At 36.0% G+C, this 144,179-nt stretch overlaps 2 pseudogenes; both read right to left on the reverse strand.

Moving 5' to 3' along the window:
• Window positions 1-19,934: 19,934 nt before the first annotated feature.
• On the reverse strand, window positions 19,935-86,265 carry LOC106977254 (NEDD8-activating enzyme E1 regulatory subunit-like; annotated as a pseudogene).
• Window positions 86,266-123,603: 37,338 nt separating this feature from the next.
• Window positions 123,604-124,655, reverse strand: LOC106977257 (RNA transcription, translation and transport factor protein-like; annotated as a pseudogene).
• Between the last annotated feature and the right edge of the window lie 19,524 nt (window positions 124,656-144,179).

Raw genomic sequence — 144,179 nt, forward strand, 5'->3', positions numbered from 1 at the left:
TTAAACAGACAAATAGCTGCTAGTAGTCCACTTCCTGTTTCCTCTTTCCAGTGAATAGCATGTAAGTTGGTGACACTGGGCTATCTTCAATTGTGCAACCAATAGAAATGCCCTAGGTAATGTTAAGAGAGGAGAAATCAGTTCCCTAGAAAATCTCATAAAATTGCTTTTTAGTTTCTATAAATGTGACTGCCTTAGTCACTATACTGAGATCTCATAAATATGTGTATTTATCTTTATATATAAAACATAATATGCAAATGTACTGGACTATAATATAACATAAATGTTTTCAGTTAAAGTAATGAAGAAAGGAAGGGAAGGAAGGAAAGAAGGAAGAAGAAATCTAAATTTTATATATAGAAAGAAGAGGATATAATGAGTAATCATTTCACTTATTTGTCACTACATGAATTATTAAATAGAGTGTGGACCTTGCTTGGAAACATATACTTAGGTAATTAAACAACCTGTCGTCTTTAAAGACTGCTGTTCACTTAAGAGTATTAACGATAGATCTACAGAAGAGTCTGGCCTTTCCTTAGGAATTTTATTGAACTTGAAAATAAGACCTCAGTGGCCTTCACTGTCAATGTGTTATTATAATATGAAATGTAATTATGTAATGAAAGCAAAATAACTCACTTAGAACAAATAAATTATTATGTTTGACAATAAAATTGTGGCTAGGATTCTAATAAAGTGATAGGTAAAGGATCAGACCTAGAGACCTCAGGCATCTAAACCACCCTACTCCTTCCCCAGATGGGGAGCTCAGGGTTTCCAGAAACTAAGCTCTCTTTTCTTGAAAGCTCAGTTTCTCCCTGTGAACAGCTTGTTTCAAATTGGCACTAGCCATAACCCACAGAAACTATATATTTTTTTCAAAGTGTATTTATTTTGAGAGTGAGTGAACACAAGCAGGGGAGGGGCAGAGAAGGGGGGAGAGAGAGAGAATCCCAAGCAGGCTCTGTGCCATCAGTACAGAGCCTGATGTGGGGCTCAAACCCACAAACTGTGGGATCACAAACTGAACAAAAATTAAGAGTCACACGATTAACCAGCTAAGCTAACCCCCAGTAGCTCCCACAAAAACTATATTTTAAGCTTTCTCCAAATATAATTATTTGAGTTTACACTGTAAGTTTTGATACAAGTAAAGTTGTGAGTTGTGGCACTAAGCACACCTTCGTATTTAACTTACATTTGATTGGTGGGAGCACCTGTTAACCACTGGCACCAAAGGAATGATTTCATTTTCAGTTTCATTTTCATGAATTTCTCACGGTTTACAAGAGAGTGTAATATATGACTCACTTGTGGAAAGCTAAAGAAAGACATATTATGTATTTCATTATTATATATTGTTTTAAAATGTCTGTTAAAAGACTTTAAGAAGTAATGTATTTTCTCAGTAACGATGACAAAAAACTGAAAGAAAATTACAGAACACTGTATTCCCTTTTCTCACAACACAAGAGTGACTAGAATATATTCACATATCTTATGTGATATATCTTTAAAATATGATTCGAATTCCAACATAAATAGATTTGTGTCTCTTTTGTTTCATTTAATACAACATAAAAATTGTTCTCTAATAAAATATTCTTGGTAAATATCCTATAAATAGCTGTTTATTTATATCATCTGACCCTTGTATAATGTTTGCTGATTTTTTTTTCTATATTCATTTTTTTTTTGACGGAGTGGGTATTATCTGCATATTCCTGTTATCAACAAGATGTTAAAACCAATTTTTTATGATTTCTTTCCATGCTCAAGGATTAGATAATTTTTTTTTATCTCAGTTTTCTGGGATACCTAGATTTTCCTACATTTTCTCATAGTACTTATTTGTGAGAAACTGAACTTCAAAAAATGAAGCACAACACTGGTAAAGAGAATGAAAGGATTTTATGTTCCTTGAGATAAGATACCTGTCAAGAAACCCTGTCACTAAAATATAACTGAACTGACAGGATTGTTTACTCAGTTCATCCCCAATAAATCAGAATTTTTGAAATGAATATTTGGATAAATCAAATGTCCTTATTAACATAAGTAATAGAAGTTCAGCCCACTTTCTTTCCTCCCTATCTGGCATAGATAGGATACCTTTATTCTCTTAGTAGCTGTAAATTGTAATCCTTCTAAGCCCCAAATGATCAGTTTCCCTTAACAATAAACTCTTTGAAAATTAGGATTTTTCCAGGGTCTTGGGCTTGTCATTTTGAGAATCAGTTCTCATTATGATAGATTCAACTTCTGCAGTTCAAGGGGATTGATCTGAATATCTATTGATTCTATTAAATTCTATATTCCAGTTTTTGGGAAGTTCTTTGTGTCAGATATTTCATCAATACAACAGAAATGATCATATATTGCACCTCATAGGTATACTGTGAGGATAGAAAGAGTATATGTGTGAAAAGTGCATAGGAAAGACCCAGGACAAGTTCAGCATCCATTCATATTAGCTATCTTAACAATCATTATTTTTCTTGTTTTTAACTAATGTGAAATTGGGGAAAAAAATGCATGTTATCATCAGGTGGTTTTTCATTTATACCTGTTAGAAGAATCATTGAGAGGTGCTAGGATTATGTTGTTAGGGTAGGATTCTTAGCTAATGATTCTAATTTACTTGGTTCCTAGTTTGTCAAAGTTTTATTGACCCTCCACCTCCCTACCATTATCTTTTTTATCATTTTGCAGGATATTCAATTTTTAAATGTTATCATGAGACAAAGTAGGGCTTTGCCTGTAATTGTCCTTAACTACTCATAAAATTAGCTCCTCAGTGTGACACACTCGATTGTGCTGTACCTGCGATGTCAGCATGATTGTTCTTATCCCTGCCTATCCATGCTGTGTGCACAAAACCCAGTTCACAAGATGATCCTGTGACTGGGAAACCACTTCAATGGAACAATGTGCTACATTTATTCACTCCTCTTCCTTGCTCAGGGCCACTTTCCATGATTACACATGAACCGTCAAAGTCAATGACACCCTACAAACTATTCCTCCCACAGGATTCCTCATCTGTGGAAACTATTCAGACAAAACCAAACAAAATGATGAACCAAAACTTGGAATCATCTTTGATGCTTCTCTTTCTCTTACACCCCACAGTGGATCCTCCAACCAGTCCTGTCTGTTTTACTTTCAGCACTACCATGTTGGTCTGATTATTACAGGAACATCCTAATTGATCTTTCTGAAGCCACCTTAAAAGGATTCTTCCTTAACAGGAATGAGAGGAATTCTACTTCAATGTAATTTACATATGTCACTCCTCCCCTCAGAATTCAACAACACCTTCTCATATTATTCAGAGTAAAAGTCAGAATAAGTTACAAAGTCTGATAAGGCCCTCTTTCTGTTTTGTTCCTGCTTTACGGCTTTGTGCTTTTTTCATTCAACTATACTCTGGAAACTGAAATTGCTCTTGTGTTTTAAGAATAAAACTTGCTTTGGGGCACCTGGGTGGCTCAGTCAGTTAAGCGTCTGACTGGCTCAGGTCATGATCTCACGGTTCCTGAGTTCGAGCCCTGGGTTGGGCTCTGTGCTGACAGCTCAGAGCCTAGACCCTGCTTTGGCTTCTGTGTCTCCCTTTCTCTCTCTACCCCTCCTCAACTCATGCTCTGTCTCTCTCTCTCAAAAGTAAATAAACATTAAAAAAAAAAGAATAAAACTTGCTTTGACATTACTTTATATTTTGATTTTAGCTAGATATACATATATATATACACATATATATACACACATTTAATATGTATGCCTTATATATGGCATAGATATATATCTTGTTTATAGCTGATTTTGCAAATTATTTTTGTTGATATTCAATCATATTTTGACTGTGATTCCTTTGCACTATGAAGAATTTCTCTGTTTGCTCTTGACTAATTCCAGTGCTTCGTTTTGTTGTTGTTTTTTTTAAGTTTATTTATTTTGAGGTAGGGGAAGGGCAGAGACAGAGAGAGACAGAGACAGGGACAGAGAGAGAGAGAATCCCAAGCAGGCCTCACACTGTCAGTGCAGAGTCCAGTGTGGGCCTCAAACCCACAAACCATGAGATCATGACCTGAGCCGAAATCAAGATTTGGGAGCTTAGTCAACTGAGCCACCTAGATGCCCCTAATTCCAGTCCTTTAAATTTGATCCTCTTGTTCCTGGGCCAGTACTCCTGGGTGAAAAGCAAACTGCTATGGCAGTCTTAATTTTTACTTTGCAGTCAGAGAACCTAAATTTCCATCTCTACTCGGCAGCATACCAGTTGTGGACAAGTTATTTACTTCACTTTATTCTGAAGAGATTTTATGTCACATGTTGATATAAGTCCCACAATGGCCAAGTGGACTAGATTCGATTATTTTGTTTTATATATGTCATTGTTAACATATTAGCTCTTGAGAGTTTGCTTTTTGTTCCTAGTTTGTTCTTTCTGCTTTGTAGCATTTTGCTTTATTTTATATCGATTTTGTAAAAAAATTTTCTATTCTAATTTTTTGTAAACAATTTTGGGTAACACTGTGGGCTCTATGTATGCTTTTGGGTACCACCCTGACATGGAAACATGAGCTACTGAGGTTGACTTCCTGAAAATGCCAGCAAATGCCCTCTGCTACTGGACTGGCTGTGGTGAGAAGAATTTTATGGATCATTGTAACTCAAATGTGACAAAAAGAAAAAAAAATAGCTGCAGCTGCTCTAACATGTTTTCACTAGCTGCCTTGAGATGCCATAGCTGTTTCAAAGTTGTCATAGTGAGTTACATTTGTTAACATCTCTCCTTCCTCATTGGTGCCTAGGTGATCATTAGTCATTTATTGTTAGAAAGGAAAGAAACATACTGTTCTTCTAACACTAAGTTTGAGAGAAAGGTGGAATCTATTTTCATTAACCCTAGCCTTGGATTTCTCATTTCAAATAACCTGAGCTGAAAAGTATGCTTTTAAAATGTCAAGTTATCCATCAAATCCTAGCAGAAGGTTAAGAGTCTAACCCAAGATCCTAACCCTTTTAATGTTGTGGGATTTCCATTAGCTGTTGTACCAAGAGCTTGACAAGAAAGTACATTAAACTCAGACTCAACAGAAGTCAAAGTGATAGGACTAGATGCCTGTCTTCCATACATGCACACATGAATCTTCTCATTGACCAAGATGTGCTTCTTGAGGCTAGTTTCCAAAAGTGAGTGATGATGGTACACTTAATCGTCTTCAGAAATTCACATGATCTTGATGGCACCCAATAGTTCATTTATTCAGAATGGGTGGGACTGGAGTCCACAGAAGAGAAGTCAAAAGAAATTGCCAGATTTAGTGAAAATCAAAACCTCAACCTTGGACTCCTGGATATTTTTTTATACTTGCTTGAACTAAATATTCACATACATTTTACATTTTGATAGATATCTTTTGGAATGAAGGACATACAACTCTATAAACTGGTATAGAGTCTAAACAATTTAGAGTGTATGATTTGCACAAATAAAGTAATCTGTGTCTGTGTTAGTTTCAACTTCACTTTTTCATGTGTAAGATGAGAATAATATTGTGTCCCACTTTTTTCACTGGCTTCATTTCAAGGATCAAAGAAATGTGGATGTGAAAGCACATGTTGACTAATATAAGATGTTATGTTGTTAAATGGAATAAATAAATATGCCAATTATACTAACATTGTATTTAGATACTAGAAGCAAATTTCAAATATCACAGAATTTTATTTCTTTTCCAAATATCACAGAATTTTAAAGGTTTAATGGGTTTGAGATCATTTGGCCATGGATAATTATGTCATTTTTTAGTTGAATAATTGGCAGTGGAGAATTAAATGTTTCCAATGCTAATCCCAAAAGTAGTGCTGAAATTCAGTTATTTGAATTCCTAGCCTAATTGCTTTCCGGAGTGCTCCTTTGTTATAAATGATAGTTTGTCAATTTTGATTCTGGATCACTAATGTGGAACACATTGGTGACACAGAGACAGCATACATGCTTTAATGATTAAAAAATATACTGTTAAGAATAGTGATATTACTATTTTACTTTTTGCCTTTACTATTTTTACCATTATCTCTGGTTACATAAAAGTTACCTCAGATCATCAGATATCGTGGGGTTATTTTTCTCCTCGTTGTGTTTTTTTTTTCTGATTTTTTTCTTCTGAAAATTGGTACTAAGTCAGTAATATAATATTTATTTTTATACCTGGAAAGGTTATTAATTATTCTGACTATATGACATGTACAGCATAAAAAATATAAGCTATGTGAATAAGAGTAAAATAAGTCAAAAATTTATAGAGAGCTTTACATTTCAGATTACTTTCATGAGCTTACTACACTTGATTCTTTTAAAACCCTGTGAAGTATAATTTACTGCCCCCCCTTTATCAATCAGAAATTTGAGTCTTAGAGAATGTAAGTGACTTAGCATACATTCCACTTATTAAGTGGTGGTGACTTGAAGCCACATCTTCGGACTCTGAAGCCTGAGTCCTTTCTAGGACTACAGGGTGCTGCTCCATCAAGCATCTGAGCAGGTTACCATTTTCTTCCTCTACTGGTACATTAGCTGGTATAGTTTAGATCTAGGATTTTGAGATTAGGGAGACATGAAAATATACAGTGAACGAGATTATATTGAGATTGAATGAACTCACTTTCAACCCCTTAATCCATTACCTCCACCAGGAGGTACAAGCTCCCCATATGTTCTATACATGCTAGCATAACCCCAGCAGCTCCAGAGAGCACTGGCATGTGGTGACTGTGGCCTTATTCTCATTATTTGTGAGTCGTTAACAATCCATGCTCCATTTTTGGCTGGTTAGAGATGCTTAGGAGATTCATTTCCTTCCACAAACTCCAGCATTTCCTTAAGAAAATTATTTTGGATATTCTCAAATATGGCACAATTTTATGTTTAAAGTAAAAATTTGTTTTTGGAAATAATCACAATTCATTTGAATCGAGGCTGGTGAATGAGGCTGATGACTAAGTAGAGTCACAATTCTTAGGGATGAAAGAGTTTTAATGTCACAAAACCTTAGATAAAGGATACACGTGACATAAATTGCACTTTTCCAAAATTATATTGATTTGTCTTTTTGAGTAACCTGATTCAAATGTTTTCTTTTTTTCGTTATGTTCTCTGACACTGAAACTTTGTATCGTATGCTTTTATTAACAACTATTCTGACAACAGTGCTTTCTGACAACAACCTGTGCCCTGCAGTTTAATTCAGTTCTGACACTAGGAGCTGGTGTCAAGTTCCACAGGTTTCAAGGGTCAAGTCTTGCACAAGACTGCCCTCACTTCTGATACAGGTCACAAGTATGAGAGCCACCTGCACTGCTGACCAACCCTTTGTAAATATGCGGTTTCCTATGATTCCATCACTTTCAGTAATAGGCTGGAATGACACAGAACTTTGAATGACACAGGAAAACAATATTTACAATATTCCATTTTTATAATAAAAGTTGTGATTTAGGAACAGCCAAGTGGATCAAACACTTAGAATTCTGAGAGAATTCTAGATGTGGAGCTCCCTATGCCAGGGTCTGTCACCCTCCTTGCACATTCATGCATTCACTATTCAAGAAGCATTTTGAGCTCTGGGTGTCCAGATTTTTGTTGAAGTATTATTATGGGATTGTGTGATTGAACTCTGTCTCCAACCCTTGTCTTCTCCCCAGAGATAGGAATGGAGGAAAGGGTTGAGGCTGAAAGTTCTAGCCTTCTAATCACTTACCCAGCCATATACGCTCTTGAAACCAAGAAAGAAATAAAGAAGAAATAAATTGTAAGAAATAATTGTAAGAAATAAATTAATGCATAGGTTTAATGCACATACAGGTGTCTAGCACTAAATTTTACAATAAAATATTAAGGATTCCAAATTTTCATTTTGGCCTAAGAGAACTATTATTGTAGTTGATCTAATAATCATTTTTTACCATGATCTAATAATCATTTTTTACTTAGACTTCCTTATTATTTCACTGAAAAACTAGTAGTATTACATTGTAGTTATGCGTAAGTGTGTGTGTGTGTATATATATATATATATATATATACACCTATATACATATGTATGTATATATACGTATACACACACATACACATGTATGTATATATGTATATATATACGGTGTGTGTGTGTGTCTATCTTGGATTTGTCTATGACACTCTCTGACCCCTCTGAGCTTAATAGCTATTGGCAAATTAGTTACTATCTTTGAATGTCATTTTCTCAATTGTAAGTAAAATATCATCTACTGATGGAAGTGTTGTAAGGATTAAAATAAATAATGTGGATAAATATTTAGACCTGGTGGTATGAACTCCAAACTTTTAAATATGTTGAACGTGTAGAGAGCAATCTCACTGGAAGATGGGGTATGCAGTTTTTCTTAACACTGTTGCTACACTCTAGGTTGTATATTTATTTGGGGAGTTGAGCTGACAAGGAGCAAATGGAAGAGCAAATGTATCCCAAAATACATCATGGTACTTCCTGACAGGTGAGCCTTAATAAATATTAATTCATTTTCTCTGACTAGATATCTGTAATGCAAATTAACAAAAAGTGTTCCTGTATTTATCAGCAATGCCCAATTCTTCAGTCTAGATTGAACCTGGTTTGTCTCAATATTTATAATTAGATTTGTCAATCCAAGGCAGTTGGACATTCTAGAAATGAGAGCTGATTGTGATGAGGATAAAAAGAAGAATGGCAGTAACTTCATCTTAGATAACTTATATTTGGCATAGACTGTATGAGTGTTATATGTACTGTACATAGCTCTAAAAACAGTATTTCAAGTTAATTATTGCTTTCCTCCATTTAAAATGAGGAAGTTTAAATATTTTCTTCAAGGTCACAATGCAAGCAAGCAGCATAGCTGAAATTCAATCCTCAGAGTCCTTTCTTTTTCCAGTTAGTCTCTCTGTACACAGTGAGGATGCTTCCTATCTATTCATAGAGTTTTTATCACTTGAGAGAAAAACAATTGTTCATCAGTGTTTTAATTTCATATTGCCAAGGTAACAACCACTATCAGGATTTATCACAGAAAATCTACAAAACAACTGATATCAATCATGAGTTCTATTTATTGACCAAGGCCTGTTAAAACATCTGCTGGCAAGACATTAAGGAGGGTTTGAGATTAAAATTTGAAAATGCTACTGAATTATGCATTTTCTCTTTTGTTTCTTTAAAGATATTTTGAAGCCTTCATTATTTGGGTAGGAAAATCCTGAGTGGTCTCTGAAATGGTATTAAGATAGGCACAAGGGAGATAAAAATAAAAGGACTTATTTTCCAAATATGATAAGCCATAACAATTCAAAGTACAGTTTTAAGTCATTTTTTTTCTTGACACTTTTGCTTTCTGAAACACAAAGGAGTTTGAAAATAAAACACATCTTGAAAAATCAAAGTATTTTGCTAGTTTCTTTCTTTGAAGCTCAAAGCTTCTTATTTTAAGTTGAGGTACTTGTGAAGAATCAAAACCAGACAGTGCACTAGGGTAGATGCTTCTAAATTTTCATCAACCCTGTGGGTAATCCAAGCAGAATACAAAAGGGAGAATTAATTTAGAAAATTAGGATAAAAGGCATAGCCTTGCGTTTACCCTCTTAACAAGTTGTTCAAGTTTATGAAGAACTGTTGTACCTGTGTTGGGTGTTCCTTCCAGCTCCATCCCTACTCCTCTAGAAGAGGTGAAGAGGTTCCCTAAAGCTGGGGGTGTGGGAGTGAGAGACCTCAGGACACATTCATTTCCCATGGAAACAACACTGAAGTTAGTGATCAAGGGTTGGTGGAAGCATTGTGACCAGTGCATGAAACATAAGTTAGGCTTATTTTGGCTGAGGCTACCATATAACCCTTTCTGCGACATTTTTTTTTTTTTAAGTTTATTTATTTTGAGAGAGAGAGCAGGATCAAGGTTGGGCGGAGAGAGAGAGAGGAGAGGAAGAACCTCAAGCAAGTTCTGCACTGTCAGTGCAGAGCCCGAGGCAGGGTTCCATCATATATGAACTGTGAGATCATGCCTGAGCCAAAATCAAGAGTTGGATGTTTAATGGATTGGGCCACCCAGGCGCTCCTAAGATTTTTTTTTTAAAGCAATCCATTTTTGATCTGGGATACAACTACCACCCAAAAGTAGAAGTTCTACCCATGAGAAAAGAAAGAAAGCAGAGCATATTTTTTCTTGCTCTCCTCCTCAGATTCCTTCTCCTTCTTCATAATGACTAACACAGATGGAAAGCTTTCTACCTTCAGGTACTATTCTAAGTGCTTTATATGCAGCAATTCCCTTATCATAACATTCCTTTATGCTAGAGATTATTTTATCCTCCTTTTACAGATGAGAAAACTGACGAACAAAATGAAGAAGCAACATGTACAAGTATCTACAGCTAGTGAAATCAATCCAGGCAGTTAATCTCTTAATCACTGCACTATTCTTGCCTGCTTGGAGTAAGTTAGATCTTGGCTGTAGAGTCAGTCCGAATTGTGTTCAGATCTTAACTCTGCCAAATCCCAGGGTTTTTAAAACAATTATAGTAAAGTTAATTACCATTCTAAGCCTCAGTTTCCTCATCCATAAAATAGAGTAATAATTTATCTGCTAGAGATGTCATGAATATTAAATGAAATAATTAGCATAAAGTCTGGTAGTCACACTTCGTATCCCAAGGTAAAACTTTCTTAAACTGTGTCTTTGTTTCAGAAAGAATTAGTGAAATTTAATGTTCCCTGACAGTTTAGCCTAAGCAGTGGTAGCATCTTGTTGATTGATTGATTCAATCAAGGAGACTTCAATAAATTTGTTGTAGAAATAAGTGGATAGCACTCAAATGAGAACAAACCAAAGCTCTTTTATGCAGAGTTTGCTTAAACAAGGGAATTAGCTGCCATGACTTGGCCGAGACTTAAAGGCAGACAGGGGAGCTGGGGAACCTTTATAGTGGAGAATAAAAAGAGTAGGCTTCAGGTGTGCCCCGATTAGAGATTGTTTGTATGGTGAAGCTAGCAAGCTAAAGGCTGGCTGACTGATGCAGGACCTCCTATCTAATTGTTTAGTGGAATACATTGGGCATCAGCCTAAGTAGGAAATACGGACAGAAATGAGTAAACTGGCAGTTATTGACCAAGTTTTGTCCATTTTGAGCGGATTCTTGCAGATTGTGTGATTTGGCTTCCTGGGCTGGTTGCTACAGGTTACAAATTCTATGTTTTTGGTTGTTTTATGTTTGTTTATTTGTTTGTTTGAGACAGAGTGAGGAGAAGGGGCAGAGAGAGGGAGAGAGAAAATCCCGAGCAGGCTCTGCCCTGTCAGTGCAGACCTTACATGGGGCTTGATCTCACAAATGTGAGATCATGACCTGAAGCTAAATCAAGAGTCAAGACATTTAACCAACTGAGCCACCCAGGTTCCCCACAAGTCTTTGTTTATATATGGTCTGGCCTTGTCCATTTGTATAATCAGTCTCTTGGCATGTAATTAATTTAGCTAATAAACAACAATGCTATGAAACATTGTAGTGAGGAGGGGAGATGGACAGAGTATTGGTGTTCTTGATTCCACTTCAGCAGCACATATCTTCCTCTTTCCTTTCAAACTTTTTTCTCCCACCTCATCCTATCCTTCCCCCTCCTTCTTCTTTTTTCTTTCTTTCTTCTTCTTTTTTTTTAGAAGGAAGAAGATAATTTGTCACAGTTCAGTTCTTCTCCCCAACCCTGTCTCCATGCACACCTGAAGCCCTGAAGGTAATAAGGCTTGAAAGTTTTCCCCTTCTTGCAGACTTCCCAGAAAGTGTTTGGAAATCCTTGTGAAGGAGCTCTGAGCACCCTCCTGTCTTACACAATAAACAGAACTAGTATTCTTGACCTTGTGTCACACTGTATTATACTGTGATGTTTGTGGCACTCTAACTTCAACTTCAATTGAGTTAACCAAACCAGCCAGGTCTGTGATATTATGTTACCATTAGCATCTGATAAATGGATGAGATGAAGGACAATTCGGGCTGGGAGTACTGAATAGTCAGAGATGAAGTGCACACGTGTTCAGCCTACCCACTCTACACTCACATTCAACCCAGCAGTGACTCTGGAAAACTAACGTGTCATTTGCTTTCCACATCATATTCTCAGTCATCTCCAATCCGTTGCTTATCCTAAGAGGATGAGTGGCATCTGAGAGGACTGTTCTCTGTGATTTTAGACTGATGTGCAATGCATGTAAATTTTCCTAAGTGTCCATTTGGGATGTTTCCAAAGTGTAAGAAAATTAAAAATGCAGTGTTTTCTTGAAAGTGTTTTCTATTTAAAGTCAACTCTGCTTTTCTTAAAATGAATCTCCAAACTCTGTCCTGGAAAGACAATTCTGTTCATGGATTTTTTTTTGCTTTATTTGCACTTATTTTATGGTCAGAATGTTAGTGTCTAATGTATCACAGAAAGACCATTGTGAATTGTGTCTGCATTTGCCACCTGAATGAAAATTATTTGTTGCAAAAGTGCAGAATAGATCTAACCTTAATAACACTTCTTTTTTTCATTCTACATGATGAAATCTGGTTTTGTTTCTATTTTTAATTTGTTTGGATTTAACATTTGAATTTGTAAAAAGGACTTTTATTTATGATACAATATTCTCTGAGGATTCATGTATCCCAAGGGAATGTGGTTTCTGCTGAATCAGCATACTACTTATTTCCTCAAAGGTACTGATGAAAGAATTTCTAGAAATGTCTTCAACAGAGTTTAAATTTTAGTAAGTGAAGAATAGGAAGTTCGTTTTTTTCCCCCCCCTCTATTCTGGTAATAGAATTACCTACCTCTATAGCTCACACCCTCTGTCTTTTCAATGTCTTCTTAGTATACCATTAAACCATTTTTTTTTAAATTTGGATCATTAATAATAATTATTTCCAGGGGTGCTTGGGTGGCCCAGTCAGTTATGTGTCTGACTCTTGATTTCAACACATGTCACGATCTCATGTTAGTGAGATCAAGCCCCACGTTTCATTCTCCGTGCTAAGTGTGGAGCCCGCTTAAGATTCTCCTTCTCCCTCTGTCCCTCCACCACCCTCAAAAAAAATACAAATAAATTAAAAAATTAACAAATATATATTTCCAGTTTTGATTGATGTATTCTGGTCCAGGAATCATGTCAAGCACTTTAGATTTTCTATTTCATTGGATCTTTAGACTGATACCATTAAGCGGGCACTGTTTTTACCCTCCATTTTGTTTTGTTTAATATTCATTTTCTGGGACCTAGAGAAATTAGGTAAATGTCCCCGTGGCACATAGCTTGTGAAAAATGGGTCTGTGACTAGGAAAACTGGGAGATCCACTGATTGGGTATTTATTAATCAGAATTTACAAGGACTCCAATACTGAATACTTACAATTAAGTCTTGACAAGTTGTTCTTAACTTTGTGTGTATATGCCTAAATATGTTTATTTATTTTTAAGGAAATGGAGTATATATACTCTATTTATATATACTCCATTTATATAATGGAAAAACTGTAGGTTATATACATGCTTAAGTTTGAAGCCTGACTATTTCACTTAATAGCTAGGTGATTTGGGGGAAATTATTAAATTGTCTGAGCCTGTTACCTTTCTGCAAAATAAATATAATAAATACTAACTAACTTAAATTAGTTTTTAATATGTAATGAAATGAAAAAAAAAAACCATTTATAAAATGTCCATCTCAGTGCATAGAGCAGGCTCTCAAAACTGGCAGTCTTACTAAATTTAAAGAGAACTTTTTATTCCTAGCATTGAAGGTGAGTTTTAAGGATGTAAGGAATGAATATTTTGTAGCTATCGTCCAAACTAACATAAACAAGAGAGTAGACAGTGGTGTTGAGAGACTGAATTACTGGAAGCAAGGGCATGGAGGAGACAAAGAGGTAGCAGTGAGCATTGGTCAACTGAGAAGGCAATGGACAAGGGCAAGGGCACTCACCTGAAGTCTACATTTCTATTATGTTTCCCTCAAAATAGGAAGATTATAGAAGGCACCCACTTCATTATTTGTCTTTTTCAAGTATCTGTTGGTATACCTTTCAAGGGAAAAGGATAGCAGACAATAAAGGATGTTTTGTAGCAAGCAATGAAGGCAAATAAAGCTTAATCTTCCCAAGGAAATAATGAAAGCCTCCAACAGGTGAAGAAGCTGGAGTATTTATATACCAGCTTCTCTGAGACAATGGCTAAAGACTTCTTCTGAGGATGCTTACACCAGGGCACATTCTAGTTATGGATCCTTTCACAGCTGACACTGGCTAGAGACTATGGAGTCCAGTGGTCACAGTGGTACCCCTGCAAGATGGAGCTGAGGTCAGAGGAGAAGTAAAATGCAACTTGAGTTACACCAGAAATATTTTAGGAAAGGTTTTGCCAGAAGCTGGTATATTGCATTATCATACTGTTTAAAGAGCTCTAAAATTGAGGTTATCTGATAGTAATTAGTAAAAACACATAGTATTTTAGCCCTTTGCCATTTGGAAAGCACATTCATACATATTTCCTTCAAATGATTCAAGTTTCCCTTGCAAGGGAGAGAGGAGGTCCATGCAGGTACTTTTGCCATATCCTTGAGCCCAGCTACTTTGAATTATGTTTGAGTATACAGGGGAAAAGTATAATTTATATCCCTGAAAAGGTCAGCTATGTCTACTATGTATTATCAAAATGCTTTTTTACCACATGTGCAATCTGCTTTACTCTCAAGGTTGGTAAATTCCAGCACCAGCAATAACGATTACTAGAAGATCTGTCACCCCTTATCTAATACGATGAAGCTAAGAAAATTTAAGTTCTTTTCTCAGCAATGGCCAGTCTGTAAATTTTCAGAACTAGAACACTAACCTAAGTACAGACATCTAAATTCCAATACCACATTCTCCTCACAGATGGTAGATTTTAAAACACACAGTTCAAATCATAAAATCTTTATTCTATTTAGAGTCACTGTAAATTAAGCATATCAGGAACTAATTTACATGGCTTACTTGCCTTAACTTGCGACTTACTTGCATTAATTTGAAATTTGCCAGAGTTTATGTTATAGATTGGTTTTCACTACCACATAACAAGAATTTGAAAATCTGCATTCCTAAATTGCTACTTTGTCAAATAACCGCACCATACCATGTAACTCAAATCACTGTCAGTGCTACATGTAAGAGAAATATTTTATCTTAGGAGGTAGACACGTGTTAGAGTGGTGCCCTTTATTTTTATAGCTATGATATAGCCAATATATAACATAATTTTAATACATAAAAGCATATGCTAACTATTAATGTTCAATGTGTTATTTAACATGTAATGAGTCCCTACAGTTATACAGATCACTTTCTACTTGATAAATATTCTTAGATCTCTGTCAACAGGAATATTTTAACATGAGATTCTCTCTTCTCTAAAGCTAATGAAGGAATATGAAACTTTGATTTATTTTTTAATATATATAGAAAACATATGAATTTACACATCTTAAGAGAAGACATTTTTTATGAAATGCCTGAGAGCCATAGACCATAATAGCTAAAACCTGAAAGAACGTTATTTTCTTTCAGATTTGACTTTGCAATATGATAATGCAGAGTAAACACAATGGTAGAAAAACTTACCTAATAGGTTGGTTAGGGAAAAAAAACAAAAACAAAAACCTAACACGTGGCTGACCACATCACAGAAGATCAGTATGTTGCTTTTTTTTTTTTTTTTTTTTAATTTTCATTGCCAATTCAATATCCCATCTGGAACTGCTGCCTCAGCTTACAAGGATACTTCCCTTCTTTCTCATACCTCACTGATTTCTATGAATGGATGTTCCATTTTTTTAAATCATTTTTTATCTTACTTGAAGGTTTTTTCCACCCTCGTAGAAATAGACTGGATATAATGGCCACATTTTATTGTTAAGGTAGATTGAAAATAAATAATGGAGAAGATAAATGTGGCTATTAGTGTATTATTTTAAAGGTATTTTTCATGAGTATCAAATTCCCTGATAATCATTGGCCACAGAAGGGTAAATAAAAGAGCTAACTCCTTCTTACTTTCTTTTTGAGCCTATGAAAGAGAGAAACTAGGGTTTTGTTCATTATTAAATAGTCTGATCTTCTCAGTGGACAAGTACTTAAAAGTGAATTGTAAGGGAAATGAGAACGGGACTCGATATTTCAAAATCTTCAGCAGTTTATATTGACTTTTCTTTTTACATTTCTACAATAGGAAAAATAGGTATTTAATGATCACTTTTCATGATGCTGAAGGAGCACACACATGCCAGAGTTCAGCTTTGTACCCCTAAGATATCAATACTAGCATTTAACCTGTATTCAATTGTAGGGATATTGCTGAATCACAAGTTGTTGGGTTCTGAGTAATTGGCAACCCATTTGTCATTAGGTTACTGATACCCACTTAATATGTGCATTTTAGGACTTGGGGATTGTATTTGTGAACTATTAGAAGTGAAAAGCAATCAAATTTGAGGAAAAAAAAAGAACAAAACAACTAAGCAATATTATTCATAGGAGATTTAACTAAATGCCATGCATTTTTCAGGATTTCATTTTACATATAGATTGAACCATATGAAATTCTATTTATGTAAATCTAAAAGAGTAAAACCTTAGAAATTTTATGCAGTTCAGTGTGACAAAGAAAATGAGAGGTCTTTTCATGGAGTTATGCCATGGCGGCAGCCATTTTTTCAGGATCTAATGGATTTAGGTCACTGTATTAATTCTAACATCCATATGCCTCTGTCCAGCAATATTTATAGGATTTACTGTTTGGCAGACAATGTACTGTGGAGTTAGGTTACACTATTGTATGGAGCAAACAATATCTTTATCGTCATCAAACTTACAATGTAGTAACAATACAGTAAATACATAAGTAAAAATTATGTGTGCTATTTTCAACAGTATTAAGTGCTGAGGACAAAAATATATAGCAGGGAAGGAAAATATTTTGTGGGAGAGTCAGGGTTGCAATTTTAAAGTAGTTTTTCTGGAAAGTTTTCAAGAAGAAATAAAGTCTGGAAGGAAGGAAAAGATAAGTCATGTGATTGTAAAAAAAAAAAAAAAAAAAATCCTGGCAGAGAGAAAAGCAAGCCTAAACAGCCTGAAGCAGGAGAATGCCTGGTATGAGGAGATGGTAAATATGGATAAAAGAGGTGAACTGCGGAGAAAAATAATGAATAATAAGATGAACAAAATAATGGTGGCACCAGATTAGGTGGAACCTTTTGAATCAGAGGAAGAACTTTAGCTTTTACTCCAAGTGAGGTGGGAAGACAGGCAGTTCTGAACAAAGAAGTGACATTATCTTCTTTATTTTCCAACAGACTCATTCTGTGTAGTGGGTTGGGAATAACCCAATAACTAGGAGCAGGGATAGATGCTGGAAAACAAATTAGAGGGCTGATATAATTATCCCCATGAGTCATGGTTTATTTGGGACAGAGTGAAGCACCATGTTGGGGATGGAAAGTGGTTGGATCCTTGATATGTTTTAAAAATAGAACTGAGAGTATTTTCTGAAATCTAGGGTATTAGTGTGAGGGAAAGAGAGGTATTGGGAGTGACTCCAGCATTTTTGGCTTTAATGGATTTCAGTTCTGGATATACTGCAGTTGAGAAGCCAAGTGGGTATTGAGTGTCAAGTAGCACATTGATTTTCAGTTAGAGAACCCAAACCAGTAAGAATGGTATGGAAGAAGGGGTTTATTATAGAGACTAGACTTCCAAAATTATTGGAACTGATGAAGAATTTTTTTAGGAAAGCTGTACTGTTTGTATCTGGTGGTGGTCCTGAAATCACTCTTCCAAAACAAGGTGGGCAGTTGGGGAGAAAACAGTGAAACAGATTTAGCAGCACAGAACAAACCCTAAAACAGTATGAACAATCTAGAATGACAAAATGGAACCTGCGAGAACAAACTGGAACATAGGTCTCTCTCTCACTCCCTCTTATCCTGATGAGGATTGGCTTGGAGAAGAAACTGGAGGGACTTCTGGGTGGCTCAGTCAGTTAAGCGTCCAACTCTGGCTCAGGTCATGATCTCATGGTTCGTGATTTTGAGCCTGCGTCGGGCTCTGTGCTGACAGCTCAGAGCCTGGACCCTGCTTCGGATTCTGTGTCTCCCTCTCTCTGCCTCTCCCCTTCTTGTTCTCAATCTCTCTCTCTCTCTCTCTCTCTCTCTCTCTCTCTCTCTCTCTCTCTTTCTTTCAAAGATAAATAAACATGAAAAAGAAGAAGAGGAAGAAGAGGAAGGAAAAGGAGAGAAGAAGAAAAGAAGAAGAAGAAGAGGAGGAGGAGGGGGAGGAGGAAGGAGAAAAGAAAGAGAAGGAGAAGAAGAAGAAGAAACTGGATCACTGTGCTACAGAGAACATGGTGTGTTTGGTCCCAAACCAGACAAGTTGAAAAGAGAAAATGTAATAGCAGCCAGAAAAGATGGATATTGTGACCTTCCTCATTAACAAAGGGAGCCAGATCAGTGAAAATGTGTGTGAGCAACACCAGGCCTGCTGAATGGCCATTGCTTTACCTCCAAATCTCATTTCCACCTCTGTGGTCAACCCTAACTTGGAAATATTAACCCAGATAAGCCAGGTTGACAGAATACAAAACTACCACATCAAGGCAGTTACAGAGTGTGTGTAGAATGCAGGAAGGAGAAAGGGGCTTAAAGTATACACCTGGATTTATTCCTTTAGCGGTAATACCCAAAGTGATCAGATAACATCACCTGAAACATGTTGCTGGAAAGTAGAAAAGTGTCTAAGAATGAAGCCACAGAGCACTCTAATTTTTTGATATTAAGGATATGAGGAAGAACTTGCCAAGGGCTCGAGTAGTAACAGAGTATAGGATGAAAATCTTATAAGGATTGGATCCAAAAAGTCAAGTGAAAACAGGGTGATTCAAGAAGGGAAAATGATTGTTTCTCCTCCCCTGCCCCCACCATTATTGAAATCCCCCATTGGGAAAATGGACCTTGGAGTTTCATTCAAATTGTTTCCCCAGACATAATAAACAGTAGAAGACAGTACCAGTTTTTTTTCTATGTCATTAGATGACAGAATCACTTGAAATACATATTTCCTTTTCTAAATGAGAAAAATGTTTATTAAGAAAACAACAATTTAACAGCTCTCCCTTATGAGAATTTTATGGACTAGAGCACAGTCTGAAGACAATTACAGTTTCAGTCATAAACACACTACGTAGGGTGTCGCGACCGGTGCGACAATCACCGAGGTCAGGGTCCTGAGGGTAGGGGAATGCAAGAAAAAAGAGAGAAGAGAAAGTTTGGGAACAGGAGGGTCCCCTGGGCTGATGGCCCAAGTGACAGCTTTATTGTTGCTGTACACAATCTTTTATAATATAAGACTTTTATGGATCAGGTCATTCTAAGAATAAACAGGTTTCACATGATCACTGCCAGCTAAAACATTTAGTTCTGTATACCTTGTGAACTTTGTGAACAGGTCACAAGACCTTGATTATAGATTGCTAGCAAAACATAGTTCCCATGTTTGTGTCTATCTGACTCGGGGTAGAAAAAGGGAGGTAGCATTACTGCCAACACCTGCAGACCACAGGCTTCAGGAATTAACTCTCTCAGCCTTGACAAGGCTTTCGTATGCCCTTGAAAGTGGGGGAATGGGAGGGGGAACCACCGGGTTGGCTCGAGTCAACGGGGAACATTGCTCGACCCGGTCTCAGCCTGGCACCGGGGCCCGGCCCCCACAGTAGGGTGCTTATTTTATAACCAGAAGGTTGCTGAAGTTTGTGACATGCTGACATAAATATGTTATGAAAATTATAATGTTTGGTGGTAATTGTGATTAAACTCTTGGACAGCAGCTCCTCCAAAGAATGCAGCAATCATGTAGCCTCCTATCAGCAAATTGGTAGACGTAATCATCTTTTATCATTACGGATAGCTTATGTTCCTTTTTTTAAAATTTTTTTAAGTGTATTTATTCTTGAGAGAGAGAGAGAGAGAGAGAGAGAGAGAGAGAGAGAGAGAGAACGAGTGGGGGAGGGGCACAGAGCGAGGAAGACACAGAATCTGAAGCAGGCTCCAGGCTCTAAGCTGTCAGCACAGAGCCTGATGCGGGGTTCCAACTCACTAACTGTTAGATCATGACCTGAGCCGAAGTCAGACCCTTAACCAACTGAGCCACCCAGGCACCCCATGATAACTTATATTCCTAAAGGAAGCCAATGAGAAAAGTCTTTCCTGTATTTTCTTCAGTCTGATAGTCAGATACCCCTTGTGGTCTACCATATTGTTTATGAAATTTTTTAACATCCCATAAGATGAAGTACAACAGCCCCGTTATCTAGAATGCCAAACCTGGAAATACTTTGATCCATTTTAAATATGTTCAAACCATATTCTTAGTTAAGGATCTACATGTTACAATGTGAAGAAATGCAGAATTGCTGCAGAATGATTTTAATTCTTTCTCTGTAACGGCCTCTCTTGCCTGGCCTATAGACTGTGGCATTTTATCAACATGATTAGTACAGCCCAAGCATCTTTCTTCGCTTTAACGGTGGTTTGCAGTTTTGTGTATGCACCCTAATCTGCAGTCATACAGGGAATTGTGCCTCTAACGGGTAAGTATCCTTGATCCCCTTTGGCCACAAAGCCCTTTAAGGTCTAAGCTAAAATCCAAACAGATGGAATCTGTTTGCTGATATTTTGCAAGAATCATCATTAAATATATCCTTAGTACTGATTGCGATCTGAGTTTATTGCTGCGTTTATGTTTTTACTTGTGGTTTATATACACAATGGAGTACTACAGGGCAATGAGAAAGAACGAAATATGGCCCTTTGTAGCAACGTGGATGGAACTGGAGAGTGTGATGCTAAGTGAAATAAGCCATACAGAGAAAGACAGATACCATATGTTTTCACTCTTATGTGGATCCTGAGAAACTTAACAGAAACCCATGGGGGAGGGGAAGGAAAAAAAAGAGGTTAGAGTGGGAGAGAGAGCCAAAGCATAAGAGACTCTTAAAAACTGAGAACAAACTGAGGGTTGATGGGGGGTGGGAGGGAGGGGAGGGTAGGTAATGGACATTGAAGAGGGCATCTTTTGGGATGAGCACTGGGTGTTGTATGGAAACTAATTTGACAATAAATTTCATATAATAAAAATAAATAAATAAATAAAGTGACATAAAGTGGCAAAAAAAAAAAGCTTCTTCAAAATTATCTTCATCTTCTGGAGCCCCAATATCATTTCTTACAATCCTTTGTATAATCAAATCGCTGAGGTTCTTTTTCTTTACACATTTTAGATGTTAATCCATTTCTTCCACAGTTCCACTGTGCTAAATATTTAGCTATGATCACAGTCAATGGAGTGTGGCTATGGGCCTTTTTTTCCCATATGATCCAAACCATAAGGCTATATAGACGTTCTCTCAGCTCAGGAAGTGGTTTATCTAGTTGTGGATCTTCTAATACATTATCTGGGTAAAATTCTATTGCTGGATGTTCTTTTATAATGACTATCCCATAGCCAACCATCTGTATATAGCCTACAGATTAAAAGAGAAACATGGGAATTCCAGAAGTTTTCAGCTAAATGTAGTAATGTACTTTCAGGGAGCCTACTTGCAACCACAGTAGAAAACCTACAGAAAAAAAAAAAAAGGCCATTGCATCAGAAGGTTTTCTGAACTCTCTTCCAAAAACTAAATAGATACATTGTTATTTAATGCTTACAAGAATCTGCACCTTGAGCTTGGTTCTTGCTGACACTGCTATCTTATAGGAAAAAGTAATGTTTTCAATATCTTCTTTGTAGATCTGATTTCCAGCAATAATGGTAAATGAATCGATACCTGGCAAGCTTTAAGAATTTCAGGTCCTGTGGCTGTTGGATCTATTAGGTAAACATAAGCAGATTCTAAAATCTCTTGCCCACGATTGATTACTACACAACTTCAGCTGCCCAGCCCCCAGAGAACAGCCAGCCTGCAAAGTACCACCATCACCTCCTGAAGTAATTTTTTTTTGTTTCTGTTTTTTTTTAATAGGTTCCACGTGGAAGTATTTTTTTAAATCAGAAACCTTTCTGTCTCTTTTTTTCCAGCATTATTGAGATATAATTGACATATAACTTTGTGTAAGTGTAAGATGTAGAACATGATGATTTGATACATTAAGTACATTTTTTTAAACCACAAAGTTTTTTTTTAATTTTTTAAAATTTTATTTTTTTTAATTTACATCCAAATTAGTGAGCATCTAGTGCAACAATGATTTCACAAGTAGATTCCTTAACGCCCCTTACCAATTTAGCCCATCTCCTTTCCCACAACCCCTCCAGTAACCCTCTGGTTTGTTCTCCATATTGAAGAGTCTCTTATGTTTTGTCCCCCTCCCTGTTTTTATAGTATTTTTGTTTCCCTTCCCTTATGTGCATCTGTTTTGTCTCTTAAAGTCCTCACATGAGTGAAGTCATATGACACTTGTCTTTCTCTAATTTCACTTAGCATAATACCCTCCAGTTCCATCCACATAGTTGCAAATGGCAAGGTTTCATTCTTTTTTATTGCCGACTAATACTCCATTGTATGTGTGTGTGTGTGTATGTATATATATATATACATACACACACACACCACGTCTTCTTTAACCATTCATTCATCGATGAGCATTTGGGCTCTTTCCATACTCTGGCTATTGTTGATAGTGCTGCTATAAACATGGGGGTGCATGTGTCCCTTCAAAACAGCACACCTGTATCCCGTGGATAAATGCCTAGTAGTGCAATTTCTGGGTCGTAGGGCAGTTCTATTTTTAGTTTTTTGAGGAACCTCCATACTGTTTTCCAGAGTGGCTGCACCAGCTTGCATTCCCGCATTAAAGATATTTTTAATATGCTTTAATATAGTGCAGGGATGAAGTTTAATATGAAACTGAAATTTCACCATGAACATTTTCTGGCCATATGTTGTCCATTTCATTGATATAGAGTGTTACCTTGATGTTCTTGTTTAGTCAAATCTACGGGTGAGAGGAAGTGTACAAGGGAGTGAGAATAAACTACTTATCTGGAGCAAAAAAAAAAAAAAAACCCTACAACTCTTGAGTTCAGATTTCATTTTAGGTCAGTTTTATACTAGTAAGTGAAGACCTCAGTATAAATTATATAAATGGTATAAACTACGAAGACTTTTTAACCTATCTGTCTTGTAGTCATTTTATCAGTTGCTCTTCTACAGAGCTGGTGCTACAGTGTTTATTTCCAGCTCTCTAGTAGGGTCATTTAGCCTCTCTTTACCTTTAAAAATAGGGCTAAGTTGTTTGATTTACCTCAATGAGATGATATACTGCTGATGAGATAACATTTGTGAAACCAGTTGACTGCCTCACAAAATAATTGCCACTGTGATTTCAAAACCACCAACTAGATTGTTTTCCTATCTGAAGAATAAACCCCTGAAATTAGATGATTCCTGCAGCTTTACATGGGTTTGGAATGAAGGGAGATTCTTTTCTGCAAGAAGAGTGTATGGTTGCCAAAGGTGGCCTGTCTGTCTCAGAGAAATCTTGAATGATTACATGATGTGTTCATGCATGTGCATTGGGAATGTACATCTCTGAAAGATGCAGACGAAGCCCTCAAAGACAGACTCTGGTTCCTGGGAAAGCATCTATCTTCCCTGTGGACTGTTTTGTGGCATTACTATTTTCTAAGTTTTGCAGATTGTAAACCCAGATTATAAAATGGGAGACATTTTAGTCGACTTTATTTACCACTGACAACCCAGTTCTCAAAATTGTGCCCACTCTTCCTCCACATTTTACTAGCATGTCTAGTCTCTTTATCCTCTTCAATCTGCTTTATTTCAAACTGCTGCTATCCTCTTCACTTTGAATGTTGTGATGATCTCCTTCCTGTTCTTGCTTTCATTATTCTATTTCTCCCTTACTTTTTTCATATTCATGGCATATGTTCACCTTTGATCTGGTCTCCATTCTATGCTCTGCTACTTTCATGAATAGAGTTTTTGTTTTAGTTATTCTGAAAAACAAACAGCTTTCTGAAAATATGATGTGTTTTATACTTTAGCCTTTGCACATGTAATTTCTGTCTGAAATGCCCTTCTGTGGGAGCTGCAGTATGATGTGGTGATTGGTAGTTGCCATAAGGATTGGTGGCTGGTGTAAAGATTTTGGAAGCTGGATGCTTGTGTTCAAGTCCTGTATCTTCCTTATTTACCTATATGACTTTGGGCAGTGTTTTTGAACTCTTTTTCCTTACTTCCTCGTCCTGAAAATGGAGATGATATCCCATCATCATCATCATCTGTCTTAAGAGTTTTTGTGAGGCACAAATGAGGTAATTAATGCATCAAAAGCACTTAGCACTATGCCATGAACACAGTTGGCAACTGATACTATTATGTTGTTGTTGTTGTTGTTAATATATTTTGGCCAATTCCAGTTTATCTCCTGTTTAAGTTCCAATTTTCTTTCTTCCTTTCATTCTTTCATTCTTTTTCTCTTTCTTTTTCTTTCTTCCTTTCTTTCTTTCTTTCTTTCTTTCTTTCTTTCTTTCTTTCTTTCTTTCTTTCTTTCCTGTTGTTTTTATTAAAACTTTTCACCACATTCTTTTCAATACTATCAAAGGAATTAATCACTTTTGTGTGTGTGTGCCAATCTTCTGTATTCTATAGATGATCTTATAATGTAGAATTTACGTATTATTGGTATTCTAAATCTGTTTTACTCATTGGACTATGAGTCTTTCTTGATGTTAGCACCTAGGTTCTATTTCTTTTTCTTTTTTTTTTTAATTTCTTTTTTAAATTTCTTTTTCTATTTTCTATTTTTCCCACTTTTTATTATAGAAGCTATCATAAGACAGATGCTTAATAAATAAATTGAATATATGAATGAGGAGTAGAGTCAAAAGGAGTGTGTCAGAAAATACCCCTGGGAGGTCCAGTAGATATTACTGCTCTCTAATTTTGAAAAACATGTGACCCCTAGGGCTTGATAGAATTTTTTTCCTCAAACATATGAACGCTCTCTTTCCTAGTATTATGAAATGAATACTTAGTAGAGAAGAGCCCTTTTCCTTTCAGTTATAACTTTGAAGAAATTCTTCTCTTGATTCCAACTAACTGACTTCTTCATTGACCCAAAAAGGTAAAATGATTTGTTCAGCAGAAAGTCCCAGATGGCTTCAGGCAGTTTTAGTTCAGCACACTTACGGGAGCTCAATAGGAGAGATTTATACTGACATATGTCAGATTTTCTGCACTGTTCTTGGAGCTACAATTTTGGAAGCAACATTAATTAATATTCAGCAATATTTCCTGAACCATATTAATTTTACAAGTTGAGAATGGGAAAGAAAAGCTTTGGTTTTAATCTTTTTAACTCCTTGCTTAATTTAGGCTGGAAATTAATAAATACAGATATTCATATTTCCATAGTTAGATCACAACACATATGTCTTTTTTAAAGTGACAGCATTAGTGGATCTTTAATATTACTATTTAAAAATTTTTAATCTTATCACATAATAAATTACATGAGTTAAGTAAAAGAATTATAAAAGACATCAGTTATTAGCTCTCAGAGCCATTTTCTCTACTGCTTTTTTTTGTTTTGTTTTGTGCATGTTAAAGGAAATTTTAAAAATCATCTCAGATGGTAAACAGTTTAATTGGGAATTTAGCTTCAAGCATTTGAGATAAAATCGAATTAGATTTCTTAGTATTTTGATATTTGTCTTTAGTGTATAAGTTTGACAAATCATTTTATTATTGTTTGCCTCAATTATATACATCACCTGGTACAAAGGTACCGCCTACATGAGTGATGCATATAAAATAACTCTTCTCTGATGGCTTCAACCAAATGCTTGCTTTTTTATGATCAGCTTTGATCAGCTTTAAAAGGCTCTCTTTTTTTAATTGAAGTATAGTTGGAACATAATATTATGTTAATTTCAGGTGTACAACATGGTGATTCCACAAGTCTTACATTTCATGCTATGCTTACCACAACTGTAGCTACCATCTGTCACCATACAATGCTATTACAATACCATTGAGTATATTCCCTATGCTGTATCCTTCATCCTCATGACTTATTCATTCCATAACTGGGGGCCTGTATCTCCCACTCCCCTTCACCCATTTGCCCATCTCCCTCTGGAAACCTTCAGTCTTTGTATTTATGGGTCTGTTTCTGCTAAACAAAAACTCTCTTAAATCAAGGACATATGGGGTTTGTTTTCAGCTTCCAGGTGGTTTAACCTCCACTCCGCTCAGTCAGTTACCCTTCATACTTTTATATAATTAATTTCAATGTGCCTTATCAAAATATATTGGTAAAACATAAAGAGAGGCAAGTAATACCTCAGTTTCTGGCCCAGACTGAGTATCAAACAGAGCCACAGGGTATAGACCAGTTTTATGTAAATGTCTAATGCCCTGAAGTGTTGTAATATGTGCTACATAGGGAAAGGATATTTGTTTCCTACCAGCAGGATGGTGGGTATACTGAGTTCTATATTCCAGAGTGGTGTTGAATTTATACTAATATATCTACTTTATCTTCCCAGACCTGTGTAATAATGATGAAATATAACTTTTAGTGTAAAACAATAAGTTCTCTCCAAAACCAGGGTCATGTTCTGTTGACCAAGTCAGGAATGTCATGCATATATGTACCCAACTGAATAAAAAGGGCATGCAATAAAAATTAAGCTTGTGCTCTCATCCATTTACTCCATTCAGATTGCTTTATTTTTGATGTTCACTATGTGATTATTAGAACAACTCTCTACATATCTCTCCACTCCGATTATCTATGATGTGCAGTACCCTGGTGTGTTCTCGTAATGCCCTGCCCTTATTAAACTCAGTAGATGTTTGCAGTCAAGACTAGGCCTTTCTTGTAGCCTGGCCCCTTTTCTGTATTGCTCCATCATATAATCTTGTTTTATTGTCTTTGTTACAATTCTCATTTTATATTTCATTTAACTGTTTATTTTTTGGCCTGCTTTTATCGTAAGGAGGGTACAGACTGCATTCATTTCAGTTTCTTCTGTATTCCTGGAGCCAAGAATGATAATTGGCACGTAATTAGCACTGAGTGTTTAACTTGGAATGATCCAACAATTATCTTGAGGAATAGGTTTTTCAAGTCACACAATAAATGGAAAAAACAGGATACAAATAAAACCAGTTCTTCTGTAGCCAGAGCCCATTATCGATATTTTATATGCCATGACCTCATGACTCAAGGTTATTGCTTTGCCCTCATCTTAATCACACCCTACAAATACTAAATTTTCTAGTCAGATTAGAACAAATTCAGCCTTCCATGGATGCGGAATTGCCAGAGGTTTTCATGTTTAAGGCAGACTCACATTCTTTGAGTAGATTTGCGTCTGATCAAGGAAGGCACATTCTCTTTGAACTCTGCTAATTTATAATTCAGATTAAATAGCTCCAGACTCATAGAAGGGCAACGATCTCTTCACTGACACACTAAATTGCTATGATCCTTGAATTCTTCTGGATTGGACTGAATTCAGCTATTGGAAAAATGACCTCAAACAAGTAGTTATTGAGCACTTTCAGTACTGGGTTTTTATTATTATTATTATTATTATAAGGTTAATATCTGCTTGAAATTTATAATGTTGTTAAAATAGTTAACACAAGGGTAACCTGAATTACTAGAGGCTAGTGTGTAGAATTCAAATTCTTTTGACCTGATATAACCTGCAGATAACATCTGGAGAAGTGAGTTATTCTTTCATGCATGCATACATGCCAGTATTTATTAAGGGCACACGCTTTTTAGGCATTGCTTCAGCACTGGGAAAAAACTACATTTCAAAATAAATGTTAATTATTAATATGATACATTAATTACATTGATCAAGCAATCATTCCCTGCTCCACAAGGGAAGAAAACAAACACATGATTTATTTGTTGTTTTTATTTTGCAAAGTTTCAAGATAGGATGTTTCTGTTATTCAATACATTGATTTTACCGATAATTAGCCTTACAACACTATTAGAAAAACTGCCAGTCCTTGTATGCTCCAGTTTGTTGATTTGCAAATTGATTAAGTGCAAAAAGAGGCATAAATCAGAATGTCCATATCTGTTTTTTTTAGGTTCAGATATCCCATTGAGTTTACTAATACACATTTATGTTTAATGTAAGGTTCTCTACTTCATAGAATACATGATTGATGGATGACAGCTTGGATGACCGCTTAAGCACTTTTCATATTATTTCATCTTACCCTCCATATTTAGTCTTCTGAAAATACTCATATATTTCTAGTTTGAACTCCAAATCTCATGGTGTTTCTTATTTCTGTTTTCCATACCCATACCCCAAAAAGCCAGTTACCAAATATCAATTTTGGAAGTATACCTCAATTCCTTATTTTTTTCTCACCATTCTCACTTTGAATGCCCTAATTTCAACTGTAGTCACACTCTGCATCCAGTGTTGTATTCTCCCAGTATGCTCCCACATGAATTTTGAATTGCCTTCTTTAGAACAGAAGTCTAAAGTTTCTTGTTGGTGTATGTCATGTATTATGTAAACTCTTTTGCAGTGAGGCATCCAGGGCTTTTGTGTTCTGCCCCAATCTAATTTTGTAGTTTCATCTCCTGTCCTTTTCTTCTAACTCCCTCACCATATAATCCCAGCCCCACCCTCACACACATTCTAGGCTTTTTTTAATGTGACACATATTTTCTTTAATGTGACATGCCATGGCATGCCATTCTTTCTTTGACCTGATATAACCTGCAGATAACATCTGGAGCAGTGAGTTGTTCTTTCATGCATGCATACATGCCAGTATGCATACATTCCTTCCAGACTTTATCTTCTTTATTTTTTTAATGTTTATTTATTTTTGAGAGAGAGAGAGAGAGAGAGAGAGAGAGAGAGAGAGAGAGAACACAAGCAGGGGAGGGGCAGAGAGAGAATGAGACACAGAATCTGAAGCAGGCTCCAGACTTTGAGCTGTCAGTACGGAGCCCAATGCGGGGCTTGAACTCACTAGCTGTGAGATCATGACCTGAGCCAAAGTTGGACACTTAACCAACTGAGCCACCTAGGCACCCCAGACTTTATCTTATTAATCTCCATGTATGCCTCAGGGTGCCTGGGTGGCTCAGTCAGTTGAGCATACAACTTTTTCTCAGGTCATGATCTCATGGTTCATGAGTTCAAGCCTCCTGTCGGGCTCTGTGCTGAAAGCTCAGAACCTGGAGCCTGCTTCAGATTCTGTGTCACTGTCTCTCTGTTTCTGCCCTTCCCCTACTCGTACTCTGTCTCTCTGTTTCTCAAAAATAAAAACATTTAAAAATTTTTAAAAATAATAAATATTAAAAAGTTAAAAAAAAATCTCCATGTATGCTTTAAGAACAAGCTCTCATTCTGCTTCCTTCTACTACTTGGTATAAACTCCATGGGGAAAGGCTTCTTATGCCACTGTGTGCTTAACCTATAATGACATTGTCCAGGCTCTATTATAAGGGTTTCTTTCCCTTTGTTTCTCTCAGTAGTCTGAAAGCTCCTTAAAGGTGTACACCAAGAGTTGGTGTGCTCTTGTGATTCCACAAAAATGGAAGAGAAGGCCTAGGCTATATAAAATACTCCGTAAACATCAAATGAACAAAATAGATTCATTCTTCATTCTCACTCTCCTTCAAATATCCACCATCTCCATGAATTCAATTTATGATTGATTTTAATGTAATCTATTGAGAAAGAGATTACAGCTCTCATTTTTTATACCTAACATCATCTCCTCAGCTTTATTAATGTTTCAAAGAGCAAATCTTCATTGTGGGAACATTTTTACTACAGAAAGATCTAAGTCTAAAGCAACTCAGAAATTTAACTTTGTAACAGACATCGTTGTTTCTTAAAAAAATTACTGTTCTGAAATAAGTCATTGCAAGGAGAAAAAAAAATTCTCTGTGCTGGAAAGAGGAAGAAAATCTGGCTTTTGGGAAGGTATTGTGAATCAGGTTAACAAAGAGTCACATTATGTGCCATAAAGGTTTTATGTGCTGTAAAATGTGAAGAGTAATTCAAAGTTGTGAATTGACAGACACAATCCTAAGGAAACCCAGAGCAGTTTTGAACTCTAGCCATAACTATAAATGCACATGCTGCTCAGAGTTTCTGTGCATGTATTTTAAAAGATATGTCTAGTTACTAAGTGGTTTGGACATCCTGGGCGTATAGTGTTTGGATATTTGAGGCATGAAGCAGTTGCTCACTCATCATCCTAGACAATAGTTTTTTTTAAATTTTATTTTTAGTTTCTCACATAAAAATAGAAGTTTATTATCCACTCATATGCATTTCCTCATTATCTTCCCATCAAAAGAAAAAAAAATTAAATGAAAATACCTTCACTATTAAAGAAGGCTCTTGAAAAATGAGTTCCCATCGTTGTTGAGAAGCAGTTCTCCAAGACATTTATACACGCTTTGTGACAGAGTTGGTTCCCAAGGATGTTTGCATAGCAGACTAGAGCTAGTTTCTCCCTCTGGGTCAGAAACAGATGTGTTTCCTCACCAGGATGATAAAGATACTCCCTTCCTGCCAGGAAAAGGTTGGTCACATTTTTCTGTATGAAATTGAAGGTTTTCTAAGCTTAGGATCTTCAGCTGTGCCATAGATCCACTGTGTGTACATTATTCACCAGGACCTGCTTCCTATCTTCCCCCAAGGGACTTGGGGACAAGGGAAACTGATAGAAACACAGAACTGCCGGCTGCATAGTAGATATTAAACTGCAGGAATCCAATTAACTCATTGTTTCCTTACTGGGCATAATGCATGAACATGTGATCAAGGTCAAGGCCGATCCCACAGCTGCAGTTGGTACTGCTGCTTGACCACTAGACAACTTTGCTTTCCTGGCTTCATTTCCTGATTCTCTACCTCACAATCTATGCTGTAGTTTGTAGTTCCCCAAACATGCTGTTCTGCTTCTGTGCTTTTTTCCTGCCCTTATATCTGCTTGGCCCTGGTTATCTTCCTTGCACAGTAAATGTTATCTGATTGTCTTCTCTTCATGAGAATTTTCCGGACTTTTACAGGTACCAGACTTTATCTAAGTCATGTGCTTCTATTATATCTTTTAGCAGGTCTCCATTTTATGTATTATTGTTTTATTTTTCATTATTTACTTTTGTGCAAGATGCGTATAGCAAAACTATTCGGTAACTGTTAATGTGCCAATCGGTAATAGATACTAGATGGAGATAGGTTGATAAACATAAATGGATCCTGATTTTCTAGGAACTGACAAAGAATTGGGAAAGATGTACATCATATATATATAGGGGTATACAACAAGGAGACCAGACAATACAAGGTCCACTCTTGGAAGCCTTCTCTGTGGAAAAGATGCTTCAGTTGAGGCCTGAAGGGAAAGTGGAAGTAGTTCACAAAAAGACTGGATAGATATTATATATGACATCTGACCAGCACTCAGTGAATTTAAGGAAGGAAACAAATCAACAAATCAATTTTTCCTGAAATTTTAATATGTTCTCTTCGAATTCCTGACACTTTTTGAAAATAAATTTTTTAAGGCTTACTTCCTAAAAGTGATTTAAAAACCGTATGCTTTTAAAACAAATAGCTTCAAGTTCTGTACTGGTTGTGTCTGCGTGCCACTTTCTTCCTTCTAGGACACTGGCTATTAAACCTAAAAGGATATATGGTATGTTGGGACCCTGTTAGTAAACCTCACATATTGGATGTGGTGTAGAAAAAAAATGGGCCTGATATTTTCCTGTTTGGAAAATAAACAGAACTGGGGCACCTGGGTATCTCAGTCAGTTGTGTCCAGCTCTTCATTTCAGTTCAGGTTATGATCTTACGGTTCATGAGATCAAGCTCCGCATCAGCTCTTCATGACAATGTGGAGCCTGCTTAGGATTCTCTCTTTCATCCTCTCTTTCTTCCCCTTTCCTGCTGTCTCTCTATCAAAATACAGAAATAAAAATTTTTAAAAATAAACAAAATTACCTATTCTTATAAAGACAAAATACATTTTCCTCCATTGGCATTTGTCAAGAAAGCACCTATGGTATCTCCTTACTGGACCCAAAGAACTTGAACTACCTACCTATCCACATACAAGACAGATCATCTTGTTATCATCTGAAAGAGTTTTTTGAAAATGTTTCCATTGACAGGTACATCTATTATGCCAGTCTGTTGAAGAAAATTGAATCAATGCTGTTTAAGAGAGGTAAGTTGCAACATTACTTGAGGAATTATCCAGCCTAGTGTCTAAATATTTTTATTCAGTTATAACATGGCCTATGTCCACCAGTTTTTAAACCATCAGTTCCGAGAAAGTATATAATATACTAGTGTCAAAAAGGAAAATGATGAATTTTATTACCCACATTTGCAAAAATGACCTGGAACTGTGTTCGTGTTACATCAAGATCTTGTGCCGTGTATGATGAAAATCGTTTTGGGAATGAAATAAATAACCAGATCAAGGAACTGTGATGTACTTGCTAATTTTAATTCCACAACAATGATTTTTACTGCATTTCCCTTTGCAATTAGATAGTCTTTGTTGCAGACAAAGATCTGTACCATATGCCTTTGACTTGAAAAATTACCGATCTCTTTTTGCGGTTTTCTTCAGCATATCTAATTCATTCAATGTAACGTGACTATAAGCACAGAAAAAAATTACAGTTGCTAAACTTTCAATTCCTCAGAATCAGTCAACTTGAAAAATCAATATATCTTTCCTACATTAGCATATTCTACATTAAAGGAATATAAAGCAAAATTAAAAATTAAATGACTGTGCATCTATAGAAATGATAATATAGTTTTTATCCTTTCTCTTATTGATGTGATTTGTTTTGTTGATTGCTTTACAAATACTGAATCTCCCTTGCATCCCGGAATCAATCCCATTTGATCGTGGTATATGATTTTGTTAATGTATTGTTGGATTCAGTTTGCCAATATTTTGTTGAGGATTTTTGCATCTATATTCACAAGAGATATTGGCCTATAGTTTTCTTTTCTTTTCTTTCTTTCTTTTTTTTTTTTTTTTTTTTTTTTTGGTGTCTTTATCTGGATTTGGTACCAGAGTGATAGTGGCTTCATAGAATGAATGTAGAAGTATTCCCACTCTTCTATATTTTGGAAATTTTGAGAAAAATAGGTATTATCTTTTCTTTAAATGTTTGGTAAAATTTGCCTGGGAAGCCATTTGAACCTTTGATAAAGTGCAGCATTCAGTTATGATAAAAATCATCTACAAAGTAGGTTTGGAGGGAACATTCTTTAACCTAATAAAGGCCTTATATGAAAAGCCCACAGCCAACATCATACTCAATGGTGAAAAACTAAGAGCTTTTCCTCTAAGGTCAAGAACAAGACAAGGATGTCCATTCTCATCACTTTTATTCAACATAGTATTTAAAGTCCTAGCCATAGCAATTATACAGCATAAGAAATAAAAAGTAAAATCTAATCCAGATCGGATTGATAGAACTGATAGAACTGATAAATGAATTCAATAAAGTTGCAGGTTACAAAATCAATGTATAGAAATCTGTTGTATTCCTACACACTAATAATGAACCAGCAGAAAGAGAAGTTAAGACAACAATCCCATTTACAGTTGCACCAAAAATAACAAAATATATAGGAATAAAAATAACCAAAAAGATAAAAGACCTGTATTCTGAAAACTAAAACACTAATGAAAGAAATTCAAGATGATGGAAAGAAGTTGAAAGACAATCTGTGCTCATGGGTTGGAAGAGAAAATATTGTTAAAATGTCTATACTACCCAGAGCAATCTACATATTTAATGCAATCTCTATCAAAATACCAACAGCGTTTTTTTTTTTTTACACATAACTGGAACAAACAATATTAAAATTTGTATAGAACCACAAAAGACCTCATGTAGTCAAAACAGTCTTGAAGAAGAAAAACAATTGGAGGTAACAGAATTCCAGATTTCAAATTATATTACAAAGCGGTAGTAATTAACAGTGTGGAACTGGCACAAAAATAAACAACATAGACGCATGGGATAGAATAGAAAGCCCAGAAACAAACCCACAATTATATGGTCAATTTATCTTTGACAAATGAGGTGTGAATATACAATGGGAAAAAGACACTGTCTTCAACAAATGGTGTTGGGGAAACTGGGAAGCTACACATAAAAGAATGAAACTGGACCACTTCCTTTCACCATATACTAAGAGAAACTGAAGTGAATTAAAAACCTAAATGTGAGACCTGAAACCATTAGAAGTCTCAGAACAGACTGACATCAGCCATAGTAACGTTTTTCTAGATATATCTCCTGAAGCAAGGGAAATAAAAGCAAAAATAAACTATTGAGACCACATCAAAATAAAGTTTCTACACATTGAAGGAAACAATCAACAAAACTTAAAAGCAGTCTGCGGAATGGGAAAAGCTATTTGCAAATGACATATTCAATAAAAGGCCAGTATCCAAAATATATGAAGAACTGATACAATTCAACACCCAAATAGTATAATCCAGTTAAAAAAGTGGGCAAAAGACATGAACAGACATTTCTCCAAAGAAGACATATAGATAGCCAACAACACATGAAAAAAATGCTCAGCATCATTCATCACCAGGGAAATGCAAATCAAAATTATAAGGAGATCACCACACATCTGTCAAAATGGCTAAAATCAAAAACACAAGAAGCAGCAAGTGCTGGTGAGGATGTGGGGAAAAAAAGCACTCTCCTGCAATGCTGGTGAATGCAAGCTAATGCAGCCACTGTGGAAAACAGTATGTAGTGCCTCAAAAAATTAAAAATATACTACCTTACAATACAATAATTGCACTGCTGGATATATACCAAAAAATCAAAAACAAAAACACTAATTCAAAGGGATACATGCACCCCTGTGTTTATTGCAGCATTATTTATGATAGCCAAACTATGGAAGAAGCTCCAGTGTCTATGGATAGATGAATGGATAAAGAAGAGGTATATATATATATATATTCCGTATATATATGGTGTGTGTATGTGTGTGAAATCTTGCCATTAGCAACAACATGGATGGAGACGGAGGATGTAATTCTGAGTGAAATAAGTCAGAGAAAAAGACAAATGCCATATAATTTCACTCACGTGGAATTTAAGAAACAAAACAAATGAGCAAAGAAAAAAAGAGACAAACCAAGAGACAAAGTCTTAACTATAAAGAACAAACTAATGGTTATAGAGGGGAGGGGTGTGGGAGATAGGGTGAAATAGGTGATGGGGATTAAAGAGTACACTCTTTAATGATGAAAAAATAAAAAAAGAACAGTGATTACAGAAAAAAAATGATTCTAAATTTATGTGTTTCTGAATTTTCCTACTATGTGTAGTTTACATTTCTGCAGTCCAATGGACCTCTGTTGTCTGATCATTACAAAATAAATACTGAGAGCTAATTATGTAACAGTTACCATTCCTGGATGTGGGAATACAGAAGAAAACAAAAGCACAAGCTGTACCCTCAAAGAATTTACATTCTTATAGTACAGACAGACCAAAAAAATAAATTGAAAAGTTAAATGAACTGTAAAATGATAATTGTAACAAAAATAAAGAGAGTTATATGATAGAAATTAAAGGAAGTGTTGGCAGTGATGGGTAAGGTGATGAGGGAAAACATTCATAAGCAGATGCTTTCTGAGCTGAGAATCTAAATGAGGAGGATCCAGCAAATAAAATCAGTTTATGTTCTTTATCTATAAAATTGGAGTAATATCTACTTTATAAAGTTTTTATGAGAATTTTTAAAAAGCTCTATAGGTAAAGTGAATTGTCAAGTGCATGAGATCAGAGTAGTAACCTGGCTGAAATTGTGACCTTGCTTTCTTGAGATAACTCTGCTTTTCTGCAAATATAAGTAGTCACTACTTACATAATGAAACTGTTCTCATACCTTACACTGCCCTAGATCCTTTTTTAAAATGTTTATTTATTTATTTTAACAGAGAAAGAGCACAGGTGTGTGAACGGGGGAGGGCAGAGAGAGAGAGTGAGAGAGAGAGAATACCAAGTAGGCTCCAGTGTAGAGCCTGACACGACTCAATTGTATGACCGTGAGATCATGGCCTGAGCCAAAACCAAGAGTTGGACAGTCAACCAACTGAGCTACCCAGGTACCCCTGCTAGTCCTTTTAAACAGGATTTGTGTTATAGAGTTGTCCTTGTTTATTTGGACACTAGCTGTTTGCTATCATGTACCTGTGACTGGGTTTCTTAAAAAAAAAAAAAAAAAAAAAAAAAAAAAAAAAAAAAAAGAGGGCAAACCAAATCTTCTAACTAACCTACCATTTCTTCCTTTTACTGTTTGTATCAAACATCTGGGTTTGCAAAAGACAGTCTATTATGCAGAGGCAGTGTATGTTTTAAGGTTATTTGAAGGCACAATAAGGGGTGGATAATTAGGAAGATGATGCTAATTGTCGGTGGGTATAGGGAATTATAACAGATTAATGTTTTCAAACCTTTTTAGCTGCAAGGCAAATACAAGAAATGATTAAATAATTTGTAAGCCACATGTATAAAAAGATTCTAATACCAGGCAAAATGTTTATGAGTTAATATTAGGAAAAGAATATACATTTTTGGGTTAACACTATACCTAAGTTAGCATCCTGGTTTTATTATGAATGAGTTTTGTGTCCATTGGCAGTTTGCTCAATCCCTAATTCCTTTCTTTAGGTGATACCCAGCTGACTCAAGATTGTTAGCTGTTTGTTTATTTTTCAGCTTTATTGAAATATAATTGAAAAAATTATATTTAAAGTATGGAGCATAGTGATTTTTTATACATACACATTGTGAAAAGATTACCATCATCGAGTTAATTAGCACTTCCATCACCTCACAAGAGACTGTTAGCTCTTAATAGTAATGTCAGAATATCCCTTTCATCCTTTCCCATTCTTTGTGATTTTTATTGTCTTTTAGAAACTTAGGACCCAAGATATATGTATGATCCAACTATGCTGTCTTGCCTTCAGTAATAACCCTCACTCAGTGGCTCAAAGGCCAGTGCCAGGAGTCTCGGCCTGTCTATCTTCTCAACCATCATTCCTCGATGATTGCAATTAAATCTAGGACAGTATTCCTCCATGTTACTTCTCTTTCTTTTGTAAAAACAAAACGTTGAGCACAATTCAGTTTCAAATCTCTACAGTTAGCTGAAAGATGTTTGCAGTAGATTTAACAATGTTTGATGTTCCAATGATCATAATTATTGTTTGCTTCTAAACAATCTTTAATGTACACATTATTAAAACCCTGTTCTATTTTTAAGTGAGGGGAGCTTGTTAGTAAATATTTTCTATCAGTTGCAGAAGAGACAGGGTCTTCATTTATTCAACAAAAATTTTATTTCGCTAGGCTCAGTGTGAGTAAGGTACTCTTCCAGAGCTGGAAATATAGCAGAGAAAAAGGCAGTATCTAGTAAGTATGTGTGTGAATGTGTATGTATTATATACTTGTAATATTATCTATATATATTGATATAAATATATTGCATGTAATATACATCGTGTAATATGTCATGATATATATAGTACATAGAATAATGTGTTTGCAAAGATGTATATCCCCAAGTCTCCAGGATCTATGTATATGTTACCTTCCATGGTAAAAGAGACTTTGCAGATGTGATTTAGTAAAAAATATGGAGGTGGAAGAATAATTCTGGGTTATTTATCAGATTGCATAGACCAATGTAATCACAAGAGTTCTCTTTAAGAGAGAAGCAATAGAGTGAACGTAAGAGAGAAGATGAAGTGATGATGGAAGAAAGAGGAAAGGTGACAAATGAGGACAACCTTTAGAAGACAGATAGGGAAGGACAGTTTCTCCCTGGAGCTTCCACCAGGATGCAGTCTGCTGACACCTTGATTTTAGGACTTGTGATCTTTGAAGTATAAGATAGTACTTTATGTTGTTTTAAATCACTAATATTATGGTAAATTTTTACAGTAGCAATAGAAAATGAATATAATATAGAATATATGTTTTATGTAAATATCATGTGTTGCAATATATATTATACATAATATGGATGTAATATCCACTATCCACACTATATACTATAAGCTATCTATACTATATAAACTACATAAGATACATGAAAAATGAAACATTATGTTTACATAAAAACATACACACAACTGTTCATAGGGTATTTATTTGTAATATTCCCAAACTGGAAACAACCCCTATGTCCTTCAATAGGTGAAAGATGAAGCAAACTGGTACACACACTGCTTACCAGTAAATAATAATGGACTAACAGTATGTGCAAAAACGTGAATAAGACTCCAGGCAGTTATGCTGAGTAAGAAAAGCCACTGTATGATTCTGTTTATATAACACTTTTGAAATGACAAAAGTATGGAAATGGGGAACATCTTAGTGATTGCCAGGGGTCAGGAAGAAAGGTAGAGGAGGGCAGTGGTTGCAGCTTCGTAAAGGTAGCATGAAAGGTTATGTGGTAATGGAAAGATTCTCAATCTTGACTGTATCCATCCATGCTAATATTCTGGCTATTTAATATTGTACTCTAGTTTTCCGAGATGTTACCATTGGGGTAAAATGGTTTTGAGAGTACATGAGATCTGTGTACATTATTCCTATGACTACATATAAATTTATAATTAGCTCAAAAGGTTTAATTAGAACAAGAACAATCTATACATACCATTTACTTAGTAAAGTTTTTGTTGCCTTCCCTAAACAAACAAACAACATTGGGATTGAACAACAGGATGTTTCCATTTAAAATTATGGAAAATAAATGTGGGTACTGTTTGGAGAAACATGTTGCTTTAGAGAAAAATCCCTGTGGTGGAATTTAGAAGGCCAAAGTTATGATGGTTGCTTCTCCACAAATGAAACAGAGATCCAAAAAATGAGTGATTTAAATCATCGGACTTCATTTTCCTCGTGTGAAATATGTGTGGATTTGTTTAGATGATCTTAAAGTTTGCTTCAATTGATGATGAAATGATTATTGAATAAATTGTAGTAGACTTTCTCCAAAAGCACCCAATATATTTATTTCCCATAAATATCCTCTGAGCTTAAAATAATTTACTTATTCTTATATTTCAATATATGAGCTATATGCTTTTGTAAAATCTCACTTTGTTTTTGTATACTATAAAACTATATTAATGAATAATTATGAATTGTTAAATTCTAATATCAACAAAGTAAATTATAATTGCACGTTGTCGTATTTTAATGTCAAAACAAAAATCTGTTTTTCTTATGTTCTGCATTTGTTCATATGAGCTGAATCCTTCATGTAAGGGCTATGCCTAGTAAAAAGTGAAGCCAAGTTTGATACCTCATGCATGATACATCATGCATGAACATCATGGATGTGAATGCATGCACGAGCGTACACCCATACACACACACACACACACACACACACACACACATTAAGGTAGGATTTTTTTTCATTTACCCATTTTATTCAGAATATTAAAGTGAAGACATCATCAAATTTTATGAGTTACAATAAATTCTAAACCTGTATTCTAATCATATAAAGATTTATATTACAATTTTATATTACAGTATGAAATTTACATATGAAAGATACTCAACTAAAAAGTATTTCCATAAAGATTTATTACGTAGAGAAAGATACGTGGGAAGTTTACATTACCACTAGATTCCTACCCTTAGAGGGCAGAACTCATGAGACCATATGTGGGACTTACTATAAATCAATTTTCCTTAAGTACATTTTGATAAGTACATAAGCTTTCAGAAAATGCAAGCTCAAGCATGCTATATCCTTTGTTTTTCGCCTCTGAGCCCAAACAGTTAATATCCTTCTTCAGAGACTGAATAATTTCTCTCTTACAAAGGCAATATACTTGACACTGTCTTTAGATAATAAAATCATATCAATGTCTTCTGAAAATAATACAAAAATTTTATCAGGGTGGGGTCATTTATTTTTCTATAGAATAGAATAGCATATTTAAGTAACACTAATAATTTTTTTTTTTGGTGATGATTAGTTCTGCTCAGTAATTACAGTCTTATTTTTTTCTTTTAACACTTCCTCATCTGTTTATGTCATAGAAGGCCCCTCAGGCTGATCCAAAATGCTTCATTTCTATATGGACTATTTATTGGAGTCTGTCTGTTGCATTATTGGCTGGCTGGAAAATTTATTTAGATTACTAATATAAGTTAAGACCATTTAAAAATATTATTTGAACTGTAGGTTATAGGGATTAATGTAAGGCATCTGTGATCTGCCAGTTAGTCCCTTAGGCTTTCCTAACCGAATTTTCAAGTTTTATACTCTAGAATCATAGTTCTACAGACCTTGATTGTGTTATGCTAATTGTGTCCCTTTGGGACCCAGGGATGGCTTAAAGAAGACAGAGACCAAATTGAATGCCAGTAATTTTGGAGATTTTATTATCTGTTTGCAGTCAAAAAGACATACAGAAAATTATCTCTGCAATATCTCACACCTGCCTCTGAATAGTAAATTATTAACCAAGACTTTTATAGGCCAAGAAAAGTTCTTTCTGTTAGGACAGAATTACACCTTTTTTTAAAATTTTTTATTTTTTATTTTTACTCAATTTCATTTTGCTTCCAAACAGTGTGAAAACTATCCAGATGAATGGTGTCATGCCAGCAATATTGCTATGAAAAGCAGAATGAATCAGCTTGGCATGATGGCACTTGCCCTCTGTTCTAAAGATCTACTTCTGTCTTCCTTTATCTTCTACATCATATGGTCTTCAGCATTTGTCCATTTGAAAAAAAAAAAAAAAAAGATACAGGAATGGCTTCATAGGCATTTTAACTATTGTAATCACACAGGAGCCCACAATATGGCCTTTCACTTAGGATTTAGAGTTCTGCTGTTGCTATTTGGAACTTTTTAGTATTGTTATCTTTGAATTTGTGTTTTGTAAGTGAAGTCTCATGGAGCAATTGGAGCATGTGTAGGATGCTTGGAGTTTGTGCTTCCATATGGTCTTATCCGTTACTGGCTGGGCTCTGGGCCGCCTACTCCTCTAACCCCTAGTGTCTTGGGCCCCTCTTGGCTCCAGCCTGTGACTGATGCCACCTTCTTCTCCTGGTAGGCCTGGATGGGGTGTGAGGAGTCAGCTTTGGGCCCCACAGCATTTAAGGGCAGGGCAACACTTCTCCCATGCTGGTAGCATGGTGAGGTATCTGGTGAGTGGTCAGCCAGAAGCTGTCTCTCAACAGTGGTGACCTTCTCCCTTATTATTCTCAGTCCGGATATTGAGTGTGTTTTGGCCCAGAGATTTAAAAAACCTTGGGAGGCACCCATCTATCATGAGGTACAGTGTTGGCTCATCAAAAGGAGAGACACGTAGCTCCCCCAGTCAGGGTATGGCACATCAGTCTGGCAGCTGGTGGAAGGGTGGTGGACCTAGAACTCTCAGGTTTGTGGTAAAGTGGGGGTCCTTGGTATCTCTGAGTGTCTAGTGTCTGTATTTGCCCCATGAGTGTCACTTGCCCAGGAGAACTTGCTTGACCTGCTCTGCGAGTGGGGGATCTCTATCTCTTTTCAATCTTGCAATAAATGAAGTGTGTTTGTTACTCTAGCCATCTTTAGGCACCCTCCCTGGTCAAGCCACAAAATAGGAATTCTGTTAATTTTAGTAATTCTTCATGCAGTTTAAATGTCGTGAACATTTTGGGGGCACCTGGGTGGCTTAGTCAGTTAAGCATCTGACTTAGACTCAGGTCATGATTTCATGGTTCATGAATTCAAGCCCTGTGTCAGTTTCTGTGCTGACAGCTCAGACCCTGGAACCTACTTCAAATTCTGTGTCTCCCTCTGTCTCTGCCCCTCCCCCTCTCACTCTCTGTTGTGTCTCTCTCAAAAAATGAATAAATATTAAAAAAAATTGTTTTTAATGTCATGAACATTTGTATTCAAAACTGGCCTTACATAATATAAATTAATGGTGATATTTGTGTGTGTATATATAAACCTATATATTATATATATGCTAATAAGTAAAAATTTTAATTTTTCCTTTACTTGGAACATTAAATAACACATGACATATTGAAAGGCAGCATGAAGATAGAAAAATGCTCCACCGATGGCATTTCCCCGTTTTTTATTTATTTATTTTTAATTTTTTTAATGATTTTTTTAAACATTTATTTATTTTTGAGACAGAGAGAGACAGAGCATGAACAGGGGAGGGTCAGAGAGAGGGAAACACAGAATCCAAAACAGGCTCTAGGCTCTGAGCTGTCAGCACAGAGCCCGACGTGGGGCTCGAACTCACGGACCGCGAGATCATGACCTGAGCCGAAGCCGGCCGCCCAACTGACTGAGCCACCCAGGCGCCCCTCCCCCTGTTTTTTAAACAAGGGATCCTACATTTTCATTTTGCAGTGGGTTCTGAACATTACCTTGCCATCCCTGGAGGAGTTTGAAAATTTGCTGCAGGCACTGCCCATTCTTTATAGCCTGATAAAAATGCCCTATCTGTGAAGTTATTGATGCTAAAAGGTGGCCTAAGACCATTAAAGAAGACGTTTTTGGAGCAAATGACCCTGTTTATATTTACTAAAACCAGAGGAATTAAATAATGCTTAGGGCAGAATAAAACATTGCTTTATTGTCTCATTGTGGTACAGCTATGATGCTTATAGGAGGATGCCAGACAATGCGCCATAGTATCACTGAAGTGATGCTGGCAGGAGGGTGTCAGAGCACATAGGATCCTCTTATTAAAAACTACAAGAGGGGTGCCCGGGTGGCTCAGTCAGTGGGGCGTCCAACTTCGGCTCAGGTCATGATCTCACGGTCCGTCGGTTCGAGCCCCGCGTCGGGCTCTGTGCTGACAGCTCAGAGCCTGGAGCCTGTTTCGGATTCTGTGTCTCCCTCTTTCTCTGACCCTCCCCTGGTTCATGCTCTCTCTCTGTCTCAAAAATAAATAAATGTTAAAAAAAAAAAAACTACAAGAGCTTCAATTGTCAATTAAAACAAGTCTGAGGAAAAATGTCTGATACGAAATAAACTTCACAAAAGGGTATATAGTCTTGATTAAGAGCACATAAGACAAATGATACAGAATGATGGATGACTAATTTCAAAATGTACATGGTGTAGCATATTCAGGTCAGGCACTTTTGACTCTTAATTTCAATTATCTGCGAGTCTCAGTTTGCTTAGGAAATAGAATTATTTCCTGAAAAATACAGTGGGTTTGTTATAGGTTGTTATGGGTTGTTCTTAGAGGCAAGGTAGGTTATTAATTTTTGTGAGTAATTATTTCTCAAAGCTTTATTTACCAGAGATCGACTTTCAGAGACTCCTTTAAAAAAAAGAAAAAGAAAACTTGATAAGAATGAATTTATTACACAAACACATCAAACATTTGCCATGTACTAAGCTCTGTGAACAGCACCTGTGATACTGTAGAGAAGGCAAACTTCTTGCTTGCATAGAGCTTACATTCTGGAGGAGGAGTCAGACATCACTTAAGTGATTTCATCAACACATAAAATTACTACTGAGAGGTAGCTATGTGGCATGAGAGGGAACTTATAGTCAAGATATTCAACTGAGCCTAGAAAGTTTGAGAATACTTTCCTATAGAAGTAAAAGGTTTAACTGATATCTAAAATAGGGGCACCTGGGTGGCTCAGTCAGTTAAGCATCTAACTTTGGCTCAGGTCATGATCTCACAGTTCATGGGGCCAAGCCCCACGTTAGGCTCTGTGCTGACAGCTGGAGCCTGGAGCCTGCTGCGGATTCTCTGTCTCCCTCTCTCTCTGCCCCTTCCCCATTCACACTTGTCTCTCTCTCAAAAATAAATAAACATTAAAAAAATTAAAATAGAACTAGGAGTTTACTGGGAAGCGAGAAGGAAAAGATGTTTTAGGCACAAAAAAATTAGCATATACCAAAAACTTTTGGTAAGAGGAAACAATGTAGGCAAAAAGAAATCCCTGCAAAGATAAATGTTTACAAATGAATAAATGAAAGATAAATAACGCACATAAATAAGCATGTATGCACACACTCAAACTTTTGTTCAAAGAATGCTGGATATTGAAAGATACTTGTTAAAATTTTCAGAGATAGATTTATGTTGTGAATTTTAAGACAACATTGGATTATTTGATTTGGGTTGATCCTGACGTTTGATGTTGAACAGATAATTACATAACGTACTAAGTGGCTGCTGTTTTAGCAACCTGGGGTTATATGCTGACACTAGCTTCCTGCAAGATACATTTTTGGAGAGACAAAAACTATTAAATATTGTATATATTTTTTTAATGTGGCCTTTTCTGGTTTCTGTCTTAGATAATGATTTTCCTAGGGGAAATGGGGAACAGTGGTATTTAAAGGAGTGGTTTCAAAGACTCAACTAAATTTGTTTTTTAATTTTTGTTAATGTTTATTTTTTGAGAAAGAGAGTGTGAGCGGGAAAGGAGCAGAGAGTGAGGGAGACAGAATCCAAAGCAGGCTTCAGGCTCTGAGCTGTCAGCACAGAGCCTGAAGCAGGGCTTGAACTCACTGACTGTGAGATCATGACCTGAGCTGAAGTTGACGCTTTAACTGACTCACCCAGGCACCCCAAGACTCAGGTAATATAACAAAAAAGAAGCAAGAAACGGAAAATCTGAAGTACAGAATGATTATTGGAAACTTCTTTCCAAATGGTAAATAAATCAAGGCAAAAATAAATTTAAAAATCAGAGGGAAAAACTCATAAATGCTTCAACTGCCGACATACTTATGTATATGACATATAAATTCATGCTATTAAAACAAGGCATTTCTCTGTTAATTACCTTTTATTCATTCTTCAGTTTTAGCTCCAATGTCACTTTCTTCTCAACAGTTTCAGTGATAGTACCTCTCACTTACTTTAGAGTTAAATTTCCTCCTTGTATATTTTTTCCCTACAGCTCTCCTAGGTTGCAATTAAAGCTGCTAATAATCCCTGCTTCACTGAACAATGCAACTGTGACTGTTTTTCCACTGTATTCATAAGATTTGTTATAGTAACTAACACATGGGAAATACAGTTGAAAAATTTAATGAATGATAATTAACACTTATCGAGTGTGTATTATATTACATATATGCATTACATAAAAGAGTGTTGCATGTATTTCATGATGTAGTCCCCACGGTAACCCTGTGAGTTAGGTAATAAATACCTCTTTTAGGGATGAAGAGACAGGAGTTTAGTAACATGCTCAGAATCCCATGGTTACTACACAGAGGCAGAACTGGAAGTCAAACCTAAGATGTGTGTTTCAGGACTCATTAACCATTATGCTCTACTTTCTCTAAAACAAATGGATGAAGAGACTAAAGACTGACTACCATGCTATACTGAAGTTATGTTATCTATCATCTGGACAATTAGAAACTCCTTGGTAACAGTTCAATGTCTTACTCATCTCTGTTGTCTCAATTTAGTACAAAATCTGGAATAGAGTTTGAGCCCCAACAAGAGAGAGAGAGATTCAACTTTAAACGTTGTCCACAGAGGTTGGACATTCATGTGAACAGGGAATTCTGTGGGCATCATTCATGAGAATTATTGGGCCCTTAACTGCAGAAGAAACTTGGGGATGTCCTTAGATACCTGCTTGAAAATTCAGTAAACAAAATGAAAACAATAAGAAAGGTATGAGAAGAATAACAAAGAAATATTACTGATATATGTTGTCTGAGATCTTAATTATTCCAGATGTTTTCTAAATCACCATTGACTACTTCTTAATATAGAATATAAAACAGAGCTTGGGAATAACAAGTAAGCCTATAAACAAAGAGCTTTAGTTCACAAGAATTACAGAAGAAACAGTACTTATTATTTGTCCTTTATTACATATCCTTTCAAAAGCCCCATGGGAAGAACTGAAAGTCATTTTTTTCTCTCTTGTACAATATTCATGGAGTCAGTCTATCTATGTAATTATGTATGTATCTATGTATCTATGTATGCATGTATCTATCTATCACCTATCTATCATCTATTGTGGTAAACATGCTTAACTTCAATTTTCCCATTGTAACAATGTTTAAGAGCAGACTTTACTGGCAACGAACACAGTCATGTGCATCCATCACGTGAGATTTATTTTAAGTTTAATGGTATCGCATTTTCAAAACTTTTACAAGAATGAATGCACACAGAAAGTACACGTTAAGTATACAGCTTGAATATTGTTCACAGGTGCACGTAACCATGTAGCCAAGACCCACATTAGGTAATAATACATTATCAGCACTCTAGATGTTCCTCTACACACACATATGCTAAATAAATATTTGTTTGACAAATAAGTAAATGAGTGAATAAAATAAGGATATATCTTCCCTAGAAAAATACCTATAAATAATCAAAGCAAAAAGAAATCAAATTCATCTGTGGGGTGAATGTCCTTTTTAGTAGGAAAATCCACGCTAAAGTCTTTGCTTATTACTTTGGGGTAAAAAGTCTGAGCACCATACTCGCAAATAATCCACAAAAAAAACAAAGTACTTTCTTTGTTCTTCCAACCACTCTTTCAACTACTTTCATATGTTTGAGACTGTTTAAAGAAGAAGGAGGAGGAGGAAGAGGAGGGGAGGAGTCATCATCAAAAGCCTTTGATATTTCAATAATGGCTGGCAGATTTCAGTTCCTCAGCATTTTAAATTACTCTTCCTTCTGACAGTTTTGTATCTGATTCCTATCCTTGACCCCCCTCCCCTCCCACTTTTTCTGATATATAATGGATATTTCTGGTAATTCTGTGTCAAAATTTGATACTGAGTGTGTGTGTGTGTGTGTGTGTGTGTGTGTGTGTGTGTGCACGTACAAGCATAGAACATACAAATTGCTAGATGATTATGTATTAAGTAATACTTTTAAAAGGTGAATTTATGGGTGGATGTCTGGGTGGCTCAGTTGGTCGTGTCCAACTTCTGCCTAGGTCATGATCTCGCTGTTCTGGAGTTCGAGCCCCGCATCTGGCTATGTGCTGACAACTCAGAGCCTGGAGCCTGTTTCAGAATCTCTGTCTCCCAATCTCTCTCTGCCCCTCCCCACTCACACTCTCTCTTTCTCTCTCTCTCTCTCTCTCAAAAATAAATAAACATTAAAAAAATTAAAAAAAAAAGATGAATTCATATTTGAAAGCACAAACCAGTAGAATGAGTCTAGGTTTGTTTGAACAAACATCGATTATTCGAGATGCATGGGGATCTTGTTTAAAGCTTCATAACAAATAGGACAAAGCAGGTACCTTTAAATTTGTATTCATTGGTTGTCTGAACCCTGAAACAGCTGTTTAAAGAAGGCCATCAATAACGAATGACATCTGGAATGAGGACAAAAGAGATAATCATCAGGACTATGAATAAAAAGTATCAGGATGACGACTGCTCTGCATTCTTTAAATGACATGTGAGGAAATGACTTGTTCTGGGAAATCTGTTCACCTAGAAACACACAGCAGCTTATTCCACAGCAAATGGATTTAAGCCTTGAGGGGAAAGAGATCAAACTTTGAATCCTAGATTTGCCACCTACAAACCCTTAGGATTTTTGGCAATTGTACCAACTCTCACCCTTTCAATTCTCCTATTCATAGAGGAATAGGTGTATCATGTGAGTTGTTACAAAGCTAAAATGGCTTTGTGTGATACTATGATATAATAAGAAATACATATTTTGTTTTTGTCTCTGGTTCCTGGCACAGAGTTCCTAAAACCCTTGTAAGGGTTTACCCTTGTAATTTCCTGAGTGATAGAGGTACTAGAAGCATCTTTTGTTATAATGTGTAATACTAGTATCTAGTTTCTGGCACAAGAGCTTCTAAGACCCTTGGAATCTCCAGAGTGAAAGAGTGTCTTTTGAATGATAATGAGATGACCAAGGTCTGATGAGAGTAGGAACCATCAGCCCACTCCATTTCCAACCTCTGAGGAGGGAAGAGAGGCTAGAGATGGAGTTAGTTGCTAATGGCCAATGACTCAACAGATCTTGCCTACGTAAGGAAGCCTCCATTAAACCTAAATGAAGAAGGCCAAATGAGCTTCAGAGTTAGTGAGCATGTCAAGGTGCTGGTGGGGGTAACACATGTAGTGAAGGTATGGAAATTCTGTGCCCTCTTCCCCATGTCTTGTTCTCTGTATCCCCTCTATTAGGTATTCCTGAATTGTAGATTTTATGATAAGCCAGTAATAGTAAGCAAACTCTTTTCTTGAGTTCTGTGACCCATTCTAGCAAATAAACCCAAGGAGGGAGTAGTGTGAACCCGCAATTTGCAGACAATCAATCAGAAGTACAGGAAACCCAGGACTTTGGATTGGCATCTGAAGTGGAGGCAGTCTTGCAAGACTAGGCCCTTAACTCATGGAAATCTGATGCTAAATCCTGGTGAATTAAGTTGTAGGACTCCAGACTGGTGTCTGGAGAGTTGAAGAATTATTTGTTGGAAAGAGGAAAAACACTCACGTTCAGTGTCAGAAGTGTTCTGTGGGTAAAAGGAATCTTAGGAAGTAATGTAGTGATTTACTTTAAATTGGCAGTAATATATGCTCAATTTATTCTAATTTTCTCCATTGCCCTTCATCCTATTATCGTGCTTTCCAGTTATCAGAGTGTTTGTGTTTGATCTCCATAATACCCCTGTGAGTAGTTACTTAATTTGTTTCTGATGACGAAACTAGACTCAAGGTACAGTTTCATGATTTTGTATGTGGGAAATAACAATAATAATAGCTAATATTTACAAACCATATATATGTCAGGTACTATAGTAAGACTTTTATACACCATAATCTTCTATGCTCTTATAGTTCTCATTTAACTGCAACTTAGAAGATAATGTAGATTATTTTCTGAAGACTTTATCGTTAGTATATAGTAGAGTCAAGACAGATGTAAGACTATTTGATCCCCCCAACTAAAAGTGTTTTTGCTATTATTATAAATGACAGTAACAACTCCATTACTATACAGACCTTTTATTGAAAAAAAAAGTGCTTTTCTATGGTTTTGTGAAGGCGGATATAGATTAATGTTCTTTTATAGCTCAGCTCATTTTTATTTTAACAGATAAGGAAAATGTGACTCAGAGAGGTAGAGCCCTTGTCCAAGATCATTGATTAGTTGGGACACAGCCAGAGTTAGCAGGAGCTCCTTTTATACTGCTGGTTAAGAGTGGATTAGGAACATCTTATATCAATTCTTTCAGTGACATCATGTTGAGAGCTTGAAATCATCCACGGTGTGAATAGCTATACCAGGGAATTGGTAAAAACTACAAATGAAGGGGTGCCTGGGTGGCTCAGTTGGTTAAGCCTCCGACTTTGGCTCAGGTCGTGATCTCATGGTTCGTGAGTAGAGCCCCACATCAGGCTCTGTGCTGACTGCTCAGAGCCTGAAGCCTGCTTCAGATTCTGTCTCCCTCTCTCTCTGCCCCTCCCCCTGCTCAACTCTGTCTCTGTGTGTGTGTCTCTTTCTCTCAAATATAAATAAAAACATTGAAAAATTTTTAAAAATTAAAAAAAAAATTACAAATGAAGTCTTCTTCCCTTCTCAGAAATGGCTTACCAGCACACCACAGACATAGCCCTTTGAGAAAGACAACCTAGACTAACATAGGACAGAGAGAATGATCTCTTTCCAGTGCACTATTGTTTTTATTGGAGTTAACATGGTATGTAATTGAATGTCTGTGGTGTGGGGGGGGTGGGAGGGGGTGAGTGTGTGTTGTTCATTGTCTATGTACCCACCTATATCCACTCCTCTCTAGACTGTAAAGTCCAAGATAGTAGGAATTATATTTAATTTACCTACAGATGTTAAGTTCCTAGTTTCGTCCCTAACTTAAAGTAGGCATTCAGTGAATGCATTTTGCAAGAATTTATAAGATACTTAATTGGTATATAATATAATTATATATTTACTATGCCATAATTTTGAAATTCCTTACTGACTTCATACCATAATTTTCCTTTTTCAACACTTTGTTGGAGAAAAGTGAGAATTATGGCTTCTAAAATAGATTCTGCTACAACATAAAAGCATCAATTCTCAAATCCAGAAATCTGGTCCTTTGCCTGTTTTGGTGCACCCTGCTAGTTAAAAACTGACTTTATATTTTAAATAGTTGGAACAAATCAGAAAAAAGAATGATATTTTTGGACACTTGGAAATTATATGAAATCCTCACTTCAGTGTCCATAAAGTTTCATTGGAACAAAGTCACATTTATTCATTTATGTATTATCTATGGTTGTTTTTACACTGCAAGTGTAGAATTGAAAGATTGTGACAGAGATCATATGACCTGCAATGTTCCAAATATTTGCTATTGAGCTGTTTACAGAGAAAGCTTGCCAACTCCTGATGCAGAGCATCAGACTTATTGAGCTGCTTCCAGTATTAGTGAGTTCATTTCTGAGTGAAGTGTCCCTTCTATGGTGGACAGCTGAGCTGCAATAAGCAGTCCTTACACTGACACAAAACATGGCTATCTGCATATGTTACCAACAAGGTTGTAGACTATAATGCAGTGAAAGCTTGCTTTCTATAGACACATTGACTTAGCTGGAGTCCTGGCTCTGCTCTGCTCCAGCTGTGTGTCTTTGGATAAGTTATTTTACCTTTCTGGAGCTCATTGACCTACCTCTTAGAATTGTTGGGAGTGCTAAATCAATGCTGATATTTATGTATTCATTCTCAGAGTTCTATAATAGGTTTCTTTAGGTAGGTATACATATTTTTTCCCTTAGGGAGAAAACTTATAACATTCGTCATATTTTTCAAGGATTCTCAAAAACCGAAATTGTTGCAACCATTAGTATGGTACCCATGATGGAACAAAAATTTCCACATATTCTATACCCCATGGAGAGCCCAGTGTGACTTCAGGAAATACCCCAAGGGCCTCTTCTCCTGGGATACCACTGAAGACATTTTCACCAGCCCATCCTTAGAAAATCATCCCCTCACTTTCTTTGTAAACTGAAATTTACCACCCAAGCCTTGTTCCTTTCCCTGAATGTAAAACAGAATTCATTTTTCTGCCTTGCTTCTTCCTTTTGATAAATTATAACCACTATATTGGGAGATACTATCACTCTTTAAAGATAAAACTTTTCCTGTCAGACAGCAGAATCGTTTCCAAGGCAACTCAAGTAACTTAGGGGGACAAAGTTGTTTCTTTTCTCCTTTCTCACTGGGGGAGAAAGTTTCCAAGTAGGTTCTATCATCCTACCTAGGGAAAATAGAATGTAAAATCATGTCACATTGCTCCCTTACAGCTTCCTCTGTTGACTGTCTCAACAAGAGCAGTTTGAAAAATAAAAAGGGCTGTTGCCAAATGAAAGGTACTTCAGGACCCATATGAAATTAGAAACGATTGCTTTATCCTAGCCTTCTGAATTGTAAGAAGTCTGGGAACTGTGCAGTCTTCACATGAAAGGATGGACCCATGCAAAGTAGGATAAAGAGTTGAATGGTTTGAATGGTGAGAAACTGGCACTATTTGATGGAAAAAGTAGAGGAGAGAGACAGATAAACAAGGAATTAAAAAAAAAAAACAACCTTCCAGGATAGCACGGACCAGTGTCAGTAGTTCCACCTTTGGGCTTTCTTTCTCACTTGTCCCATTGCAATTTTGAAATGCAAATGTTATTAAGAGATATGACAAATTTAACAAGAATTAATCATAATAGCAAAGTGAAGTCACTTTTATTCAGCTTGTTATGTACTTATGAGCACTTTGATATTCAATATGTAACTCTACTCTCAGCCTTTATTAAAAATGAAGCCAACTGACTCCCCTGTGTTCATCCAACTGCCACAAATGCAGGCAATCCAAAGGAACCCAAGGCATTCTAATCCTATTCTAAGTAATCACTGATTCCTGATCCCCATCACCCTATTCAACCGCCCCCATTTCACTGTGTTCCCACTCATGAGCCCACTACCACTTTCCAGCTTGTGATCTTCATGTGAAAATCATATGTATACAAATGAAAGGGATGACCATTTAATAATTCATGTTTGTCCAGCAATAATAAATTATGAAGTCAAAGAAAACCAAGTTTATAAGGTCTAGGTAACTATTAGAAATTTTCACAGAGGGGGAGGACTTTGAGTTAGATACACCAGATTTATATATTACTTCATTACAGAATTTACATATTTCACCACATATATTACCTTTTCTGCACTTCTTATATCCTCTCCCCTTCTGTCCAGATGCCTAGATTAAAGACGAGTAGTTTGGGAAGGTTAAATTCTGTTTCTCTTTTGTTTCTGTATTCCTATGCATTTGTCATAGTGCTTGGCACAGAGTTTGTGCTCAAAACATGTTTTGTTTTGTTTCATTAAGATTTTGTACAGTTTGGAAAAAAATAGGTGAAAGCTATCCTTATGTCTTTAGTTTATTCTACTGACAATCAGGCAGATTCTAGGTGCACTTATGGAAGAAGATAGCATGTTACTTCGAGGCTTCCCCAGAGCATGCTTATGGGAAGCTTGCCCTTTCACTTGTAATACCAAATCATTATTCGTTAAACTTGGAATTGATATTCAGCTTATGCTTAAATGTACTGCCCAATTTCTCTTGGCTATACAGTTAACAGAGTTGTGTTCTGCTATTTCTCTAGCAGAGTTACTCATTAGAAACTGTAATTTAATAATTGTGATTTCTTACCCTGTACCCCCATTTCTTGGGGATTTGAGTAGTACACTACTTTCAGGTCAATTGCATTGACCCTTGCTGACCAGGATCCCCATTAGAGAAGAATGTTGTGTAGTAGTACTTAGGATCCCATAATAGGAATTGAGTCATCCTCTCTAGCCTAGACAATGGATTGTCCATAACATTTGGGAAACTGATGACCAGGTTGATTCCTTGACATTTTCCATGTATATGTCCCAAAGCTTATTCTCTAATATTTAAAAGGACAAGGTCTTTTTAGTCCAGTGAATACAATACTGGGGACTATACAGAAAAATTTCAGATTGTATTTATATCGTAACACAATGGTGGAAGCAAGGGTTTTTGAGTTGTATCAATTGGTGTTTGTACCCCACTCTGCCACATACTAGTTCTAATACCTTAAAAATTGTGGTTTAACCACTCCAAGGAAACCTTGCATATAAAGTGAAGTGCTTTGTGAGTGTTTACAAATATTTACTAGCTCTTTTACTGTTTTTATTATTGCTTCAGTTTCCTTATCTATAAAATGAAGATAATTTTATCTCCTCAAGATATTTGTAATGGTTCTTAAATAAGATTGCGTGTGATGTGGGTACATGGTACATATTTAGTAAGTAGTGATTTCTTATATTAAAGGTTAGGTTATTTCAAGTTTTTTGTTTTGTTTTGTTTTTGCTTTTCCAGTCCTAGTTCTTTTAAATAGAACTGACTTATCTATAAAAACAAGTGATATAGGCATAGCAAATTATTAACTTTAATACTCTTTTCAAGAATTACCCAAAGTCATCTTCTGCTGGCACCTTGTTTCATACTTAGTTGGCTCTATTATAGGTCTTCCCTATCTTTACCTGAAATATTTTTATATTCTTTTTATTCTCTTGGCCCCACAGAAGGACCAAGACTTCTTTTTTATTTGTCCCTTAAACACTTTTTTCACAAATTATCATGAACATTCTGCCATCCTCTTCCCTCACCATCTGTCCCCAGAAGACTGTAAATAGCTCAGCAGGGTTCCTGACTTGCAGGCAGAACCAAATAATATCATGGGGGTGATTATCTTAGCAGACCATCAGGGAGCAAAGTTAACTGTATTTCCTATTGTAGTCCCCAGTAACTATTATCATATTACTTAGGATGACACATAAAAAATCAGCCTAGAATACAATTCTCTAGTCAGAAACTATGCAGGAGTTTCTTACAGAAGCAGAGTATTGCCTACAAGATTGAAAAGATGCAATTAGTTAAATAAAACCGTTTTTTTCCTGTTGGAAAATGTTTATTAAGTGCAACAGTATGCAAAGAATTGTGCTAGTCACTAAAAGTAGTAGAGTATAAAAGAAATTATTATTGTACCTAAAAAATACGTAGCAATGCATTGGATAAGGTAGATGTGTCTGTCAGCATAATAGGCGTCACGATAAATCTTACAACGTTATTTCCAGTTTTGGAAGAAGAAACCATTTAATATGTACTTGGAAGTCCAAGAAGATGTCATGACAATGTTGGGATTTAGCTAAGTTCAAATAACTTGGTAAGATTTCAATCAGTGAAGGAGTGTAGGATGTGAGGAAATAGCATCAGTTTGATCACAAGGCTTAAGACATGCTCTAACTAATTAGAAAATGCGAATACCACTGTGATTTAGGTTTGGTGAGAAATGAGTCTGTAGATAGAGCAAAGCCAGCCTAGGCGCATGAAGATCAGGCTGTGGTATATAGGTATACATATACAGGTGCTATGACAGATATCAAGTCAGGTCTTAAAGCATATTTCTCAGAATGTGTTTTTCCCAGAAAGATGAGCAACATCATTTGGCTTCAGAAAGTCTTTCGAAGAATTAGGAAGCATTCTGATTAAGTCAAAGAGAATAACTTATAGAATAGACTCTTTACTGTTTTTGCCAGTGTGTAAATTAAGAATAAAAATAGGACATTTCTCCCCCAGGAAGGAGAGTTTATAGAGTATTCACTTATATTCTCATATAAAAATAATAAAGAGATGCTAGAGGGTAGAATGTCTTTGGTGTTGGGTGTCCAAGGACACATATGGAATTTTCACTTGTGCTTCTGCCTAGGATAAAGACTATTTTGAGTTTTTGGTGTGTCTTTCTTATGGCACCATTTAAAAAGAAGCATGACGTATACTATATATACACACCCCCCCACACACACACCCCCACACACACACCTATATATATATATTTGGTAAGAAATATCCATAATCACTGATTTTTTTGTGAAAAATGTCCATAAATTTCAGTTTGAGGTACTAAAAGAAATAACAAAAAGAAAATAAATATAGCCTGACTGAAAACACAGGTCTGCACAAACACACATGTACACGTACAAACACAGACACAGACACACAGCCCCATGTTACCGCATCTCCAACAAGGAGTAATCTCAGGGTCTTAGGACATGCATTTGGACTCTTCCCTGAAATATCAAGTACACCGTCATTTCACTTTTCCTTCTTTTAAGTACAAATAAAAACTCTATATGGAGGTTTTTTTTCCTAGAAAATAACTGATGTTATTTTTACTTATTTTCAAAATTTTTATTTATATAAATCTACATATGTTATTATTTAGAATGCAATTAATACTTTCTCAACAAATATTAGAGAAAAAATTGTGGACTCAACCCCACCGCATATGTATTATGTATATTTATAGAAAATATATTTTATAAGTACTAAAAATACTTAAAATTTAAAAATATATGTAAACTAACTAGAACAACCACTAAAATGACAATGGAAAGAACTATTACACTCAGTAGCACTATAGATAATTCAGAATTGGAATTCTAAAACAAAATGTTTAACCTATAGGAAGTGAAGAAAGACAAAAGAAATGAAAAATAGAGACAATGAATAGAAAACAGAAAAATAAAATGATTAGTCTGTTATGAATGCCATTATGCAAATACCACACAGCCTCTTTATGATTCACCTGTAACTGGAGATAGTAATGAAACCTACTTCATAGATTTAACTGAAGAATTAGACAAATTAATAAATGAAAAGTACTTAGAACAATGCCTGACATATGGAAAGTACTTAGCATATTTTATAATTATCATTAGTGAACAAGATCAGAGACTGCCTTTCTATGATAGTGATTTCCTCCTTTACATCCAGAGCTTGTTACTCACTTTGGTACAGTGAAATGTAAAAGCATTTCAGTTAACTGCTGCCTAATTCCAACAAAGCTCACTATGATAAATACGGTGTCTGTAAACCTCAGCATTAAATTCAGGATAAATGCTGGGCTCTCTTCCAAATGGATGGAAACTGTCGTTTAATACAATAACTACTCACCTTTCTCTATCATTCTTGTAGGAGCTTTGACTCTTTTCAGATATTTGTCACCTAAAAATAATATATTTGGCTGAAATTCTTAAATACCTCAGAAATAATACAAAAGCCACATCATCATTTGCCAGCTTGTTTCTTAACATGTACATAATGCAGGAAATTTCAGTTAATTGTTTTAATAAAAACAATAATCTAAAGATCTAAGAATCAGCCTTTAGAGGGTAATAAATTATTAAGTAGGCAATATCTTATGGATAATCTTTACTAGAGCAATAATAACAACTACTTTATGCCTTGGAAACTTAGATTGACCCAGAAGTCACCGAAGGAATAATTGTCCATGCATTTGTCTGGAGCTTTGTACTTAAAAAAAAAAAAAAAATTGTATCATATCTTAAACTTACCACACATTGGAAAAGGTATGCATTAGTATATAGATTTAAAAAATGAGGAGTCGAGGTCCACCTGGGTGGCTCAGTCAGTTGGGCGTCCAACTTTAGCTCAGGTCATGATCTCACAGTCCGTGGGTTTGAGACCTGCATCAGGCTCTGTGCTGAGAGCTCAGAGCCTAGAGCCTGCTTCAGATTCTGTGTCTCCCTCTCTCTCTGCCCATCCCCTGCTCACTCTCTCTCTCTCTCAGAAATAAACATTAAAAAATTAAAAATAAATAAATAAAAAATGAGGAGTCGAAGACATAAAGAAGTGAAGTGATGCACGTGTACTCAAAGGGGTATAAGTTAAATAATTGGATCTGTTTATGACACAGTGAAGTATTTAGGCGTGTGACTAATACATAGTAGGAACATAATAAATGTTTATTGAATAGATAGCTGAAGAGCATGTTAATGAATGAATGAATTGGTGTTTTGTTTTGTTTTGTGTTAAGATCCAGGGAAAGTTAATTCTTATAGGACTTACATAACATTTTTAGCTGGAATCTGGTCTAGTGAACTTGAGGCCAAATAATGGTCAGTTGATTCAAAACAGAATGGAAATGCAATTATGTTGTATTGTATAAGGATTGTCCAGGGCCTGCTCATGGGACTAAGTCAAAGCTAAGCCTGGATAATGTTCATAACTGTCTCTAATAAATTACAAGGTGATGCATGTGTTGGGTTGGGGGGAAAGCTGTCTGGGCCAAGAAAGGGTATGATAAGGATAACCGGAGTCTGCTTGGAGTGTAGGGTGGAGTTGAAAATAGATGATTGGTAGTGAGTGTGTAGGACTGAAGAGCTACACTATGGTCCAAAAGTGGAGCCAAAATCAAATACAGAAGTGCTGAAGCTCAAGTCTGTAGTCAAAAGGACAATTAAATCAGAACCAAAAGCTTAAGAGTAGGTAGAAACAGGAGAATGGCTTCTGGGTTAATCTAAGTCTCTATGGTATAAAATAGTTGATATTGTTGCTGTGGTAAAGAATGAAAGTAGCTCACAACTGTGGCCATGAAAGATGAGAGGATGCTTTGTCTTGCTGATTCCTTGGCCTTGAGGTGATCTTGGCAATATTACCAACCCTGTGGGATTGGACAGTTACATCAATGTTCAGACCATTAAAAAGCTGAAAATTTTGACCTGCTTGTGTAACATCTGCTAAAAAAGAATAGCTTAAAACCATTAATATAGTAATCCATTTGTTTTAGTATCTAAGTTCTACTTATTAAAAATGTGCTTTATTAAGGCAGTTAAGTCAACATATACTTTTAATTTACTTAGACATAATGTTTTGATGTCTATTATAGTAAGAGGAGCCAGCATTTCTATATAAATATAGAAAAAATATTGTTCTTGGTCTAAGAGATAATAACCATCAACACACCCTGCCCAATCGGAGCATTTCAAGTCTATATTACAAAGCCAGATAGGCTTTGGGTCCAGGCCAAGATACTCCAAACCCTGTCACATTTTATCTCTTCTATTGTCACACTGTAATATGCAAAGAGGAATCATGCTTATATTTTCCAATGCCAACTGGCTGATTTCAGTACTGATACAACATACAGTGCCATACAGTGAATGTGACTGAAGAAAGAGCCATTTTATCTCTTTTTTTTAAAATTAAATTGCTTATAACTTTCTTTTAATGCCACCCTAGGAAAATTTTCCTTTTGTATTAGTTAAGTTCATGTATTGAAAATTATCTGAATGTCTTCTGTTCATTGAGAACTATGCTAGGTACTGTGTGTAAAATGTGCACTGATATATAAATATACAAAAATTAAAAGTAAAGTGGAGTATAGGAAGGAAACTATCAAACTACAGTGATAGAGAATAATGGAACGATAAATATGAGTGAACCAAGAACCTTGGCATGAAAATCCAAAGTGACAAATTTGAAGAAAAAAATGTGTATGTGTATGTCTGTCCACATTTCCTATGTTTTATATTTCCAGCACCATCCTCTCTACATTCCATCATCTACCTGAAATTTAGATTTTGATGCTGTGTTTGGCAACTTAAGGCAAGGTCAATGAAAAGAGATAGCATTCTTGTCTTATTTCTAACACATCTTTAGTGACTGTAGTAGCTGCTTCTATTACATTTATTTTTATCTCTTAAAAAGATCACAAAACATGAGATTTCCTAAACAGCTATTCACTATAGATAATTTTGTCTCAATGGTAAGTATTAGTGCTCATCACACACAAGTGGAAAGCATACTACTTAGGTCCTCTGAAGAACTTAGTCATGGTCCTTACCCTCAAAATTCTATTTACTGGAAAGCTTTATAAACAGAGAAAAATAGAGGATGATTTTAAAAGTATATTTCTGACTTTACATTGCTGGGTCCCATGTAAGGAGCTGGGAAATTGCCACTGTGAGCAACAAAGACCTGAATAGACTAAATAATCAACAACTCTTTTTAGAGCCATAAAAGGTAAAGACACAAGGTAAACCATTGCTCCCAGAGTGGAGAGACAGACAGATAAATACAGAGAATAACAGCATACTAGAGCAAAGACAAGTCAAAACAACTGGGGGAACCAGTGCTTGAGTGGAAAAATCTAAAATTAATTGATAATTGCTGGAAGCTTGGGGTCGACAAGTCTGAGAGTTAAAAACTCTAGGGGGACCTAATCATAGACACACACTGCACTTTGTGAGTTTCACCTTCAGGAGCTGGACTAGTTTCTAACAGTAAATATCAGAGGAAAATCCCTTCATGTTTCCAGCAAGGAGAGGGGGGAACGAACCATTTGAAATAGGCCAGAGCACTCTGCTCTTCCTGAGAAGGCCTGTAGTCAGGAGAAACTAGTTGACCAGAGCCTAACCTGCTGGGGTATTATCAGAGCCTAACTGACCTGGGAGAAAGGAATATTCACCTCACTCAGGACATCCTGTCATACCTAGGAGCCAAGGTGGGAGTGCTGAGAAACACTTGGGAGGCTCAGAGCCCAGAGGCATAGGATCACTAAAAGACTAAAACCTAATTATAGGACTGTAAAACACTTCCCTTCTCCACACATCTTATCACCACAATACTGTATCACCACAAATACTATTTACAGCATAATAAAAGGCAAAAAGCACAATTTGAAGAGACAAAGCAAGCACCAGAAACAGATAAGGCAGGGACTTTGGAATTGTCAGATGGGAATTTAAAACAACTGTGGTTAATATGCTCTAATGCTCTTGAGGATTCTTCTAAGGAAGAAATATTAGGCACGAGAAACACCATAACAGAAGTGAAGAATGCCTTTGTTGGGTTATTAATACACTGACGATGGCTGAGGAAAAAATCTTCAAGCTAGAGGATATATTAATTGAGTCTTTGAAAACTGGAGAGCAAAGAGAACAAAATATGAAAAAAAGAAAACAGAACTTTGAAGGATTGTGAGACAACTACAATAAGTATGAGGGGTGTTAATGGGAATACCAGCAGAAGAAAGGGAAAAAATCAGAATAAATATTTGAAAAAAAAAGTGATGAAGAATTTCCTCCGAATTAATGTCAGACACCAAACCACAGATCCAGGAACCTCAGAGAACACGAAGCATGATACATGCCAAAACTATACCTGGACATATCATTTTCAAACTATGGAAAATCAAAGGTAAAAAAATCCTAAAAGAAGCCAGGTGTTGGGGGGAAACAGTGTGCTTATAGAGGAACAGAGGTAGGAATTGCATCTGACTTGTCAGAAGCCACTGAAGCAAGAAGAGAGTGGCATGAAATATTCAAAGTGTTGAGAGAAAAAAAGCCTACCGACCTAGAATCCTGAACCATAAAATTATCCTTCAAAACTAAAGGAGAAATAAAAAGACATTCTCAGAAAAAGAAACTTTGAATGAATTTGTTGTCAGCCCACCTACCTTGGTTAAAAGAAGCTCTTCAGAGAGAAAGAAAATATTATATAGCTCAAAAACTCGGATCTACATAAGGGGAAATGTCAAAGAAAGAATAAGTGAAGGTAAAATTAAATACTTTATAAAATACTTTATTTTTCTTTTCCTTAATTGATCTAACAGGTAACACTTTGTCCAAAATAATGTATTCAGTTATGTGTGTGTGTATGATTATTTATAAATGAAATGAATGATAGAAATGATATAAGGAATGGGAGTTGGAATTATTTTGTTATTATAAAGTACTGACACTACCTGTGAAACAGTATAGTGTTATTTGAAAGTACACTTAGGTTAGCTGTTAATGTGTATTGCAAACCCTAGGGTACCCACTTGGGGAAAAAAATGTGTTACTTACATGTAAACAAATGATAGAAAATAAAATCATGTAAAATCTTCACACACACACACACAAAAATAGAAAAGCAGTGGAAGACAAAAATGGAAACAAGAAACAAGGGCAAATTAAAAACTAGCAAATATGGTACATACTAGACCTATATTAAATAACTACTTTTAATATCAATGATTTAAAAGTACCGGTTAAATGAGAGAATGTAAGTGGGGATTAAAAAACAAGACCCAACTGCCTGTTTTCTACAACAAACCCACCTTTAAGACGCATACAGATTAAAAGTAAGTGGATAAAGAAAACTATATTTTGCTAACATTAATCAAAGAAAAGTAGGAATAGCTACATAAATTTCAGACAGAGCAGACTTTAAAGCAAGGGAAGTAAATCGAGAATAAACAAAGGCATAGGTCAATTTTCCAAAGAGCCATTACAATTTTTACCATGTAAGCTGCTAACAAAGGGACATCACAGTATGTGAGGCAAGAACTGATATAAATGCAAGGAAAAATAGATGAATCCAATATCAGAGTTGGAGACTTTAACATTCTTCTATTCAGAAATTGACAGATCTAGCAGGTATAAAGTCCAGAAGAACATAGTTGAATTCAACAGTACCATCAACTAATTGGCTATGATTGACATTTATAGATTATTTCATTCAACAACAGCAGAATGTATACATTCTTCTCAAGCTTACATGGAGCATTCACCAAAATAGACCACATTCTGGGTCAGAAAACAAGAAAAATTGAAAGGAATTGGAAATCTTACAATGACTGTTCTCAGGCTGCAATGGAATTAAACTAGAAAGTAAAAAAGAAAAACAACTGGAAAATCCAAAACCAAGTAAAGATTGACCAAAAACACTTCTCAGTAACGCATGGGTTAAATGAAAAATCTCAAGAGAAATTTAAAATATTTTCGATGAAATGAAAATGAAACAAAATATGTAGGATGTAGCAGAACAGTGCCTAGAAGGAAATTTCTAGCATCAAATGCATGTATTAGAAAAGAAGAAAGATCTGAAGTCAATCATCTAAATTTTTGTGTTAGGAGACACCAAAAAAAGAAGGGAAAATTAAATTCACTGTAAGCAGAAGAAAAGAAATAATGAAAATTAGAAAAGAGGGACGCCTGGGTGGCGCAGTCGGTTAAGCGTCCGACTTCAGCCAGGTCACGATCTCGCGGTCCGTGAGTTCGAGCCCCGAGTCGGGCTCTGGGCTGATGGCTTAGAGCCTGGAGCCTGTTTCCGATTCTGTGTCTCCCTCTCTCTCTGCCCCTCCCCCATTCATGCTCTGTCTCTCTCTGTCCCAAAAATAAATAAACGTTGAAAAAAAAAATTTTAAAAAAAAGAAAAAAAAGAAAATTAGAAATCAAAATGAAGTTGAAAAAAGGGCATTCAAAGAGAAAATGAAATCCCAGTAGTTTATTTTTACCTTTGTTTCCCTTGCCTCAGGAGACCTATCTAGTGAGAAGTTGCGATAGGCAAGGTTGCTGCCTGTGTTCTCTCCTAGGATTTTAATGGTTTCATGTCTCACATTTAGGCTTTCATGCATTTTGAATTTATGTTTGTGTATGGTGTAAGAAAGTGGTCCAGGTTCATTCTTCTGCATGTTGCTGTGGTGAGCACTGGGTATTGTATGGAAGTGATGAATCACTAAATTGTATACCTGAAACTAATATTACACTATATGTTAACTAACTGGAATTTAAATAAAAACTTTAAAAGAATAGAAAATGAATGAAACTAAAGGTTGGTTTGTTGAAAAGATCTGTAAAATTGATAAGCCTTTAGCCAGACAGGCCAGCAAAAAAGAGGATACATGTTGCTAATAAAGATCCTATGAACACTGAAAGATAATAAAGGAATACTAAATAATTCTCTGCCCACAGATTTGATAACCTAGTTAAAATGGACCAAATTCTTGAAAGACGCAATTTGCCAAAACTCATAGAAGAAGAAATAGACAATCTGAATAGGCCTGTATCTATTAAAGCAATTAAATCAGTAATTAATAACCTTCCAAAACCGAAAATACCAGGCTCAATAGGTTCACTGGTAAGTTCTACCAAGCATTCAAGGAAGAAATTATAACAATTCTCTGCGATCTTTTTCAGAAGGTAAGAGGAGAGGGAATGAATGCTTCCTAATGCATTCTACAAGGCTAGAATTACCTAATACCAAATCCAGACAAAGACATTACAGGAAAATAAAATTACAAAGAACTCTTAAAACTCAACAGTAAGAAAAAAAAAATTAAGACATGGTCCAAAGATATTATCAGACATCTAAGCAAAGAAGATATACAGATTGTCTATAAGCATGTGAAAATATGTGCCACCTCATATGTCATCAAAGAAATGCAAATTAAAACCACACTGAGATATCACTACACATGTGTTAGAATGACTATAATCCGGAACACTGAGTCAGTAAGTCCTGGCGAAGAGCAACAAGAACTCCTACACTGCTGATTGGAATACAGATGGTATGGCTACTTCGGAAGGCAGTTTGGAGATGTCTTACAAAACTAAACATACCCTTTACCATGCAATCCAGCAATCGTGCTTTTTCATATTTACTCAAAGGACTTGAAAACTTATGTACACACAGAAACCTACACATGGATATTTATGGCAGCTTTATTTATAATTGCCAAACTTGGAAGCAAGCAAGCTGTCTTTTAAGGTGAAAGTAGGTGAATGAACAAGTAAACTTTGGTATGTCTAGACAATGGTATATTATTGCATGCTAAGAAATAAGCTGTCAAGCCATGAAAAGACATGGAGGAATCTAAATGGATATTACTAAGTGAAAGAAGCCAATCTGAAAAGACATCTATCTATATGACTCCAACTATGTAACATTCTGGAAAAGGCAAAACTCTGGGGACAGTAGAAAGATCAGTGGTTGCACAGAGGATATTTTTTAAATTTTTTTTCAATGTTTATTTACTTTTGAGAGAGAGAGAGAGAGAGACAGAGCATGAGTGGGAGAGGGGCAGAGAGGGAGACACACACACACACACACACACACACACACACACACACCCACACACAGGCTCTGAAACAGAGTCAGCAGAGTCCGATGCAGGACTTGAACTCATGAGCAGTAAGACCATGACCTGAGCCAAAGCCAGATGCTTAACCAACTGAGACACCCAGGCACCCTGGAGCACAGAGGATTTTTAAGGCAATGGAAATACTCTGTGTGATACTATAATGATAGGTATATTGCCATCATATGTGTATCCAAATGTATAGAATCTGCAACATCAAGAGGTGAATTGTAATACAAACTATGGAGTTTGGGTAATTATGATGCGTCAATGTAGGCTCATCAACTGTAACAAATATACCACTCTGGTGGGGATTAATAATGAGGACACTATGTATATATTGGAGCAAGGGTATATAGGATATCTCTGTACCTTCCTTTCACTTCGCTGTGAGCTTACAACTTCTCAAAAAATAAATTATTTTTCAAGTATATTCCTGGTGTGTTTTATAAAGGGCAAAGGTTTTGTTTGATGTACATTATTTCTTCAGACAGAAATAACGTAAATTGTTGTTTTACCGATTCAATGGGTAGCTTGAAGCATCAACATCTGTTGAGTTCCCAAATCTGTCCACAGGTCTGAGAGGAACTTCCTCTATGTCCTTCCTCTATGTCTCCTTTGGTCTCAAGCTCATATCTCCCAGAATGGATGTTAATGTACTATCTTCTTATTAGGGTCTGTATCCATACTGCAAGTTGACCTCATCCTATTAAAGTTTCGGACTATCATTTTACCTCTTGAGTTTTATGTTCCCTCTTTATTTTCACAAATGTAGATTTCCTTTTTTTTTTTTTAATTGGAGCTCAGCTCTTCATTACTATCTCTTGTTCTATGTAGTCATAATTGCTAAATTTTTAGCAGTATGTGGGAAATAGGGGGTGTTGGAGATGTCTGCATTAGTTCAGGCTGCCTTGTTGCTTAATCCAGAAATCTACTATGTGAATCTTTGAATATTGTTTCTTCAAATACAATCATTATGCTAGGTTCACAGGATTTGAAAATATGAAATGAATCTTTAGATATTCAAATGCATAGGGTATTGTGATAATTATGCTGATTTGGAGATGTTACCAATGTTATTCACTACCATATCAGATAACTTAATCTCTTTTTATAAGAGTCAGAAGTATTGTGAAAAAAGAAGAAAAAATGTTTGATCAGGACCAAAAAATTACAGGGATATTGAATAGAAAACTGATTGATTTGAACAGTTTGAGGGAGATTCTCAATAAGGGAGGCTGAATCTCACAGAAAGATGAAAGATGACAGAATTCTAAGGTGGATCTTTTCCTCTTGAGAGTGAGAATAGACTATATCTCCTTTAGCATAAACTTTGCAGTTGAAATCATGATGTCAATGCATGAGAAACAAGTAAAATATTTCTCTGGCTACTGAGACTTCCAGATGCAAGACAAAAATGATCACGCTCCTGGAAATAGACTGAATATGGAATAAAATGTAACTCACTTTAATGTATAAAATAGTCGCTGTTGAACTCCAGTATACAATACTCCAGTGTGAAAATTGAGGGTGGGGTATGAGAAAGGGAGGGTGAAAATGGGTAAATAATAGCCAAAGCCACTTGTATAGAACTTGATGCCTCTTTGGTTTTGTTTATTTGCTTAGAATGAAAGCTCTGAAGGAGACTATACAAGTCTACCTGACATCATTTTTCATGATCAACATGCCCCTGTGTGTCTATCACAATAATCCACTTCAGATGTTACCTTAACCTAGTAACATCAACTCCAGTGTTCCAGATGTAATGGCAAACCGAAAGACACATTTTATTCTTGCTTAGAAAAGTAAAATCAAGTACCGTATTGCTTTGAAAGCTTATTCTATAAATTTATCAGAGTGGAACCACAGATTTCATACTCACTGAAAGATTAGGAAGACTATAGAAGATTATAGTAATCCAGTTTGTAAAGTCTGCATAGTTAGTTGGAGAATGCTAGAAGGTAGCTTTTTTTTATAGTAATCTACAGACTCACTTAGGAAGTACCATCTGAATTTTTGAAGAAATGAATTATGGAGTATTTTATTATATTCAAACGCATCTTGTATACTGGAGATTGGAAAATACAATTCCTCAGATTGTTAAACATTTTCTTCCAAATGTATTTTCCTTATTTGTTTACTTATGCCAGTGACTCTCAACCCTGCTGCACATAGAGTCACCTACAGTTAGAGATATATGATTTCCCACACCTACACCAGATCTTCAGAATCCTTATAGTTAGGTTCCAGACATCAGAATTTTAAAGGAGCTCCCAGGATGATTTTCACCTTGTCCTGAGCTTGCTAAGAAGGCACAGACATGAGCTGCATCTTTCCACAGTGTCGGTTTTATTCAATCATAAAGCAAATTTAACATAATTGTAAAGCAGTTTGAGGATTCCTAACCCAGTGACATTTTGCTGCACATTTACATTGGCTTCATACACATCACACAAAACAAAGTACAGTATAAAGTCGCACAGCAAACAAGATACAATAAAGGGTAAGAAGTTGACAAACCAAACACAAAGTCAGTCTGTGAGCCCACAGTTGAGATGAAGCCATTTTCTGGTCTGGGTCAGCTCCTGGCATTTAACTGCTGATTATATTCAAGCAGTGGAAGATCTCTGTTATGTTTGGAGATCAGTTGGACAGAGCCTTGGGCAGCAGTTGTCTTTTTAACGTGGTCATATATGAAAGGGTCAGAGCCTGGAGAGTCTGACAGTTGGGTGCAAATTCCTCCCTTCTTAAAGGGGTTTAATCAGTCTTGCGCTTTGCAGGTCTCTTCTGGTTGTAGTGATTATCAGCTCTTGGTTCTTCCAGGTTCAAGTGGCTTTATGGTTTATCAATTAGTGCTGTCGGTCTCTGCTGGTTTTTGCTGACATGTTGTCTGGACTGCAGTGCCCTTAGCTGCTTACGTCACTCTGACATGAGTCACTGCTTGACTTGACTGACTCCATCTTATTCTCTACACAGAGAAAAATTAAGATAAGCAAATCTTTGTATCTCCATCATTGTCCCACTTACAACAGAGCAAAATGGAATTTCAGTGCTGTTGTTTTCTGAATCATCAGAAACCTCAATTTCTAAAGTCCAAATTTAAAAAGCCTTTAAGTGAACAATGCTGATACAAAATATTTACAAGAAAACATGGTTTTGGTTCCCTACAGCATTTCTTGAAGACTTCTTCCTTTCGTTATTCAAGCAAAACACATTGGATTTAGACCAGACTGCTGCCTTTCCATATTTTACTGATTTATTTTTGTCAGTTTTTTGTTTTTCTCCTTTAGAATGTAACTTACACTGAAGCAAGAGTTTTGAGTGTTTAGCTTAATGCTTTACTATGACACATAGCATTCAATAACTCTTTGGAGTCAATGAATGAAATTGCTTCTAAAAAGCAATTAAGAAAGCATCTGAAGCACCATGTTAATGCAATGCCTTTATCTGATCTCAAACTTTCTAAATAAGAATTAAATGTTCATACATATGAAGATGCCATAAAATGAGCTTTGATTAGTATTAGAAAATAGAATTGAATTGAAGAAAGTAGCTTCAATCACTTATAAAGTCTTTACTTCCAAAAGTCTTAGTCCACCTAAGTCTAGATCACCCTCCCTCTGTCTTGTTTTCTGAGAATTTATGTAAAATGCAGTTAAGTCCCATTGAAACTTTATAAGATCCTTGAAACCAGGAACTGTGCCGGGTTTCGTTTTGTTTTGTTTTTGGCCGTTGATTATGAATACTCAAGGGTTGGCAGATGACAGATTCTTAGTTAATAACTGATAAAAAAAAAAAAAAAACTATTCACTTGCACTAAAAAAGGCTGATTACTCTATAGAAATAATTTGGAAGACAGTCTCCAGGAAATACCTGTTTCCTGGGCTTTATCCAGTTCAGATTGAAGCTTCTGATTTCTGGCCACAGGACTGAGTGTTTTCATCTACCTCTTATCCCATCTGGTCTGGCAGAGTTTCTTGGGCATGATGTAAACATAAACTTAGATTTTTATTAAAATTTCAGATTCATGGACCATAACCCATTATCTATTGAATCAGAATCTCTCAGGGTGGGAATAAAGAATTTATAGTTTTGATAAGTACCCCAGATTATTATTTATACCCTGAAAATTGAGAATCATGTTGCTTAATGATTATAGCCAAGATCTGGAGTTTACCCATGTAATTTCTTCCAGATTATGGTCCACTTTTCTCTTTCTAGTTTACTAAAATTAGAAGTTATAATTTAATGTTTTTAACTAACAGTCTTTTTAAAACAAACCATGGTGTATAATTTTGTCAAAAGTTTGATCCCAGTTGCAAATTCATTTTTTTGTCTCCAACCAAGCACTCCTAGTTCTGTCATTTAATGGACATTTGCACCTGGCATCTAACATCTACAGTAGAAAATAACTCTCTGCTATTTAGTGGCCAGTGTCTCCAGAACACAGTCTTGCTTAAGTGTGAATTTTATCACTTCGGAAATATTCACGGCTGCCACCCAGACGAACTTGTGGCAATCTGATAATGTGATAAAATTACTCTATGAGTTGCTGGAAATGAGGAGAGGCAAAGTCAACTATATTAGGTGAACTTGAGAGACCAGGAAAGGTGTAGGATCAGCTCTGTCATTTACAGAATGTTGAGTTCACAAAGGACAATGAAAACTAGGCACAAAACAAAGTGTTTGCGTTCAATAAATCACCCCTAGACCCTTGGATTTCAGGGAAAAAGTGATGAAACATTTTTTGTGGAATAACTACCTTTTTATTGATCTCTTTTGGTTTCCAGAGGCTCACTTACTAGAAAACAAAGGGCATATTAGATGGATGTGGCACAGTGGGCATCTATATTTAAATGTTTGTTTAATCAAGAACAATTAAATTTAAACACTGCTCATTAAATAGCTCTATTGATTATTAAAGACAACTATAGAGAATACATGAAATGAATTTAGAAAGCAAAAGGAAAAAAAGACAAAAACAAAAAAAATAAAGATCATCCTGGTACATTTTTATTTTGTACATTTCATCAGTGCTATGGAATCATTAGCATAAGATAACTACATAATGTTAAATTTGTCTTGAAAATAATAGAGTAAAAAATGACTCATTAAAGGTGATTTCTAATATACTTTTAAATTTGAAACTTACAGAGAAAGAATCTTACAATGTGAGAGGCTTTGGGAAATAGACCTTGGATGTATTTTGACAGAGTGCTTTTTCAAAATTCAGAACTGATAATTTTACTCCCCTTAATTTCCAGGGGTTTCCTACTACCACTGGAAAAAAAATCTCAGGCACCTTAATATAGTATAAAATATATTCTTAAATAGACTTTTTTCCAGCTTAACTCTTCTGTCTCCTCTCTTTCCTCCAGTCTGATAGATTCCTAGACTAGTCTTATTTAACATATGCCTTTTTAAAATTATCAGAATATGCTTCCATCTGACAAATCTCTGTTCTTTAACATATTATTTCATTTCTTTTTAATGTCCTTCTGTCTAGAAAAAAAGTATCTTTAACTTTGAATACTCAACTCAAATGTTCACACTCTTAAGAAATCTGAGGCAGAGTTCATTATTTCTGTATTCTTGTATCTCTTGGTTCATGTCACTAATATGGCCCATATCACATTCATTACCTGTCTCTTCAAATAAACGGAGTCCCTCAATTCTGGTACCAGATCTTAAGTTTATTCATATTCATGATACTTATTAGAACAGAACCTAGTACAGATATTCACTAATATTTCAGTGATGAATAAATGATTGAAGATAGAGCAAAACACATTTTTTAAATGTTTATTTATTTTTGAGAGAGACAGAGTGCAAGTGGGGGAGGTGAGAGAGAGAGGGAAACGGAATCTGAAGCAGGCTCTAGGCTCTGAGCTGTCAGCACAGCAGAGCCCAAGCAGGGATCAAACCCATGAACTGAACTGTGAGATCATGACCCAAGCCGAGGTCTGGTGCTTAACTGACTGAGCCACCCAGGTGCCCCAAATCAAAATTTTTCTTAAAGAAACTTTAATTTGATACTTATACTTGGCGTTTTGTTTTGTTTTGTTTTGTTTTATATAAGTTTTATATTATATCCTTCCATCTAACCGTCAGGTTAAATCTTCTGACGTGTGGGGTGATAAGTCTCCTATAGTCTTGAAATTATTTTTGGATCCGAAATCATGCTGAGCCAGGCCAATCTCAGTTGAGTTGAAAATCCCATTTGCATGTGCGTGTGAAAGGATGCATGTGGGTTGAATCTGAGTTATGCCCATGCCCCAAGACTTATTTGTCTCTGATACTAAAATAGGAAACATTTCCAAATTGCTTAGTCATTCAGAATTTGCAGATATTTTTTCTTGTTTCCACAAGAAAATCTGTTTTATCTACATCACAGAGGTTATTATAAAGACAACACTATATAGGAAGCATGGAAAGACTTTATAATGTAAAAAGTATGCTCCAAGCTTTGAGTGTTGTTATCTTTTACCATGGGAAATGGCAGAAAGATGACAGAATAAAGTATCTTTCCTTTTCATGTCTTTCCATTTTTAATTTTTTAAAAGTATGTCTCTTCTTTGAAAACACTAACTTTATAGTGCTTAACCTAATGAAATTAAAACAGGAGTACGACATAATAATTTTATTTTCAGTTCATGAAAAATAATGTATTAGTACTAGAGATTGATTACTGGTAAAGTGCAAAGCCACCTACCGAGATCTGTGCAGGTACAGGGGAACTACATCTTGACTGCAAGTAGTTATTTGACTCAAAGCAGGACAAAGTTTTGGTTTAATTTAGTTTGATAATTTTGAATGAAGTGGCTTTATAATTCTATGGATGTGTTACCTTTGTCTCCAATTCAAAGTATATTTGGTTAAGTCTAGGTCATGATCTCACAGTTTATGAGTTTGAGCCCCGTGTCGGGCTCTGTGCTGTCAGTTCAGAGCCTGGAGTTTGCTTCAGATTCTGTCTCCCTCTCTCTCTGCCCACCGCCCCCCCCCCCCCCCCTCACGCTCTGTCTCTGTCTCTCAAAAAATGAATAAACGTTAAAAAAAATAAATAAGAACATTTCACTGGTTAAGTCTTCAGATTTGGTAATTATAACAACAGGTATATGTGCTTAACTGATTGAGGGCTATAACAAAATCATATCTTTAATCTCTCTCTTGTTCTTCAGTTTTCTTAGCACTGTTCTCATGGTGTTGTTAAGAACATTTAATAAAAATAATTATAAAAATAAAAGCTGAAATGAGAAGTTTCAGTCTCAAGGAACAAGACCACAACACAAGATCAACTGGGAAGTCTGTGTGGCCAAGGCTGAGAATAAATCTATTCACCTGTAGTTCATTTCATCTCTGGAGCCAATAGGAAGTTATATTAATATGTGATGTATGGAGATCTGTCCCATGTTCTCATTCAGAAGATTGGTTTATCTCTCCATCAGAGGAGGAATGAGATGATCTGTTTCAGTATTCAAGACTCCAGATTATTACCACTTACTAAATGACAGCCACAAAAAAATTAAAAAAGTAAAAATTACAGTCACATTCTTACTTCCTTATACATTCAAGTTAACATGAAAACAAAAATGAAGCACTTGGCTTACCCTATCCTACACCGAGAAAGTTAGGTATTTTTTTTTAATGTTTAATTTTCTTGTTGGGGAGAGAGAGAACGGGGGCAGAGAGAAGGAGACAAAGAATCCAAAGCAGGCTCCAGGCTCCAAGCTGTCAGCACAGAGCCCGATGCGGGGCTCAAACTCATGAACTGTGAGATCATGACCTGAGCCAAAGTCAGATGCTTAACCGACTGAGCCATCCAGGTGCCCTGTGATATCATTTCTGAGAAATGTGTAATCCCATAAACAAGCCCATCTGAATGCTTCCTACATTTTTTCTGTGATGTGCCAGAAGAAATAATAATTAATTTTTATTTCAACAAATGGTATACTTGTAGTAAATCAAGTCATTACTTGTCATTTCCACAATTTTCCTCATGCTCTTTGTAAACCCTCCTTCCCACCCTATTTTGTTCTTCCACAGAGCTCATCTCTTTTACATCACTATAGATTAGATTATAGTTTACCAGAACTATGCATAAATTGAATCATAGATCAATGCATTCTCTCCTCCTACTACCCAATCTGTCTTCTCTTACTCAGCATTATTTTTTTGAGATTCATTCATTTTCATAGATATATCAATAGTGCATTTATTTGTTTTGTGGAATAGTATTCTGTTCCATGAATATACCGTAAATTTGTCTATTCAACTGTTAATGTATGTTTGTGTCATTTCTAGTTCTTAACTATTGTAAGTTAAGCTGCTATAAATATTCATGTATTTAATTACTTTCATTTCTCTAGAGTGAATAGGCATAGAATTGCACAATCATTTGCTAGGTATAGATTTACTTTTCTTAAGAAATTGCCAAGATGTTTTCAAAAGTGGTTGCACCATTTTATATTAGTAGCAGCAGTATTTGAGTGTTTACGGTGTATGGGTATACATGGAAGTGAAAAACAATTTTAATTATCTGAGCCTGACCCAAAACTCTTTCACATGTAAATACAAAACACTTTTGCACATTTTAATGTATACACAATTTTCTAGGAATAAGACTACCATGTAAATCTAACATGTTTGTTTGCACTTTATCAAGTGTTGTTCTTCACTTTGGGAAATCTTGTTTTGAATTGCCAGTATAATACATATATATCAATGTGAGAATATCAATATGTCAATATAGTACAACATTATTTGTTATATTCATGGTACTTATGCATTTCAATGAAGATATCTGACTACATAATTATATTTTTAGTGCCATTGTGCATCTATCTACATACTCAAGTACATGGTATTTTATTATACATAAGTTTCCTTTTATTTCTGTTATATATTACAGTTAAGGAATTTTATATGTTAAAAAATGTGTAAAGATATTTTATATTAATACTATTTCACAATAGTTATGTTAAACTAAATCATGTGCACCCCCAAAATTCCAAAGTACTAAACCCAGAACTTGTAAATATGTTATCTTACATAGTAAAAGGGACTTTTCAAATTTGATTAAGTTAAGGATCTTGAGGGGCGCCTGGGTGGCTGGCTCAGTCAGTTGAGCGTCCGACTTCAGCTCAAGTCATGATGTCGCAGTTGATGAGTTCAAGCCCCACATCAGGCTCTGTGCTGACAGCGCAGAGCCTGGAGCCTGCTTTGGATTCTGTGTCTCCCTCTCTCTCTGCCTCTTCCCCGCTCATGCTCTGTCTCTCTCTGTCTTAAAAATAAAGATAAACATTTAAAAAAATTAAAAAAAAAAGAAGTTAAGTATCTTGAAGTGGGGATATTGCTTTGGATTACCCTAACCCAGTGGAATCACAGGGGTTCTTATAAGAGGGAGGCAAGAGATCATAGTCCCTATTAGGAGATGTGACAAGACAGGCATATGAGGTTGGAGTGATATGAAGATGGGACCAGAGCCAAAGAATACAGGTCGCCCCAACATGTTGAAGAAGACGCTGAAATGGATTCTTCATTCAGAGTCTTCAGAAGGAACTAGTCTTGCCAGCACTTTAGCTCAGTGTTACTGGTTTTGGACTTCTCATCTCCAGAACTTGAAGATAATAAATTTGTGTTGTTTTAATCCACTATGTTCATAGAAACTTATTATAGTAGAGCAGAAATACAGTGGAATAGAAATATAATCAAAGGATCATATACTAAAATATATACTACAGAGATCATTTAAAGCTGTGGTAACACTGGGTCCTCAGTGCTTTATTTATGTTTATTGTGGAGACCTATTATGGCATATAAAGTATGCAAAGAATGCATCTTAGGGAGAGATCACACTGACAAGTTTGTCAGTGTTGGCTTGGAAGGTGAGAATAAAGTTGGAGGTAGAGGCCACTTAGGAGCAGTTGAAATCGTAGTGTAATTCTTCTTTGTGTATATGACCTTTTGACTGGACTAGCATCTCAAGGGTAGGAGTAAATTGGCCTTTGTTTCACCTACTCTGAATTATAGATGGCATACAGCTAATTCACAGATAGTTTTTGACTCACTTTAGCTAACTGCTGAAGGTGTTTCCTGCCAAGTGCACAGGAAGGAAAAAATTTTGGTCATTAAATTCTGAAATATTTATCTCAATTTACCAGTAGTGAATTACTACCCAACCAGCTTTACTGAAGATTAAGCACGATTTCAAAAGTCATATTGCTCATAAATTGTATTAATATAATTAACTGAACTGAAATTCCATGAGGTCAGAATCTGTGTCTTTTTTGTTCAGTGATGATTCCCAAGCACCCGTAACAAGATCCATGTGGCACTCAATAAGTATTAATTGAATAGATAAATTATAAGGGAATCTGAGGAATGCTTCTACATCTCATTTGTAGTACCTGAAACTTTTTCTGTTACTGTTCATTTCCCTTTCTGGATATACATTCACTATACTTGATTTAAACTGTGCCATTGCTTTATAGTTTAAGGCATCTAACTAGACCAATTTGTATGACTCCTTTATTAAAATTTCTATATTTTTATGTCAATTTCATTTTCCTAAAGCAAAAATATATTTCTGTAAGTTATGCTCTCAGTATATTTTTGCATAATTATGCCTACTTTGGCTCATCTTTCCTATCTTCAGACATTTTCATTATAACTCAAATTTGACATTTAACTTAGGGAGACGAATTAATGAATATCTACTAGGTTTCAAGCACAAATACTTAATTTTCAAACAATCTTATGGGCTAAATTTTCCATTGTATCAGGAAGGAAGTTGAGAATCAGAGATATTAAGTTACTTGACAGAAATTATACAAATAACAAATGGCACAATTAGAATTTGATTTTGGTTTTCTCTGTCCACAAAATTCAAGTTGTTTTCCCCAAACCCCAGTGGCTTTCTTGTACTGAATCATCTCTTCCAATACTTAAGTGATAATGGACTGAGAGAAATCAATGGCTACAAACCCATCTGTTTCACTTCAACATCCAATTTGCAAAAGAAGAAACAAATGTTAGGTAGAAAATAGAAGATCTGCAAGGGGAGACTTTGAACCTGCACTATCCAAACTATATCAATGTGAAGTGATTCTTCTTATTTGCACCCAAACTCTAGGGCCAGTACCTGGAGAACATATCAAAGAAATACTCTTCTACAAATCAAGTAAGCTGCTGCTGCTGCTTCTTCTTCTTCTTCTTCTTCTTCTTCTTCTTCTTCTTCTTCTTCTTCCTCCTCCTCCTTCTCCTCCTCTTCTTCTTTTTCCTCCTCCTTCTCCTTCTCCTGTTTCACTCTACCTTAGTCAGGGTTCTCCAGAGAAAAAGAACCCTGAGAGAGAGAGACAGACAGACAGGCCGACAGACAGGAAGTAGGAGATTTATAATAGGAATTGGCTCACATGATTGTGGAGGCTGAGATGTCTCAAAATCTGCTATCTGTAAACTAGAGAATAAGGAAAATTGGTGGTATAATTCAGTCCAGTCCAAGTAAGCAGGTCCGAGAGCCAGGGGGAGCTGATGGTTTAAGTTCAAGTCTGAGGTCGAAGGCTCCAGGATGAAGACCACTGATATCCAAGGGCAGAAGATGAATGTTGCAGGTGAAAGAGCAAATTTACCTTTTTACCTTTTTGTTTTCTTCAGGCTCTAAATAGACTGGATGATATACATTGCTGAAGGCCATCTTCTTTACTCAGTCCATCAATTCGATGTTAATTTCTTCTGGAAACCCCCACCCAGAAATAAAGTTTAACCAACTATCAGAGTATCCTTTAGCCCAGTCAGACTGACACAGAAAATTAACCATCCACCGTCTCATCTCCCCCTCCTCTACTTTCTTTTTTTAACCTTCCCCTCCCACTCTTCCTCCTCCTCCTTCTTTGTTCATGCTTGCTGGTAAATATTTTATGTTCTAGAAGAATAAAACAGAAGGAATAGGCTTAAGTTGCAGAAAGAGTGGTGTAGGTTAAACAAAGTTCAAATATTTTGATGAGATATCTGAACAAGGAAATATAATATTGAAAAGAGTAGAGAATCTTACTTCCTCAAGATGTCATAAAGTCCCATTAAAATATGTAAGCACCCTTAGGAAATAAATGAACAACAAATAACATGTCATCTGCTTCTCTCCTTTGTACTCAATAATTCCTCATTCTGGATAAAATCCACATCATAACTTATTTATCTCCAACAAACGTCTATTCTGTACTTGGTAAGTGTCAGTTCCCATAAAATATTGAAGAAAGGTGTGATTCTGTGCCTTTGAAAAGCACAAAGTCAGTTGCGGACCTAAGTGGCTCAGTGAGTTAAGCATCCAACTCTTGATCTTGGCTCAGGTCATGTTCTCAAGGTTTGTGAGATTGAGTTCTGTGTTGGGCTCTGGGCTGACAGTGCAGAGTCTGCTTGGGATTCTCTCTCTCTCTCTGTGTCTCTCCATACCCCTCCCCCATGCTCACTCTCCCTCTCTCTCAAAATAAATAGGTAACTATTAAAAAAATTCTTTTGGGATTCTCTAGTTTGTTGTCCACTAATCCCCCTATGTCCTCCAAGGTTGTTATAACCAAATTGGCTTAGACACATCCCAAGTCAAATCTTTTCGGTCAGGTAAAGCCAATTAAAAGACATCAGTAAGTCCAACAGACTTTTTTCTCTTCTCTTCCTCTCAGTTTTATAAGTGTATATATCAGCAGTTGGCTTAAATGATTGCAATGCAGTCAGTCCTCACTAGAAATAGAGAGGTGTGAACTAAATGCCTCTTTAGCATCTTTTCACCTCGTTTCAGTTCTTTATACCCACTGTTCTGGAAAGGATTCATTATAAAAATATCCAGCCATAACCTTTTTAATATTCATTCTTCTTCTAAGGAAAATGAAATTGCATTATGTTTATAGTTATTGCCATCATTTTCCCTGGGTTATTTCTAGGCCAAAAAGATTTTTACCATCCCTAGCCTGATTTTGAAAATACCATTTATCTCCCGAAAGATGTTCATAGAAAATCTAGATGTACCTTCTATGGTACAGTTAATAATACTCCAGGCCACTGGAAAGTAGAAAATGCCTTTTTTCTTACAGTTCCATCTACCATGTCTTCTTCCCTCTCCCCAGTTTATCTGTAGACCTTCAATTAGGCTTTTGAAGGCAGAAGTGTGCTGGCCATTAGTTCCAGAGTAGAGCACAGAAGAGATGTAAACAGTGCAATAAGAGCAGGTGAAAGAAAAGCTATTCTCTCCTGTTCCAGAAAACAGAAGTGACATCCTTGTAAACTATCAGAATTGCAGTGTCAAGTTCATCCTAGGTGACAATATGTGCAAAGTGTGATGAGAAATCAGTCCATGCTACTTATTCATCATTATTATTCACATAATAAAGATGGAGGCCCTGGGTTAAAGGGCTAATATCTCAGAAGGATAAAAAATATGCATATATAATAAGTTTTTATTTTCCTTGTGAAAAATGATACTCAAATCCAAAGTCATTAGCTAGATAGCTGAGTCTTCCATTCCAAAGTCAGGCTTCTTCACTGGAGTTCCACCTGGCAAAGGGGTTTCTCCATCAGCTCCAGGCTGCCAAAATAGCTTTAGAATAGTGAAAGATGGAGAAATAAACAAGAAACATCTTTAAATCCAGCAGTGTCTATCCGGCCATACTTTAGAGGAAGATGCCTGCCCAACTTTGATTAGAACCAACTTCCTAAACACTCTCACTTGGCAGCTGTAGAAATCTAGTTAAAGGATCCTGGGAACTTCATTCTTTTTCTTCTGAATTCAGAAATTCTTAGAAGAGTAAAACACCACTGAGATTAAAAAGAACAACCACTTATAATCCAAGAATGAGAACATTGTCTTTTTTTAATGTTTTTTCATTGTCATGAACAGATTTAAGGGGCTTTCTTCTTACATAAAAGGAAAAATGCTTTGATAATCAAGGTCATGCTGCATTTTTTTGGTATTCTTGCTTTCCATTGCAGTCACCTCAGATTGAGCTCATGTTCAGATCAACAATCATATGGCTTAGTGCTCTGCCTCCTCCTGTTCTTTTTGCTTCTGAATGCTTGTCTTAGTTCAGTCTTGCCCTCCACACTGCTATTTGTGTCCTTTTAAAATTAATCATGTATTAGTTAGGGTTCTCCAGAGAAATGGAATCAATAAGGTGTGTGTGTGTGTGTGTGTGTGTGTTTGTGTGTGTGTGTTATATAATATGTGTATTTATTTTATACAATATGCAATATCTTTATAGATCATGCATTTATAAATATATATTTGTTTTATATAAAATATATTCTCTTTATTGTATGGAATTAGCTCATTCATTTATAGAGGCTGGTAAATGCAAAATCTGTGGTGGTGATACTGTAGTTCAGGTACAAAGGCCAGAGGCTGCTATACAATTAGGAAGAGATGATATTCTAGTTTCAAGGCCATCACACAGGAGAATTATCTTTTGCTTAGGAGAGGGTCAGCCTTCTGTTCTATGAAGGCCTTTATAACTGACTGGATGACGCCCACCTACTTTACGTAGGACTAAGAACTAGTACAGTTTATTGTTCAAATAATCGCCCTCCTCAGTCAGTTATAAGCAAAGGCAGTTTCTGTTAAAAGCATATCCATATGCTTTTCAATATCTAACGCATGACATGGAACAGTTATAGGGTTACAAGAAACTTTTTTGAAATTTAAAAGAGCGTGTATGTGTATATATGTAAAGCTTTATATTTATACAAAGCTTTGTCTTTATGTATTAAACATCTGGAATTTTGGATCAAATTTCTTTGGGGGTGAGAGAGTGTGAAGGAATGCTAAACTGATTCTAAACAAACAAGATAGTTCAGCTCATTCACTTGTTCATGCCAAGATTTATACCAAAAAGAGGCATGAGACACATGAGTTAAATGATTTCCTTTGGCCCTCAGTGGAAAAGGATATGTTATGATTTTTTTTTTAACTTTTTGTAAATGCCACTAGCAGTTAAATTTTTATAAATGTGATCCACTGGCCTACTGATCAGCAGCCCACATGTTATGAGGCATCAAACATTCTTAAATCTAAGACCTCTAACTTTTGGGTAGTAAATCTAAAATATGCATTTTTCAGAATATTAATAGTTGTACTTCTTAATTTGATAGAACCTTTGATACAAACATTTTAATAAAACTTAGAAATATTAATTAAACTTCCTTGGCGTTTAATTTCCTTTTAAATATGTGCAGAAGGGTTCATGATACCACTGTATCTCATTAGATATTAGAATTTCCCAAATGAGTCTTTGAAAAATGCTATTTGTTCTTTTACTTAGTTTAGAAAACAGTTGAGAGGTCTGTCACTAAGTGCTTTACCTTTCTAATGAATTTTCCATGCATTTGATTTAAAGATTTAAGAATCCAACCCAAGGAAATGCCCTCTGTAGTTCACACAGTGAAAGTATCTATCTGAGCTCCGACTCCCACATACACCTATCCTTTTGATCTTCATAGTCACTGTCACAATGAGCCTTTTTAGGGTATTTCAGTCTATATCTTGTGTTATAATATTTTGTCAATATTTCTCATTCAAATATTATTTGAATTATATTAAGTATATGAGAAACTTTTTCCAAGATCATTATTTAATAGTGTTCAATTTCACAAATGTCTACATGCTAACTTTCCCTAACTTTGCTAACATAAACTATTTTTTTTTAATTCAAGGTAGATAAGACTAAGAGTTTGGGAATTATCTAACTTTATTTGCTTATTTTACAATATTTATTTATTTTGAGAGAGAGAAAGAGAGAGCATGTGTGTACACACATGAGCAGGGGAGGGGCAGAGAGAGAGGGAGAGAGAATCCCAAGCAGGCTCTGTGCTGTCAGTGCAGAGCCCGACACAGGACTCAATCTCACAGACTGTGAGATCATGACCTGAGCTGAAATCAAGAATTGGACACTTAACTGGCTGAGCAACCCCAGGCGCCCCAGTTATTATCTAACTTTAAGTCTCTTCACTGAAGTTTACTTGTGGTTTGGCCTTTGAGATGACTCCATGACATATTTAAGTCTCTGTTTCTATTTCTAAAGTGGGTGAGATAAAAGAACCTACTTTGTATAGGGAGGATTGAGTGAATATTCTATTGAGAATACCCCCAACAATAGACAATTAATATTAGCTGCACATTGTTGGTACTAATAGTGTATGAATTGAACCTATCTCCCTATTTCACACCAATGTTTGGAATGATTGACTCTTCTGAGATTAAACAATGATGCTGTTGTATGTAAATACGTTATAGCTGATAGATTCATCAGAATAGCAAACTCTTTGAGGCTAACCTATATCTTAGTTATTTTAGTGTCATTAATTTTTATCAAGAAACATAGTACAATGTACTATGTACTATAATTTATATACTACTATGTACTATGGTACAAATTAAAGATCAATGAATATTTGATGAGTGAAAAAAAGTGATTAAATAATTGAATGAATGAAAGAGGAAATAGTCTTATAATGGTTAGCTTCTGGCATACAAGAGGCTGCTTCTTTCTCATTGGGTTTACCCCATTCATAAAGACATTCTATCAAAGAATCATATTCATTTTAATGGTAGCCATGAATTTTCATATGAAAAATATGCTGTTACATTTGGTCATTAGCCATGTTTATTCTCTAAATTTCAATTCCATTATTGTAAGAGTTTAGATAGTCCTTTAAAACTAGACTTCGGTTATTCATGAGAAATGTGAGCTTGCAATGCTGCCCATTTCTTCTATATTTGCATATATAAATATTCAAGTTTTTAATTTAAGACAACATGTAAAAATAAACAAAATATAAAAATGAAGTGCCTTCTCAGGGACAGAGATAACCCTACCGTATTCAACCATATTACAGTTATACTGTAACTTCGCAACCAATTTATTATTCTTTACTTATGGTCTCGATCTTGACCATAACACAGAATGGAGTCGGTGAAGTCATTGAATATCTGACTATCTTTCTTCCACTTCGTCTCTTCCAGCTCCCATGGCTAATAGGTTTTCCATTGGGTATCACTTTTAGATATTGACCCATTCTCTTTCTGAATGAAACCTGATAAATTCAGAATGTGTATCATGATCCTCCTTCTCATCAACTATGGGCCCTTGATGCCAAAAGACCTACATAACTGGGATTTTCACTGGATGCCTCTGTTCAGTCACTAGGAGCAGGATTCCCTACCAGCTCTCTTCCTACAGTTTTGACCATCTGTAGTACCAAATGTTTCCTCATTTTTGTAGATTGGTATTTGACATTCTTATCAGAATTCGGGTTTATTATTTGATGTCCATCTGCTTTCCTGAACATTCACGAAAACCTGTATACCTCTTTTCTAGTCTCTCCCTAGGGAAAATACAACATCCTTCTTCCTTATATTCTATCTCACCCTACCCCCAATAATCAGATACTCAAAATGACAGTGATGATCACTGACTTACACTATTTCCTGCTGCCTGTAATGCTATGGCCTACCTGCCTGCTTAATTTCCTTTCTCTGGAACTTTCTCACACACTTGCCACCCAAACATTTCTAAACTTGCCACACCCACTAAATACCATACATACTGGTCTAACAGCTAGAGCCATTATTTACAATTGGGATAAAATTCCTAACCACTGAGCATCTGTTTTCACTTCTTCCTCAACCCTCTTGTCCAAGTTGTCTAGTCCCAGCAATGGTCCATTAAAATTCCAAATCAACAATACTGAGAAAGTCAGACCGATGACTCCTTGTATTATTTGAATCATGTAAAAATCAGACCTTACCCAGCTTCTTAACATCTGTAATATTTTGTTGGTTCAAATGGAGAATAAATTTTAAATTTCAACCTTATAGTTGGTGAAAATGCATAGTTACTACTCCTTAAACTTTTAGGCTTATTTTCCCATTTCTTTAAGACACATTCAATATTTTTAACATTTATTTTACAGTAACAATATTTGTTTTATGTGTCTGCTCATAAAATGTAAAACCATTCAAAAACATAAAATTTGAATATTTTTCTTCATATTATAAAAGTAATACTTGTCATAGAAATTTTTACAAGATTATGAGTAATATAAAAAAGATGATATTTACCGATTGCTTAGTATATGCTATACAATAAATATACTACCCACAGGAACTGAATTAGTCCTCTCAAAACTTATGTAGAGTAGAAACTACTATTATCTTCATTTTTCTCATGTGTAAACTGAAGCACAGAGAAATTAAGTAATTTGCAGAAATCATACAACTAGCTAGCATTTGGTAGGAAATAAATCATATTTTAATAAAATTTATTTTAGGCATACTTTTAAAAATTCCATATCATATTTTCACAATGCTATATTATAATTAGTTTAGGAAATTCCCTAATTCTAGTTTTTTCCATTTTTTCTATTTTTATAAAAATTCAAGTAGCATTATAGAAACAAGCCTGACATCCACTCCTACTAAATTAGTTTCTTAAAGGAAAAAAAAAACTGTTTAGTTCATCTGTTAAGTTCTTTTTCCTTCCTAATCTATCCTCTTTAATCCATATCATTGAATATAGTGACTTAAAAACACATAGTGTGTAATCAATAATTGTTTGTGGAATGATTGATTCACCACTGCGTTATTGAGTTCAGGATTTTGTCAGGCACACATTTAAAGCTGACATTATAGGTTTTCCTAAGCTAATTTTTGAAGTTTCTTGGGACCACTGTAAGAGGCAGAAATATATTCAGAATGGCACCTTCATTTGACCCAATGTGATACATTTTACATGTTAACAAGCTTATGCTTTACAAGTCTTCAGGGTTTTTCATCCTGCAATTTGTTTTTCTACATTATTTAAAGCCTCATTGCATTTTTGATTATATAAAGATGCCAGCAGTAGTAACCGCCATATTTACACTGCAGTAATGGCATGGGCAAAGTTCTAGAACTTTTTGAGAATCCAGTGTATTTCCTCATCACTTGTGTATTTTTATGTATACGTGAATAAATAATCTAAAAGCAAAGTAGGCTTAATATGGTGTATACAAAAAGAGTGGTAAAAAGAAAGAACTTTATTTTGGAGGAAAATTAACAAACTCATTAGCCCCTTCTACTTTATTTAATACTGTCTAAACAATTTTTTGAGCCTTTTTATTTTAAAAGACTTTTTAAGAAAAGTCTATCCTTCCCTTTACCACTGTGTTATAAACTATGCTACTTCATCATTTCTGTTTAACAAAATTTTCTGTGAGAATTTCCAGTTATTCCTATTTTCAGGTACCACATTTGTTGAAGCTCAATACGATGTATTAGAACAAAGCTATGATTTTTATTCACTTAATAATCAGTTTTATTGCAGAAATATGTGTCTTTGTTATATTATTCTTGGTAAAAGTTTTCTTCGTGTTATCACTTCAAGAATTGTGTTCAGGGTGTTATAGTGACATATGAATTCTGCTATTTTCAAACATCTTTTATTCAACATTTAATCACTCATAAACATTATGTTTCAACCTCTCAGTTTTTCTCCCATACATATTAATTTTTAGGAAAAGTGTGAATATGTGGATACTTTTGAAGCCTTGAACATCACTAGGATATATTAGGATCCCTTGAGTAAATAATTTTTTTATGTCTTTCTTTAATAACTACTAATTTTTTTGTCCCAGACTTTACTCTCTATACAACATAAAATATGAAACAGATTTATTATTCTTGAAATGAAAACTCTATGCCTGGCTTACTGTTCTTGAAATAAAAACTTCACTTTGAGTGTATTATCCAACTATTTTCAAAAATTTTAATACCATCTATATGAGGACTTATAAACTATTTTATTCTGAAATATTGTTAAGCTTGCTGATGTATTTATGAAGCTTTTGCAAATTAGCAACAAAATGTTTTCTTGGAAACACACACACACACACACACACACACACACACACACACACACATTAGATTGAAACTAAGAATTCCTTGGCCTGAACTCCAATTCTTCTTCCCAGGTGTATACTCTTTTGAAACTCACCTCACATCTCTGACTCTTTATTATTATTTATAAAAGTTTTATAATAATAATTTCTTTCAATAGAAAATACATCTTGGAAACTGTTTTACACAGAACACTTTGAAAACAAGAACCATGCCTGGTGAGTGGAAATTTATATGCATCCAAAAGTACTTCTTGAAATTCCCTAAATTAATACTAAGTTGCTTTCTTAAAGTTACTCAGAAAACTGTTAAATGCCACTTTGCCAAAAAGAACCTATGGCAGTTGTTTCTTTTGTTGTCAGGAGTGGAGCAAGTACGAGGAAGACTGGTTGGTGGAGCTAGGAGCTTGGAGACCAGTCTTAAGCTGTTTCAATTTAATTGGGAGACTGCAGAGGCAGAAGCTAGTGTAAAAATGGAGATAGACAAAAAGACAGATGATCAATGATGGACGTTGATCCTCTCCAACTAGATCCTGTACTTCTTTCTACAGATATATGGGCCTTCTTTTAGTTTTTTAAAGACTTCCAGATCCTTCCTTCCTCAGTCTTGCAGATTCTAGTTTCTCTTCCTGGAAGTCTGTTTCTGGCCCTCTTCACCTAGTATCACCACTCATATTTTAGGCCTCACTTTCAATGTCATGTCTTCAGGGAAACCTCTCCAACCAACCTCTAAATGGATCAAGTCCATCCTGCTTTATTCGCTTAGAGTTATACAGTATTCCCTCATATACATATGTATATATGCATATATACATATGAGAGAATATATGCATGTATATGTGTGTAGGAAAACAATAAATTTATGAATATATATATGTATATTATTATATATATTATATATATAATATATATTATATATATGAAAACATTCACATAGTTGCATGTAGACTGTTAATCTGAAAATTACCAGGAAACTGTCTCTGAACAAACATTATTGACAATGAATTCCAGTTTCTCTGGAATTTCTCCTAAAATAACACAAAAGTGAATAAAGTTAACATTTTAAGAGGGTAGTTTTAGATTAGGCATTTGGATTGATTGACTAAAGTTTAGGTAATTTTCCTGTGAAGATTAACTGATACAGGACTTCCTGGAAGTTTTATTTGGAGTGATGCAGGTAATTAAAAATCAGAAAAAGGAGGAGGAGGAGAAGAGGGAGAAGGAGAAGGGGAAGAGAGGAGAGGAGGTGATGGAGGCAGAAGGGAGGGGAGGAGACAGGAGAGGAAAGGAGAGGAAGGGAGGGGAGGGGAGAGGAGGGGATGGGTGAGGAGAGGAGAGGAGAGGAGAGGAGAGGAGAGGAGGCCGAGGAGGAGGAGGAGGAGGAGGAGGAGGAAGAGGAGAACACTTTGCATGTAAGATATTGATTCTTTTCTTTCCAATTTTTCAACACTTATCGTTGACATTCAGTATGGCCAGGGGTAAAGAAAGTGGACATTACAGTGGCCACTCTCATTTACTTGCTATGTAACTTAACTTCTCTGATCTAATCTCCTTACCTTAAATTTGTGATAACGTTAGGAATTGTTATGATGCAATGTATATAACGTGGCTAGATTTTTCTAGCACACTAAGAACTCTTCAGCAATAATTAAGGTTGCTCTGCCCTTTATCCCACTCCCCACCCCAAAGAAAACTGTATTAGTTCACACCTTTAAGTAGCTAAAATACTTTCCCTGCAAGTAAACTGTTTTTTTTTCCAGTTTTTAAACACACTTATTTGATCCTTCTTCCAATGCTGACTGTAGTTGAGCCTCTTTCTGCTTATCAGCCAAATACATATTCATATGTTAAAAATCTGTGCATTATTTAAAGAATTTTAATATTAGAAACAATTTAGTTACAAGCTATGCATTTAAGAATAATTTCTCATACTTGTTCTGATGTAAACAAGGATTTATTTCATATTGAAACATTAACAAATGTCTATTAATTATGTAGGAATTAGTAATTTAGTTTACTACAGAAATATTCATCTTCGAAATTGTTTGGAAACATTAATATTCTATTTCTCATGATTAATGTAGGGTCATTCTCTTCTTGAATACATAATATATTATATTATTTACATTACTTTACCTCATAACTTATTACATCTTTAGGCACGTTAGCAATGGCGTTTAGAAACATTTAAAACATTTAAATTTTAACAGAATTGTTTGGTAATGACAGGAGTTGCAAATAGAAACTTTATGAATAATTATGTCTGAGACTATGGTGATAACTTACCTTTGTAAGTAGTACTTTTACTATTTAGATACCAACTTTTCTTCTCCATTACCTAATAGTCTAAATTCCTCTTCCCGCAGACCAAACCCATCAATATCTTGATATAACCATAGCTCTCCACAATTGAAGCTTTCTCTCTAGTACTATACATATGCTACTTTTCACTCCCATCAGCCTCCATCTGTTCTGTCCTTCCATTTTTATATTATGTAAGATTCATTGCTCTTCCTCAACTCTTTTTTTCCTCAGGTCAAAGTCCCATGTATCTTTTAAGATAACACTTAGTTTCTAGATTCATGTCTCCTTTATGGCATTTCGTAAGACTTCCCCAAAGAATAAATTTCTCACTTAAACACAAATTTTCAGAAGGGTTAATGTACGTATTTTTCCATTACAAAGAAATTGTCAATACCATTACAGAAGTAAAAGAAAGTAGCAAAAATATATCCAAAAGACCATAAAAACTCCTATAATCCTACCTACCTAGAAATTATTTCCTTTCTTATGTATCCTCATATGTGTATATAAACATATTTAAATATTTTTTTATAAAAACAATTATATTACCACACAAAATGATAGCTTATTCAGTTTAATAAATAGGATTAAATGATAGCAGACACAAAAGTCAGACTTAATCTGGATTCAAACCAAGACACTAGCTGTGTGACCTTAGGTAAAATACTCCTTTAAGTCTCCATTTCCTCTTATGCAAAATAGGAGTAATAGTAGTTAGTATTAATACCTGAATAAGTCATTTCAGTAAATGTAATGGCACTGTTTAATGTATAAGAATTTTTATATAAGTTGGTTTATTTTGAGTTTAACTCAAAGTTTAAAGTTAAACTAAAAGTTAAACTAAAGTTAAAGTTCAATTATGTAATACTTTATGTAGTATTTTCTAATGTAAAGATACATGCAACTTTGAAACCTAATAATAAAACAAACACACAAAAATGTGAATTACTTAAAAACAAGAATATTATTAGGCTTGCTAAAGTTAACTTTGGATTCATTTTCATTCACAGAGCACAGAATGACCACTGTCCTAAATTATCTATTTAGTATTCTCAATTTTTGTGCATGAATTTATCAGACACATGTGTACTTCTAAACATTATTTTTAGTTTTGTTTTTCTTTCGAACATTATTTTTTAATGTTTGTTTGTTTGTTTGTTTATGTGTGTGTGTATGAGAGAGAGAGAGAGAGAGAGAGAGAGAGAGAGAGAGAGAGGTGGGGAAGTGACACACCTGGCCTGGACTAAATGCTACCCTGGCCTGGACCAAACTTTAGACAGGTTTCTTCCTAACTATAGGTTTCTGAGCTCCCTTTTCTTAGAGCATTTACCTAAAAAGTTTCTGGATGCTGCAGCTAGGACTTTCAGTACAATGTTGAAAGAAAAGTGTTGAGAATGGGCATGCTTGTCTTGTTCCTGATCTTAGAGGAAAAATTTTCAGCTTTTCACCATTGAGTTTGTTAACTGTGTGTGTTTTTCACACATGGTCTTTAATCTGTTGAGGTATGTTTCCACTAATCTACTTTATTGAGAGTTTTATCAGTAATGGATGTTGAATTTTGTCAAAAGCTTTTTCTGCATGATTTTCTGAGATGATCATTTTTATCCTTAATTTTAACATATTACATTGATTTTTCTGTAGATATTGAACCATTCTTGCACCCCAAGAATAAATCACACTTGATCATAGTGAATGATTTTTCAATGCATTGTTGAATTTAGTTTGCTAATATTTTGTTGTGGATTAGAACATTGATGTTCATCAAAAATATTGGGCTATAATTTTTCTTTTTATTTCAGGGTCTTTCTCTGATTTTGGTATCAGAATAATGCTGGTCCCATAGAATGTATTTAGAAGTTTCCCTTTCTCTTCTATTTTTTGAAAGGATAAGTATTAACTCTTCTTAAACGTTTGGTAGATTTCACCTGTGATGCCATTTGGCCCTAGACTTCTTTTGTTAGGAGGTGTTTTTTTGATTGCCAATTCAATTTTATTACTAGTAATTTCTCTGTTTAGATTTACTCTATCTTCCTGATTCAGTCTTGGAAGAGTGTATCTTTATAGTTTCTACTAGGTTTTCCAATTGTCGACAAACAGTTTTCATCATAGTCTCTATAAACCTGTGTAATTCTGTGGTGTCAGTTGTTACGTCCCTTTCATTTTTGATTTTATCTATTTGAGTACTCTCTTATGAGTAGCAAATATTTTTAAGTGGGCAAACCATCCATCCATCTCAGTGAGGTTCTATTACTCTCTGAGCTTCCTGACTGGGACAGTTATCTTTCCTGTTGGTTTCTGTTGTAATCTTTATTCCACCACTTGTGCTAATTTCTCAACTTTTAATTACTAGTTTCATCTATCCCTGTCTGGTTTCAAACATAAAATAGTGACTTTAGAAAACTTAACACACAGGTTGCTTTCTGACAGGACATTGGAAGCTCACCACATCAAAGACAAAATGAAAGGAAAATAATTCCTGGAGTGGAATAGAAAAAAGCAACCCCATAGGTTAGGGATCATGTGGGGAAGAGTGGTTTTGTAGCAGAGAACCCTACTGAAATGCATGTACTCAGTCATTTTTATTCACTTTATGCTTACTTCAAGATTTAAATTCTATGAAGGGAGACTCCCATATCTTGAGTCCATATGTTGAGTAGGGCTGGACATGTGATACATGTCCATGGACATGATACATGTGAACTATGTGTGGGGTATTCCATTCTATATCATGTGAGGAGGAGACCACCCTCCAAAAGGAAATCAGTTATTAGTAGGGAGGGAGAAGGAGTGATGAGACAAGATCTCCATTTATTGTTTGTGAGCACTCTGAACTCAATAATTATGTTGGTTTGTTGTTGACTTTGATTCGAAGTTCCTAGCATAATGATGTCACAGAGAGGAAGCTTAATAAATGGATGCTGACTCATAGTGCTGCAGTAAATAAAATTGACACATTTTAATAACATGGTTATAAACATAAAACATCTATTTTCCTCAGCAATTGATTTTCATTCTCCTCTTTATCCTAAGAAGTATATCCTAAAAAATGATCAGAAGAAGAAAAACAATTTATCAAAAAATGAACTCAAAATATGCACTAGATACAGCAGATATGATGGTAAGACCAATGAGATGTCTTCATTGTAGGGGCTCCCAGTTTATCAGGAGAGAAATTCATGTAGACCACGGATTTCTGATACCAGGTATCATAGAGGCTGATATCAAGATTGATACTCATCACCACATTAGCTAAAATAAACCCAACCTGAAAACAGCCCAAACCTCCCATCACAAGGGAATGGTTTTATAAATTTTCTCAAGTGTTCTCAATGGAATATTGTTCAGACACTGAGTACAAATAGGAAGCCTATGGCAACCTAGAAACATTAAAAACAAAATACAAAATGATGTGGGTTATATATAATTGTGACTATGAAAATATAATTTATTTATATGACCATAAAAGACTTGGAGACAATACAGAGAAATGAAAGCAGTTATTGTGAGAAAAGAAGATGCTTTATTTTTCAATTCTTAAGGCTGTTATAATATTGTTATACAATAAATTAAATTTACAGGGAAAAGTTGGAACTATTTATTCAGTTCTGTCATTATTCAACAACAACAAAATAGTCTAAATTTTTTTCCCTAACCTGTTAATGGGATTTAATTCTATTCTTTAACTTACAGCTGTGGTTTCTGCTCTGAATGCCTGTGGAGACTGTCATTCTGTGTTAGTCTTTATTTATTCCTCATTAATTCTTGTTGGCTTTGTTCCCTGGGAGCACCTGTATTTTGTGGGCTATGGAAGGAAATGCATAGGTGGTTCAGTTAGATCTTAGTTAGAATAAATGGCTGCTTTTTACCCTTGCTAATGTATGTTGTATTTTTTTTTTTTATTCCTCTCCAATAGCACATCTCTATGTAGGAGTCCCAAGTGCCTTGCACTCTCCAATCCAAACTGAAAACCTCATCTTTCCTCAAAATCTTCTCTTTCACCTTGATCCTATAATTCTGTGGAATTCTCTGAAGTGTGCAGGTTGTAACATTTTCTGTAAACATAAGATCAGTGACCAATTTCTGAAGATTTTGACATCACTACTGTAGGCATATTATGTAGACATCAGCTCTTTGTTTTCACCTACCTTGTCTTTTTAACAGTGTCTTGCTGTTTTGCTCAGCCTTTTTTTTTTTTTCCTATTCTAATACTGCCTACAGACTGCTGCTACATCCTTCTGACATGGACCAAATTACATGGCATTTCTGCTTTAAAACCTCTGAAAGACTCCCCATGAATTACTTAAGTAAAGTTGAAATTCTGTAGCTCAAAGTTCTACCCAGGTTCGTAACATTATCTTCTACGAGTGTCCTACTCCAACTATATAAACTAACCAAACTGGCAAACTTCTTATACTTGGATCCCATAACTGACTCTACTATCTCAATATCTTTGTTCATTTTGTTTTTCCCTTACCTGGAATGTCCTCTCCCAATTCTGACCCTAATAATTCTAAATTCCCCTATCATTAAAGAAATGTTAAACAATTACCCATTTTGTAATGTTTTTGTTATCTTTCGAAAAAGATTTGATTTGGAATAGATAGTAATAGTTATTATTCCAAATATATTTCCTTTCTTTCAAGCCAAAGTGAAGTTTGCATTCTCCCCTTCTACATTACTTAATATAGTTTATTATAATCTAAATTGTGATTGGACTGTGCCTATCTGAGCACAGGTACAATACCTTTTTCATCTGCGTATCTACCTGCAGCATCCAGCACAGTGCCTAGCTTGGTTTTTGTGAATCAAAGGTGGGCTCCAAAATTGTGGAAAATAATGTATAGGATTAGAGAGCTTAAATTTTTATTTCCAGCTTAATTGTCTTTGATTCAGAGAAAATATACAATGGGAAATCAGAAGGGGTCTTACAGATGGAAGAAAAGAAGAGAAAGATGAGTGAGAGAGGCTAAAATAATAAGTTCCTTCTAGAATTTGAAGGCTAAATTAATCTTTAATAAGTTTAGAGTAATAGCTTTCCGTGTGCGTGGGGGGGGAGGGTACTCCAAACCAAGCAGTTTGAGTGTGTCAGCTGAATAAATGCATTAGTGAAATACTGTATTTTATCTTCTGTCTCTGAATGTTTTGATCAATTCATTTTTAATGATTTTATTAAGTGGCCTTATTTTTTTATTTTATTAGAAACATCAATTTCATAACTGGCACCCCTGCTAGAGTCTGTAGTTGCTGGTAAGAAAATGTCAGTACTGCATGGAAACTAGCATAGTTGAACAAGCCTGGATAGATATTCATATCAGCGGGCCTGATTTACATTTCCACTTTACCCCCTAGTATTCACTCCAGACAAAATTTTGGACACAAGCATGTTAGCATTCACTGAAGTGATTTTTCTTCAGCCTTCAGTAATTTCACTGGCTGATGAGAGTGAAGTCACAATTAAACCAGCTTTGCCCAAGGAATACAAGCACTAAACTGAGTAGTTGTTCTTTCTTATAGAGTTCTAGACTTCTTTTTCTCTCCCCAATATGAATAGGTATTTCTTCTCACCAGCTCCAGCAGGGTCTCCACTCAGGGTCAAAACTTTCCCATATTCATCCATAGATACTTATTTTGTTTGTCATATTATCTTAACCTAGACACTCAAATATTTCCTTTAAAGTATTTTAATTCTTGACTCTCATATACCTATTGCTCCTACAGAATTAATTCCAGGCTTCTCTCTGTTTACTCTGCCATCTCTTTTTTCTGCAGTTTACTTTTTACCATTTTACAGCTGATGCTGATTATATTGCCCTACTTCTTGGACATGTCCCTTCTACTTATTGCTGTGTACCAAAACAAGCATTCAGATGGCTGCTCTACACAACAGTTAAAATGTATGGTTGATAATATTAAAAGCTAAGATCAAGTAAAAATCTAATACATGCAAGATTCCATGCTGTGTTTCACATTCTTGTATTTTGTCTTAATAAGTAACCTAAAAAGTAAGTGCTATCCTAACTTCAAGAAGGAATTGGAAAAGGTTAAGTAATTTGCCTGGAATGACCAAGCAAGTATGTCCCAGAGCCAAGATTCATATGCCAGCACCTTGCTGTAAAGCCTGAACTCTTAGTCAACAACGTTTTGTTTTGTTTTGTTGTGTGTTTTGATTTCTATTTATTTGGGAATTCTGGATCACTTGAAATGAGTAGAGTATGGTTGACAAGATGTGAGGTGAGGATGTGAGGGGTCCGTGAGATTATCTTCTGCTTTGTATTTTTGGGAAGGTCAGTTAGCATCACTGAGATTTGTGTTTCTCATCTATGAATGGTCAATTGTAATGTTTTCACCCCACTGTGTTATCTTAAGATTAACTGAGATCATCCAAAGGAAACTATTTTGAAATTTTACAGATGGAAATAATTGGTATTTCAGCTATCTAAACTCAAGTCAGTGTTATGTCCATGTTCAGCCTCTACAATCTTGCAACTTCCTGAGGCATGTAGGAAAACTATGGACATCTGCAAAATTTTCTCAAGTGCCAAAGGTAAAGAACAATCATCTACATTTACGTTTTTATAGATCCCTCAATCTCATGTTCTCATCCTTGCTGCTGCCTTTGAGATATTTCACTCTAGTTGGGGAAAAAAAGACATCCTACAGGCAAAAACCACATCAATACATTATTTCTTGAATAGATTTTCAGATCAGGAGGAAACCTATGATAGGCTTATTTAACCTCTGTAGTACCTAAGAGAAACTTAAACTGTTTTATAAATAAAAATGTAGAGAATTGGTAGGGTCAGTGGTTCCACTGAGGGCACACAATGAAGTATTGGCAGTGCCAGTTTTAAGACCCAGGTACTGTGAGCCCTCGACCAGTTCCTGCTGGACTCTGTCATGAGCTGCTCCTGAATAAAGCTCCAGCAAAATGCAAGCTAAAAAGACATTTGGAGACGGTTGAACAGAGTCCAACTATGTTCTGTTTATTCTCACGAAGAAAATACTTCATGTAGGAAAACTTCTTCACAAGTATTTGAAATTTGACTATTTCTTTTTTTTCCCTTGGCCCTCATGTCGCACTTGATTCTTCCAAGCCATTCTGAGACAATAAAGGGGAGTCCATGGAAGAACATTGAATAGTGCCACATAAGTAATTCAGCTGGATTTTCTGGATGCTCACTGCTTGTCAGAAGTTGAATGAAAACAAATCAGTGATTCAGTGATTAAATCAATAATAGTTTCCCCTACTGCTTCTGTGGAGAAAATGAACTTTAGAATCGCAAACTTCTGAAATACAAACTTTTCTGTCTCCCCTAATCTATTCTCTCACTTCTTAAAGTTCTAAATTTTGAAATTAATCACGGCTAAAAGGCTGTCAGGGAATTCTCAATGTTTTCTTCAATAAATAAGAAAATAACAATGTTTTACTATGAAATTATTATGGGACACAATTTTGGAATTTTCTTTTGGAATACATCTAAGGTGTCATAGTTATTTTAAATTAGTATTCTTGGATGGCTTTCTGGGAGATCATGAGTTTTTTCTACCTATTTATACATTTGCTTTTAAGTGCATTTTTTGGGCATCTGATCCACTGCTGACTGCATTCAATTTACGGAATGGCCCATGACCTACTAAAGTAAAAACAAAAACAAAATGAAACCAGTAATTGAAGATGAATATTATCTCACTGAGCTGCACATGGAAATATAACTGTGCATGCATAATGTCAATGGAATTAGTTCATTCTTTTGTTCAAGTAAACCAAGTTATATTAAAATGGGATGGAGTTAGGGTGTATTATGCTAAGTGAAATATGTTAGAGAAAGACAAAATGTGGAATTTAAGAAACAAAACAAATGAATGTAAGGGAAGGGAAGGAAGAATAAGAATAAGATAAAAACAAAGAGGGAGGCAAACCATAAGAGACTCTTAAATACAGAGGAGAAACTGAGGGTTGCTGGAGGGGAGGTGGGTTGGGAGATGGGCTAAATGGGTAATGGCCACTAAGGAAAGCAGTTGTTGGAATGAGCACTGGATGTTATAGTAAATGATGAATCACTGGGTTCTACTCTTGAAACCAGTACTACACTGTATGTAAACTAAGTTGAATTAATAAAATAAAATAAAATAAAATAAAATAAAAAAGATAAAATAAGAAAGTGTTTTGCTTCATGAGCATTGGATTAGAGCAAACACTCATGGGTAATATCAATGCCTGTGTCAAGCTGCAGTAGCCTGAAGCGTATATATTTTGATAGGACTAGATCTGCCAGGAGACTGGACATTCATCCAACAGTGATGACATACTCTCATCTAAACAGAGCTGAATAATTGTTTTTTGATGGTGATGATGATGATGATACCAATGGCAAAGGATCTTAAAGAATACATTTTAAAGTAACTTTCTGTGTTTTCCTGAGAATATCATTGTAGGTGGTAAATCACAGCTTAGAAAGTTAGTGCAGCATCAGGATGAGTGTGAACCTTAGTGTGCATCACAGTGACAGGGACAAATATTCCTTCCATGTTGGAAGAATATAGAAAGCATAGCGAGTTAGCGCTGACTATGTCTTACTCTGGGGCTACAACAATAAAAAAAAAGACATCTTCCTATTTTTTGGTGAACAGAAAATTTCATGTACCATCTTACTATTGAATGATAACAGGAATTTCTTTTGAAATATAGTCCTGCCATATATTCCCAGTAAAAGCTGAATAAGGATTATTTATTTATTGATTTTTTTAAAGACTTTATTTATAGAGAGGAAGGTACAGAGATTTCCCATATAATCTTTCTTTACATTGTCTTTCACAGGGCCAGAAGTTTTTAAATTTTAATGAAGTCCAGCTTATTAGTCATTTCTGTCATAGATCATGTCTTTGGGGTTGTATTTCAAAAGTCATCACTATACCTAAGGCTGTCTAGGTTTTCTCCTGTTATTTTCTAAGAAGTTTTATAGTTTTTTGTCTTTTTTTTTAAATTTATGTCTGTGAATCGTTTTCAGGGTTTTTGTTTATTTGTTTTGTTTTGTGAAAAGTGTAAAGTCTATATCTGTTTTGTTTTTTGGCATATTTATATATAGTCATTCCAGCACTATTTTCTGAAAAAAAAATCTTAGCTCTATTTTATAGCCTTTGCTCCTTTGTCAAAGGTTGGTGGACTATATTTATGTAAGTCTGCTTCTGAACTCCCATTATTGTTCTATTATCTATTTACTTATTCTTTTACCAGTACCATATTATCTTGATTCCTTTAAATTTATAGTAAGTCTTGAAGTCAGGTAGTATCCAAATCTTTTATTCTCCAACATTGTGTTAGTTTTTCTGGGTCTTTTGCCTCTCCATACAAACTTTAGAATATATTTGTCAGTATCTGAAAGGTAACTGTAGAGATTTTGACTGGGATTGCTTTGAATCTATAGATCAGGTTGTGAAAAACTGACACCTGACAGTTTTGAGTATTCCTGTCAATGAACATGAAATGTCTCTCAGTTTATTTAATTCTTTTTTTTAGTTCATTCATCAGAGTTTTATAGTTTTACTTATGTAGATCTTGTACATATTTTGTTAGATTTATACCTAAGTATTTCATTTTGAGGGGATGCTAATGCAAATTATATTATGATTTTAGTTTCAAATCCCCCTTGTTTGTTGCTGATGTACAAGAAACTTTTGTATATTAACCTTGTATCCTGCAAACTTGCAATAGTTGCTTTTGAGTTCCAGGAGCGTTTTTGTCTGTGTTTTCAGATTTTCTTCACAGATGATTCTGTCCTCTGCAAACAAACACAGTTCTTCCTTTACAGTCTGTATACCTCTTATTTCCTTTCCTTGTCTTACTGTGTTATGTGGAACTTCCAGTATGATGCAAAAAAAATGCATAGTGATAGGAGACATCCTTGTCTTGTTCTGCTCTTAGTAGGAAAGTGTCAAGTTTGTCATTATTAAGTGTGATGTTAGCTATAGGTTTTTTTTTTTTTGTAGATTTGAGGAAGTTGTCCTCTATTCTCAGTTTACTGAGAATTTTTGTCATTAATGAGTGTTGGATTTTGTCACATGCTTTTTTATGCATCTACAGAGATAGTCATGTATTTTTTTTTCCTTTTCAGTCTTTATATGATGGATTATATTCATTGACTTTAAAAAATTATTTATTTTTAGAAAGGGAGGACAAAGAAAAGGGGGAGAGGGGGAGAGAAAGAGAGAGAGAGAGAGAGAGAAAGAGAGAGAGAGAGAGAGAGAGAGAGAGAGAGAGAGAGAATCCCAAGCAGGCTCCATTCATCATGGAGTCTGATGCAACGCTCAATCTCACGACTATGAGATCATGACCTGAATCAGTATGAAAAGTTGGATGCTCAACCAACTGAGCCATCCAGGCACCCCTATATTAATTGATTTTTTTAATGTTGAACCAGCCTTACCTAACTGGAATAAACCCCACTTGGTTGTGGTATGTAATTCTTTCTATACATTATTTGATTTAATTTGCTAATATTTTATTGGAGTTTTCATATCTGTGTACATGAAAGATATTGGTCTGTAGTTTCTATTCTTGTAATGTCTTTGTCTGGTTTTGGTGTTAGATAACGCTGTCTTTATAGAATGAGTTAGGAAGTATTCTTTCTGTTTGTGTCCTTTGAAAGAGATCATAAATAATTGATATAATTTCTACCTTAGATGTTTGGAGAATTCAGCAGTGAACCTATCTGGACCTGGAGCTTTTTGTTTTAGAAAGTTATCAATTATTGATTTAATTTCTTTAATTGATATAGATCTATTCAGATCATATTTCTTTTTTGTGAGTTTTGGCAAACTGTATCTTTCACGGAATTGGTGCATTTCATCTAGGTTCATAAAATTGTGGGCATAGAATTGTTCATACTATTCCTGTAGTATTCTTTAAATTTCCATAGGATCTTTAGCACTGTCTTTTCTTTCACTTCTGATATTTGTAATTTATGTCCTTCCTCTTTTTTTCATAATTAGACCAGCTAAGAACTTATCAGTTTTATTGATCTTTTCAAAGAATAAGATTTTGGTTTCATTGATCTTCTCTGTTGATTTCCTATAATCAATTTAATTGATCCCTTGGGGCACCTGGGTGGCTCAGTCGGTTAAGCGGCCGATTTCGGCTCAGGTCATGATCTCGCGGGCTGTGAGTTCGAGCCCCACGTCAGGCTCTGTGCTGACAGCTCAGAGCCTGGAGCCTGTTTTGGATTCTGTGTCTCACTGTCTCTCTCTGACCCTCCCCCATTCATGCTCTGTCTCTCTCTGTCTCAAAATTAAATAAACGTTAAAAATAATTTTTTTAAAAATTTAATTGATCCCTGTCCTAATTCTTATTATTTCCTTTCTTCCGATTTTTTTATTTTTACTTTTTTTCCTAGTTCCATAAAATAATTAATTAAATACAATTTCATATTTTTTGACAGAGGAGCGTGTGTGTGTGTGCGTGCGTGTGTGTGTGTGTGTGTGTGAATGGGGGAGGGGCAAAGGAGAAAGAGAGAAATTCCCAAGCAGGCTCCACACTGTCAATGCAGAGGCTGACTTGAGGCTCCATCTCACCAGTGCGAGATCATGACCTCAGCCAAAATCAAGAATCTGACATCTAACCAACTGAACCACACAGCTACCCCAGATAATTAATTTCAGATCTCTCGTCCTTATGGAGTATATGCATTCAGTGCTAAAAACTTCCTTCTAATCAATGCTTTCATTTCATCCCACAAACTTTTATGTCAATTGTTCATTTGAATTTATGAAAATTACTATTTGCTTATGATAACCATAATCTAAACATTGTACCTTCAAGTGTGAGGAAGCAAATGTTTTATTTTGGTTTTTTTTTTCGATATGAATTAGGTAGTTTTCCCCTTAGAAATGTTGCCAGTTAGGGCTCCTGGGTGGCTCAGTCGGTTAAGTGTCCGACTTTGGCTCAGTTCATGATCTCAGTTCACCTGAGTTCATGCCCCGCATGGGGCTCTGTGCTAACAGCTCAAAGCCTGGACCCTGCTTTGGATTCTGTGTTTCTCTCTTTCTCTGCTCCTCCCCCACTCACGCTCTGTCTCTCTCTCTCTCAAAAATAAATAAACATTAAAAAAATAAAATAAAACTGTTGCCAGCCTTTTAGAGCATTTTGAACATGAGTGTTCAGAGAGGTGAGTAGTTGACCAGCAGTCTCAGCCGCCTACCCATCTGCACAACTATGGCATGAGAAACTGTTACAATATGAAAGAGTCAGCATGTGATTCTAAATCATTGTTTCTAACAATTAAATAAAACCATATTTATAGAGATCTCATACTAAAGGAAGGTAATTTTTCTTTGAAATGAAAACAGGAATAAGTTTTTAAAGTGTGAAAGTTTGCTCTGTGTTTTTGAACAGTTTAAAAATATTATGAAGTCTTAATTCATGGACCTTGTCAGAATCTTTTAACTCTACTCTGCTTAGAGATGAGAAACAGTGTTGAATATACTGAAAACCAAGTCTTCAATGAGGGTGAAAAATTTGGAAGAATAATGACAAAAGGCTATTTGAAAAGAAATCAGGCTGCAGTTAGAAGAAATAAGGCAGGATACAAAAATAATTTAATCACTTAAGACTCTCTTATCCTGGCTACCAAAAAGGATGAGGGAAGGAAAAATGACCCAGTGAAATTTTCCTATGTTTTTATATATTTTAAGATATCTTAAAATATTTTTTTTATTTTTTTAACGTTTATTTATTTTTGAGACAGAGAGAGACAGAGCATGAACGGGAGAGGGTCAGAGAGAAGGAGACACAGAATCTTAAACAGGCTCCAGGCTCTGAGCTGTCAGCACAGAGCCCGACGTGGGGCTCGAACTCACGGCCTGCGAGATCATGACCTGAGCCGAAGTCGGCTGCTTAACCGACTCAGCCACCCAGGCACCCCAAAATATGTTAACATGTATGAAAATAATACAAAGTAGAACATAACTTGGTTGATAAATAGAAATAAAAGGTTCCACAGTTTCAGGGGATGGCATTTTTTAAAAGACTTTATGTATATTTATTTTTAAAAGAGGAATAGGAAGTCATAATTCTTAAGTAGGACTTAACATTGATCTCTGTTTTGAAAGATAGATTCATTAATGTCAGTGCAAACAGTGTGCAGTCAGGAAACTCAAGAAATAGAAAAAATGAATTCAACATAGCTTAGAGTATTGATCCATCAGGGAATGTCATGGGATATGATCATGAAAAGAAGAGAGTTTAGGACAGGTTTGTAGGGGGCACTGAATGCAAGCTAAGGAGTTTGTATGTAGTTTGAAAGATAAAGGGGTTTATTAAAATTTGCTCTATGGCCTGTTTTTCTAGAAATTAAAAATAAATACCAAATATGCTTCCTAGGAGAGGAAATATTTGAAAAGTTCTGTGTTCTGCTATTGATTTATTTAAGTGACTTAAAGTGGTTGTTTTTGTTTTTGTTTTTTTTGTAGAAAATAGGACTTGCTAAAATCATGGAGTTTTGTCTTAATTTTGCCTTAATTTTCAAGTCACTCAGTTTCTTCTGTCTGCCATACTTTCCTCTCTCTCATAACTTTTTACCTATCACCAATTCCCACAAGCCACTCAGATCATTTCAGTAGCCTACACTAATTGGAAGCTGTCCCTCCAACCACTTCTCCCAGATAAAGGCTTGTAACATCTGTGCCGTCTATTCAAGAAACTATAGTTTTTAGTTCAGACAGTGTTTTGAATTCAGAGGCTGCAAAGTCAAATATGCTTGAGACAAATGGATAATGCAAATGAGCAAAATGAATCAGGTTGCAAAGTCCAGATCAGCAGTTCTTATCTCTAGCTGCCGAGTACTATCATCTGGGGAGCTTTTAAACATTCCAGAGATTTTAATGTACAGATAAGATTAAGAGCCACTATAAGTCAATATTCTCAAATGGACGTCAGTAGAAGAATGACTGGAGAGATCTATTTTTGTCTTGTTTTATTTTTTGTTGTTGTTCTTAAGGAATATTCCCAATCATTGACATTGACAAGAGATTATAAATGAAAATGAGAAACTGTGTGGATCTCGGGGACCTTTATTTTTAACAAACAATATCCCTAGCACACCCATCTGATTAAGAGGCAAATGGTTTGTGGACCACAATTTGAGACCTATACATGAACAAATGAATCTTTTCTAGTGTAATAAGCATCAATAAGTGTTCTGTTTCTTCTTCCAGGATATTTTATATAATTAATTAGGCTCTCTAATTGTGGGTTTTCTGCTGAACATCATAGACTTAGCTATGGGTTTTGATTATAAATGGGTGGGAGTCATCCCTGAAACTTGTATCCAGTATGTAACCACTATGTACATGCCCATTTATATGTCAAGGTTGTGAAATTTATCAAAACACTGATGTGGCCATTCATTTGTAACTTTATCATAAGAATCATTATTTACCAATGGGCTAGTGACTTGAGAAACAAAATCCACTTTGGAATGTGCCCTTTCAGTGCAGGAGTTGTACAGCTGTGTTACTTGCTTTGTACAACACCTAGTCTGTGTACAACATAGACTCTATGCATATTGGCCTTTAATTCCAGAATAACCATACTTAGAAAAGCCACAAGGCATTTAAGTCATGGGAAAATATCTAGCATTTATTGTCTGTCTTTATATTACTGGGCATTTGCTGCTCAAGTCACATAGGTCTGTTTATGTCATGAGAACCTTTAAAATTGTTGTTTTAATTTTAGATGCAAGGAAACTTACACTCAAAGAGATTGAGCAATATGCCCAAGGTCATCTACTAGATGCTTATCTATTCATAATATCTTCAAAAATAGAAGCTTAAAACAAAACAAAAAAAATATTTCTAGGCTTTGGGTGGAGGGCAGGAATCTGGGAACAGCTGCTGCTTATTTGCATGGATCTGGCTCTGAGCTTTTCCCGAAGCTGCAATCAAGGTGTCAACTAGTGTGCAATCATTTTAAGCTTGACTGAATTTGGAGAATACACTTCCAGACTCACATTATGGCTGTTGGCAGGAGATCTAATTTCCTTGGCACATGGTTCTGATGGCATGGTTTTTCCTAGAGTATGAGATCCAAGGAAGAAGAATACACCCAAGATAGAATTCACAGTTTTTTATAACCTAATCTTGGGAGGAGTATATCTTCTTTTCTGCCATATTCTATTTCTTAGAAAAGTGGCCAATACGCATTCAAGAGTAGAGAATTTAAAGATCTGCCTTTTATTTATTTTTTAGCGTTTATTTTTTTATTATTTATTTTTGAGAAAGAGAGAGAAAGAGAGAGAACACATGCGTGGGAGGGGCAGAAAGAGAGGGAGACAGAGGATCCTAAGTGGGCTCTGTGATGATAGCAGAGAGCCTGAAGTGGGGCTTGAACCCAAAAACCATGAGATCCATGACCGGAGCCATAGTCAGATGCTTAACTGACTGAGCCACCCAGGCACTCCAAGATCTACTTTTAAAGAGAAGAATATCAAAGAATGTGTGGACATATGTCAAAAATGTTAAATTATATTAACAGAAACAGCTAACATGACTTCATATCATTTTATGCATTGGAAATGAATTATCAAAAAAAAAGCCTCATTGTTTCTTGTAAGATAATATCAGAATGATAAAAATCTAGCAATGTTATTATTTTGGGAATAGAAGCATTTCATGAGTTACTAATTAGCAGTGGACACAATTCATTTGTTCAGCATAATTGGTTGGAGTTTTATATCATTAATAGAGTCCTTTGGATAGAGTGAATAGAGGAGATGAATATAAAGGACTTAAGCAAAGTAGGTAATAGCAATGCTGTGACAGGAATGATCAAATTACATGTAGGGGCACAGGAGAATTGGCCAGATTTATAGGATGGAGAGAATTAGAGTAGGGACTAGGAAAGTCATCCTAGTGGAAGTAAGTGTTAAACCAATTATTATGAGAAATTGTATGAAGAATATACTTTAATGCAAGTAGTTCAAGTGCGCAAGAGAGGGTGGGGTGGGGGTGCAGGGGGAGAGAGAGAGAGAGAAAGAGAGAGAGAGAGAGAGAGAGAGAGAGAGAGGTGTCCAAATAAGGAGATAGCTTTCCAGAAACAAGGCACAGCTTGGACAGAAGCCCCAGAAAAATCAGAAGTAAATGAAATGGTCTGGAGGTGCAGGGAGCTCCTAGAGGTGTGTTAAAGTAACAGGTTGTAGAGGACAGGAAATGGAGCTCTAAAAAGGTAAGGCCAGAAGAATAGAGAAATTAATGGAATACTCTGTTTTCCACAAGGAGTTTGGATTTTATTCTAGACCAACGTTTTTCAACTTTAGTATTTTAAGTTTATTTATTTTGACAGAGAGAGTATGAGTGGGGGAGGGACAGAGAGAAAGAGAGAGAGAATCTCAAGCAGGCTCTACACTGTTAGCGTGGAGCCTGATTGATGCAGGGCTTGAACTCACGAACTACGAAATAATAACCTGAGCCAAAACCAAGAGTTGGATGCTTAACTGATTAAGCCACCTAGGAGCCCCAATGTTTTTCAAACTCAGTTAGGTCTGTCCCACCATCATAATTTTTGCCAAATCTTATGCTGCCTACACTATTATTTATGCAATAACTAAACTATAGTCTCATTTTGCTTGAATATATTTATCTTAAATTGAAACATCTTGAGTTGGATATTCTAAATTCATTTTTTAAGACACGCATTAAATATATAGCCTGTTTTGACCATGAAATAGGATGGAGAAAGGGGCACTGAAGGGTTTTAAGCATATGGACAGTATGATAAGATTTATGTTTCACAGAGATCACCCTGAGAAGTGTACGAAGGGTAAATAGTAGGGGGACACACAGGACACAACTTTCCAGTTGCATGTACCTTAAACTGTGCTGGCCCATGACTATGTGTTTTCTTGAGGCAGAGTCCCACTTAAAAAATCTTTGCTTATTGCGTGAGCATCATGATAGTCCCAAGCTAAGCAGCACAGGGTATGTGTAATCTTGAGCTGGGGGAACACTTTGTTGCATTTTATAAATCCCCAATAGCAAAAAGCTAATCCTGCTCTCTTTGTAGCCCATAGGAAGAATGTAGAGAAACTATTTGGAGTTATGGAAACATTTTTTTTCTGCCTAAATTTTGCTTCTTGTTTTGCCTAAATTTACCCAGAATACTCCAATTAGTGATAAACACTGGCAAGTGTCTTGTATTCTTTCAAAACATTATGGTTGATATTAGTTATTGGCTTCCTCTCAGAAAAAGGTTAAATATATAAGTTACATGAGCCATGATAAGGGTTCCTAGGTTGGTATTAGAGACATGCTTAGTCTTAGATATATTTATAGGTTTAACATACTACACGCAACTTCTGGAAGCCTGGCAGGGCCATTTAGAAAATGATCTTATGTGTGGTTCTCTCTAGTAGTTAGAGAAGACTTGAAATAAACCAACAAGAGCTTAAAGGAGTGTAAAAATTTCAGTTTGGGATTTGTTCAGGTTTCTCTAAAATGGATGGAGTCTCAGCAATATTGTTTAAATGATAACACTGAAGTGGCACAGGGAAAGGATGAGCCTGTTCCAATTATTTTTCTGCAGCTTGTAAAAGTGCCTCAATTGTTTAATAGTGTAGCGAGAATTAAAGAAATTATGTAGTCCTTTTACCTTAGGGATCTATCTTTTATGCTTGATTTAAATAGGTTTTGCAGTGTTGCCAATTCTCAGAGGCAAAAAGCATTCATACACACACACACAGACACACACACACACTTCATACCAACTGAGGGAATGAAAAAGTAACAGTGGCTTTTGTCAGTGCCAAGACCTCATGCTCCATTTCCTATGTTGCACCTGCCTGTGTGTGTGTGTGTGTGTGTGTGTGTGTGTGTATTTTTTTTTTTAACAAGGGGAGTTTATTTAACAGCATGGCATTGTAAAAGGACAATGATGGGAGAGGATAAGTAGAAAATACGTCCTAGAGTAGAGGAGAGACACTTTTGCCAGCACTTTCAAATTAAAACTGAATTTGGCAATAATTTGTGAAATCCTCATTTGATATTGCATCCTGTTTACTGTGTGGTATTTCAGGCATAGATGAATTGTTGGCAAATATTTGATTTAAAAATAAAATCCCTAGGCCATTCATTTCCTGTGGCGTCAGTCACAGAGGCCACACACCATTGCCACTCTGGCTAAGATGCGTCAGTGCATCAAGCCATCTGGGGAGATTGGCTTCACATGCAGCATCCTCACTTCTGCACTATTTTTCAAGAAGATCGTCTAGCCTCCAGATATTGTGGACATGATGGATAGTTTCTGAGGTCTCTGGACCGACTGGCTGCATTTCCCATCAAGTACCAATCCTCACATCTGTCCTCCTATAATGTACAGACTTAGAGCACGAAGTGATGTGATTGCATCCCTGTGATGTAAGACATCTTAAGGATATCTTAAAAATGGTAGCCATGTTCATTTGGGGGAGTAAAGTCAAAGCAAAAAGTAGGCAACATTTAAAGTAATTGTGAAAAGCGCAAATGTACAAAGGTATTAATCTATGTCTAATCAATGATCCTAATGGGTCAGACTCTTCCACTCTCTAAAGATGCATATTGGCTTCTTCCTTTCTGCCTCCATGGTGCTTGGTTTATTCAAATACTATCACTGCTATTTTCATGTATCTTATTTACTTGCATATGGATTTATTTATCCACCTGCCCTATGCGGCTTCTCTACTTGAACCAGATTAAAGCAATTTGGGAACATTGTCTATAAGAATCTGCGTATTCACGTCTGTACCTACCAATAAATGTCCTTGCCCTAACAGACATTCAAAATTTGTTGAATAAAATTGCATCCTTTCAATCTAGAGAGATCAGAGATTTAAATAAATAGAACCCTTTCACTTTACAAATGAGTAAATTTAAGTTCAGAGGAGTGTGACCTTCCTGGAGTCAGCTGAGTCAGTGGAAGGTCTTTATTAGAACTGCCACTCTCCAGCCTAACACTCATAATACTAGTTATCACTTGGCTCAGAGTCATTGCTGTGATTTAGCATCTTATTTTCTGTCTTATAACTTCTTCCAGTTTCTGACATTTTCTTAACCGTTATACAGTATTAAGGCAGTAATTTTTAATACATGCGTAAAAGGTGTTATTGTTAAAATACTGGCTCAATGTGCAAAAATACTCTAAACAGTATGGTACTTAATTCCAGTTTTTCCCTTTGAAATAAATTGTAGTTGTTTTTACCTGCTCACCCCTTCCATCTCTCAAATAAATAAGCAGAGAGTACTGGAGGGGTTTCTTGCTTGTTCGTTTTATTTTGTTTTGTTTTTTAATGTGTCACAGATAGTTCTTATTACTAGAATTTCTGGTTGTCCAATTATGTATTTGACTTATTTACACTGGGTTTTTAGAAAGTACTAGGAAAAGGTCACGGAAGCTCTAATTGGTCTTTCTTGCAATGTAGAATGAAGCAATTAATACCAATAACAGGGTTAGGGCAACAGGCAGGAACACATAATCAAACTTGAAGACGTGCCAAGAATAACTGTTAAGTTATTCCATCTACTTTATTTTTAAAAGCTGTTAATTCAGTCACAGGGCCCATTGATCCAGGCCCTTGTAATTACACATTTTATTTTGATAAATAATTTATGTTAAAGTCAAAATACACCAGGTAATTAAGTTGATTTTACTCAGGCTATCGCAATAGGGTGTGTGCGTGCCAAATCAAGCTGGGAGTGCCTCTAGGGTGTTTGCCTTAAACTTTACAGGAACAGGTATGCAAGTTGCAGGTGGAGTGAACTACATGATTGTTTTGCACTCAGAGGCAGTCTCATTCAGTTAACTAAATAGGAAATGTTTATTATTGTCTTAGCTAGTTTGAGGCGGACAACGTTCTCACGTTAGTTAATTGCTTATGAGGACAAAGAATTAAAAAAAAAATTAGCTAGAGGTGAAAGCGGAACGGTCTGTGTCTGGCCTTCTCAGCAGGTTCAGGCAAAAGGGGAAATGTCTGTGTTCAGCTTTGTAATTTATTAATGGGATGTTTGTGTTGAAGACAAAGATGTACATGAATTATAATGAAAATCATCCATTCTTCTTGGGTATTTTACCTTGAGGAAGATTTATTATTCTTCCACTCCCTGCTCCCTTCCCATAAGACACAAATATCAGATCAGCCTACCCAATCATCTTAAGAAGGCTGTATGAGTTTCCTATGGTTGTTGTAACAGGTTACTACAAACTTCGTGGCTAAAAACAACAGGGAATATTCTCTCACAATACTGGACACCACAAGTCCCCAAATAGCATAGCAGGACCGAAATCAAGGTTGTGGCAGGATGCATTCCTTCTAGAGACTCTAGAGGCAAATCTATTCCTTGCCTTTGTTGGCTTCTGATGGCTTCTCCATCTCGGCTTGTGCTTTCATCCCTCTGTTCTTCAAGGCAAGCATCTTTAAATCTCTCTGTTTCACCTTCTCACTGCCTACCTTCTGTGTGTTTTTTAAATCTCCTTTTGCCTCCCTCTTGCAATACCTATTATTGTGTTCAGGGTGAGCCTGGAGAATCCGGGCTCATCTCTACATCTCAAAATCCTTAACTTAATCACATCTGCAAACACCATTTTCCCATAAAAGATAACATTTATAAGTTCCAAGGATTAGAGCCTGATATCTTTGGGGGCCATCATTTAGCCTATTATAGACTCATACATGTATTTTCCCAAGTCCTTACAGCTAATAAATGATAAAGGAATTCCAGGCTGGAATGGGCGCTTTGCCCTTTTCCTTGACTGTGTTAAATCAAGAAAGGAGCCAAGAGATTAATTCAAATTTGTTTAGCACTTACTATATATTTCCCACTGGCTGTTACATCCATTATCTCATGTTACATTTGAGTCAATATTTAGAGAGTAATTGGCAGTATTCTTACTTTACAGTTGAAGAATACAAGACAAATCAGTTTTGTCGTCCTTTGTACGCACTGATCTGCAGATAAATGTAATGAAGTTTTCAATACTCTAGAGATGTAGAAAAAGGGACATGGAAAAATGAAAGAATTATGTAATCGTGACATTTCTGTGAATTTGTTTCTTTTTCTGTCTGCCCCCCTAAATTCAGTTCAAAGAATGATCATCTATTTTGAAAGAATTGATCATTCTTTGAATATCTTGGATGTTAAAATACCCTTTCTTATGAAATAGTGTTGAAATATTCTCTCTTCTGTTTGTTGGTTTATTTGTTTTTATGTCAAAATTTTATGTTGGCAATTCAGATTTTTGTTATTACTGCTTAATTTCACTCTCCATAAAATACCGCAGCCCAGGAAACTCTGCATTAACTTACTGCGTTATCACAACTGATGACATTGTGATTCACATTCAATTACATGGCTCCAAAGCCTGTTGCTTCTACAGCAAAGGAGTTCTGCTGATGACTGGAGACAAGAAAGAATGACACCTCCATTTTTCTACCACAGGTTATTTTGTGTTGTTTTCTTGCAAAGAGCTAAATAATTAGCTGGGTTTGTAATATATAATTTTGTAGTTTTTCTTGTCAGTGTTGTGTTATATTATCACCATTGGCAGGTGGCAGTTCATTGTCAAAACGAACAGAAATAAACTGATTATTCTGATGGTGATGGTGGAGGTGTGTTTGTAAAAGAGCAGGAGTGTTATCATTGAAATAAAGATACATTCTTGGCTCATTCCATTGAATAACTTACAGACTCAGCAGTGTCTTTCCCTAGGTTTCCTGTATAATAGAATGGACAAGCTGCATATTGAAGTAGCTGAATTTGTGCATGATTTTCTAATCAAACTGCATATTTAATTACTTGAATTTCCAGATTAAGGTAGTTTGCTAAAGAGGCTGCAGTTTTAAATAATTAAGATGATAGAAGAGCTGTGCCTACTCTCTGTTCTTTTTGCCCAATTCTCAAGCTTACATATTCTAATGTTGGGGTTTTTTTTTTATATAGAAAATAGTTATTTTGTATAACTAATCTGCCTGTACACCTCATTACATTTATACTCATATTACAAAGTCAAATTTATATTGTTCATCTTGTATGAATGGAGAAAAATGAGACCTAAAAATTTCCTTTTCTTTAAGAAAATTAACTTGGGATTCAATTTGACAAAGGTTGTAGGAGGACCCTATTTTCAGGCATTGTTCCATTTGAAAACTTATAACCAGGAAATCTAAGAACCTGTGCATTGCCCTATAGGCCAACTCTTTAAAGATAAGTGGTCGTTTTATACCTAGCCACATCTTTTGGAAAAGTGATAGATCACCCATGTTCCCATTAGAAAGGGAAAGATTTAGATGGAGAGATATGTAGGTATGTGTTTGTATTATTTCAAATCCAGTTGAAATGTCAAACCAAAAAAAAAAAAAAAGGAGAGCAAGAAAAAGAGATGCTGAACTAGAATGCTATTAAGTATCTAATACTTTAAACATCTTTGCTTATACCACTCAAAACAATGATAAACATTACATATTGCTGTCCTGATTTTTACTGATGATAAAGCTGAAATCCAATTAGGTCATTTGTCTAAGGTCATGCTACAAGTAAGTGGCAGGCCTGAAATTTAAACACAAGTCTGTCTGATGCCAATTCCCATATTCCTCCCTCACACTTACCCCACCTTGTGCTGGCTTTTTTCTAAGGAATGTACGTGCTGCAAAGATAGGCACTTTTCAGGATGGGGATAGCAGAGTCCTTGGAGTCAGAGAAAATCATTCAGATTATTATTAGATATTGGCATGGTACAACCAGTTTAGGCATTCTTAAGTCCTTTAACCCAGTTAAGTATTCTAGATTCTTCCTCTGTTTCATGGGAAGAAGGGATAAAGAGAGAGGAGTACAAGATTCTGTGATGTCTACTAACTTAATAACAAATAACTATAGGGGCACTTGGGTGGATGAGTTGGTTGAGCATCTGACTTGTAATTTAGGCTCAGGTCATGATCTCACAGGATGTGGGTTTAAACCCCACATCAGGCTCTGTGCTGACAGTGTGGAGCCTGCTTCAAATTCTCTCTCTCTCTCTCTCTCTCCTTCTCTCTCTCTCTGCCTTGTCTCCATTCATGTTCTCTTTCTCTCAAAATAAGTATGCATAGGGGCGCCTGGGTGGCGCAGTCGGTTGGGCATCCGACTTCAGCCAGGTCACGATCTCGAGGTCCGTGAGTTCGAGCCCCGCGTCAGGCTCTGGGCTGATGGCTCAGAGCCTGGAGCCTGTTTCCGATTCTGTGTCTCCCTCTCTCTCTGCCCCTCCCCCGTTCATGCTCTGTCTCTCTCTGTCCCAAAATAAATAAACGTTGAAAAAAAATTTTTTTTTTAAATAAGTATGCATAAATAAAAAAAAAAGAACAAATAACTATAATGGTGTTGTGAGCTGGGCGTAGGGCAGCTATACATCCTCAAAATTCTTATGTTGAACCCCTAACTCCCAGTACTTCAGAATGTTACTGTATTTAGAGAGAGGATCTTTAAAGAGGTGATTAAGTTTAAACTAGATTATTAGGGTGGCCTCTAATTCAATATGACTTGTGTCCTGATAAGAAGAGGAGATTAGGACACAGATGTGCTCAGAAGAAAGACTGTTTAAAGACAGAACCAAGGAGAGAGGCCTCAGAAGAAACAAACCTACCTTAATCTCCCATGTCCAGACTCTAGAACTGTGTGGAAATAAACTTCTGTTGTTTAGGCTACCCAGTCTGTGATACTTTGCTATGGTAGGCCTAACAAACTGATACAGATGGTTAATGTTATTAAACTCTTTATTGAATTTGTGATTTATTTAATGTTATTAAACTCTTTATTGAATTTGTGATTTATTGAATATGTTGATTGTTGTAAAGTTGGAAAATACTGAAAAGTGTGAATGTAAGTAGAAATACCACCTGTTACCTTACTCCGCCACCCAGAGCTTTCCATCATTACATCATTAACAGATTGATGATGTTTTTCTCTCAGCCTCTCTCTCTGTTTCTCAATTATATGCATAGCATATGTATATTCAGATTTATTTTCTGTGGTTTTTAGTCTGTAATAAGTGATAAAAAAAAAAGCAGAAGTTGAGCAGACATTGTCTGTGTTATTTGATGAGTCCCTGCTCGGCAAAGCTCTGCACATCTCCTATAGCATCCACACCTCTGTTCATCCTCCCCAGGTGTACAGAAACCTGAGAGCTTGAAGGATCCAAAATTGTGAGCTGATAATCATAATTATGCCTGCTAACCCCAGGCATCACCTCAAAAAACTGGAAACCAGCATGGCTTTCTGTCTGAAAATACCATCTGTAATCCCACCACCTGGAGACAACTGTATTAACAGTTTGGTATATTTATTTTCATTTTTATGTGTACTACATATTTTCCATAGTTACAACAATATTTGCTATGCATTTTTATATTGTATTATTTTAGAATAAACATTTCTATATTCCTAAATGTTTATATACATTATATTTATGATTATAAAATACATCATCAGACTATTATATCATTATTAATCACCCATACTATTTTTATTCCACCATTGATTTATTTTCTACTTATTTTCCTATTATATAAATCACTGCAATAAACACCTTTCAGTGCAGGTGAAGGTTACTTCCTTTAAAGAGAAAATATTTCAAAGTGAAATTACTAGATAATAAACATATTTATACTCTTATCTCTCTTTTAAAGCCAGTTTCCAAAGTTTGTGTATGAATTTAAATTCACACTAGCATTGGAAGAGAGAGGGAGAGAGAGAGAGAGTTTTTATGATATTCTAGCCAAGGGTAAGCATATTAATTGTGCTTGTTTGCTTAACTGGAAAAACACATTTAGTAGTTTTAATGACTATTGATTATTTTATTTTGGTTGAATTAGATTAAATGAGGATGGCATTAAACTAAACCACTGTGGTTTATCAGAGCAATGTTTCTTTGCTTCTAAATTTTAGGTCTTACCTTTGTCTCATGCCTCAGAGACATTCTCTTTAGATGTTCGTGTCCCTTTCCTCTCCCTCCCACATCAGTAATCTGCTATGACTTGGTAAAGTTCTGAGGTTGGTAGTAGGTGGTGGTTGGAGGGGAGTGAGGTCTCTGCTATTCTGATTTAGGTTCGGTCTTAGTCATTCCTGGTGTTGGGGAGGTGGCCTTCTAGTATCTTCTACCTTTACCCTGATTGTAGTTGTTTCCTTAGTTCTACCATTTCTCAAAAAGTAAAGCTCTTCTAAAGGAGGATAAACTTCCTCCCAATGTCTGCAGTACCCAGGGCTTTCGATGATCCTGCCCGTCCTTACTTGACCTTCAGCAATTTGTTAGCTATTGTATTTGCACTCCATTTCTAGCTGCCTAGTTGTATCTACCCTAAGTCATACCTGCTTATGTTTTCTCTGTCCTTGAAGGCACTGTCTCTCCTTGTATTTTGAGACAATTGTTTGCTCTATGATCTCACCTCCCTAAAAGACTTTTAAAAAGTCTCATGTTTTTTTCAGCTATAATTAGGTATAATCAACAAATGAAATTGTAAGATATTTAAAATATATGTGATGATCTGGATACACTGTGAAAAGACTCTCCCTCATTGAATTAATCAACATACCTATCACCTCACACATTTACCTGTGTGTGTGTGTGTGTGTGTGAATATTTAAGTTCTGTTCTTTTATAAAATTTCCATTATACAACACAGTGTTATAAACTATAGTCATTATGTTATACATTAAATCATTAGATTCTCAGACCTAAGTCATCTTATAAAAGTCACGTTTTGAAGTTAGTGCTTTGCTCCCTTTTTCATTATAAGGGTGGGAATGACTCTCCTTCTAGCTTTCTATATCCCTGGGCAGATGCTAGCCTTTTCTGTAGTGAATCTTTATAAAGTGTTTTCCAAAATTCTGAGACAGGAAGAGAGAGAGGAGAGCCCTGGCATTAGTTTAGGTAGAGTTTAATAATGTTATTTAATGAATCAGAATCAAACCATATTTCTGTCACTCTTAGGGAATTCTTCACATCAAAAGAAAAATTATTTCAAAGTCCAGTGAGAAGTTTCAAGTTCTAGTGATGTTTTCCAGCTTAAGCTTATTTTTGTTTCTTACTTAGATATTTTTAATATTAGTAAAAATCATAACCATTTAAATTTGTTGTATGAATTTTACTTAGGAAGAATAAAAATAGAAATGGAAAATGGTATTTTCTTCCTATTTTCTATGCTTATGTTTAGGAAAATCTAGAATCCTGGATGATAAGAAAATGAGAGTGATGACTGCCAAAGATATAAACTGGGGTGCCTGGGTGGCTCAGTCAATTGATTATACAACTCTTGACTTCAGCTCAGGTTGTGATTTCAGGGTCATGGGATCAAGCACTGCTCTGGTTCTGCACTAAGCATGGAGCCTGCTTGAGATTCTCTCTCTCTCTCTCTCTCTCTCTCTCTCTCTCTCTCTCTCTCTCTCTCCCTCTCTCCCTCTCTCCCTCTCTCCCTCTCTCTCTCCCTCTCTCCCTCTCTCTCTCTCCATCTCTCTCTCTCTCACTCTCTCTCTCTCCCTCTCTCCCTCTCTCCCTCTCTCTCTCTCCATCTCTCTCTCTCTCCCTCTCTCCCTCTCTCCCTCTCTCCCTCTCTGTCTCTCTCTCTCACTATCTCCCTCTCTCCCTCTCTCCCCCTCTCTCTCTCCCTCTCTCCCTCTCTCTCTCTCTCTCCCTCTCTCCCTCTCTCTCTGTCCATCTCTCTCTCACTTTCTCTCTCTCTCTCTCCCTCTCTCTCTCTCCCTCTCTCTCTCTCCGTCTCTCTCTCTCTCCCTCTCTCCCTCTCCCTCTCTCTCTCTCTCTCTCCCCCCCTCTCTCTCTCTCTCTCCCTTTCTCCCTCTCTCCTTCTCCCTCTCTCCCTCTCTCCCTCTCTTTCCCTCTCTCCCTCCCTCCCTCTGCACCCTCTCCTGCTGATGTGCTCTGTCTCTAAAAAAAGAGAATTAAATCATTAAAAAAATTATGTATAACCTGATTACAGTCAAACAACTTCAAATAAACTAAACAGAAAGAAATACTGGCTTTGTAGATGGATCTTGTGTATAGTGTGAAAGTAGACCACAAGGATAATTGGGAGAAAGATGTGTATATGTTTGTGTGTCTGTTAGTATGGTGCATGAAGGTCAGTCAATAGTAGAGGATTAATCTACAGATATATAGGATAGAAAAAAGCATGGTTTTGCTTCCTTCCATGAAGAAGACAGGAATCTTTCCCCTTACGAGCTTTCCATTTAGATCCTTGAAGGCTACCATTACTAAGGATATTGGGGATGGATGAAATCTCGTGTTGTTTGAAGGTGTTTCTGAGAAGTATTTGTATGGCTGATTTAAGCATCACATGGATCTTGCAAAATCTTGGGACATATCTCAGCACTGCACAGATTCTGTGATTTAGAGAAGCTTATTAATAATCCATAATTCACTTTTCTCCCTATAAATTTGTAATTGAATATATTAGTCTAGAAGATTTGTAAAACCATATGGTTTGGAGATATATTAGCTTTAATATAGAGATTGTTTATTCTTAAAGGTTCCCTCTTACTAGGGAATTTCAAATGATATGTGAAACAGATTTTTTTGCATGTACTTTTGTGATATACACTATTAACATAAAACACTCTAATGTTGTTCTTGACACAATAGAATAAGATGGCCACTCTGCTTTTGGCTATTTACATGTCTTTTTCCATAATCCAGTTAATATATTCCTAATTCATAAGTGTTTCTATTCCAAGTTGAAAAATACTCCTTTCGGTACACAAATAAATGGCAGATTCGTGATTCTTAAAATGACCATTAAAATAAAATTAAATCATTCATTCCACCATTTATTTTTCTTTCATATATATCCACCTCAAACTTAAGGAAAGTGTACAGTTTTATATTTGCACTTAGGTCTTGTTTAAAGTTACCATTTGAAAAGTATTGATGAGGCAGTACAGTCGAGAGAAAAGAATATAGCAATTGGAGTCAGAACTGTCCTTGGTAACTTTTCTAGATATTAGTGTTCTTGTCTTTAAAATAATACTTCCTACAGCATAGGGTTGTTGTTAGCATTAAGGACAATATTTCTTTTTTTTTTTTACTTAAAAAAATTTTTTTTAACATTTATTCACTTTTGAGAGACAGAGGAACAGACTGAGTGGAGGAGGGGCAGAGAGAGAGACACACACAGAATCTGAAGCAGGCTCCAGGCTCCAGGCTCAGCACAGAGCCTGACGCAGGGCTCCAACTCACGAGCTGTGAGATCATGACCTGAGCCAAAGTTGGATGCTTAACTGACTGAGCCACTCAGGCACCCCAAGGACAATATTTCTAATGCAGATTTTTTTTTAGATTTTTAAAAATCTTTATTTATTTTTGAGAGAGAGAGACAGATCATGAGCAGGGGAAGAACAGAGAGAGGAGACACAATCCAAAGCAGGCACCAGGCTCTGAGCTGTCAGCACAGAGCCCGATGAGGGGCTCGAACCCACGGAACTGTGAGATCATGACCTGAGCTGAAGTCAGACGCTCAACTGACTGAGCCACCCAGGCGCCCCACTTATGCAGTTTTAAAAATATAAAATATTCTAGAATTTTTAAAGAAAATGTGATTACTTTTTTCTAGTATATATTGATTATGAAGTAAAATAGGTACTTGGTATAAATTCCTATGCACAGTGAGAAGGAAAAGGATAACCAAAGGGCTATAATCCATTCTCTACTATTCCTGTGGGAAGCCCAGGAGAGAAAAGTAACCTGGTCAGATCCTCTGGTAAATGAGCTAATAGATCTGACAAACACTCATGGTATTTACAACCATGAGAGTCTTTCATTATGGAATCCTTCCAACATGATTAACTTGATCAGTCTAGGATTGCTTATGGGTAGATAAATCTGGGATCTGTAAACTTATGAGCTGTTGCTTACTTTTGTTGAAAATACACATTTATTGAAGACTGCTTATGTTCAATACATGCTTGTGCATCCAAATGCAAAAGAAAAGGCTGAATAGCATTAGAAAACCTGACTTCTCCCTGTTTTAATTGTGGCTTTTATCCTTTAATCACAGTAAAACTTGACAATGAATAGGATCTTAGTTTTTTTTAATATTATTTCACAATCTATTTTTGTTTATGCAGGTAAAAATTAGCTGTTTTTAGCAGCTGTTTTTAGTTTCTTGAGGCTAAAAAACCTTCAAGTTTCCTTTGATATCTTCTTTCTCATTCCCATATCTAATCAATTATCATATACCATAAATTTTAGTTCTAAATATGTCCTCAATGTGTTTGTTACTCTCCCTTCCCACTGCTCTCACCTCAGGCTAAACCTCGATCATCTCTTCTATGTTTCTTGTAATAGCCTCTAACTGTATCTACTAGCCTCATTATTATCCTCCTTCAATCCAATTCCCACACCACAGATTCTTTATTTAGAGGCTCTAAGTAGTTCCCCATGGGTTGTCTTCTAAAGATCAAAATCTTTAACATTGCTTTATAGGCCCCTGCCTGCCCTGACTTCCCATGCCATGATATAATCACATGATTCTTCCCCCCTTCCCCCCCTTATCAGTTTTATCAAGCTTCTTCCCACCACAGAATCTTAACACATATTGATTTCCTACCTAGATCATTCTTCCCCAGTTAATGTATGTCTCATATATTACTGAAATTTCACTTCTTCCCAGAAGACCCCTTGACCCCAGCTGCTAGAATGGGAATTTATTATATAATCTTGATGCTTCTTCAGTGTCCTCAAATAACCAGTTACTTTTAAACTGCCTAATTTCTAAAGTCATATAGGTGCCATATGCTCATAAGGGAAGGAACTAGGTCCCTTTTGTTCACTGCGGTATCCTATTGAAAAAACAGTGTCTAGCAAGTAAAAGTAATCTAAAAAATAACTAATCCTGAGAGTCATTTCCAGGTGATGAAAGCACAATGATTAAGTGCTGTGTGTTAGTAGATGTTTAAGAGAACTAGCTTGGTTCTTTCCTCCCTAATGCCTGCTTGCTGAGTGTTCTATCAGAATAACCAGATAATGCTTTAATCAATGCAGCAACTTTTTTTGAAAGGCTTAGTGTTTAGAGAAAGCATTGGTTAAGAATGAAGTAGGTAAAATATCTTGTCAATAAAAATAATATCAAGTGTTCATAGAGAATAATGGATAAATATCTTCCATAGAGATAAAAAACGAGTTATAAGCTTGGGAGAAAATACAGGATAGACATTGTAGACTTCAGATTTTCATGGGGGCTGGAGTCGTCAGGGAAAATATGTGCATTCAGGAGAATCCTCATGTTATTGTTCAATCTGCCTTCAGCACAGAACTTTTTTCCATCTTGTTTCTCTTCCACGTATGTGTAGAGTTTATGTTTCTCTTTCAACTATCATTTATCAGCATGTCAAATGGGGAGAAATCTGAACAGACACAACAGTCATTAGGTTTCTTGTAGAGGAGGCGAACATCTGATTGTTCTCATAGATGCTTCTGGCTTTTAACAGGCAATAAAGCAGAGCATAAACAGCTGCAAGCAAGACAGAAAAGATCTCTCATCCAATTCTAGCTTCTGTTACATTGCCAGTAAGGATGGTGGGTTTAAATTTTGATATACCACCTATGTCACCGTAGAAATGGCTCAGTGGGTTGGTAGATTGTCATTCTAAATACTAAATCTTTTAGGAATCTTTTGGTTCAGTGGTCTGATATAGTCTTATCAATTGCACATGTCACCAAGCACTGGTTCTTTCCTTCAGTAGATTGGTATATTGCCCAATATAGGTGATATATTCCAAGATTTTAAACTCCGTAGGAAACTTACAGTAATAGGATTGCAACTACTTATTTTGTTATAGATTCTCTATGTTGAAAAATGATTTGAGAAGTATATATTTTCACAGAACAAATGAAATGTCATGATTTTATGGCATGGTATTATTTAATGAAATGTCTCTTAATCTGCCAGTTTCACACACTTCAATTGTGTTTAATGTTCCATATGCTATGTATATGTATGTGTGTATACTTCTGGGAGATGGTGACACAGTCTATACTACACTACTGCTTATGAGTTAGTACAACCTGGAAAGAATCAGAGTGGATAAATGTTATAGGAAGAGAAGACTTTGGTGGAGGGGTAGGGACAAAAAGGAGTGAGAAGGACAGAGTTCTATATAGAAGACACCTGGTTTAGGAGTGCTGATGTGAAAAAGAGTATAACCAGCCAGAAGGGCCTGAGTCCTTCATTACAGCTCCCCTTACAGACTGCAATGCATTGACTATGCACCAGATCTGGTGTGGGGAGGGGCAGCTATCTCACATGATGCTTTCCAGGTAAAGCATTTGTAATGGCCTATACTCAAGCTTGAAAAGTGATACATAGGCTTTGGGCAAGGAGCTATACTTTTCATTTCCTGTCTTTGAAAATAAGAATATCAAATACCTGAAATACAATGGTATTGTATTTCCGAGAACAGCTCTACATAAGGAAGTGGAGAAAGAGAAAATAGAAGTAAAAGAGTCCATGCATTTAGCTGTGTGGGTAGTGTCAGAGGTCTGTAAGCCCCTTTTGAGTGTTTCTCAGTAGAAGTTCAGAGAGAGAGAGAAAAAAAGGAAAAAGTAGTGTGAAAATGAATAAAGGAAACCTAATTCTAAATGGAGTTGGGAAACAATGAAAGGAGGGTTCTCACTTGGGTTCCACTTGTTGCAGCTTACTTTGCATACCCCTTTACATAACCCAACAGGGAGAAAGATTTTCCCCTTGCTCAGCAACAACCCAACCAATGAAAGACTGCCACAACTCAGCCAATGAAAAGCCACCCCAACCTGAACTCTCATTCTTCTCCAATGAAACTTTGGGCCAAACAGCCCCTCCCAGTGTCCTCCTTTCCTCTGTAAAAGCAAGCCCTCTTCTTCATTCTTTGGACTTGGCTATGGTTCTCCCTGGTTTGCATACCCCAAGTTGCAATTCCTCTCTTATTTCTGAAAAAACTCATTTTTGTTGGTTAAATAACTGGTTATTTTGTTTTTAAGGCTGACAGTAGATAATCAAAACTTTGGGTAGTTTGGTATGTGGAGGAAAGATTACAGAACATTTTAGAAGTTTTTAACGTCACAGTATGGAAGTTTTTTTTACAGGGATGTTAGTTAAAAATTCCATGTCTTGGGGCGCCTGGGTGGCGCAGTGGGTTAAGCGTCCGACTTCAGCCAGGTCACGATCTCGCGGTCCGTGAGTTCGAGCCCCGCGTCAGGCTCTGGGCTGATGGCTCAGAGCCTGGAGCCTGTTTCTGATTCTGTGTCTCCCTCTCTCTCTGCCCCTCCCCCGTTCATGCTCTGTCTCTCTCTGTCTCTGTCTCAAAAATAAATAAACGTTGAAAAAATTCCATGTCTTGATTAAGAACTGTTTGAGGCTCTCCAGTTCTAACATTCACCCTTGACACTGACAATTGAAAAGGCAACGAATAGACATTTTCTGAAAAGGAAACTGGCATCATTAGAGCTGTGGTTTAGGAACTGGCCATTTTCAGAATAGTTTGAAGGGAAAGAAACAGGAAACAGGGAAACCATTTAGAATGCTACATGTATAGTTCAGGTAAAGATGAGGTTGACCTGAAGCAGAGTGATTGAAATGGAAATGCAGGGCAGTGTACACACAGGTACAAGTTGTATTTCATAATTTGATGTATATGTTTTGATAATTTAATCGGTCCAACAATGAAAGATAAACAACACAATAAGAGATCTGGTTTTAGATACTTCAGTTGGTTTCCTGATTCTAACATTTACTAGGTATGTGACCATGAATAAGTCTCACGCTTTTTTTTTTCTTTAGTCTTAGTTTCCTTATCAATAAAAGGGATGATTATAAATAACAACTACTAGATTTATTGTGAAGTTTAAATGCATCATAAGAAGGGTGCCTAGGTGGCTCAGTCGGTTGAGTGTCTGACTCTTGATTGTGGCTCAGGTCATGATCTCATGGTTCATGAGATTGTGTCCCATGTTGGGCTCTGTACTGACAGCCCAGAGCCTGCTTGGGATTTCTCTCCCTCTCTGCCCCTCCCATGCAAGCCTGCCTTTTCTCTCTCCTCTGTCTCTCTCTCAAAATAAATAAATGAACGTTTGAAAGAAAAAAGGTAAATGCATCATAAAAAAGGCTTAGAAATGGTAGTGTGTGTGTGATGTGCTGTATAGGTATGGATATTTCAATGAGATTATTGATCATATTTTTAAGGAAATGTTATTCTTTTTAGAATTTTGAGTTTTGCACAATATCAAAACAATCATAGGATGATGGATCATGAAATTTTATGCATTGTACATCTTGCAGCCAAATCACAAATGATGGGACTCAGATCTTCAAGTTCAGATTATACTTATTAGGCATACTTCTTAGTATTTAAATATATGCTTTGTGCTTACAAAACATTCTGACAAATCACATCCTAAATTGTGCAATACTAAGCTGATTTAATATGAAAATAGCCAATTACAGATGAAGATATAAAAATGCAAATGCATTCAAAATAAGTATTGAGCATTGAATGCTACTAAAAAGTTATTTTGCCCAGGAGCACGTCCTTGTATTAAGAAAATTGGACTTTAAAACTGTTGCACATATTGCATTGATCTGCTGACCTATAGGAATTATCCTGCTATGTAAATTGGGAACACGTAATCATGTTGTATAAGTAAATGCGACATGCTATTGAAACGGGCAATGGGTGAGGCTTCACATTTCCTGGACTTGCTGAGTGGAGCACTTCATGAATTGTAGAACTGTGTTGAGAAAAGGCATGCTAATGAGTTATGAAGATGCAGCAAGCTTGATATCATGTTATTTCTATCCTTAAAATTCCAGGACAGCAGAGGTGTTCTCTACTAAATGTTATTAATGAAAGACATTCTCCTTGGTATTATTATATATGTGCTTTGCAACTGCACCAGCTAAAGGGATAATTTGAACAACACACTACAGAGCCAGGAACATAAGTTGTTTTCTTAATTTTTGTACTTTTTATTTATTTTTAGACACAGTTTGGAATTACTTGTGGCAAGAAGTTTACATGCATTTTTCTCATTTAATCCTAACAACATCTCCACCAGGTAGAGATCATTACTATCCTCCATTTACAAATGAGATAACAAAGGTGAAAAGAAAAAAAGAAAAGAAAGAAAGAACAAGTAGCTTCTACAAGCTAGTGTAGCAGAGCCAATATTCCAAACCCAGCCTTTAGCATGAAATCCTCTGCTCGTGACACCACACCGTTACCAGTAGGCAACGTGCCATTAACATAGAGGGAAACCATCCATAAGCTGTATAATATGGTGCAAGAATCTTTGGGACATCACAGCTTTTCTATGAAATAGAATAGCATAGGGCAATATAACATTAACAGCATTATTATGTCTCCACAAATGAGAAAAAAAGGTTTTAAGGAAAAAAAATAACCCAAATACTTTCACCAAATCTCTTATTTTTATTTATTTACTTATTTTTTTTGGTCTCACGCATCATTTAATCTGAATATTATAGGCTCTTCATCTTCAAATATAAGTGATAATGTTACAGAACAAGCAACGAACTCAACAATTTAAAAACAAAGTTTATACGGTGTTAATTGCTGGCAGTGGTCCTTCCAATCTGGTTTTTTTTTTAAGGTCATTCCCTGCCCCCATTCAGTAGACGTGCACCATGCCAGAGAGGAATGTCCAAAACAGGACATAGGTGAAAAGGCTTCCAGTGAGACCTCAAGACAGGTTTCTGTGATTTAAAATATTTGTTCTACCTTCTTCCCAGTTTGAGAATTAAGAGCAGAGAGGAAAGGATGGAGGCAAGCAGGTAGAAGATGAAGCCATGGAGGCTGGTGAGGCCAAGGCTATGGGCTATGGTCTCCTGACAGCTGAGGTCCAGTGGTAATCCAGTACGGCCACATTGCCTCACACAGCTGTGTGAGGGAAGGGACAGAACTTAGAGGTGAATGAATCTGTAATATTGCACATAGATAACTCAGGATTTTATAATACCTCATTTATACCTCCACCCAGTGGGAATGAGGTGAGGAGTCTAAAACTCTAGAAGGGGGAGTGGAGAAGAGAGGACATGAGTAGAAAGAGCCAAAGTGGAAAAAGGTTGATAAAACAACACTGTACAAAGAGTACACTGATTGTTCTTTCTCTCTGGAGACCCTAGAGTGCTGATACCTTTAACGAACAGCAATTTTTTTCTTTCAAATTTTTATTTAAATTCTAGTTAGTAAACATACAGTGCAATGTTGGTTTCAGGAGTAGAATTGAGTGATTCACCACTGGCATACAACATCCAGTGCTCATCATAACAAGTGCCCTTCTTAATACCCATCACCCATCTAGCCCATAATGAATAGTAATCTCAGTATATATCTTTCAAATACAGAAGAGATTGTTTGACATAACACTATTTAAAATCACTGTAAAGGACTGTGAGAATAACTGATCCACATTTTACAACTATAGTCAATGCAAACATGTATTTTATGTATGTTCCTCATGAGAGAGTTAGTATAAGATGCTTTCTCATGAGGAAATTGGTGAAACCCTATGTAGTATAGCAAAGGCAAATGGATGGGAGGTGATAACATCCAGAATCTTCCCTCTAAAATTTGTCTTAATTCTAAGTTATCCATTACTTGCCTGGCTTTTACATTACTTTACTAGGAAGTGGCTATTTTTTGTAATGCAACCTCAACTCTTATCAAGACACCCCAATTTCTTTGTAACAGCTCATCAAGTATATGTATTGTTCTACTTATTCTGGCCTATATGAGATGCTGTACAGTTTTGTGTAAGGCTGAAACTTAGGAAGGTTTTCCCTAAAAATACCTGTAGTTGCTGCCTGGAGTGTCTCATCCATAGTCCCCCAGAGTTAGAGTTGTAATAAAAGACTTTTAGCAGGGATTTAGAAGTACCATAAACTGTGCAAAAATGATGTATTCTATTAACTTTATGTGTTATCAGTATACTGTCTCTTCCCTGCTACAACAACCTAGGATTTGGTTTATAATTATGTTTTGTACATTCATTTGCACAGTAATAATTGTAAATCAAAATAATTAGTAAGTCAGATTTCAACGTGTTGCTTTAAAAACACTTTAGTATAAGTTGTGTAATATATATGTATGTGTTAGCTCCAATCTGTTCTTCGGGGCAATTACTTAATATTTGAAGCTCTTTAATCAGTTATGCATCTTCCAGGGCAGCATACTAAAACTCTTCAATTTGGACTAAATGGTCTTAAGTTGACTTTTCCTTAATTACTAAATGACATTAGAAATTCTATAACTTTCTGTGTAGAAATTTCTGGTAGACAAGGTATGTGGATTGTTTATAAAGATTCTGTAGGGGCGCCTGGGTGGCTCAGTCGGTTAAGCGTACGACTTCAGCCCGGGTCACGATCTCGCGGTCTGTGAGTTCGAGCCCCGCGTCAGGCTCTGGGCTGATGGCTCAGAGCCTGGAGCCTGCTTCCAATTCTGTGTCTCCCTCTCTCTCTGCCCCTCCCCCATTCAAGCTCTGTCTCTCTCTGTCTCAAAAATAAATAAACGTTAAAAAAAAAAAAAGATTCTGTAGACACCTTTGCCAAAAATATCCAAATAACTCCCTGTGTACTAGAGTGGAGCTCTTAGGTTTGAGCTCAAAGTTGATTCTGTGTATCCATACCTTAGAGATAATTCCTCCCTGATGAGACCAGTAAATTTGCTAAACTTGCCATTACAGTGTGTTGCATCTGCCTAAAAGGACTATTCAAAGGACTTTTCAATGTTCTGTAAGAAAGAACACTGAGATTTAACCTGCTTTACCAAAAGAGGATGTGTAACTTCTGTGCATATACATTTGAATACGTGTGTATACCTTCTCACCAATAAATGTCTCCATGTGCAACAAAATTCAGGCTGAAATATAAATCTTGTTAAAATGTACCATATGGTAGTGAGTCTGTGTTGACAAAGAAATATAATCATAAGAAGTCATCAATGTCCACAAAAAAGTACCCAACAGTTGTGAAAATGAAATTGGCTTAGTTCGGATCATGACAATAACAGCTATGATAGCTAGCAAGTAATAAACAGGGACAAAATATTATCGACATCCACGAAGTGTTGTAAGGATTTATTGTGATAATCTATGTAGAGGGCTCAGAACAGTGTCTGCTTCATGGTAAGCCTCTATAGATGCAATCATTGTATAATTACATCCTTTTATGTATCTATGCTATACTATTTTATGTATATATGTATATATTTTACTATTTTGTAACATTATATTTTTTTCCACTTTCCTGAACTTTATTAAAGAAAAGGTGATGGTAGTAAATGTCCAGAACATAGTCAATTTTCTAGGATTCTTCCTTTGAAAATGTGACATTTGATTTCCAAACACAAGCCAGAGCGTACATGCTTCCCAATTATGCTAAGTAGGTGAAAAGCTGAAATCCTAAAATGTTCATCTTCCAACTTTTCCCAGTCTGTGTTCTGTCTTTGGATCAGCAATAATTGCCTGAACAGCTACGATGGCTTCATTAATTTTTGTCTGTAGCTCCCTGATCTCTCCCATATGGAACAATCCAAGATTTTTGAGCAGCTTCATTAAGAACTGCATTTCCTCTGTCAAACCCAAGAATATGTTTGTCTAAAGCAACAGGCAAATCCTCTTTTGTTTCATTTGTTTTAGCAGCTGCATCCTGCCTCAGGTACTCCTGGACCACAATGTGAATTGCCTTAAGCATTACCAGGTAATCATCATGACAGTGAATCTGACGGTTAGCCAAAGCCATTACACCAGCCTTAAAATTGGGAGTATTTACATCCAAACCGATCAATGGCTCTGCATTTTTTGCTGCATTGTCAGCATGTTTTGTATTACCAGGTAGTAAGTCCTTGTATTTTCAGCATTATCTCAATGTTCAAGTCTAACAGCTAAACCAAGAAACCAGTCAGTGGCTTCCTGTTGATCTTGAATCTTGAAAAGACAGTTAACATCTCTGTAGTACTTTTTAAAGAACTTGGGCTGAGGGTTCCTGGGTGGCTCAGTGGTTAAGGATTGGACGTTTGGTTTCACCTCCGGTCATGATCTCAGGGTTTGTGAGTTCCAGACCCACATTGGGCTCTGTACTGACCACATGGAGCCTGCTTGGGATTCTCCCTCCCTCTCTCTGTGTCCCTCCCTTGTTCGTGTGCATGTGCGCTCCCTCTCTCACACTCTCTCCCTCTCTCAAAATACATGAATAAACATTAAAAAAAAGCCAGTCACTGCTGTGGATGTTTCTTTAATTACCTGTCTTCAATCTGGTAGTGTCTGATATTCTGGTCTTCAAGTCAGACAGTAAATTTTCTAAATTTTATTTCATTGCTACAATTGAAGCCATCAGGGTTGCAGTAGTTGAGGGCCATCAGCTTGCATCAGAACATAGTCCCCACTCTGGTCTCCCAGGCTGTGGCTGGGAGAAGAGAGGCCAGGAGAAGCGGGTGACACAGGCACCGGCGATGCAACAAGAACTATTTTGTAACATTAAAAAAAAAAATTAGTGTTTATTTATGAGAGAGAGAGAGACAGAGACAGAGCACGAGCAGGAGAGGGGCAGAGAGAGAGGGAGACACAGAATTCGAAGCAGCTCCAGTCTCTGAGCTGTCAGCACAGAGCCCGACGCGGGGCTCAAACCCACAAACTGTGACATCATGACCTGAGCTGAAGTCGGATGCTTAACCAACTGAACCACCCAGGCACTCCTATTTTGTAACATTTTAAACATGATATTTCCAAAATGGTACCTTTAGTCCCTTTAGCCTTCATAATACTTATGTATTTAGTGAGTATGTAATGGTGCTGTAGTATACAATGTGTACTGCAACTGCTTCCAGTCAGTTTTCTTCCCTTTTAACAATAGATTAAACACATTTATGAACATCTCTGTGCGTTAACTGTTTTGAGTTCTATTGAGTTACAAGCATATAATAAAATGCACGGGGAAATGGTTTTCTGACTACTTTGTTGCTTTTTGAAAAATTTACACAACTTTACAATATCAGTAGTACTCTATCTACACTTCAGTTTTATTACAACTTTTTGCAATGGGTACTATAATTGTTGCTAGTTTTTTTTTAATTTTAATATTATGTGAGGTTGTTTTAATAAACGATTCTTTGATAGGATAAATAGTGAATATATCCTTAGTGTGTGTAATGTTTGCCTTTATTCATTTTTAATTGAGTATATATTAGTGCTTAGTTACTAGTTGGTTACAAGAGTAAAAAAAAACAATTTAATTTGGCATTTTTGTTTACAGCACTAGTGCATCTATTAAGGTGGGTGGCACATCATTGCAAGACGGTTCCGTATTTGATAGATGACTGGGATACAAAGAAGAAAACTCTCCAGAACTTGTGTAGGGTTTCCATGATGCTCCTTGTCCAGAGTTGCTTTATTGACTATGTTCAAAATGACTAATGAGATGAAAAAGGCAAAACTATGGAAAAGTAGCACTTGAAAGGAAAAAATCAAGAAACAAAATATGTTGCAGTTCCCTCAACATTGCATTTTAAAAGACAGATAGGCTATAATTCTCCTGAAATACATAAAATAAATAACAGATATTCACCTTAAAGCTTTGTCACTTGTGCTGTTTATAAGAAAATATACATCAAGGGACCAGGTAAGTAAGAGTGAGTTATATGCAAAGAAGCAGAGAAAGGGATTCTGGCATAAAAAAATGAAGATAAATCTTGAATTCTTAATCTTTTTGAATTTCCCAGTTATTTTCCAAGGCAGATGATTGCCGTAGTCATTAGACATTAGTACCATAATTGACAAATAGTATATTTAAGTCAGGAGTCTCCCTACCCATTTGACTACTCTACAGTGTAATTTAATTTGGTCATAATTAAGATGCCTCTCTCTGAAAATGTTTAAGTGATGAAGGAATGTTATGAAGGAGTGTAAATTCATGCAGGTAGCTCTCCTATCTGACTGATACAACACACGTACTACAATCTACAGTTAGACTCCCTCACTGAAGCTGAAACTGACACACCTTCCTTGGGACTGGGGTACAGGGTCTCCCTGTACTATTTTTGTCCTTTATCTGAAGCAGATAATGAATGACCTTTTTTCTATCCTTGGGTTTATCAAATCAGATCCCCTTTTCAATTGAAGTATAACAGGTAAGGACATTTACAACCACGAGTAAATGAGTTTTATAGATAAAGGAATGTTTTTCAATGTTCTGTGTCTTAGGACAATTTCTGAGGCAGAAGGGGGATGCTCCACTATGTTACCACACACGTTCTTTTACTACACTGTCAATAGACATATCCAAGTCCAAATCACAACTCCATTAGTCTTGGTTATATATTTCCTCAGTTTTTCTGGATCTCGTGTTTAATTCCCCACATAATGAAATATAATAAAATACAACTTGGTATTATTGACAGGATTAAAATTAGTTCCCTCATGGAAATCTTCCAATAAAATGACTGGCCCAAAGAGAAAACGAACTCCTAAAATTCAAATCCCCTTCCTCTTCGTGTATATTCTAAAATACGTAGGTGGTGGTAGTGAGGTGGGCCTCCTGTGTATTCCAAGGACAGTTGCTGTCTGTGACTGAGAAGTCGAGAAACATGTAAAATATTTTCCTTAGTATAAAACTCATAGTTTGGGGTATTTTTTGACACTAACCACCTATTCATCAATTCTTAAATTCTCTGATTCTCTGATACTGAGTGTCCAACAATTCAATGCAGCTCAATTCTGATACTAAGTGCCCAGAGTCAGAGTCAGACCCCATAAGTTAAAAGGCTCAGTCCCATAAGACTGCTCTCACTTCAAGATGCTGGCTATAAATAGAAGTACCCAGGCCACCCACACTGCTGACTACAAATTGAAGGTTCCTGTAACCCCTTCCCTAGGTTCCATAATTTGTTAGAAAGACTCATAGAACACAGTGAAACACACATTTACTGGTTTATTATGAAGGATACAAGTCAGGCATAGTCATATGGAAGAGATGGTATGCAGGACAAGGTATGCAGGGGATGCAGGGAGCTTCTGTGCCACTCTTCCAGCATCTCGATGTGCTCACCACTCAGAAGGTCTCTGAACCCTGTTGTTACTATTTTTTTAAAGGAGGTTTCATTACATAACCATGCTTGATTGAATCAGTGGTGGCTGGTGATTAATGAAACTTCCAGTCCCTAATTTCTCTCCTCTCTCTGGAGGTCAGGGGAACGGCTGAAAGTCCAACTCTTGGATCGTACCTTCCTCTTTCTTGAGAGCAGCCCCCATCCTGAAGCTGTCTAGGGGCCCCACCTGTCAGAGACCTGCCTCATTAGAACAAAAACTCTCTTTTCATCCAATCACTCAAAAAAGTTCAAGGGTTTTAGGAATTGTGTGGTAGGAACTGGGGATAAAGACCAAATATCTTTCCACAGTACCATACATCATATGTTTGGGCAGGAAGGGGATGTGCAGATGTGCTATATCCCTATACAGACTAAAGGGCAGAGATTCAGAGAAGGGAGCAAAGCCTGAGTTCCAATTCTCCCATTGGCAGGGTGTGTGTATATATATATGTACACACACACACACACACACACACACATATATATATATATATATATATCCTCTTGAGAATCTTTTTTGTTTCCTCTGTGTGTACACAGTTGCTAATATTCCTATTATTCCTGATCCACATGTCCTAGATATTTTATTTTCCTTCACCATTTACCTCCACTTCAGCTTGATTATGGAAATAGATTTATATGTCCCTGGCTTGTTAATCCTCTTAAATGATTGGTGGATAATTAGCTCCGGTGATATACTAGTTAGCTAGAATTTAACTGCAGGTAAACATACTTTAGAAACAAAGATCAAACCCAGAAGTTAATTTCCTTATTAGGTAGCATTAAATACAAATCAATTCTTCCTTTTCTCCAGTTCAATTTAATAAAAATCTTCATTTTACTTTGGCATTTGTGTCTTTCCATTTCCATGTTTTGAAAGGTTAGAAATAGCAATATTTCCCTGCTCAATATTTGCCATGAATATTTTCTATGAAGGCTATTTACTGCTTATAATCCAGTAAACAGAACAAAAACATTCACAAATTTCTGTCTAGTATTTATTAAATCTCTAGTTTGGAATGATGCTTCAAGATTTAACAAGATTTAACAATAAAAATCTGTAGATCACAGTCTCTATGGGTTAACATGATATTAAATATATTAAATATATTTTTTAAAGGTCACAGTAGTTAAGTTTACTAGGAAATGATTTGAAACCAGAAATCACTGGTTGATATACTTAACTTTGAAGTAAACATTTTTTGTGTGTAATTTCAACAGATAACAGCTCACAGTGTCAGGAAAGACAGTGGAAAGAAAAATAAGGTTATGATGTTGAGAATCTTGTGAACAAATTTAGTATTTTAGGGTTTTTTTGGTCCTCTTAGATAATGATCTATGCCTATTTTAGAATATAAATAAAACTCTTAAAATTATAACCAAATTCTTTTTAAGACTTCAAAAACCAATATAACCTACAGAATATTTCAATTTAACCAAGGCAGAATCTTTTTTTTTTTTTAGATTTACAATTTATATCTATTATGTCCAAAGAGGGGTATGTGTAAGGCAAAGCATCATTAAAGTCAGTATGTCTGGGTAATAAAAAGTTGCACAATGGATCTTAGGATAAGTATTGTAAGTGTAGACAGGTCAGGCTAAGAAAGATTTTAAAGAACATTGTGTTTGTCCTGGAGGCAACAGAAACAAATGATAATTTTTTTTTAAGAAATACCATTCTTGTGGCCTGAATGACTGTCAAAGAGTGTATCAGTTGGGATTCTATTAAAGTGTTGTATAATTTTCTAAACAATTGTTACCACTCAACTATGTTTTGTTGAATTCTTTTACTCCTTAAAAATATTCCAGGCAGAGACTATATTTTTATCTTTATTGCATTAAAATCCAAAACTCCAATCTCATAGAAAATTGAAATTTGTCTTTCTCACTCTTCTCTATTGCTATAGGGCTTTGGCGATTTTACTTTTTTTTTTCTTTTTAGAGAGAGAGAGAGAGGGAGAGAGAGAGAGCACATGAACAGGGGAGAGGGGCAGAGGGAGAGAGAGAGAGAAAAAATATTAAGCAGGCTCCATGCTCAAGGCAGAGCCTGATGCAGGGCTTAATCCCAGAACCCTGGGATCATGACTTGAGCAGAAATTAAGAGTTAGATGTTCAACCAACTAAGCCACCCAGCTGCCCTGGGGGATTGTACATCTTATTTATTTTTTTCTAAGTAAACTCTCCATTTATTTTTCTAAGTAAACTCTGCACCCAACGTGGGGCTCAAATCCATGACCCTTTGATCAACAAGAGTCACATGCTCTAATGACTTAAGTGCCCCAAGCTTTGAGGATTTTAAATAGTGAGTTCACTTTATTTTTCATTTCATGCCTACCACCTTGGTTTGTAGGTGTGTATAGGGCCTGGGTCTGAGGCAATGTCTCCCCTCCTTTGGACTAGATTTCCCTTGTTTGGGGAAGAAAGAATAAGGAAAACAGAAGACACCTTATGCAATTCATCACATGCTAGTGATGGGCTGCAGAACAATTGCTGTGGTCCTTCTCAGATCTATTCTAATGTCATGGTCTCAGCATAGATGATGAGTTTGCTTTTCTTCTTTAAAGTAGCATTTGGGCCTTCCCTGGTTCCTAGCATCATATATGACCCATTCCAAGAACAGTAGTTGCCTCTATTGCTATCCTTACCAAAACCACACACTTCTTGTCATCTCCAGGTGAGATGTTGATGTTATACTCTTAGTTTCCTCTTAATCTTAACCTTTTTTGCTTCCTCATGTTGGGCATTGAAAGTAGATCCCCAATATCCATGAATGATCCTTTTTGAGTACCCTTTTATGTCACTTTGTGAAGTTGGACACTACCAACAATGAAGAAAAGATCTTTTTGCCATGAACTTTGATCTGGGCACAGGTCAAAGACACTGTCAACTTTTGTTGTTCTTTCCTCTCCTCTACTCTTAAAAACATCCATAAGGCATAAGCAGTGAAGTTTGGTTAATTATAGAATGATAGTTCGTTTTTCCTTAAACCCAGAGGAAAATGTATAATGCCAAATGTTGGCAGGTCTCTTTATAATGTGGGTTCTTGTGGACACTATTTTCAGTTGTTTGTGTTAGTTGCCAATTCTGGGGCAGCAAAAATTCTCTATCATTGTCTTAATACGCTAGCTAAGAAACAAGCTTTTGGGGGGGAGGGAAACTTCTTCAAAATGACTTTATGAGAAGGATATTGGAACCTCACAGAATCAACATAAAGGCTGGAGAAAAATTTAAGCAAAATCAACTCCAGAAACCTAGGAAGCAGAAATTACAAAATGGTTTCTATAAAAAAATTTGTCTGGCTATGGTAGTATAGCTGAATATAAGGGACCCTAATTTTTTTTTTCATCTTTACATGCTTCTGTTTCAAGATTTAATTCCAGGAAGGGAATATGTGATTAAGCAGGCTTAGATCAGGAGCTCATCCCCTTTTCTTGGTAGTGAGATAAAAAAAATTAGATCTTTGGCCTGTGCACATTCTCGCTCCCCACCCCTCCTTCACTGGTCTCCATAGGGCAACACAACATGGGCACAGTAATTTCTTCAAAGAAAGATGACAGTGAATGCTTGTGGGTAAAAAGGAAAAAAGGAAAAAAAAGTTTGGTACTAAATAGCAAGTATAGACAAACTGTCCATTTTAAAATCATCTTTCAAACATCATATCTTACTGAAAGCCACAAGGAGACAATTGGTGGCCAGAAATGCCATCCCCAACAGGACCAAATGTCCCCCACTTGGTGTGCTTTCATTTGTCTATAGTGTTTTCAGAATCTTCCAGTTTCTGGATGTACTTCATATAGAAATCATTAAAAGGCATGACCTGTATTGTTAACATGTGAGCAAGCCAATATAAAGCAATTAAAAACCTCCATCAGAAGGTGGAAATGCTGTTTGAATCACCAAATGGATATTCAAATAAAAATTATCTATGTTCATAATGCATATCTAGTTTTCTAATATAGAACTGTGTTTTTTTTTTGCAAAGATGACAATTATAGAGTTAAATTAACAAAAATATATTGTCCTGAGGGACATGAAAAATGTGATCAAATACATTCTTATTCTATTAAATTAAAAAAATAACATGAAATCTCTTGAGGTCTGAGATCATGTAAATCACGTTGGAGTATTTATTAAATTGTACACTGCTTTAAAGTATATTTATTTCACTGTTGCCACAGGGTTTTTTTTTAATTTTTTGTATGTTTTACTGATTTTTTTTCATACTCTGTCATTGTGTTGGTGGGGATTTAAATAATCTATTACTCTTACTAACTCATATATGACTTCCCAGTAGCCATTGTCGTGTGTAAATTGTGATTATTCTCACTGGGTTTGCATGGCCAACTACAGCAGAATTTTCTGGACATGACAAATTACAGTGCTAATGAGACTATGAGTTGGGATTATGTTCATATGTTCAGAAAATAATTTCTGAAATCAAACTCAAATTTTGGAATTTTTTCTATCAGCTTCAGAATGAGAACATAAGAGTTGTTCTTTCAACAAAATAAGAATTATGGTGGGGGTACCTAGGTGGCTCATTTGGTTAAGCATCTGACACTTGATTTTGATTCAGGTCATGATCTCACAATTCTTGAGATCCAGCTCCATGTCGGGCTCTGTGCAGACATTGCAGAATCTGCTTGGGATTCTCTCTCTCTGCTTCTCCCTATTCACACTCTCTCTTTCTCAAACATACATACATACATACATACATACATACATACATACATAAATAAAACATATATATATGCACCAGGAAAAAGATCAAATAGACAAAATTTCTAAACAAACAAACAAAAAAAAAAATCTTTATGCTCATCAGCTTTCCTGTAATGAATTGCTTCATAGCCATAGTACATTCTCAGCGTGGAATGTGCAAGTCAGATTTAGAGTCTATTTGTGGTTTCATACAGAACCAACTGGTTCTCATTCAAAAGTGGTTGATCCTTGGGGCAGCTGCATGGCTTGGTTGGTTGAGGCTCAGGTCATGATCTCTCAGTTCATAACTTTGATCCCTGCCTCAGGCTCTGTGCTGCAGCCCAATGCCTGGAGCCTGCTTTGGACTCTGTGCTCCCTCTCTCTTGCTCCTCCTCTGCTTACACTCTGTCTCTCTCTCAAAAATAAGTACACATAAAAAAAAAAGCTTTTTAAAAGTGGTTAATCCTTAAAAATTCATAGTTATCTCCTAAAAGTAAAATAATGTATTCATTGAGATGAAAGATTTTTACTTACTAGTAAAATAAGTACTTACTAATACTTAATTACTTAGTACTAATTTACTTACTAGTAAAGTAAAATCTTTGACTGTGATAGAATTCCTAATACTAAAAACTTGGAGAATTCAGGAGTGAGTTGAAATTCTTATTTTTCTATAACAGATAATTGTGTACTCCTATGTTTTCCAGATTCTTTTTAAATCACAGTGTCATCATTTTTTAAACTAAGTGTATAGTCTGTGAACATAGTATGTGGAACTCAAATGTTGTCTGATGAAGTTGGATCCAAGGGTGAAATAGAAACCTGGATTCCAGTTTATTTATTTTTAAACAATAATGAATTTTATTCCTTTTATTACTCAAGTTAGCTTGCTTAGCACATATTTTAAAAGAATAATAATAATAATAATAATAATAGCAACTATCTCTTTGGATGCTTTTGAACTGCTGTATCAGGGTAATCAGTCTATAGATGCTAATGCAAGTTCAGGAGATATATTATTGTCAATATTCCCATTCCACAGATGAATCAAACAGAGGGACTAAGAGAGCAGTTTTCTCAGGTTTAGAGAGGAAGTGCATAAGAGATAGCACCCAGATTTGTCTGTACAGGGAGCTGTTATGAGGCTATATTATATAAAAATGCCCTCACCAATGGGATGAGAAATACTCAAAGTCAATTAGCTATAGTTTGTTTAATTGTCTTCTTTCTAAAGTGGGTATGTCAGTATGACATGTAATAACTCAACGTTCTAATGCTCAGATGGATATTTTGTGGTGTTAGTATGACACCAGTCACATTTCTTTCAATGATTCACATTTTCCATGCTTTCATGGGTGAGCCAAACTCTCTCATGATTATATAATGTTTTGCTGGTCGTCTATATATTCAAATAGATAACAACAGAGTATTAATGCTCCGTGAGAGATCCTTCCTCTTCAGGTGACTTTGGTTGTCAAATTTTTATGTGTTGACCCATAAACAATTTACTGCCCTGTCCCTCCTTGGCACCTAAATCTTACAATCTCCTCAGAGAAGGAAGGACAACTTCACTATAACTGTCTGGTTTCCATATATGATGTTCTAGAAACATACACACACACATATCGTGTGTGTGTGTGTATATTCTATAGCATTTGCACATATATGTATTATATATATGTGTGTATATATATATATATGTATATGTAATATAAAAGACTGATCTTAGTATATATGTTTGTCTGTTATTTATTTTAAATCAACATATTTTAAATCAATTTAAGAAATTATAACTTCCTCTAAACCTCTCAGATCTCATCTTCATAAGGTCAAAGGGAAATCTGATCTCTTTAAAATAAAATGAATACTTTATGAAAATGGATAAAATGAGAGATATACTCACTTTTATTCATAAAGGATGAGTTTTCCTGAAGTGTTTAAATTACTTTTCGGGTATAAAATTTTGAAGTAAAAAATAGTAAAGACTTTTCAAATAATATATTAAATAGACTTGAAACATCACTCCTTGCCCATAACCTTATATGAATATTGTCACTTTATAATTACAGGAAATCTTAAATTCTCAAGTTGGCATTCACAGATTTGCACTCTGGCATGCTGAATATTCAATGCTTTGTCTCTTAGCTTTGCACAAACCATCGACTTTGTCTTGGGCAAACTCACTGTATTTAGCCTATGCATATTCATTTCTACCTCCAAAATCCCACCTTCAAGGTAAAATCCCATAGAGAACTTTCTTTTGAAATCTTTATTGACACTTACTGCCAGTAAGACACTTATTGTCTGCATATATTGGGCTTAACAACAACTGTCATGTTTTGTGGTTTGGTGGGAACATTTGAATATTTAATAATTGTCACTAAATAATAATTAACTTTGTTCTGAAAACCCCATTTTTATTCAATCGCAAGGGAAGAATAAATGATCTCACAAGTGAAATGTAAACTCTGGTTCTTTTGGTGTAAAAGAGACAACTTCTGGCCAGTTCAGTCACTTTGGAAGGCAGCTATGCTCACCTATACCACTGACACACACTAATCACTTTGAAGTAAATTCTCAGTAAGTTCAAAATCCAAACTCCTTAACAGGGCTTTTTTGTTTGTTTCTGTTCTAAGTGTTCTCTTGCTGTCTTCTTGCCAAAGTGATCCTATGAGCACAGTAGGTTGTGTACCTTTAAGAGACTCTGGTTGCTGTCCTCTGGGTCTTGACATTCTCATGGAAAAGAGATTGCTGTGGCCTGATTCCGTGTCCCTGTGTTTGCGCACCTGTGTTTTATCCCACCTATCATTCAGAGCATTGTGCTGGCCTCAGTAGGGCAGAGATTATGTTTCCTGTCATTAGCCTTTCATCCTGAGATACTTGAATTCTGTGGTGCCTTTACATCCCACAGCCAAGACAAGTCCCTTCAGCAACCCCATCTCTTTTTATTCTTTTCCGAAGTCATCAAAAGAGAGTATTTTTGCATATCATGAATATCATATTTTCATCTTCTCATGACACAGTTTTTAAATTTGAAGCTCTATCAATGTTGAACATAGGGAAATGCAGTGTCTAGATGTTCTCTGATGGTTTCAACACATCTAGCAATTTATTGGAGTCTCAAGAATATTAATCCTCTTTCAACAGAGAGTGAAGTGACAAAAATATTAGATCCATTCTCACATTCAAATTGTTCCTCTCCTTCCCATGATAGTTTTCTACTTCCTCTACTTTCTCTAATCAGTAGAAACTTCTCCTATACCAATTCCTTGTCTTTTCTAATTATTTTTAATAGTAAGATTCTATCATTTAAATAGCTCTTGAGGGTCCCCTGCGTGGCTCAGTCAGTTAAGCGACCAACTTTGGCTCAGGTCATGATCTCAGGGGTCTGTGAGTTTGAACCTGACATTGGCCTCTGTGCTGACAGCTCAGAGCCTGGAGCCTACTTTGGATTCTATGTCCATCTCTCTCTGCACCTCCCAAGCTTGAATTATTTTTTTTTAATTTTATTTTTTCATTTTTTAAAATTTACATCCAAATTAGTTAGCATATAGTGCAACAATGATTTTAGGAGTAGATTCCTTAGTGCCCCTTACCCATTTAGCCCATCCCCTCTCCCACAACCCCTCCAGTAACCCTAAGTTTGTTCTCCATATTTGTGAGTCTCTTATGTTTTGTTGCCCTCCCCGTTTTTATATTATTTTTGTTTCCCTTCCCTTATGTGCATCTGTTTTGTCTCTTACAGTCCTCATATGAGTGAAGTCATATGATTTTTCTCTTTCTCTGACTAATTTCACTTAGAATAATACCCTCCAGTCCCATCCATGTAGTTGCAAATAGCAAGATTTCATTCTTTTTGATTGCCAAGTAATACTTCAGTGTGTGTGTGTGTGTGTGTGTGTGTGTGTGTGTGTGTGTGTATACCACATCTTCCTTATCCATTCATCCATCGATGGACATTTGGGCTCTTTCCATACTTTAGGTATTGTTGATAGTGCTTCTGTAAGCATGGGGGTGCATATATCCCTTCGAAACAGCACACCTGTGTCCCTTGGATAAATGCCTAGTAGTGCAATTGCTGGGTCATAGGTAGTTCTAATTTTACCTTTTTGAGGAACCTCCATACTGTTTTCCAGAGTGCACCAGCTTTCACTCCCACCAACAGTGCAAAAGAGATCCTCTTTCTCTGCATCCCAGCCAACATCTGTTGTTGCCTGAGTTGTTAATGTTAGCCATTCTGACAGGTGTAAGGTGGTATCTCATGGTAGTTTTGATTTATATTTCCCTGATGATGAGTGATGTTGAGCATTTTTTCATGTGTCAGTTGGCCATCTGGATGTCTTCTTTGCAGAAGTGTCTATTCATTATTTTGTCCTTTCTTCACTGGATTCTTTGTTTTTTGGGTGTTGAGTTTGATAAGTTCTTTATAGATTTTGATACTCTTTATCTGATATGTCATTTGCAAATATCTTCTCCCATTCCATCATTTGCCTTTTAGTTTTGCTGATTGCTACCTTCCCTGTGCAAATTTTTATTTTGATGAGGTCCCAATAATTCATTTTTTCTTTTGTTTCCATTGCCTCCAGAGACGTGTTGAGTAAGAAGTTGCTGTGGCCAAGGTCAAAGAGGTTTTTACCTGCTTTCTCCTCGAGGATTTTGATGGCTTCCTGTCTTACATTGAGGTCTTTCGTCCATTTTGAGTTTATTTTTGTGTGTGGTATAAGAAAGTGGCCCAGGTTCATTCTTCTGCATGTCGCTGTCCAGTTTCCCCAGTACCACTTGCTGAAGAGACTGTCTTTATTCCATTGGATATTCTTTCCTGCTCTGTCAAAGATTAGTTGGCCATATGTCTGTGGGTCCATTTCTGGGTTCTCTATTCTGTTCCATTGATCTGAGTGTCTGTTCTTATGCCAGCACCATACTGTCTTGATCACAGCTTTGAGAATAGCTTCAAGTCTGGGATTGTGATGCCTTCTGCTTTGGTTTTCTTTTTCAAGATTGCTTTGGCTATTTGGGGTCTTTTCTGGTTCCATACAAATTTTAGGATTATTTGTTCTAGCTATGTGAAGAATGCTGGTGTTATTTTGATAGGGATTGCATTGAATATGTAGATTGCTTTGGGTAGTATCGACCCGAAATTTTAACAACATTTGTTCTTCCTATCCAGGAACATGGAATATTTTTACTTTTTTGTGTCTCCTTCAATTTCTTTCATAAGCTTTCTATAGTTTTCAGCGTAAAGATTTTTCACCTCTTTGGTTAGATTTACTCCTAGGTATTTTATGTTTTTTTTGTGTAACTGTAAATAGGATTGATCCCTTGATTTTTCTTTCTGTCGCTTCACTGTTGGTATATAGGAATGTAACCGATTTCTGTGCATTGATTTTATATCCTGCAACTTTGTTTAATTCATGAATCAATTCTAGCAGTTTTTTGGTGGAATCTTTTGGGTTTTCCATATAGAGTATCACGTCATCTGTGAAGAGTGAAGGTTTGACCTCCTCCTGGCCGATTCGGATGCCTTTTATTTCTTTGTGTTGTCTGATTGCAGAGGCTAAGACTTCCAATACTATGTTGAATAACAGTGGTGAGAGTGGACAACCCTGTCTTGTTCCTGACCTTAGGGGGAAAGCTCTCAGTTTTTCCCCCTTGAGGATGATATTAGTGTTGGGTCATTCATATATGGCTTTTATGATCTCGAGGTATGCTTCCTACTTTCTTGAGGGTTTTTATCAAGAAAGGGTGCTGTATTTTGTCAAATGCTTTCGCTGCATCTATTGAGAGGATTATATAGTTCTTGTCCTTTCTTTTATTGATGTGATGAATCATGTTAATTGTTTTCTGAATATTGAACCAGCCCTGCATCCCAGGTATAAATCTCACTTGGTCGTGGTGAATAATTTTTTTAATGTATTGTTGGAGCCGGTTGGCTAATATCTTGTTGAGGATTTTTGCATCCATGCTCATCAGGGAAATAGGTCTATAGTTCTCCTTTTTAGTGGCATCTCTGTCTGGTTTTGGAATCAAGGTAATGCTGGCTTCATAGAAAGAGTTTGGAAGTTTTCCTTCCATTTCTATTTTTTGGAACAGCTTCAAGAGAGTAGGTGTTAACTGTCCCTTCAATGTTTGGTAGAATTCCCCCTGGAAAGCCATCTGGCCCTGGACAATGTATATATTGTTTTTTGGCAGATTTTTGATTACTAATTTGATTTCCTTACTGGTTATGGGTCTGTTCAAATTTTCTATTCCTGTTTCAGTTTTGGTAGTGTATATGTTTCTAGGAATTTGTCCATTTCTTCCAGATTGCCCATTTTATTGGCATATAATTGCTCATAATATTCTCTTATTATTGTTTTTATTTCTGCTGTGTTGGTTGTGATCTCTCCTCTTTCATTCTTGATTGCATTTATTTGGGTCCTTTCCTTTTTCTTTTTGATCCAACTGGCTAGTGGTTTATCAATTTTGTTAATTCTTTCAGAGAACCAGCTTTTGTTTCATTGATCTGTTCTACTGTTTTTTTTTTTTTTTTTGGTTTTGATAGCATTAATTTCTGCTCTAATCTTTATTATTTCCTGTCTTCTGCTGGTTTTGGGTTTTATTTGCTGTTCTTTTTCCAGATCCTTAAGGTGTAAGGTTAGGTTGTGTATCTGAGATCTTTCTTCCTTCTTTAGGAAGGCCTGGATTGCTATATACTTTCCTCTTCTGACCGCCTTTGCTGCATCTGGAGGTTTTGGGTTGTGGTGTTATCATTTTCATTGACTTCCATATACTTTTTAATTTCCTCTTTAATTTCTTGGTTAGCCCATTCATTCTTTAGTAGGACGTTCTTCAGTCTCCAAGTATTTGTTACCTTTCCAAATCTTGTCTTGTGGTTGATTCCGAGTTTCATAGCGTTGTGGTCTGAAAATATGCACGGTATGATCTCTATCTTTTTTTTTTTTAATGTTTATTTATTTTCGAGACAGAGACAGCGCATTAATGGGGGAGGGTCAGAGAGAGAGGGAGACACAGAATGTGAAGCAGGCTCCAGGCTCTGAGCTGTCAGCACAGAGCCCGATGCAGGGCTCGAACTCACGGACTGTGAGATCATGACCTGAGCCAAAGTCGGACACTTAACTGGCTGAGCCACCCAGGCGCCCCTGATCTCTATCTTTTTGTACTTACTTAGGGCTGTTTGTGTCCAAGTATATGGTCTATTCTGGAGAACGTTCCATGTGCACTGGAGAAGAATGTGTATTCTGCTGCTTTAAGATGAAATGTTCCAAATATATCTGTTAAGTCCACCTGGTCCAGTGTGTCATTCAAAACCATTGTTCCCTTATTGATTTTTTGATTAGATGATCTGTCCATTGCTGTGAGTGAGGTGTTGAAGTCTCCTACTATTATGGTAGTACTGTTGATGAGTTTCTTTATGTTTGTGATTAATTGATTTATATATTTGTGTGCTCCACATTTGGCACATAGATGTTTACAACTGTTAAGTCTTCTTGGTGGATAGACCCCTTGATTATGATATAATGCCCTTCTGCATCTCTTGATACAGTCCTTAAAGTCTAGATTGTCTGATATAAGTATGGCTACTCCACCTTTCTTTTGTTGACCGTTAGCATGATAGATGGTTCTCCATCCTCTTATTTTCAATCTGAAGGGGTCTTTAGGTCTAAAGTGGATGTCTTGTAAACAGCATATAGATGGATCTTGTTTTCTTATCCATTCTGTTACCCTGTGTCTTTTGATTGGAGCATTGAGTCCATTGATGTTTAGAGTGAGTACGGAAAGATAGGAATTTATTGCCATTATGATGCTTGTAGAGTTGGAGTTCCTGGTGGTGTTCTCTGGTCTTTTCTAATCTTTGTTGCTTTTGCTTTTCTGTCTTTCTTTTTTCTTTCTTTCTTTCTTTCTTTCTTTCTTTCTTTCTTTCTTTCTATATATATTATATATAATATATATTATATATATATATAATATATATATATATATATATAATATATATATATATTATATATATATATATATTTTCATCTTTCTCCCCTCAGAGAGTCCCCCTTAAAATTTCTTGCAGGGATGGTTTAGTGGTCACAAACTCCTTTAATTTTTGTTTGTCTGGGAAGCTTTTTATCTCTCCTTCTATTTTGAATGGCAGCCTTGCTGGATATAGAATTCTTGGCTGCATATTTTTCTGATGCAGCACACTGAATATATCCCTCCACTCCTTGCTGGCCTGCCAAGTTTCTGTGGATAGGTCTGCTGCAAACCTGATCTGTCTTCCCTTGTAGGTTAGGGACTTTTTTTCCCTTGATGCTGTCATGATTCTCTCCCTCCCTGAGTACGTTGTGAATTTGACTATAATATGCCTTGCTGATGGTTGTTTTTTGTTGAATCTAATGGAGGTCCTCTGTGCTTCCTGTATTTTGATGTCTGTGTCTTTCCCAGGTTAGGAAAGTTTTCTGCTATGATTTGCTCACATAACACTTCTACACCTATTTTTCTCACTTCCTCTTCTGGGACCCCTGTGATTCTGATGTTGTTCCTTTTTAATGAGTCACTGATGTCTCTAATTCTTAAATCATACTCTTTTGCCTTAATCTCCCTCTTTTTTTTCTGCATCATTATTCTCTATAAGTTTGTCCTCTATATTGCTGATTCTCTGTTCTGCCTCATCCATCCTTGCCACCGCTGCATCCGTCCATGACTGCAGCTCAGTTATAGCATTTTAGTTTCATTATGACTATTTTTTACTTCTTTTATCTCTGCAGAAAGGAATTCTAATCTGTTTTTGACTCCAGCTAGTATTCTTATTATCGTGATTCTAAATTCTGGTTCAGACATCTTGCTTGTATCTGTGTTGGTTAAATCCCTGGCTGTCGTTTCTTTGTGCTCTTTCTTTTGGGGTGAATTCCTTCGTTTTGTCATTTTGAAGGGAGAAAAGGAATTAATGAGGTAGAAAAATTAAAATTAAAAAAATATTAAAATTAAACACACACACACAAAACTCGAATAAATGATGCTAGATCCTAGGTGTGTTCTGGTCTGGGTGTTGAAAGTGGTTTGACATATTAGAGGAAAAAAAAAGGGGGCGGGGAGAGAAGAAAAAAAGAGGATCATTTGAGAATTTGAAAAAATGAATACACTGAAGTATACTAAAATGAGATGATGGGAGTAAAATAGAATTTGAAAAAATATACACAAAAGTAAAGAATATAGTAGTAAAAAATTAAAGAAAAATATTTTTAGTAAAAATTAAAAATAAAAATGAATCTTTTCTTTGTGTATATTCAAGAAAAAGAAAATAAATGAAAAAGAAAAAAGATTAAAAAAAGAAAAAAGGAAATCATTTGAAAGTTGAAAAAGTGAATACACTATAGTAGACTAAAATAAAATGATGGAAGTAAAATAGAATTTGACAAAAATTACATAAAAGCAAAATATCTAGTAATAAAAATTAAAGAAAAATATTTTTAATTGAAATTGAAAGTAAAAATGAAGTGTTTCTTTTTCTGCATTGAGATAAAGAAACGAAAAAGAGAGAAAAAGAGAAAGAAAAAAAGGAAAACTTTTGAAAATTTGAAAAGGTGAATACACTGAAGTAGACTAAAATAAAATGATGGAAGTAAAATGGAATTTGAAAAATTTTACACCAAAGTAAAATATATAGTAATAAAAATTAAAGAAAAATATTTTTAATAAAAATTGAAAATTAAAATGATATTTTTCTCTTTGTGTATTCAAGAAAAAAGAAGTGTAAGAAAGAAAAAAGAAAGAAAGAAAATTGAATAGATGGACCTGCTAACAGATTGAAATAGGACTGAAATTACTTCGTTTTCCCCTAGAAGTCAGACTATGTAGGGCTTTATAGTCCATAAACTAAGCAGGCGGTGAGATTTGTGTTCTTGAAGAGCAAAGTTGGCCCGGTTGGGTGGGTCTCAGTGTAATGGTTCAGCTCTCCACTAGATGGCGCTGCTAGCCTAGTAGGGTGGAGTGTTGTAGTGTTCTTAGGTGCGTTTGCGCATGCATGGGAGCGGTGAAAATGGCGCCACCCAGCTACCCAGTCTCTAGTTTTGGAACTCTGTTCTCCCACATCAGCAATCGCGCACCTGTCCTCTGTCTTTAGCTTTTGTCCACTCCCCGCTTTTTCACTTTCTGTGATCAGGCCCCAGTCAGTACCTCTCTCCCGAGTTTTGTCTCAGATGTGGCTGTTTTCCCCGACCCCTTACTTATGAAGGACTGCAGCTTTGACCCGTTCCTCCCCTCTGTGGGAGGGTCTCACCAGCAATGGCTGAATGAGCAGTGGCCGAATGTGGCTGCACCCAGAAATGCTTGCTGGACCCTGCTGCTCTCGGTGCCCGAGACTGCACCCAGGTGCCAGCCCGCCCCAGGAAAAGTTCGTGAGATAGTGTAGCAGCAGCTTTTCAGGGATTATGGAAAATCAACACACATCTGGCACCAGGCTTCACCCTTAACAACCTTGTTGCAGCACCAGCGATGTTTTCTGCGGTCTGCTGGGACCAGGTGGCTTCAACAGTCTCTACCAAATGTCCTTCCAGCAGTGGAACCGCTTTTCCCTGTGTGGCCTGAGAACCTCCCGGACCCCACTCTGCTCCTGGGGATTCAACCTTCCCACCAGAGCACCGCCAGGTATCGAGCTGCAGAGTTGCAGACTTTGTGTTCCCCTTGTTTACAGTCTTAATGGAATATAAACCCTCTCCTTTCTCCTTTCTCCTTTTTTAGTTCAGTACCTGCAGCTGTTTCCAATTTTCCACTTTCTCTCCAGCTGCTTTTGGGAAGGGGTGGTTTTCCTGTATTCTCCCCACCCCGCCCAGTCTCTGTCCTCTCTCTGTTTGCAAAAGTACCTCCCTACCTGCTCCTTCTCGCTCCAAAGTTCACCTCTCCACTCCAGGTACGTGCTGAATTCTGTGGTTCAGGTTATGCAGATTGTTGTGTTAATCCTCCAATCAGTTTTCTAGTGTGTAGGATGGTTTAGTGTTGGTCTGGCTGTATTTCATGGACGCAAGACATACAAAAAACTTCCATGCTGTTCCGCCATCTTGGCTCCCTCCCCAGATTGAATTCTGTCTCTCTCACTCTCTTTGTTTCTCAAAAATAAATACACTCTAAAGAAAATTTAAAAAAATAAATAAGTAAAATAAAAACTTTTGAAATCGAGGAAATACCCAACTCATTCAAAAATACTATAATGTTAAGAGGCTCGCCACCTGGGGGGCTCAGTTGGTTAAGCCTCTGACTTTGGCTCAGGTCATGATCTGGCAGTCCGTGTTTACGCCCCATGTCAGGCTCTGTGCTGACAGCTTAGAGTCTGAACCTGCTTTGATTCTGTGTCTCCCACTCTTTCTGCCCCTTCCCCACTTCCACTCTGTCTCTCACAGATAAAAAAAAATCAAAAACAATTTTTTAAATACTGTAATGTTAGGACTATTATATGATATGGAAATTGATTCTTAAATTTTAATTGTTTATTTATCTGTACAACATTGCATTAATAATTTGGAACCAAAGGCTGCAAATTGTTTTGACCAAAAAGAGGATGATCTTACAATGTGAGGAATGAAAAGTGAAAAAAGACATTAACATATTTTCAAAAGTATTTTCAATGGATCATTTATGACTTGTATATGCTGTTTTCCCAGCAGATAGTTTAACTGTCATTTCTTATTCACCAGTGTCTACTAAAAACTTTCCATGTGTCACACCTTGATCAGACATGGATTTGAAATGCCTTATGTGTAAACATGATAATTATGGGCATGTCTTATATCTACTAATATAATTTTAAATGTTAGAATGTTGTTCATCTTACCAAACATATATTACCAAAATTACTTTAGCAACTCCCTAACATTACTGAATTTATTTTGTCCTGAAATTATTCTTCACAGATCGGCTAGAGCAAACATTAATAATTGTATATGTTATATCATTTTGTTTCATTCAATCCTTCAACATTTTCGTTGCAATTACAATTAAGACTTAAATTTCTGCAATGGTCTAAAAGGCCTGGCACGCATCCTATCTGATTTATATCTGTGTTTTAATATGAGGGCCAATGCATAACAGTCCATCTTTTCCCCTCGGCTAAGGTTCAAAACAATTACGAGAGCA

This window comes from Acinonyx jubatus, chromosome D1 (assembly GCF_027475565.1).
Source record: "Acinonyx jubatus isolate Ajub_Pintada_27869175 chromosome D1, VMU_Ajub_asm_v1.0, whole genome shotgun sequence".
In the NCBI taxonomy this organism is placed as follows: Eukaryota; Metazoa; Chordata; class Mammalia; order Carnivora; family Felidae; genus Acinonyx; species Acinonyx jubatus.